Source organism: Culex pipiens, chromosome 1, assembly GCF_016801865.2.
Source record: "Culex pipiens pallens isolate TS chromosome 1, TS_CPP_V2, whole genome shotgun sequence".
NCBI lineage: Eukaryota > Metazoa > Arthropoda > Insecta > Diptera > Culicidae > Culex > Culex pipiens.
In genome coordinates, this window is record NC_068937.1 from 129,832,701 (window position 1) to 129,945,137 (window position 112,437).

The 112,437-nt window shown below is 36.2% G+C and overlaps 5 protein-coding genes across 10 annotated transcripts in view; 3 read left to right on the forward strand and 2 right to left on the reverse strand.

Moving 5' to 3' along the window:
- Positions 1–12,425, forward strand: part of LOC120421782 (dentin sialophosphoprotein) — an 18,041-nt gene extending 5,616 nt beyond the window's left edge. For 2 of the 3 annotated variants that reach the window (XM_039585050.2, XM_039585052.2), the window contains 5 exons: positions 1–63; positions 8,690–9,081; positions 9,153–9,276; positions 9,345–9,473; positions 9,535–12,425. The exon at positions 1–63 is cut by the window's left edge and continues 65 nt beyond it. In XM_039585050.2, coding sequence (XP_039440984.1) covers positions 1–63; positions 8,690–9,081; positions 9,153–9,276; positions 9,345–9,473; positions 9,535–11,606 — 2,780 coding nt within the window. In that variant the 3' untranslated portion in view covers positions 11,607–12,425. The remainder of the gene's footprint in view (positions 64–8,689; positions 9,082–9,152; positions 9,277–9,344; positions 9,474–9,534) is intronic. The other variant, XM_039585051.2, reaches the window with a different exon arrangement.
- A 5,316-nt stretch (positions 12,426–17,741) lies between these two features.
- Positions 17,742–51,982, forward strand: LOC120421783 (monocarboxylate transporter 13). 3 transcript variants are annotated; one of them, XM_039585056.2, is made up of 3 exons: positions 17,742–17,860; positions 31,411–31,794; positions 49,588–51,982. In XM_039585056.2, the coding sequence occupies exons 2-3, from the start codon at positions 31,644–31,646 to the stop codon at positions 51,618–51,620; spliced, it is 2,184 nt and encodes a 727-aa protein (XP_039440990.1). In that variant the 5' UTR covers positions 17,742–17,860; positions 31,411–31,643; the 3' UTR covers positions 51,621–51,982. The 3 variants fall into 3 exon arrangements, with proteins under 3 accessions (XP_039440990.1, XP_039440989.1, XP_039440987.1); XM_039585055.2 differs by lacking the exon at positions 17,742–17,860 and adding an exon at positions 24,350–24,622; XM_039585053.2 differs by lacking the exon at positions 17,742–17,860 and adding an exon at positions 24,629–25,307.
- A 3,429-nt stretch (positions 51,983–55,411) lies between these two features.
- Positions 55,412–106,948, forward strand: LOC120421775 (transcription factor IIIB 90 kDa subunit). Its single transcript, XM_039585042.2, has 4 exons — positions 55,412–55,978; positions 56,044–56,148; positions 105,342–106,646; positions 106,707–106,948. The coding sequence occupies exons 1-4, from the start codon at positions 55,540–55,542 to the stop codon at positions 106,835–106,837; spliced, it is 1,980 nt and encodes a 659-aa protein (XP_039440976.1). The 5' UTR covers positions 55,412–55,539; the 3' UTR covers positions 106,838–106,948.
- On the reverse strand, positions 57,794–81,744 carry LOC120421773 (BTB/POZ domain-containing protein 3-like). 2 transcript variants are annotated; one of them, XM_039585040.2, is made up of 5 exons: positions 81,333–81,744; positions 69,381–69,827; positions 69,124–69,271; positions 64,766–64,982; positions 57,794–59,781 (listed from the first exon to the last, which is right to left on the reverse strand). In XM_039585040.2, the coding sequence occupies exons 1-5, from the start codon at positions 81,727–81,729 to the stop codon at positions 58,729–58,731; spliced, it is 2,262 nt and encodes a 753-aa protein (XP_039440974.1). In that variant the 5' UTR covers positions 81,730–81,744; the 3' UTR covers positions 57,794–58,728. The 2 variants fall into 2 exon arrangements, with proteins under 2 accessions (XP_039440974.1, XP_039440975.1); XM_039585041.2 differs by lacking the exon at positions 81,333–81,744 and adding an exon at positions 76,308–76,743.
- Positions 81,759–82,494, reverse strand: LOC120421776 (uncharacterized). Its single transcript, XM_052706247.1, has 2 exons — positions 82,148–82,494; positions 81,759–81,951 (listed from the first exon to the last, which is right to left on the reverse strand). Exons 1-2 carry the CDS (start codon positions 82,433–82,435, stop codon positions 81,850–81,852), a joined length of 390 nt encoding a protein of 129 aa, XP_052562207.1. The 5' UTR covers positions 82,436–82,494; the 3' UTR covers positions 81,759–81,849.
- Positions 106,949–112,437: the final 5,489 nt, after the last annotated feature.

Consider the following 112,437-nt stretch of genomic DNA (forward strand, 5'->3'; position numbering starts at 1 on the left):
ACTCGGAACTGTACGCAACCGTTGGCGAGAACAAAGTGCAGGATTTACCTCAGGGAAGAAGCCGTAAGTGTTTTTTTTTGCAAAAAAAAATATGTTTATTAGGTCTACTTTTGTAATTACATTGTACTTAAAGCTAAGAGTATTTACAGAGGTTCTTATACAAAAAATGTTTTTTATATTTTTGCTAAAATTTTGTGACTCTCCATTAGAGTGCAACAAACATGACTATTAGGCGGGCATTCAAGGGTTTGTTCCGGTGGACATACTAAGCCCAAATCCAAAATATGAGCTTGATTGGACGTAACAGGAGCTGGCGCTTTGCATTTGAATTTTAAGTGGGATTTACCCGTAAAAAAAGATTTAAAAAAAAATCACTTTTTGAGGCATTTTGGCCACTGAAACGTTTATTTTCAACATTATTGGCGTGTAGGCCAGATCCTTGCGCATTATTTGGTATATATAACATTGAAATTTGGAGCACCCTGGAGCTCGGTACAGATTTTTGTTACATCCTACTCTCCATACAGTTTTGGCATTTCCCATGCCTCAAATATGTTTTTTTTTTTATAAGAAAATCTTGAGTTTTTCCAATAAACAAAATTTTATGTTTTTGCTGTTTTTGAAGTCCACCGACTCAAGGCGGTTTTAAAAAAGCTCAAAAGAAAAATATATATAAAATTTGGTTTATTGGACCCTTGATTGGACCTTTAAAAAAACTCCAGCAATATATATCCTTATCGATTTGGTGTCTTTGACAAAGTTGTATGTACTTATTATGAGGACAATTATAAAAAAAAATCCGCAATTAAAAAAAAGTCATACTTTTTTTTTATTAGTCGGACCTTTAAAGACATCTTTTAGGCTTAACAAAAGTATGCACGAATGACGTAACATTTATCGAGAATTTGAGATTTTTTTTTTAAATGTGAGTTTCGACGAAAACTTTTTTTTTGCGAAAAATTAACTTTTACTTTTCCTGGTGCTGTGCATCGAAAATTCACTAAATTTGAAATTATATTCAAACATACTTAAGCATGTTAACATTTTTAAAATTTTAGAATTCTAGAATTGAAGAATTTTGGAATATTAGATTTTTAGAATTTAAGAATTAAAAAATTTAGAACTTTTTTAAATTTTCTGAACTTTTAGAATTGTTAGAATTGTTTTGAATTTTCAAAATGTTTACAATTTTCAAAATTTTGAGATTTTTCCAATTTTTCAAAATTTTCAGAATTTTCAGCATTTTTAGAATTTGCAGATTTTTCTGATTTTTTAAATTTTCAGATTTTTCAGATTTTTCAGAATTTTGAAAATTCGATGCCAACATTTCAACCATCTTTTTGAGAAAAATGCATTTGTTTGTTTTGTAGTTGAATTTTCTGATTTTTTAGATTTTCAGATTCTGAAAAATCTGAAAATTCTGAAAATTTCGAAAATTCTGAAAAATCTGAAAATTTAGAATTTTAGAGTTTTTGAATTATAGAATTTAGTGATAAATATTAAAAGAATTTAAGAATTTTTAAAGCATTCAATTTTTGAATTTTCGAAGCAAAATTTTAAAATTTTCAGAATTTTTAGAATTTATTAAAATTTTTAGAATTTATTAGAATTTTTAGAATTTTTTAGAATTTTCTGATTTTTTAGAATTAACAGAATTTCCAGAATTTTCAAAATTTTCAGAATTCCAAAATTTTTTGAGATTTTTCATAATTTTCAAAATTTTGAAATTTTCAAAGACATCTTTTAAGCTTAACAAAAGTATGCACAAATGACGTAGCATTTATCGAAAATTTGAGATTTTTTTTTTTTTAATGTGAGTTTCGACGAAAACTTTTTTATTTTGCAAAAAATAAACTTTTCCTTTTCCTGGTGCTGTGCATCGAAAATTCACTAAATTTGAAATTATATTCAAACATACTTAAGCATGTTAACATTTTTAAAATTTTAGAATTCTAGAATTGAAGAATTTTGGAATATTAGATTTTTAGAATTTAAGAATTAGAGAATTGAGAATTTAAAAAATTTCAAAATCTTAAGATTTTCCAAGATTTTTAAAATTTTCAGAATTTTTAAAAAATTTCAATATTTTCAGATTTTTTTTTTAATTTTCAGAATGTTTACAATTTTCAAAATTTTAAAATTTTTCAGATTTTTCAAAATTTTCAAAATTTTCAGCATTTTCAAAATTTGCAGAATTTTGAGAATTTTCAGATTTTTTTGAATTTTTTGAATTTTCAGGTTTTTAAGAATTTTCAGAGTATTCAGATTTTTAAGATTTTTTAGTATTTTCAGAATTAACAAAATTTACAGAATTTCAGAATTTTCAAACTTTTCAAATTTTTCAAAATTTTCAGATTTTTTAGATTTTCAGATTCTGAAAAATCTGAATTTTAGAGTTTTTGAATTATAGAATTTAGTGATAAATATTATAAGAATTTAAGAATATTGAAAGCATTCAATTTTAGAATTTTCGAAGCAAAATTTTGGAATTTTCGGAATTTTTATTATTTATTAGAATTTTTAGAATTTATTAGAATTTTTAGATTTTTTTAGAATTTTCTGATTTTTTAGAATTTACAGAACATTCAGAATTTTAAGAATTTTCAGATTTTTCAGAATTTTCAAAATTTTTAGATTTTTCAGAATTTTCTGATTTTTCAGATTCTAAAAAAACTGAGAAATCTCAAAATTCTGAAAAATCTGAGAATTCAGAATTTTAGAGTTTAAGAACTATAGAATTTAGTGATAAATATTATAAGAATTTTTAAAGCTTTCAATTTTTGAATTTTCGAAGCAAAATTTTGGAATTTTCAGAATTTTCAATTTTTTTTAGAATTTTTAGAATTTTTTAAATTTTTTAGAATTTTTGTTGAATTTTCTAATTTTTTAAAATTTACAGAATTTTCAGAATTTTCTGAATTTTCAGAATTTTTAAGAATTTTCAGAATTTTCAGAATTTTTAGAATTTTCAGAATTTTCAGAATTTTTAATTTTTTTACAATTTTCAAATTTTTTAATATTTTCAAAATTTTCACAATTTTTAGAATTTTCAGAATTTTTAGAATTTTCAGAGTTTTTAAATTTTTCATAATTTTCAGAATTTTTCGAATTTTCAGAATTTTAGAATTTAGTAATAAATATTATAAGAATTTTAGAATTTTAGAATCAAGGGATAAATATTATAAGAGTTAATTTTTTTTAATGCCTTCAATTTTAAAATTTTCAAAGCAAAATTTTGGAATTTCGGATTATCTAAAAAAAGTTCATCCTCTTCCCTCCAGCGACTTCGAGTCTGAAAAAGCAAGCCAGCGTCTCGCAGCACAGCTCCATCAGCCAGGCGGACGACATCAGCTCGCCGTTTTCTGGTTTTTTAGAATTTACAGAACTTTCAAAATTTTCAAATTTTTCAGAATTTTCAAAATTTTCAGATTTTTCAGAATTTTCTGATTTTTCAGATTCTGAATAATCTGAAAAATCTCAAAATTCTGAAAAATTTGAAAAATCTGAGAATTCAGAATTTTAGAGTTTTAGAATTATAGAATTTAGTGATAAATAATATAAGAATTTTTAAAGCATTCAATTTTTGAATTTTCGAAGCAAAATTTTGGAATTTTCAGAATTTTCAGAATTTTTTAAAAATTTTAGAATTTTTTGAATTTTGCAGAATTTTCTGATTTTTTAAAATTTACAGAATTTACAAAATTTTCAGAATTTTCAGAATTTTTAAGAAGTTTTAAGAATTTTTTAATTTTTCAGAATTTTCAGAATTTTCAGAATCTTTAGAATTTTCAGAATTTTAGAATTTAGTAATAAATATTGTAAGAATTTAAGAATTTTAGAATTAAGGGATAGATATTATAAGAATTATTTTTTTATAATGCCTTCAATTTTAAACTTTTCGAAGCAAAATTTTGGAATTTCGGATTATCTAAAAAAGGTTCCTCCTCTTCCCTCCAGCGACTTCCAGTCTGAAAAAGCAAGCCAGCGTCTCACAGCACAGCTCCATCAGCCAGGCGGACGACATCAGCTCGCCGTTTTCTGGTTTTTTAGAATTTACAGAACTTTCAAAATTTTAAAATTTTTCAGAATTTTCAAAATTTTCAGATTTTTCAGAATTTTCTGATTTTTCAGATTCTAAATAATCTGAAAAATCTCAAAATTCTGAAAAATTTGAAAAATCTGAGAATTCAGAATTTTAGAGTTTTAGAATTGTAGAATCTAGTGATAAATAATATAAGAATTTTTAAAGCATTCAATTTTTGAATTTTCGAAGCAAAATTTTGGAATTTTCAGAATTTTCAGAATTTTTTAAAAATTTTAGAATTTTTTGAATTTTGCAGAATTTTCTGATTTTTTAAAATTTACAGAATTTACAAAATTTTCAGAATTTTCAGAATTTTTAAGAAGTTTTAAGAATTTTTTAATTTTTCAGAATTTTCAGAATTTTCAGAATCTTTAGAATTTTCAGAATTTTAGAATTTAGTAATAAATATTGTAAGAATTTAAGAATTTTAGAATTAAGGGATAGATATTATAAGAATTATTTTTTTATAATGCCTTCAATTTTAAACTTTTCGAAGCAAAATTTTGGAATTTCGGATTATCTAAAAAAGGTTCCTCCTCTTCCCTCCAGCGACTTCCAGTCTGAAAAAGCAAGCCAGCGTCTCACAGCACAGCTCCATCAGCCAGGCGGACGACATCAGCTCGCCGTTTTCTGGTTTTTTAGAATTTACAGAACTTTCAAAATTTTAAAATTTTTCAGAATTTTCAAAATTTTCAGATTTTTCAGAATTTTCTGATTTTTCAGATTCTAAATAATCTGAAAAATCTCAAAATTCTGAAAAATTTGAAAAATCTGAGAATTCAGAATTTTAGAGTTTTAGAATTGTAGAATTTAGTGATAAATAATATAAGAATTTTTAAAGCATTCAATTTTTGAATTTTCGAAGCAAAATTTTGGAATTTTCAGAATTTTCAGAATTTTTTAAAAATTTTAGAATTTTTTGAATTTTGCAGAATTTTCTGATTTTTTAAAATTTACAGAATTTACAAAATTTTCAGAATTTTCAGAATTTTTAAGAAGTTTTAAGAATTTTTTAATTTTTCAGAATTTTCAGAATTTTCAGAATCTTTAGAATTTTCAGAATTTTAGAATTTAGTAATAAATATTGTAAGAATTTAAGAATTTTAGAATTAAGGGATAGATATTATAAGAATTATTTTTTTATAATGCCTTCAATTTTAAACTTTTCGAAGCAAAATTTTGGAATTTCGGATTATCTAAAAAAGGTTCCTCCTCTTCCCTCCAGCGACTTCCAGTCTGAAAAAGCAAGCCAGCGTCTCACAGCACAGCTCCATCAGCCAGGCGGACGACATCAGCTCGCCGTTTTCTGGTTTTTTAGAATTTACAGAACTTTCAAAATTTTAAAATTTTTCAGAATTTTCAAAATTTTCAGATTTTTCAGAATTTTCTGATTTTTCAGATTCTAAATAATCTGAAAAATCTCAAAATTCTGAAAAATTTGAAAAATCTGAGAATTCAGAATTTTAGAGTTTTAGAATTGTAGAATTTAGTGATAAATAATATAAGAATTTTTAAAGCATTCAATTTTTGAATTTTCGAAGCAAAATTTTGGAATTTTCAGAATTTTCAGAATTTTTTAAAAATTTTAGAATTTTTTGAATTTTGCAGAATTTTCTGATTTTTTAAAATTTACAGAATTTACAAAATTTTCAGAATTTTCAGAATTTTTAAGAAGTTTTAAGAATTTTTTAATTTTTCAGAATTTTCAGAATTTTCAGAATCTTTAGAATTTTCAGAATTTTAGAATTTAGTAATAAATATTGTAAGAATTTAAGAATTTTAGAATTAAGGGATAGATATTATAAGAATTATTTTTTTATAATGCCTTCAATTTTAAACTTTTCGAAGCAAAATTTTGGAATTTCGGATTATCTAAAAAAGGTTCCTCCTCTTCCCTCCAGCGACTTCCAGTCTGAAAAAGCAAGCCAGCGTCTCACAGCACAGCTCCATCAGCCAGGCGGACGACATCAGCTCGCCGTTTTCTGGTTTTTTAGAATTTACAGAACTTTCAAAATTTTAAAATTTTTCAGAATTTTCAAAATTTTCAGATTTTTCAGAATTTTCTGATTTTTCAGATTCTAAATAATCTGAAAAATCTCAAAATTCTGAAAAATTTGAAAAATCTGAGAATTCAGAATTTTAGAGTTTTAGAATTGTAGAATTTAGTGATAAATAATATAAGAATTTTTAAAGCATTCAATTTTTGAATTTTCGAAGCAAAATTTTGGAATTTTCAGAATTTTCAGAATTTTTTAAAAATTTTAGAATTTTTTGAATTTTGCAGAATTTTCTGATTTTTTAAAATTTACAGAATTTACAAAATTTTCAGAATTTTCAGAATTTTTAAGAAGTTTTAAGAATTTTTTAATTTTTCAGAATTTTCAGAATTTTCAGAATCTTTAGAATTTTCAGAATTTTAGAATTTAGTAATAAATATTGTAAGAATTTAAGAATTTTAGAATTAAGGGATAGATATTATAAGAATTATTTTTTTATAATGCCTTCAATTTTAAACTTTTCGAAGCAAAATTTTGGAATTTCGGATTATCTAAAAAAGGTTCCTCCTCTTCCCTCCAGCGACTTCCAGTCTGAAAAAGCAAGCCAGCGTCTCACAGCACAGCTCCATCAGCCAGGCGGACGACATCAGCTCGCCGTTTTCTGGTTTTTTAGAATTTACAGAACTTTCAAAATTTTAAAATTTTTCAGAATTTTCAAAATTTTCAGATTTTTCAGAATTTTCTGATTTTTCAGATTCTAAATAATCTGAAAAATCTCAAAATTCTGAAAAATTTGAAAAATCTGAGAATTCAGAATTTTAGAGTTTTAGAATTGTAGAATTTAGTGATAAATAATATAAGAATTTTTAAAGCATTCAATTTTTGAATTTTCGAAGCAAAATTTTGGAATTTTCAGAATTTTCAGAATTTTTTAAAAATTTTAGAATTTTTTGAATTTTGCAGAATTTTCTGATTTTTTAAAATTTACAGAATTTACAAAATTTTCAGAATTTTCAGAATTTTTAAGAAGTTTTAAGAATTTTTTAATTTTTCAGAATTTTCAGAATTTTCAGAATCTTTAGAATTTTCAGAATTTTAGAATTTAGTAATAAATATTGTAAGAATTTAAGAATTTTAGAATTAAGGGATAGATATTATAAGAATTATTTTTTTATAATGCCTTCAATTTTAAACTTTTCGAAGCAAAATTTTGGAATTTCGGATTATCTAAAAAAGGTTCCTCCTCTTCCCTCCAGCGACTTCCAGTCTGAAAAAGCAAGCCAGCGTCTCACAGCACAGCTCCATCAGCCAGGCGGACGACATCAGCTCGCCGTTTTCTGGTTTTTTAGAATTTACAGAACTTTCAAAATTTTAAAATTTTTCAGAATTTTCAAAATTTTCAGATTTTTCAGAATTTTCTGATTTTTCAGATTCTAAATAATCTGAAAAATCTCAAAATTCTGAAAAATTTGAAAAATCTGAGAATTCAGAATTTTAGAGTTTTAGAATTGTAGAATTTAGTGATAAATAATATAAGAATTTTTAAAGCATTCAATTTTTGAATTTTCGAAGCAAAATTTTGGAATTTTCAGAATTTTCAGAATTTTTTAAAAATTTTAGAATTTTTTGAATTTTGCAGAATTTTCTGATTTTTTAAAATTTACAGAATTTACAAAATTTTCAGAATTTTCAGAATTTTTAAGAAGTTTTAAGAATTTTTTAATTTTTCAGAATTTTCAGAATTTTCAGAATCTTTAGAATTTTCAGAATTTTAGAATTTAGTAATAAATATTGTAAGAATTTAAGAATTTTAGAATTAAGGGATAGATATTATAAGAATTATTTTTTTATAATGCCTTCAATTTTAAACTTTTCGAAGCAAAATTTTGGAATTTCGGATTATCTAAAAAAGGTTCCTCCTCTTCCCTCCAGCGACTTCCAGTCTGAAAAAGCAAGCCAGCGTCTCACAGCACAGCTCCATCAGCCAGGCGGACGACATCAGCTCGCCGTTTTCTGGTTTTTTAGAATTTACAGAACTTTCAAAATTTTAAAATTTTTCAGAATTTTCAAAATTTTCAGATTTTTCAGAATTTTCTGATTTTTCAGATTCTAAATAATCTGAAAAATCTCAAAATTCTGAAAAATTTGAAAAATCTGAGAATTCAGAATTTTAGAGTTTTAGAATTGTAGAATTTAGTGATAAATAATATAAGAATTTTTAAAGCATTCAATTTTTGAATTTTCGAAGCAAAATTTTGGAATTTTCAGAATTTTCAGAATTTTTTAAAAATTTTAGAATTTTTTGAATTTTGCAGAATTTTCTGATTTTTTAAAATTTACAGAATTTACAAAATTTTCAGAATTTTCAGAATTTTTAAGAAGTTTTAAGAATTTTTTAATTTTTCAGAATTTTCAGAATTTTCAGAATCTTTAGAATTTTCAGAATTTTAGAATTTAGTAATAAATATTGTAAGAATTTAAGAATTTTAGAATTAAGGGATAGATATTATAAGAATTATTTTTTTATAATGCCTTCAATTTTAAACTTTTCGAAGCAAAATTTTGGAATTTCGGATTATCTAAAAAAGGTTCCTCCTCTTCCCTCCAGCGACTTCCAGTCTGAAAAAGCAAGCCAGCGTCTCGCAGCACAGCTCCATCAGCCAGGCGGACGACATCAGCTCGCCGTACGCGCGCGTCCGCTCCCCACCGCACGCCTACGACAAGCTGCGCCGCGGCGTGGAACATCCGTACGCGCAGGTCGTGCAACCGGGCCATGTCGGCGGAGCGACGGCCCAGGTCACGGCGGTGGTCACCATGAACGGCGGCGGTGGCAACGCCGACGACGACGACGACGATGACGACGGCGAACTGATGAGTCCGATTTCGAGGCGCGCGGGACCGTCCGGAGGGGGTGCGGGTGGGACTGGAGTCGGCGAAGGTGGTGCGGGGGGAGCTGATTCGAACCAGAGCTTGCTGGACGAGCGGGAAGCTTCGACGGTGGTGAGTGTTTGGGGTTTTCGGGAGTTGGTTGGGGGTGGATTGATTTATGGGATCGGTGTTGTTTTTTTTAGGACATTCCGGCAGCATCGGCAATCGCTGGGCGGGTGTCCGCCAGCCAGGACCTTCCGTACATGACGCCACCGATTGTGCAGCCTGGCCAGCAGCACTTTAGCGGGGACTCGCAGGATTCGTCAAGTATGAGTTGATGGGGTGCTTTGAATCCGGAACCGATTGCTAACCCCAGTTTAATCCGCTTCTTTCAGAAGGCTACACCAGTATAAGCGTGCGGGAACCGCTGGCCAACCTCATACCTCAGGGCCCCAACCAGACCACCGCGCAGCGGCGCCAGATTTTGGGCGACTCGCACTACGCCACCGTGTCGGATGATTCCGGTGAGTTTCGTGTGAGGCTTTTGAAGGGGATCGATTTCTTAACGGTTCCTTCCTTCTTCAGACGAAATGTACGCAGCGATAGAAGATCCAAACAACCAGGTTGACCTGTACACGAGCGGTTCGGAGACGTACGCCCAGATCCAGCCTCCGAACATGGTCACGGTGTCGGTGGAGATCAACACGGGCGCATCGAGTCGCCCTCCGACAGGCCACCAGGAAGATTCGATGGACGCGCTGCAGCCACTTCCTTCAAGTTCAGGCCACGTCGCCCAGAACAGACTAAGTTCCATCAGCGGAGGAGGAGGCGGTCAACTTCAGGGTGGCCTCTCGGTTGATTCGGACTCGTCCGGCCAACCTCCGCCTCCGTCCATCGACAGCCTGCGCGCTCACCAGCCTCATTCGGCGCACTCGGCCGCCGCGTACGCCCACTCTCGCCAGGCGTCCAGCTCGAGCTGCACCAGTTCCGTGGGCAATCTCGGTTCGCCCAAGCCGGAAAAGCGCCAAGCCAACTCGCCCCTTCCGCCGACACCAAAGACGCTCAAGCACCAGTCGGCGGTTTCGGGTGGGGGCGGTCCCGGAGCGGGGTCCAGCTTCCAGTTTAGCAACTCGAACCTCACCTCGATCAGCTCGAACAACTCGTCGCAGACGGTGATTGGGGTGGCGACGTCGTCATCCGGGCGGAACTCGGCCGCGTCCGTCATTGAGTACAAAACGTCGCGGGAGAATATTGCCGTTGGAGGGGGGAAGGAGGACGGTACGGGGCAACAATTGGCCAACGGGAACGCGATCAAGCCGAAGAAGAGTCCCTCGAAGGATTTGGAGGGGATGTACGCGAAGGTCATGAAGAAGAACAAACTGTCGAAGGCGCCGTCGCAGAACTCGAGTCCGGTTCCGCTCCGGAAGGAGGCCATGCTGGCGGAGGGAGAACAGTTTCTTTCGGATCCGGAGCTGGCCTCGGCAGGCCAACTCAATGGCAGTGGAAGCTCGCTGCACGGATCTCCGGGCAAGAAGGCGGTCAATGATTACGAGACGCTGGACAAGAACAAGCAACGGCGTGGGAATGATCCCGGGTACGAGACGATTCCGGGGGATGGTGGAGGATCGGTGGAGATGCGACGGTCGGCGGATTACGCGCAGATTCAGAAGCGGAGTAGTGGGCTGGCCGTGGCGCACGGGATTCAGAGCGTCTCGCGGAACTCGCTGGAGATTTTCCACGGGTTGGACAAGTCGTCTGGGGACGGAGGTGAGCCGGGCTACGAAAGCTTGCCGGGAAGTCACGATCCAGGGTACGAGACGTTGAACAGAGGGCGAGCGGAGTCGGATTCGGATCCGAACTACGAGATTTTGAGGCCAACGGCGAGCGTTGCTCCGAGGGTGGGGAATGATGGCTACAGCAGCATACGGGACAAACGGGGAGCGAAGAATCGGTTAGACTTTGGAAAGGACGATGATAACGATAGCACGCCCGGTTACAGCAGCATCCGGGAGAAGATCGACTACGACCCGGGCTACAGCGTGATAACGGAAAAGAAGAAACCACCTCCGGTTAGCCATGACTACGCCAGCATTACCGAGGACACCAAGCGGAAAAAGCAAGCACTGAACAACAACAACATCGACCCCGGGGAAGACTCGGACATTTACTCGAGCATCACGAACGCCCCGCTGGTCACTCCCACGGTCACAACTCCCGCCGGCAACCCGAACGCCTGTTCGCCAGGCTACTCGAGCATCTCGGAGACTCGCACCACCCCGTCAACCGACAGCACAAGCTCCCCGGACAACGCCATCGGGTACGCGAAGCACTCGCCACACACCGGCGGAACCGGAACCACCAACAACAGCGCCAGCACCGGCCGGCTCTCCTCGTCCAACTACGAATCTCTCACCGGCAGCGAGTCCGACCCGAACTACGAGTCGGTCAAGTATCTGAACGTGCGCGAAAACCCGTACGAACGCCTCCACAACGAAGCCGGCCAAACGCCGAGCACGGCCGGTCCCTCCTCGAACGATTCGCTGTCCGGGTCGGTCACGCCCGGCGCCGAGGACGCACAGCCGCCGGCAAACAATGCCAAAACGCCCACCGTCAGCGAACTGGAAGCCACCGGCGTCAGCGATTACTTTCAAGTCTGAGCGCCGCGTCGCGTAAGTATTTACATGTTTATTGTTTCCGTTTTTTTCTGTTGTTCGAAATCGAGAATATTTATATTACTTGTATTTAGAGTAAAACTGACACACACACAAACAGATGATTAATATATTGAACACAAAAATATATATAATCCGCGAGCGCAGCTTAGAATCGACAAGTTACATCTTGACTAACGCAAAGAGAGTGAGAGTGAGAGGAGGTTATAATCCGTCTACGTTTAGTAGAAAATTCGCAAATATTTTTACTCTTCAGCAATCGACTAACGAATAAATTAGAAATTAAGCCCGCGGTGGCAAATCATTTTCAAAAAATGACGCCCCCGCCCACAATTTAAACGCCTAGCTTCGTAAGCAATTATTTATTGTTACATTATATTGGCTTAACCCTCCCCCAGCATAACACGTTCTTCCTCCTCGATCATCGTGCGAGCAACGAAAAGACGAGAGTATTGTTTTTGTTTATCGTCTAGTTTAATCATAAAATAAAATAACCTCGTAAGTCCAACGAAACATTCCAACGGTCGCAGTTTATTGTGCAACTATTAACTATTAAGTTTCGATCACAAAAGAATACTTTCTACTTAGTTTGTAGGATTACATAATGAAAAAAAAAAGATACAGCGCGCGCGTGAAAACCCGCCCCGCCCAAAAAAAACCGAGACACCAAGTATTCCAAGTAATAAGTTTTGAGAGTTCGATCGAGGATCGATTGATACTACACCACTGCAAAATGTGCTAGTTTGTGTGAGAAGATGAGAAATAAAAACGGAAAATCCTGAACCGCAATGATATACTAAGCCAGCCGTGTCGGTTTCTATTTGGGGAAGTGGTAATATCATGGCCTATCTCATGTAAATAATCGTTTAAATTTCTTTTGACCAATTGACAGAAATATTGTTCCGAAAGTATTTTTTTATCGATTTTGGTAATTGTCCATACTTGCAGGCCAAGGATTGATACCTAAGAGCATGCAATGGCACTGACCTTGTTGCGTGCTCTTCGGTTGACGTCCACGTAAGGAACATCCTGGAAGGAGCGTAACTAACTACATCCGTAGTTCTGTTAAATCATCCGAATTGTCTTGATCAGAACAGTATAGCTCTGGTTCCTTGCGAGTGTCCTATTTTCTTACCTCCACGTTGGCTTGGTTTTCATGATGACCTAGCTGGTGGCCTGTGGAAACGGATCGTAAACCTTTGACCACCGCGGGTCAGAGTCGAGACGGCTAAAAGAAAGGGGCGCGACAATGTGGGAAAGGGAAGTAATTTGTGATTGTAGACGGTATTGTTTCGATTCGCAGTATGTTGAGTCAACTGCTGTGGATGTGCCTGAAGCATCGCACAACGGGGTTTCTCTTCTTTTCATTCTCAGCTACCACCTATCTCCTATTTTTATTTTGCTCTATGATTCTCACTTCTTCATTCATTCTTCTATATTAATCATTTGATTTTGATTTTACTAACTTTTGATTCTCTTATCTCTCAAAGCTTTTCCACTCTTTTTTACCAATTGATACTGCTGTAACAAACTTTGTTTTTTCCTTAAAAATATACTTTTCCTTAATGTACTAGTAATATCAAGTCTATTTATCATTCGCCTAATCTTTTTTTGATTTTATTGCGAATTTATTTATTTGAATAATTCTTTATCTGTCCTATAAATTATCATTACTATAATCTTAGCTTGTTTTGTATCTCTTTTTATTAATTATTGTCTAATTTTACATCTAATACATCTAGCTTCTCATTTTTATTCTTTAAAATACGCTCATCATTCTCTTACTATTGATTCTTGATTTTTATAAAATAAATTCTCTTTTACTGTCTATTGTTTTCAATCTTCATCTATTTTTTCAAACAAGTGAGGTTTGAGCCCTTACTCAATTTATGGAATGGTTAAAGGATTAACACAAATATTACTATTGTATTTTTGGTAAACTTTTATAACATGCTTAGGACCAAAAATTGTAACAAAACACCGCGACAAAAGAAATAGCAACAGATAAACACGACTCAACAATAGGGAAGATTTCAGGAGAAAACATTACACAGTAAATAACAATCAGTTTTTGAATTCAAACTAAAAATATAACAGTTTTTGCTTTAATGAAAGTTGATAGGCACACTATAAATGGTTAGGCGCTTATACTTACATCAAACCCTACGTAATGTACCACCCCCGGCCGAGTTAAAATGCGTAACCGGAAAAGAAGGTGTGCATGCCTGGCACGAACACTCAAAGCGTGTTCTAGCGTGCTGCTCGTACTGACTCAGAGCAAGGGTGAGATGTAGGTGTAAGGGCAGTGCGTGTTCGTCGGGAACCTCGTGCATAAGATCGGTCAAGGCCCGTTCTTACACTGAAAATTGCGAATTGCGAATTGCGATTTTGGTAATTGTCCATACTTGAATAAAAAAAAAATTTCAATGATTCAACTATCAAGTTTCTCATTGATTTAATACTTATGTATTAAGTTGCCGAAAAAATGTTTGTTTTCAACATTGTTATTAAAAAATGATGAAAACACACACACACGGGTTGGGTTCAACAACATAATGCAAATCGCCAAAGTCCACCCTACAACTTTCGCTTACGGTTTCACAGCCTTTCGGATGCACAACGGATTGTTCCTTGAAATCACTAAAACCAAATACACCAGCGAGTAGAGCAACTTTTTGTGAACATTTCTGTTTATTTTCATTTTTATTAAAAGTTATGCTATTCCTTTTTACAAGCATTTAAAAAAAATATTTCAAAAATGCATTCTAATCAGTCGAATGCATTTGGGCCACGCCAATTTTTCTATTTTCAGCTTAGTTCTTTTTTTCTTCCAGCGCTCTTTTGGGTCTGCTTAGTGCTGCCAAAATTAATGAAATTTTAAGCGAACACTCACGAAAAGTAGCATTTATAGCGAAAGTTTCCTGGCATCACTGGCTCACTCCAACAGGCGCTGCACCAGCATATTGGTGGTGTTGGTGGCCACCCTTTGTTCTTTATTGGCCTCCGCTTCTCGCTCGGTTTTCTTCAGCCTTCGATTGGAATGGGTCGTCAAAAGTCAAACGTCAAAAGACTTGGCGCGTTTGTTTTTTTGATGGCGCTTGCTAATTATTTACATGTTTCGGGATTATTTTTCAAGTGAGTGACTAACTAATGTGCAAAAGAACATGTTGCCGGTAGTTGGAAGCAATTTTATATCTTAATCGCTTTGAAATCGTTAGCGCAAGTAGAAGATATTGATGGCAACTTTCGTTAAGCAGTTAACCTCTGATCTTGCGTGTGGATGTGTGTGCCAACAAATTGATGAGAAATGGTCTCGTAAAATAGAAATTATGATCAAAAGTGCATTAAATTTGATCTTTTTGGCCAGTAAGTGGCATAAATTTTGCGTGCTTACTTGAGGCGGTGCTGTTGCTGGTTAGTTTATAGCCTAAATAGTATTTTTGAACTTAAATCGAGCATCAAACTCTCCATATGACGAAGATAGGTGTTTGATTATAAAGGGTATATTTCCCCTATTTTAATCAATTCGCAAACAGTACAACATAGGCAAAGCTATAAACTGTCGTTTTTGCTCCTATGATGGATTGCGGTTTGGCGCGCTTACTTGCATGCAAGTCGTCGTTGCGCGATTGTTTCATAGGACATTTTATTCATACAACTTTTTTCATAGAACACAGATAACTGAATGGCGCAAATGGTTGTTAATTTTTATAATTTTTAAGTTTTAAAATTCTCAAAGTTTTTCATTTTAATTTTTTACGCAATCGAGACATTTTTTAAAATTAAAATGCCTTTAGGCCAATGCTAATTTTATTTTATAATTTCCCCGAAAAATAATATTGAAATAACAAGCCATAATCTCAACATTTGCATGGAAAAAGTGTTTAGAAATGCATTTTACAATAGTTCAGTTGTTTTGCAATCATTAGTTTTCAAAAAATGTAAGATCTGACGAAAACAATTTTTTTTTGCAAAAAAAAAACTTTTTGCGATTTTAAACATCGAAAATTTTCAAAATCAACCCAAACATGCTAAACATTATTCTAAATGCAGGGGAAAGCATTTTAAATTGATTTCAGCTGATTGCACTTAAATTTCCTTTGACATTTTTAAGTTTTTTAGAAAAAAAAAATTTTGCCCCCTTGATTTTTCGGGCCAACTTTGAAGGGCGGGGGGAGGGACAAAAACTTTAAATAAAATTTGTACCAGCCTTATTTGTATTTTTTAAAATTAGGCAAAAAAAAACCAAATTTTTCGAATTCTTTTATATTGGAAACTATTGAATCAATTTTAAAGTTAAAAATAAAATATTTCTCAAAAAATGTTTCTACAATTTTAAAATTACGACTTTTTTTTTGGGAATTGGCTATTTAAACAGCCCCTCAATTTGAAAGGAGACTTAAAAGAAGAACCAATTACTTTTGTTTCGCCAATATTAATAAAAGCAAATCTTCCGAAAACCTGAAAATGTATTGCAAAAGCTAAAGCGGCCGGCCCCACTATGCCGTGTTAACCGCAGAGAGGATTCTGAGGATGGATAACATTTCATAGAATCTACAGAGGATTTGGATGCATGGCCATTAAGGTGCCCAGAATATGGGACTTTTTCTCAAAACCTCGCTCCACGAGCTGAACATTGTTCCTGGAGATATTTTAGGACTCTGGACCAAATATGAGCAAAATCGGTCAACATTGACCCGTTGATACTCAAAGGTGAAATTTGTATGGGAAAATCGAAAAAAATTATGTATGACCTGCACTGTCTGCTACTGCCATCCAAATATTCTCAAAAGTGAGATTCACATTGGAAATTTGATGCTCTACAACTTTGTACAACATACCAAAGCTGTAAAACTCGATCCTGAAAAGTTATTAGAAATAATTTTTTAAATTAACCCTAGATTCGAGTGCACTATGTACTTCCGAGTGCTGCGCAAAATCAAAGTTTTTTCAGTAAAATCACTGTTTCTCGCCAATAGTTTATTTTAGTTTGAGGTTTACATTGATTATTATGTAAAATTGTTCGGGGAACACGATGGTGAAAAAAAAAATAAAAATAAAAATATAAGGAATTGTACAAAAGTGAATTTTTAAACTTAAACGTTTAAATATAATATTAGGAGGCATTGGACAATTTTCTATAAAATGCAACCTGTAGAAAGTCTTTTGTTCAAATAGTTGCTAAGTTATGATTAAAAAAAATCGAGGGATGGTCCAATCAGCTCTAAACTTGGGATATCTGATAACTATCGATAAATGAACGTTCTCTCCAAGTTTGATCTGAATCTGTGAAGGTCGAGTCCAAAAGTGTACCCAGTTGACCTGGAACGACTCATATATGATTAATCCTAAATTGTTTTGTTTACCGATCATTAATTAAATTGTTTTCTAATTGGTACTCAACGATACAACACTGACGACACAACTGTTCCAATCAAGCCGTCACCACCCTTATTTACGCAATTCAGGGCAACACCATCGATCATCATCCGCAAACATGTTTACACACTTCCGAAATCAACAACAACAACAGAGGAACAACAAAAATCATATTTTCTCACGACGACGCGCGCCTCGCTCCAAATTCAAACGACGCATGCCCAAAAATTGCGACCAAAACACGAAAACCGAACAAAAACAACGCCACAAATAAAAAAAAGTGCGAAATTTGGGTTGATAAGAAAATTTCCGGTTCGGTCTTTTTTTTTTATCTCCACGCTTGACCGTGAAACCTTGATCCAAATTTGAAGATTCACCTGCGCGAGACAGTTTCCAAGCTTGGTGGGGGTGACGAAAAGTGACTCTTTTTCTGGTTCGCGAAATGTTCGAGACAATGACTTGCTCCAAATCCGGCCGATCATATGGTTGTGCGTCGTTTTCGGCGTTTGAATGTGTTGGTGCAATGTGGGTGGCTCAATTGAATTGAGAGGAGAGCGTTTTGTTCGTGAATTTCGCGCATGTGCTCTGAAACATAAACACATGTTGTTGTGTGAATTCACGCGTAAGTATAATGCTCTCTCGCTCTCATGGCAACAAAACTGCTGCTGATTAGTTTGCGTGCGATGCAACCCACGAACGATGAGTCAGCGAACAGAAACATATGTTCGATCCAGTATTTCCTCGTTAAACGCACAAAGAGAGTCGCTTTTAGGTCGCTTAGGTCGTTTTTGTGTTTATTCTGGAAGCATTCAGTGAAAAGTGTTACTTTTCGTGCGACATTCGCAGGTTTAAAACGCGCAGTAAGTTGAAATCTGTTACAATTGCAAACCTGGCTAGACTAGCTGGCTCGGGCGGGGATTTAAAGCAAAAATCGCCTTATCTCAAACACGAGAAGCGCTCTTTGTGACGGATTTCAGGTTTTGTGTCGTCCAACCCTCTCCCTTTATATCGACAGCTCTCGTCAAAGTTGTGTAACGACACGACCGATGCGACGGGAATAAAAGTGTTGGTTTTAGATTGAAATGTGTGGGTTTCAAACAGCTGTTCGAAAACGGGGTTTGCGAAACAAGTCGTTTGATAGCAAAAAAAAAAAATGGGTTTTAACAAACTCATTAGGCCGTTGCAAATTTTATCTATTTTTTCGTCGTCTTATTATTGATTGTCGACCTCAAGTATGTCCCATAAACTACTCTAAAATGATTTAGAATTTTTAAATCCAAGATGGCGGCCAAAATGGCGGTGATAACATATTGAAAAATTGCACTTTTAATTTAAAAGGCAATCAAATATTCAAATTTGACTAAAATGAGGTCGCAGAATTCGAATTTAATGTTAACAGTATGAAATTAAAAAATACACGATTTTTTTCATGATTCGATTATCCGAAGACCCATACAAATCTTCGAATAATCGAAACTTCGGCTAATCGAGGCTTCGGATAATCGAGTCTCAAACAAACAGTGGTTCTCGACGATTTTTAAAATCTACTATTCTTTTTATTTTTAATTTGGACGAAACTATGTCCATGCATTCTTTATGTAAAAAAAAAAAGTCATTTTGCATCATTAGTTTTTTCCATACAAGCGTCCATACAATGTTTGGGGTTGATATTACAAAATGGGTATAAAGATGTATGACATTCTGTATCTTGAGAAGGGATTTTCTAGAGCGTCCAATTTCCCGTCCCGGGAAAAAATTTCCCGGGAATTTCCGGGATTTCTCGGAAAAAAATATTTCTCGTTTCCCGGGAAATTTTTAAATTTCCCGGGAATTCCCGAAATACAACCGGAAGTACCGTAATCTGGGGTGAATCGGGACTACAGTCTGAATAGGGACAGCAGTTTTTAGAGCACTTAAAGCACTTAAATTTGGAAATGGATGTACACATTTTGTTGGCCTGAGTATGTTCTAACCGAATCCAACTAGAAAAATCAAAATATTGTGCTCCAACATGGTTAAAACTGCTGTCCCAATTCGCCCCATGTGTCCCGATTGACCCCAGTTTACGGTATACATTTTCCTACCTTTTTTGGCACCAATGTTTTGAAATTATACAAAAAACAATTATTAGAGAACCTGATTTGATTTAATTAATTTCAATCTACTGTTCATATTAAACTAATTAGCTTGTCTGTAAATGTCAAGGTTTAATTCAGATAATATTTATTTCTGAATGCATGCACAACAAGGATTTTTTTTTGCTTATATGTTGGGCAACAAAAATTACGCTATTCTGAAATTAATATTGACAATTGGACCTCCGTGTACGCACGAGTGCAAGCAGCAGTCAAGTGCTCAGTGCTCCATCGTTTTTTCGAAATTTTTCGCCGTAATTTACCGTGATTCGCCGCGAGTTTGCTCCAACAGCATGCCAAGGGCCGGCCGTGGCCGTGGCAGTTCGAGTGCGGCCTCGAAAAACCCGCGAAGTTCGTCTACCGGCCGTGTGCAAAAAGGTAAACAAACCAACGCCGTGTCGACCGCCATCGCGCAGGGGAGTGTGTGCGCCAAAGGATTCGACCCCAAGTTATTACACCCTAATTACCGTGTCCAGGGCCGCAGCCCTATAAGGCTCCGTTCAGCTACTTCCGGCAATCCGTCGACCGATGGCGCTTCAACATCCGCCAACATTCCCACCAGTAACAAGTTCGCGAGACTGAGTGACGAGGAAAGCAACAACAACAACACCGACGGTAGCACTACCGACGACGACGACGACGATGGTGGTGCACGGAAGAACGTGATTTCGCCAAAAAAAAGTAATTACTCCGAAGGAACGACGACCACCACCAATTTTCGTTTTGGACACGTTGGCGGACGATGTTGACGAGCAGCTGGAAGGCCTCGTGTACTGCCTCAAAATAGGTAAATCGTCAGTGCAAGTGTTCACGTTTGACCAAAAGAACTTCGACCTGGTTGTGGAGAAATTGAAGCGTAAAAACTTCAAGTTCTACACATTCGACCCCGTGCAGAAGACCGCTGTTAAGGTCGTCTTGCAGGGGTATCAAGACCGCCCGATCTCCGTCCTCAAGGAGCACCTCTCGGGTGTCGGAATAACGCCGCGAGACATAAAAGTCCTCTCGCGGAAGACAACCGTCACAGGTACACACACACTGTACCTGTTGTACTTCGGCCGCGGCACCGTCAAAATTCAAGACCTGCGGCGGACTAAGGCGTTGGACGGTTTTTGGGTAAACTGGCGGTTTTACTCCAAAAATCCGACGGACGCAGCGCAATGCCACCGTTGCCAGAAATTCGGCCACGGCTCGCGGAACTGCAACCTCCAGCCCCGCTGCGTGAAGTGCGGTGAGTCACACCTCTCGGAGGTGTGCGCACTGCCACGAAAGGCGGACTTGGGGGAAAACGCAGAACAAACCAAGCCGCGCGTAAAGTGCGCGAACTGTGGCGGTAACCATACCGGTAATTACCGCGGATGCGTCGCGCGGAAGTCCTACCTCGAGGAGCAGGAAAAGAGGAAGAAGAAAGCAGCAGCATCCCACCCTTCTCAACGAAGTACGAGCGCAGCCGTTCCTGCAGCTGGCCAGTGTACGGTTCCAGCGGACAACCCAGCGTTCCCTCCTGGATGGGGGCGGTCGTTTGCAAGCGTGGTCGCTGCCGGTAGCGGCGATGCGGCCCAGCAAGGAGTCACCGGGGAAGATCTCTTTACCCTGCCGGAGTTCTTTGCTCTCGCGGGGGAGATGATGACGCGGTTTCGGACCTGCCGTAACAAGGCGGAGCAATTTCTGGCCCTCGGGGAGCTGATGATCAAGCACATCTATAAAGGATAAAAAATTGTGATCTAGTTTTAAGCTTTCTCTATTTCTATCCCCTTTCCCTTGCAATTTTAGTAAGTTTTTTTTCTTATCTTTTTCTTACTTTCGGTAACCCCTTAACTACAAGCAACAATTGTTCCAAAATGGATTATGATGTAACACACAGCTGAAAGGAACTCCAAAACTCTGTTATGTATTCCAAAAGAACTTATTGTATATTGATAATTCACCAATAAAACCGAATTTGAATTTGAATATTGACAATTTTATTTTCGACTACCTGTTTTAACGATTTTTTTGGTTATATCCAGACATGCATTGGCACTGCACGCTGTTAGCACGCGTGCTATTTTAACGGATAGCACTGCGCTTTCAATCATAGCACTCGCCCTGGCACTCGAACAAAAATGGTAACCAGGTTGATTTTTCATTTGTTGATATCAAGTTTACTGTCATTATAGTCCAGAATGTGGTGAAAATAATTACAACCACATTCATCTGTAAATTTGGTGCAGTGCTAGTGTTCAAGGAATGTAAGCAGAAGATCCATGGTTCTGATCCCTTCAAGGTGAACTTTTTTTTTGCTTTTAGCAAAAAATCGTAATTTTTTTTTATTCAACGCAGATCCTGGAATCAAAATAATAATCTTCATGATCGTTGGAAGTACCCGAAAATCAGTTCCAGGTGGCCTGGAGATATAAATGGACGTGACAAGGCTGACATTTGAATGGGTACAAAATTAGAATTTTAACACTCTGAAGATTTAGCGAACTCTAAGATTTATTTTTTATGGAAGAATCTGGAATAAGGTATGTTGCAGTTGTAATAGATTCCCGTTGGCCGGTAATTTAATTAGCTTGAGAACATTTATTTAAAAGACTCCCTAAAAAGGAAAAAAAATCTATGAGTGCTAAATGGGAGTGCTAAATAATAGCACTAGCACAGGGCTGGAGTAGCATGCTTTGAACTTGGTGTAAGTGCTAAATTTGAAGTGCCAGTGCAGAGCGTGCCAATGCACGTCTGGTTATATCATTAGAAAATAAAATATTCACATTTTCGTCCAAGACCAAAATTAAGATTTGAACATTGTTGTTTACCTTGTCCAAATTGGATGAAAATTGAATTGATGTAATGAAATTTTTCAAAAAGGGTTGTTCGAGAAGAGTTCGAGGAATTACTGCTTGAAGCTATAAATTTATGAAGCACGTGAGCTAACAAGGGCGTAAGAGGGTTAAATATGAAAAAAATATCATATATTTTCAACCACTTTCACACTATGAAAATTATTTTAATCAAATTAATTTATTAGGCCATATAACCATCTAACTTAAATCATACCATAAATGGAATCATGAAAAATCATTGAAAAACAACTTCGTATCATATGAAGTTTACCCAAAGAATGCAACCATATTTCAAAACTCGCTTCAAATATTTTAAAACTTTGAGTTGTGATTTCAAGAAATAGTGTTTCAAGTTAAATAGCGATAGAAATTAGATTTTAAGGCAAATTCAATGATTATCTATTTATTCACAAGTTGAAAATACTTGTTCTGGAATAAGTTATTTACCATGAAAAACATTATTTCTGCATGATTTTTTTCCATTTCAACTTTATGGTCACTGAGACAAATTTAAAAGCGATTTTATTGTTGTGGAGCATGGATTTTCACTGTTCAAACACTTTGATTGAAAAAAATACTTTTCAACAAAAAATACAGATTATATTTTTTTTGGTTTGGTACGATTTGAAAGACAGCAGAAAAAAAATTTAAAAAATCATATATATTCTCAAAGTTGCATGATTTTTTACAAGCAGTCAAGCCATTAATTGATCCTCACACTCATTTTTACCATTAAAGTTGCTGTTCTATACAATTCTGTAGCAAAATATTAATCAGAAACAGGATCAGAATAATTTTCGTTAAATTTAAAATTTCCCGGGAATTCTCGGGATTTCCCGGGAAATTTGTTGAAAATTTCCCGTTTCCCGGGAATTTTGTAAACATCATAGGGGAAATATGCCCATTTTAAGCCTAATAAGCGGTCGTGTTTGAACGATGCTGGATAATCTGGAGTGTTCCTTGAAATAACAAAAAACCAAGTAAACCAACGAATAGTGCCTTTTTTTGTGATCATTTCTGTTTATTTTTACTTTTACTCAAAGTTATTTTATTCCTTTTACTAGCATTTAAAAAAAATCCCAAATGTATCCTAATCAGTCGAATGCATTTGGGCAACGCCAATTTTTCTATTTTCAGCTTAGTTCTTTTTTTCTTCCAGCGCTCTTTTGGGTCTGCTTAGTGCTGCCAAAATTAATGAAATTTTAAGCGAACACTCACGAAAAGTAGCATTTATAGCGAAAGTTTCCTGGCATCACTGGCTCACTCCAACAGGCGCTGCACCAGCATATTGGTGGTGTTGGTGGCCACCCTTTGTTCTTTATTGGCCTCCGCTTCTCGCTCGGTTTTCTTCAGCCTTCGATTGGAATGGGTCGTCAAAAGTCAAACGTCAAAAGACTTGGCGCGTTTGTTTTTTTGATGGCGCTTGCTAATTATTTACATGTTTCGGGATTATTTTTCAAGTGAGTGACTAACTGATGTTCAAAAGAACATGTTGCCGGTAGTTGGAAGCAATTTCATATCTTAAGCGCTTTGAAAACGTTAGCGCAAGTGAAAAGATATTGATGGCGACTTTCGTTAAGCAGTTAAGCTCTCTGCTTGCGTGTGGATGTGTGTGCCAACAAAATGATGAGAAATGGTCTCGCAAAATAGAAATTATGATCAAAAGTGCATTAAATTTGATCTTTATGGCATACATTTGCGTGCTTACTCGAGGCGATGCTGTTGCTGGTAAGTTTATAGCATAAATAGTATTTTTGGAGGTTTAATCGAGCAACAAACTCTCCATATGACCAAGATAGATGTTTGATTAGAAAAGGTATATTTCCTCTATCATCACCAAAGATAACTGTGCTGAAAAGATCAACTTCAAGAATCAAACAAAAGTTACATGGAAAAATCAGAAAAATCCTTTTCAAAAATGTTTTTTTTGGAATCGTTGTATTTATTCAACTATGTTAACCTGGTTGTATAAATGTGCGATTCGTGCTTCTTTTTGCAACTTGTTGCATAAATTACTATTTTGAAATCCCGTTGTGAAACAATTTAGTTTTCTTGTAATTCTCGAATGATAGAAAAGATTTTAACAGCAAAAAAAAAAAAAAAAAATAGTACAAATGCATTCTATTTTTCCGTTATCGCAAACCCTAGCCCGCGTCGTGCCCGTGCATGTATCGAAAGTAAATTAACAGTCGCGTCGCGACGCCGACGTCGTCGTCGCCGCCTTGACTGTATTAGGAGCCAATTGAGGGAAAAACCGCGCTCAACGTACGCTCTCCGGAGACTCGGCCGTCAGTCTGACCGTCGTTGTTGTTCACTGGCACTGGCCGCGTACGGTTCGGAACGGCCGTCTTCGCTCAGCTGGGTGGAAAATTTCTTCCACACACACACACACACACACACACACACACACACACATACAAATACAAGTGCAGGCAAGCAAGCAATTCAGGAAGTTCCAAAAGCGAAAAAATAATCGAAGAGGAAGGGTGGAGTTGTGCTGTTGCTGCATGCTACAAGAAAGGAGGTCGGAGAACACTAGAACACAAAGATTCGTCGTTCGAGTGATGTGGTTGGGGACAGCGCGATGCTGAGTGAGGAGGAGGATTGCATTCATCGTACAACTCTTGAACGCGACGAACGTGGGGCCGACAACAGTGTGTCAATCCAGGTGAATTCCTGATTGAGGTGTTTGGACAGGTGACGAGGAAGCGTGTTAGTGTGTGATTCTCATTCATTTTTTTACGTAAGAATTCGGCATCGAATGGAAAATTTCGGAAGCATCGAGGACATTTTCGAGTGTTGTTACATAAATCAGGGGAAGAGTCGATGCAGTGAAGGGAAGACACTGCTGCTGCTGCTGCTGCTTCCTAGAAGCCGCCAAAATCAGGAAAAACAACAAAGTAGCGAAACGAGATCGAGATCGCGCGGCTAGGCCAACAAAAACAAAATCAACTGTGTGTAAAGGGGTGTGTTGAGTTGTGCGGCGTCGGTGGAAATTCGAGAAGGTGAACCGTGAACAAAAGCGTCTCAAGGCGACGTCGACGGCCAAGACCGAGACCGTCGTAGAATTGCAGCTATACTCTAGAACACGCCGCCACGAGCGGCGAGGATAAATGTAGGTCTTCCTCTTCCACACCACTGTGTGTTCGGAGGTGAATCAGTAGTCGTCAGCTGCTCCTCAAAAAAAAAAAAACAAAAAAAACGCCACCAACGACACAAACAGAACAAGTCGCGGTTGAATCGCGCGCAGAAGACAAGAGTATTGACCTCGGAAAACGACGACGTCGGCGAAAGACGACGACGACGAGCGAACAACAATCAGAACCTGCTGTGTGCAATTAAGTGACCATCAGGTAATCACGCGGGGTGGGTTATTTGGAGTGAGTTGAATGGGGACGGCGAATCGATATGGCTGAGAACGGGCTGTGATTGCATGTGTTAAGAGTGTGGTTACGGAAGTGGAAGGACAGCATAATTAGGGCGCATACTCGCACCATCAGCACCAATACAACACAGGGCCGGCGGGTTGTGGACGACACGGAAGTGTGTGGAGGGGATTGTTGTGATTTTGTTGCTAACAAAGAAGACGAGGTGGGGGATACATAAACATAATGGAAGTGGATTGGAAAATTGCAGGAAATTCGTGAATTTTTATACCTGACAGTTGTGGTGCCTTCCCGTTTTTGGCAAAACAGGAAAGCTTCCAGATCCCGTTTTTGGCGAAACAGGAAAGCTGTCAAAACCTCGATTTTCACAATTGAACTTTATTTAGAATGGTGTTGAATTTGAATGGAAACCATCGATTAACCAACATTAACTTTTCGAGATGAGGGCTAGAGGGTTAAAGACGATTCATGAACATGTAACAAAATGGGTGAATTTTGCGGGCATTTCAGGGCATGAACCCCTAGGTGTACTGAGCTCGAATCCCAAACATGAGCTTGACTGGTTGCGACAGGGCCTGGCGCTTTGACTTTGAAGTTAAAATGTTTTGCCAGTTTTAAGCCCCTTAACGATTTTAGCATTTTCCAAAAAAAAAATCTTCGCAGGCTTATAGTTCGTATTCCAGGGAACAACTTTGCCGAAGAGAGCGAAAAAATTCGTCAAATATTAAAAATGTTGCAGAATGTAAAGTTCTTCTGGCAACCGTCAGCTTGCTTGGTTGCATGAGTGTCGCGACGCCTACTTGGAATCTTTTCTGCAATAGCAGCAAGTGCTCCTAGAAAAGAGTAAATAAAAAGCGGCGGTGTTATAAATTCTGTAACGCCATACGTCAGGTAGCTACCACGTGGGTGAGAAACGGCTGGAATATTCAATTGCAAACCTTCTTTTAACTAGAAAATGATCATTTCGAGTAATCCTGATATTATTTAGACGAATTCAGAATCTTTGCATAGCAAATTTGTATTTTTTGCAAATATTTCAACCACGTGGTAGCTGCCTGACGTATGGCGTCGCGGTGTTCATCAAGCTTTCATAGCATGCTAAGGAAAATTTGATGCTTTTTGAGGGAAAACCGTTGATTCCGGAGACATCGGATTGTTTGCCGATGCGCCGGGTCTAGGGACAACGAATCCATATGCTCTCTTCGGGAAAAGTGTTCTCCAGACCATTCCACATAGGCCTGACCATACCAGAAGTTGGCGCGTGATTTTCCCAGACTTGTAGGAGCGTTTGAACAATAAGTTCCAATTTCCCATAGTAATTCCCATGTAAACTTTAACCCTGATGCGCGCAGCCAGTTTACAACCAAATGAGCTGATATTTGGCATGAAAGTCCCTATGGGCATGCCCTCCAAGGGGAACCATACTAAAACTTGATCCGTGAACTTTTTGAAAAACGTACCCACCCTAGTGGTCATCAATGAGACACTTTTGGTTTTCAACTTTCAACGATTCTTGTATTTTTTTCATCATCATTTTATTATGAGCTTTTTGTTGCATTTTCTTTCTATTAAATCGTTCTAACATTGGCCGAAATATTAGATCGATCCGACCTCTACAGCCAGAGTAATTCAACTGTCTAATTGTAGACGCACTAGGCAGGAACAATGAGACAGGTGGGGAACAATGAGACACTCTACGATAATCAATACGATTCTAGCTAAACATCATGTTTTTGTGTTTCATCATTGCGAAGACTTGTCTTGTTATACTAGTTATACTAAAAAGTATTTAAATTTTTATAAAAATCTTATTTTTATCATAAGTAACATTATATCTTTGGCTAAATGAAGTTGGATTTTGAAAAGTTTAATGAAGAAAGATCAAAGGGTCTCATTGTTACCCATGGGCTGGAGAGCAAGTGGAACAAAGAGTCAGCCCTGGATTCTGGGAATATTCTTAAATTTTATCAAATCTAAAGAAAGGACATTTATGAATAAATTTGCAAGGGAGCGTCCATATCCGATGCAACTCTTGTGGCAGAAAGGTATCCGGTAGACACACCTTTCCCCCAAATATGAGCCTGATTGGTTGAAACTACGCTATGTGAGAGCCATTTTATCATTGTTCCCCGTGTCTCATTGATGACAACTCTACCCTACTTCAGTTAAGTTGTTAAGTTAAAAAAAATCAAAATAATAATGAATTCATGAATTCATGAGCTTTTTTTCAATAACATGTCTATTTTAGTTATTTGTTTTTTTGTCCCTTTCTAGGAAACTAGGACTTCAGATAATCGAGTCTGGACTGTACATCTAAAAAAAATGGAAATATTTTTAGGAGATACACGTTCAAACGTTTTAATTTTGCGAGGTTCGAATTATCAATTGATATAGTTAGTAAGTTTCTTGATCGATTTGTTTTTCATGAGAACGCCAATAGGGCCGTTGCAAATATGTTTCTATGTTTTTTTTAACAAGCAAATAATGTTTCGTCAAAACTTCGATTTTTTTAAAACTAATGATTGCAAACTAACTGCACTAGTGTATAAAGCAATTTCCAACTTTTTTCAAATATCTTTTTTTATTGAAATGTTAAAATTCTGGCTTGTAATTTAATTATAATTTTTTTTATTATTAACCCTCAAACGCCCATGGTTACTCCAGAGCACCACTTATTTTTGTCTTCAAAAATAAATTCCTCTGCAACTGAGCATTTTTTCAACCTGGTTCAACCTGCATTAGTTTATATATAAAGTTAACTTATAACCATTAAAATTTCATCCAATTCGGTCGATCCAGTATACGAGTTATGTAAAAACGTAAACAATCTCGATTTTGCTCTGGGCAGGAAGGGGTTAATTATTTAGGTCGAGGAGGGCTCGGCCAAAGCCGAGCAACAAAAACTTCGATAAATGTTGGCATCGGCATACGTGTATTTTACTTATACATGTTTATTGCTTTTTATAAAATTTTATCCCTTTGTCCATATTTTGGAAACTGATTGAATTTCATTTTGTATGATTTCGTTTTAGGAAACATGATATAGATTTCTTAAATGTGTTATTATTGTTATTAAATGTGTTGCACGGAATTTTTGCTCATAATTTTCTTTTTTATGAAGGGGATTTCTTAACAATTCTTATTTCCAAATTAAAAAAAAAATGGTTGGTTACTGGTAGAAAATATTTGGTGCAACAAAATGTGTACACAGATTTCCGAATTCAAATTTTTCAAAGAAGTTCAAAAAAATCACTATCCTAATTTAGACTGCATTTCCCGATAATTTAGAAACATTAATTTAAATGTTCTCAGAAACATTATAATTTAAATTAAGTTAACTCACGTGATAAAGCCCACAAAAAAAAATCAGAAGAAAAACAGCTGTTCCAATGCATTCACATCATTTATTGATCCCATTCGCGCAAACGTTGACACCGTTGATGAAATCTTCCCCAACCCTTGCGCAGGCACCAACGCGTGGGTGGGTGATCGGGGTTTGGGTGGGTGTTCAATAATTTTTCCGGTGCTGTTGTTGGGTGGCTGGCTGAAACGTTATCTGTTTGTTTGCTAAATTTGCTCTCTCTTATCTCCTGCCGGGGGACAGTTTGCCTTGTGTGTTGTGTTTACTGATGAAATTGATAGTGCTGCCATATTTGCCTAATTTTGATGGCCCAATTTGCCAGCAGAGCTAGCGGTGCGCGTGTTTGCGTCATTTTGTTGGTGGACTATTTTGTTTTTGGATCTCACAGGGATCTTCAAGGGCATCAACACGTGCTTGTGCAAATGAACAACGATCTCAATGAATCAACCTGTTCATATATGTTATCAGGATCCTGGAGATAATTACGTCGTTCACAGCGAAAGTTACTACGTACTACACGTTTTCTGAGTAGATTAACACAAAGCAAGAGGGTGGCCTTATCTGAGTACGCTTGCACCTGCGCCAAACAAGTCCCTAATGCCATTCACTTTCCCACTATTAGCTATCTCTGATGGCAGTTGTTAAGATATCATTATCTGTGAACAATGTAAAGTGGTATGGTCATTACGTTACTTTGGCTAAAAACGCTGTACGCGGTCAAGGTTGAATGATTGATGGAGTTTGATTCCTTGAAATGAGTGATTATTCCTGGCCATTATCTAATAATGTGATTTAAAACGCAGTAGCGTGCCATGACTTTGACACCTTAAGAAACGGTGTCGTACAGTGTTGCCAAACCGTAACGTACAACGAGGGGTGATGCATCGAAAAACGTTTCGCATACTAGATCATTTTAGAAAACACCAAAAATAAAATATTTTATTCTGCAAAGTCACGAGTCGATGAACCTCGTGGTCGCTACTCTAAAACAAAAGTCAAAATTTTCCGGCTTCTAACCGAGACTTCAACCGATGCGCCATAAATCAATTTTGCACAGTCAAACATCGGCAAAGTGGCATAGTATTGTGTATCTCAACCCAAGAAGTGATGACCAGACAAAAATAGTCACGCCACATTTTAATTATCACTATCTGGCGCTAAAACGTGACTCGGCGCGGTGTCGGAATGACAAATGAACCCCGAGAGGCGCGCGCGCGGGGTCTTTATTTGCATTGATTCAAGTGTCAATCGACAATCGCGCTACCGCGGCGACGGTTCAAGGACGTTCCGGAGTGACCTCGAACGGAGGCGATGCCTACTTTGATGCTTTTTTTCGAAAGCGCGCTCGTCAGCTGTCAAAGCTAACGCAACAGTGTTGCCAGTTCCAAATTGATGATGTTTCTACGACCAAAGGGACCCAACATTTTGTAACTCGTGGTGGCGCAGTTCCACGAAGCACTGTAATCCAATTAGATTGTGCAATTTGCTGCCATCAACCCCCAGTACGCACGTAACTGATTACCCTGTATCGTTGGCTGTGTAATGAATCATTCCCGGGAAAGAGAAACTCTTTCTCTCTCTGTTTATCAGTCCTGTAATGGTCGCAGCAGGCGGTGTTTTGCACCCTATCATTACTGGTTACGTCGCAGCGCAGCTTGAACGCAAACCTACCATGCGTACACTATCAGTTGGTGGGACCACGTGCCAATCGTGACTTAAACTAATAGCTGGCATCACACTGTTTTCGTTCTTGGAATCACCCCTCGCGGGTAGCTTTCCGTGCGAGGAGATTTCAAAACAAAAACAAGTTAAAGGAATTAATTTTGAATCAAAACTATCGATAAAAGCTTGCTAAGGAAGTAATTAATTTCATGGAAGCATTATGCAATCCGCTTTTTACATGCACTTGTCGGCCTCTGATATCAAACGACTTCCTTCCAGCTAGCGGGATTCCCACGAGACTTTTTTTATTTACTGAGCATTCGTTGTTCCGTTGTCAACAGAGCACATCAACTCTTTCAAGTGACTCGTGTAATTGAGTCTGATTAAAATTGCATTACTCGCGATGTTGGCCTCGATCGTTATCGATTTCCTGACTGCTGAATACTGTCATCGCTCGCATAAAGTCCGGACAACCGGAAAGGGTTCTCAACCATAATGGAGCGTCAAGTGGCAGTCAATTTCTTTGTTCGAACGAAGACGACAACCATAAATCAATGCAGTAGTGATGTGCAGTTTCATTCTCAGCAGGGTCGTCGACTTTGAGCTACCCCCCGGCGATTAGCTGTCAAAACTGATTGAATCTCAATTCCGAAGAATTGGCATCACTTCAAATTGAAAATTAAGTGTTGCCAGCTGTCCAATGAAAATTATACCATACTACAAATAGAATTTGCACGGCAATTAATTCAAACAAAGGTCATATCCGAGAAGTCACCGTACTCTGCCGGGTGCTTTTCAACGAACGAAGGTCAAGGCTAAAAATGCTGCATTTTCCCTATAGATTCACACGACTATATCGCTCGGAATGCTCAGCTTGCAAAAAGTGCGACACAAAACAGAAATTGATTGCTTTCCGTCTTGTTTTCCTGCTGAGGGCCGCGTGTTCGAAAACAATCGTAAAGCCGTAATCCAAGCCCGGTTTGATCCATAAAAATAAAGAAAAACACGATTTTGACCCCATTCCCTCTCGATTTCCTTGTTTCGCAGGGCTTGATTCACTAAGATTTGCTGGCCGCACCACACAACAGCCACGGATGGTGTCCGCTGGCCTCGCCGGAGACCACCACTGTGTCGCGGACGAACCGTCGGACGACCGAAATTCCGTCCCCGAGTCTGGCGGCGGCAACCCCGACGCGGACGGGCCCGCATGATTGGCGGTTGAGTGAGTGCGAGAAGGAGTAGCTGTTGTGAACCGGAACAAGTGAGCGCAACTGTCCGGGATGGGTGAGGAGAGTGTCGAGTGCAGCGAGGGCAAGCTGAGCACCAAAAATGGCGACTACAGCCCGGTCAAGCAGTCGTCGGAGCACGGCGGCAGCTGCAGCGGCGTGGACAGCGACGAGCTGAGTCGCAGCGACAGCCAGCGGAAGATTGGTGAGTAGCTACCCGAAATCGGGGGGTGATTCAAATATTGAACCACTTGGACAGCGTAATTTACGCGCACCCCGGGCAGACGGTAATAACAAAAATCATGCCATTTCAATAACAAATACTGTTAAAATACCAGAAAATGTTATGGAATCTTCTTGAAAAATCAATTTTTGCATAAGGGTTTAATAACAGTTTAAGTTATCATAACAAAATTTGTTATTGGTTTGATATAGGTTGAATTTCAAAACAACTTTAGAATAACATTTTTTGTTATGGAAGAATAACTCCAATTGTTATTGGGATGATCGGATTAGTTGTTAAAATAACAAAAAATAACTAAAAGTGTTATTAGTCTGTTATTACAATAACAATCCAATAACAAAAAATCATAACGACGAATAACAAATTTTGTTATACATAACAGAATATATTATTGACCTAGTATTATAAAATACCAAAAAATGTTATTTCCACGTTATTTCCGTCTGCTCGGGACAGCTTATCAACTTTGCTCAAAGTGATAGAGTTGTCTCGACAACAGATATGAAGCACATAGTCACTGTTTTAACGACAGTGACGACAGTTGTCCTTAAATAAGGCAATATATTGATTGCCAATCACCACCCCTCATTTGCTTCCGTCAATCAAGCGTGCAGAGACAATCGCTGGACCAGATAAAATTCAAGGCCAGATAATTTCGTGTGGCGAGTGTCGTTTCAGGAATTCATGAGTTTTTAAATGTGCAGTTTGAAAAACGAAACAGAGCAATTCTCTACGAAATCGGCCGAGCTTCCGTGGCCGTGAGATTAATGGTTTCGCCTTGTAAGCGGAAGGTGATGGGTTCGATTCCTGTCTGGCTCGGCAAAGTCTGATCCCTTAAAAGAGTAAATATGCTCACTGGGAATACTGACCGGTAGGGGATGGGTTTCGACTAGCGGCGTGCTGGGTTTCCAATCCAGAGTTCGTGAGGTCGATTCTCGTACCGGGATGATGAAGTTAAAATGAAGTTAATCCGGCTGAAACTTTTATGGTGCTTTCGGTATGCCCAAAGAAGCCATTTTGAATCATCAGTTTGTCCATATAATTTTCCATACAAATTTGGCAGCTGTCCCTACAAAAATGATATATGAAAATCGATTTGGTGTCTTCGGCAAAGTTGTAGGTATGGATAAGACTACATTGAAAAAAATGATACACGGTAAAAAAATCACTTTATCAAAATTTCACTAAAGTACATTGATTTTACATCGAAAAATTAAGCTGATTTTTTTTGCGACCAATATTTCGATTTTTTGAAAACATCAGTATTGATTCAAAAATTTATAACTCGGTCAAAGATTTTTTGCACAACCTGGAAATTTCTGAAAAGTTGGCATTTGATGTCCCCTAAAACATATCAAATAAATTAAAATATTGTTTTTTGCAAATCAAATTTTAATGACAAAGAGTTAAATTAAAAATCACCAAATTTATTTCCCGTGTTTCTTTTTTTCCAGTGTAGTCCTTATCCATGCCTACAACTTTGCCGAAGACACCAACTGGATCAAAAAATTCCTTCAAAAGATACTGATTTTTGAACTTTCATACATCATTTTTGTATGGACAGCTGCCAAATTTGTATGGAAAATTACTTGGAAAATTATATGGACAAACTAATGATGCAAAATGGCTTCTTTGGGCATACCGAAGGCACCAAAAAAGTTTCGTCCGGATTGAAAAATACAAAAAAAAAATGAATGACCGAAATCTGAGCTCAACAGATGAGGAACAACATTTTCCGAGGATCTTTTCAGAAATTTCGAATAATTGAATTATAAAAAAATCTTGTTGATTACCTGTTACCAAATCAATATTCTTAATTTCCAAATTCCGCAATCTTGGATTTTAGTCTTTTTCATATACACCCAACCCTCGATGGTTGGTCACTTTTTCGTTTGAAACTTTTTAAGTTTGTACCACACCAATGCTATGCTATGAAACTTTTTTTAGTTTGTACCCCGTTGTTTTGACAAAGTCAAACTGAGCAACTCTCTACGAAATCGGCCGATTTCGACCATTTTTATTTTTTGTATTTTTTGATTTGGCTCGAACTTTGTGGGGGCCTTCCCTATGACCAAATAAGCTATTTTGTGTCATTGGTTCACCCATACAAGTCTCCATACAATTTTGGCTGCTGTCCATACAAAAATGGTATGTAAACATTCAAACAGCTGTAACTTTTGAGTGAATTTTCTGATCAATTTGGTGTCTTCGGCAAAGTTGTAGGTATTGTTGAGGACTATTGAGAAAAAAATAGGTGAACGGAAAAAAAAATTGCAGATTTTTTAATCAACTTTTTTTTCACAAATACTCAATTTCCCAAAATATGTATTTTTTGATTTTCGAGATTTTTTGATATATTTTAGGGGACAAAAACACGCAACTTTTGAGCCATAGAGAAACATGGTCAAAAAATCTGCCGCCGAGTTATGAATTTTTGAAAAAAATAGTGATTTTGGGAAAAAATCGAAATTTTATGCAAAAACAAATTTGACGTAATTTTTTAATGTAAAATTGAATTTCCAATCGAAAACTACTTTACAGATTTTTTGATAAAGTGCTCCGTTTTCAAGATATAGCCACCGAAAGTTTGATTTTAGCGAAATATTTGCAGTTTTTCGATTTTTAAAAATAGTGACCATGAGTGACCATTTCTGAAAATATTTTTTTTGAAAAGTTCAGAAAATTTGCTATAAAATTGTCTAAGAGACATTGAAGATTGAACCTCAGGTTGCTGAGATACAGCCGCTTTAAGAAAAAGAAACAGGAAAATTGATGTTTTCTAAGTCTCACCAAGACAACCCACCATTTTCTAATGTCGATATCTCAGCAACTAATGGTCCGAGTTTCAATGTTAAAACATGAAAGATTCGTGAAATTTTCCGATCTTTTCGAAAAAAATATTTTGAATTTTTTTAAATCAAGACTAGCATTTTAAATGGGCGTAATATTCAATTAAAATGCTAGTCTTAATTTAAAAAATTTCAAAAATTTGTTTTCCAAAAAACCAGAAATTTCACGAATGTTTCATCTATTAACAATGAAAATCAGACCATTAGTTGCTGAGATATCGACATTAGAAAATGGTGGGTTGTTTTGGTGAGACTTAGAAAACATCAATTTTCCCAAGGGGAAAACCACTCTGATCATTGCCCTGAGCAGGCTGTGCCCTGAAGTTGCCCAAAGGGTGCCCGAACTTGCCCGAATGTGCCCGGTAGCAAAACAAATAATTTTGTACGATGCTAAGCAACCCTGTTACTTTATTTTCACTTTTTTGGAGAGCTGTCGGTTTGTGTTTTGAATTTTTCCCGGAGGTACACAGCCGCTCGAGGAATCTTACCTTTTGGAAGCGCCAAGCGAAGGAAGGGACCACCGAAAGCGCTATAAGTCGCGGCGTCGTGTCCACCCGCGATCCTGAGATCGTCGCAAGCATTCCCACATTAGGAATCACGCACGTTAAAGCCTGTCGGCGGTGCCGATCCCAATAGACCGCTGGTGAGGTTTTACCAACAGCACGAATGTAATCAAAAATTCAATTCAAATGAATTCAATTATTTAAATGACTTTTGCTTAATTTTAGGGCATGTCAACTACGTGTCGGTGCCGGAGCAGCAGGTTTTCCGAAGAGCCAAAGATGGCTGGTCTGCAAGTTTAAGTTTCACGATCAGCACATTGGCATCATGGGCGCACGTTGTATCCGGCTTAAGTTCCAACACTACCCGGACAGGCCCAGATGTTTGCCTCGGGAAGTTCAACAGGACCTGGAGGAAGTTTTTCACCGCCACCACTCAGTTCGAGACAGTCCCGGCCTCTACGCAGGTTGCCGTACAAAGACAAGATGCCGTTTGCCAAATGCAGCACAATTTGTACCTTCAAGACATATTCATCAAGCCAGTTTTATTTTTATAAAAAAAAAACAAAATATATTTATATATTTTTTAAATACAATAAAGAACCCGTGACCAGAAAAAAATATTTTACTGGAAACAATTTTGAAAAACCCGATCATGAATTCTATAATTTTCACTAATCTGATAAAGAACCCGGAGCAATCAACAGGATCACATATATTTCAACAACCACATTCACATTCAAAACTTTCGAAAATCGACGTTATCCAAGTTAAAACATTTAATTCGACACGTGCCCAAACCCTAAATATTGAAACGATTTACAGCGACAAAACTAATTTCTAGACCATAAACCATTCTGTTGTTTTGTTTTCAAAAAAAAAAAAAAGTACACCAGAAGCATATAGCAACTCGTAAAACACTGCTTTTATTTCTGTATAATTGAAAACATTACAAAGTATGATCAAATTTTAAAATAAGTCTCTTCCAAGCCGAATTTGAAAATCTTGAAATTCATCTTCAATTGATTAATCCTAAGGAACGAGTTTTTTTGTGCATCTAGTAAAGAAAAACGGGTTATTTTTTTATAAAGTCCTTATTTGAAAATTACTTTCCTTCCTTAATCAATGACACCAAAGGAATTCACGACAAAATACAATTGTTTAGCTAACAAATTATTTAAATTGAAAAAATGCACTAGCAACCAGAAACAGTACTTCTGACAACTTAAAATGTTTGGGATAGAACTCTGATTACTTTGATTTTCCAATTGTCAAAGTCAGAATGAAAGGTGCCCGAGCTTGTGCCTGAAAGTGCCTGAAGGTGCCTGAAGGTGCCTGAGAACGTTCCCGATGGTGCCCAGGGCTCTTTGATGAGAGTGGTTTTCCCCTTGAATTTTCCTGTTTCTTTTTCTTAAAGCGGCTGTATCTCAGCAACCTGAGGTTCAATCTTCAATGTCTCTTAGACAATTTATAGCAAATTTTCTGAACTTTTTAAAAAAAATATTTTCAGAAACGGTCACTCATGGTCACTGTTTTTAAAAATCGAAAAACTGCAAATATTTCGCTAAAATCAAACTTTCGGTGGCTATATCTTGAAAACGGAGCACTTTATCAAAAAATCTGTAAAGTAGTTTTCGATTGGAAACTCAATTTTACATTAGAAAATTACGTCAAATTTGTTTTTGCATGAAATTTCGATTTTTTCCCAAAATCACTATTTTTTCAAAAATTCATAACTCGGCGGCAGATTTTTGACCATGTTTCTCTATGGCTCAAAAGTTGCGTGTTTTTGTCCCCTAAAATATATCAAAAAATCTCGAAAATCAAAACATACATATTTTGGGAAATTGAGTTTTTGTAAAAAAAGTCGATTAGAAAATCTGCAAAAAAAAAATTTCGTGTACCTATTTTTTCTCAATAGTCCTCAACAATACCTACAACTTTGCCGAAGACACCAAATTGATCAGAAAATTCACTGAAAAGTTACAGCTATTTGAATATGTACGTACCATTTTTGTATGGACAGCTGCCAAAATTGTATGGGGACTTGTATGGGTGAACCAATGACACAAAATACCCTAGTAACATTTTTAAACTTACAGGTTTTATCATGGTTCTGGAAACCCTCATACGGCCTAAATAGGCTTTTATGGCCTACTTAAAACCTAAAATGTTACTAGGGTAGCTTATTTGGTCATAGGGAAGGCCCCCATAAAGTTTAAGCCAAATCAAAAAATACAAATAAAATCCATTTCCGGTTTTGGTAGACAATTGCTCAACTAAAAAGTGACGAACTGTCATTTTTTACACGGGACTCACACTTACTGTCAAACCAAACGTTTGGTAGTGTGGTAGTGTAAAGTAATTTTGATTTCAAATTTGATTTAACTCCGTTTTTTACAAAATAGAAGTTCAGCTTTTAATAATAATAAAAAATTGTAATAAGCAAAAACGTTTTATTTTTATAAATTCTTTTTCTAAAAAAAATTGTCGTAGCTATGTTATCGATCAACATTTTAATTTTAAATAATAATGCTATCTTTTGAGCAGTGCCGCAAGTTGTTCAAAATTCATTTGGCAGTGTTGCCACTTTTTCGAAAAAATGATGATTTTCGAAAACGGTGGAAAGAAGTCGAAAAATCGTCTTGAACTTTCGAAAAAAAATATTTTCATAATTTTCAAATCAACCCTAATATTTAAAAAAAAAACGTTACTTAATCCACCAGAAGGTGGTTGCTGCCTTCCTCCTAAAAGCCTTGCAACCACACACTACGAAAGCTTTGGCTAACGCTTACTTAGTAAAGACACTATTCATCTGAGTGCTGCCATCTATGATAAATTTAATGAACCATTTGAAGTGCTGCCATCTATGATAAATTTAATGAACCATTTGAAAGCACTGTGTGCGTGCACTGAGCGGAAAGTTCCGACAGCAATCCGCCGGAGCTTTCAAATTATGTAAATAATGACCCTTTTTTGTATCAACCAAAACAGTTTTTCGAACATAACTTTTAAAGTACTGCAACAAACCGGATGAAATTAAAAAAAGACTTAAAGAACCTGAAGACTAGTCAAAAATCATAGATCCGGACAAAATCAATCGAGCCAGTTCCGAGAAAAGTGAGTGAGAAAAAAAAATTCTACGTCCATCCACACGCACAGACATTTGCTCAGAATTTGATTCTGAGCCGATATGTATACGTAAAGGTATATCTTGGAGGCTTATTTAAAAAGTTCAATTTTTGAGTGATTTTATAGCCTTGCCTCAGTGAGGTGAGGAAGGCAAAAACAAGCAGAGGAAAGTCTACCACTATAGACAAAACGTAATTTTTCGTCAAAATATTTGTTTAAGCTATTTTTTTAAAAACTATTTTTCTGATTATTATTTCCTTAAAAATGTTGAGGCAAACAACGCTTTTGCTTGCACGTGGGTGGTCCACATGCCACAACGTAAAGTAACGATGACCAGTTTCGGGGCACCTTCGCGCCGAAATCACCGGAAAATACTGCATGACAAATGCCGTTACGCGCCAAAAGTTCATTGCCAACGCGCGAGCGCCAAATGGCCGTTCAAGCGTGACCATTAGTATTCATTTGAACGCGCCCGTCTTGATAATGAAACTTAATTTCGCAAAAGTGTGTTATTTTGTTTGACTTACAGCTTGTCATACTAGGTCATGCTATCAGAGAACGGTGACAAAGTGTCACGCAGTTTCGTTATACGGAGATCTCTTCAAGGGAAATTGGACCAATTGAAGCTAATCAAATTGTGTGTCTTACTTTTTCATTTGAAGGCACTTTAAGAGTCAAGGCACTAGAATCTATGGCAGCTGTTGACGTACTGACGAGGGACTTCCCGTCGGAAATTCCACCCTTGCCGGTTAATTGAAATTCAAGTTCATGCAAAATTGTTTTGTTTTTCTCAGAGTTTCTGCTAGTTGTGAAATCTAAGCGACATCAGTTAGTGAAGGTCAGTGTTAATTGACAAACTTTTATGACGTTCGCGCGCCAATTTGTCATCGAGCGCTCTCTAGTGGGGGGTGGTGACCGGCTGATGCATCTCCCGCGTGTTTCGAAGGGTTTGTTTTTCCGCGTTGATCCCCTGCCAAGAAGCGCTGCTGTGGTGACTGTGTACTCCTTCATGACCAATTAGCTCACGGTCAAAGAAATTGATTCAGCCCCGAGCGCGACATCGTCAAGCCAAAAATTCATAAATTTTCCAGCTATCGCGAGAGTGCGATAAATTTAGAACTCTTCGACCGGACGACGGCATTCGGGGTGGCGAGCGGGATCGATTTTGAAATTGGCGTCGATGACCGACTTTTGCGGAACGGGTTGACTTGGCAGGGTCAAGTTTGACAGGGGCAATGGATTTTGATTTTTCGTTTGATTGACATGTTTTTTTGTGTGAATCTTTCTCGATTTTTGTGCTATTTTAACCTGAAATAATGTGTAAAAAAGTAAATTTCAATAGAAACTGATGCAAATTTTACCAGTTGCTGATGTGAGCAATTCTCTGAGATTTCATTTTTTTGTATTTTTTAATCCGGCTGAAACTTTTTTGGTGCCTTCGGTATGCCCAAAGAAGCCATTTTGCATCATTAGTTTGTCCATATAATTTTCCATACAAATTTGGCAGCTATCCATACAAAAATGATTTATGAAATTTCGAAAAACCGTATCTTTGGAAATAATTTTTTGATTGATTTGGTGTCTTCGGCAAAGTTGTAGGTATGGACTACACTGAAAAAATATGATACACGGTAAAAAAAATGGTGATTTTGAATTTCACTTTTTGTCACTAAAACTTGATTTGCAAAAAAACACTATTTTTATTTTCTGATATGTTTTAAGGGACATTAAATGCCAACTTTTCAGAAATTTCCAAGTTGTGCAAAAAATCTTTGACAAAGTTATAAATTTTTGAATCAATATTGATTTAAAAAAAAATCGAAGTATCTGTCGCAAAAATTTTTCAACTTAATTTTCCGATTTAAAATCAAATGTACAATCTAAAAGTACTGTAGAGAAATTTTGATAAAGTGCTCCGTTTTAAAATTATAGCCAGTTTTAGGTAACATTTTTAAAAATAGTCGCAGTTATTCATTTTTTTTAAATTAGTGCCCATGTTTGCCCACCAGCGATTGAATAATCATCATCAAAAGAAAATCTTTGGATGTTCATCAAGAAACAAAATCCGAAGGGATCATGGCTCTGCTCTCTCGCACTCGAAAGATCGGTTAAAACAATCTAAAAAAATCATCATCTTGATTATTCGGCGGAACATCTTTTTCACTACTACACTTGCAAGTGCAATGTCACACGTCGAAAAATGACCTGTCACATTTTGTAGATGGGCAATGTGTGTAAACAAAGTGAAATAAATATTTTTGAGTGGTGCTTCCTTGTCAGTCACAAAAAATCATCAGCAGATTGATTTTTTTGGAGAATTTTTCTGGATTATTCCATCCCTGTTGCCCACTCTTAAAGATATTTTTGAAAAGCTGAGAAAATTCTCTATATTTTGCTTTTTTGAACTTTGTTGATACGACCCTTAGTTGCTGAGATATTGCCATGCAAGTGTTTAAAAACAGGAAAATTGATGTTTTCTAAGTCTCACCCAAACAACCCACCATTTTCTAATGTCGATATCTCAGCAACTAATGGTCCGATTTACAATGTTAAAACATGAAACATTCGTGAAATTTTCCGATCTTTTCAAAAAAAATATTTTCAAATTTTTTTAAACCAAGATTAACATTTTAAAAGGGCCAAACATTCAATATTACGCCCTCTTAAAATGTTAGTCTTGGTTTAAAAAATATTTTTTTTGAAAAGATCGGAAAATTTCACGAATGTTTCATATTTTAACATTGAAAATCGGACCATTAGTTGCTGAGATATCGACATTAGAAAATGGTGGGTTAATTGGGTGAGACTTAAAAAACATCAATTTTCCTGTTTTTAAACACTTGCATGGCAATATCTCAGCAACTAAGGGTCGTATCAACAAAGTTCAAAAAAGCAAAATATAGAGAATTTTCTCAGCTTGTCAAAAATTTTTTTTTTCAAAGGTGGGCAAACATGTGCACTTATTTAAAAAATGAAAAACTGCGACTGTTTTCAAAAAAGTTACTTAAAAATGGCTATAACTTGAAAACGGTGCACTTTATCAAAATTTCACTAAAGTACTTTTAGATTGCAAATTCAATTTTACATCGAAAAATGAAGTTGATTTTTTTTTCAAATCTAATTTCTAGAGCAATTATGTGGAAAGCGTTGACAGAGACAGTGAGTCGTTTACGATACCTGCACTGCCGTTCTACGCATAATTGTCCCATGTAATTTTTGGTCTATTCTGACTTTTTGTCATTTTTAGTTTTAGTTTGACGTTTACTTTTCGAAAAACACATAAAATCTAGTACAGTCATCCCACATATTCGGAACACCCACAAATTCGGAACACTTTTGTGGTAATTTGTCAATAACATGCCAAAGCAGCTTTTCTGTCGACCCTACTATTTTAGGACCTTCATTTGGACATTCTCTTGCTATTTCACTGGTAAAAGTAGTACTTTTTGAACAAAAAACCTCATTTCAAGACTATTTTATCCAGAGCAGCAAAACACTGCCTCCAAATTGCCTGTTCCATGATTGTGGGATGTTATTGTGCCTCCCACAATTGTGGAACACCTGAATTTAACTGATAGAGCTGTCGGTTTGTGTTTTGAATTTTTCCCGGAGGTACACAGCCGCTCGAGGAATCTTACCTTTTGGAAGCGCCAAGCGAAGGAAGGGACCACCGAAAGCGCTATAAGTCGCGGCGTCGTGTCCACCCGCGATCCTGAGATCGTCGCAAGCATTCCCACATTAGGAATCACGCACGTTAAAGCCTGTCGGCGGTGCCGATCCCAATAGACCGCTGGTGAGGTTTTACCAACAGCACGAATGTAATCAAAAATTCAATTCAAATGAATTCAATTATTTAAATGACTTTTGCTTAATTTTAGGGCATGTCAACTACGTGTCGGTGCCGGAGCAGCAGGTTTTCCGAAGAGCCAAAGATGGCTGGTCTGCAAGTTTAAGTTTCACGATCAGCACATTGGCATCATGGGCGCACGTTGTATCCGGCTTAAGTTCCAACACTACCCGGACAGGCCCAGATGTTTGCCTCGGGAAGTTCAACAGGACCTGGAGGAAGTTTTTCACCGCCACCACTCAGTTCGAGACAGTCCCGGCCTCTACGCAGGTTGCCGTACAAAGACAAGATGCCGTTTGCCAAATGCAGCACAATTTGTACCTTCAAGACATATTCATCAAGCCAGTTTTATTTTTATAAAAAAAAACAAAATATATTTATATATTTTTTAAATACAATAAAGAACCCGTGACCAGAAAAAAATATTTTACTGGAAACAATTTTGAAAAACCCGATCATGAATTCTATAATTTTCACTAATCTGATAAAGAACCCGGAGCAATCAACAGGATCACATATATTTCAACAACCACATTCACATTCAAAACTTTCGAAAATCGACGTTATCCAAGTTAAAACATTTAATTCGACACGTGCCCAAACCCTAAATATTGAAACGATTTACAGCGACAAAACTAATTTCTAGACCATAAACCATTCTGTTGTTTTGTTTTCAAAAAAAAAAAAAAGTACACCAGAAGCATATAGCAACTCGTAAAACACTGCTTTTATTTCTGTATAATTGAAAACATTACAAAGTATGATCAAATTTTAAAATAAGTCTCTTCCAAGCCGAATTTGAAAATCTTGAAATTCATCTTCAATTGATTAATCCTAAGGAACGAGTTTTTTTGTGCATCTAGTAAAGAAAAACGGGTTATTTTTTTATAAAGTCCTTATTTGAAAATTACTTTCCTTCCTTAATCAATGACACCAAAGGAATTCACGACAAAATACAATTGTTTAGCTAACAAATTATTTAAATTGAAAAAATGCACTAGCAACCAGAAACAGTACTTCTGACAACTTAAAATGTTTGGGATAGAACTCTGATTACTTTGATTTTCCAATTGTCAAAGTCAGAATGAAAGGTGCCCGAGCTTGTGCCTGAAAGTGCCTGAAGGTGCCTGAAGGTGCCTGAGAACGTTCCCGATGGTGCCCAGGGCTCTTTGATGAGAGTGGTTTTCCCCTTGAATTTTCCTGTTTCTTTTTCTTAAAGCGGCTGTATCTCAGCAACCTGAGGTTCAATCTTCAATGTCTCTTAGACAATTTATAGCAAATTTTCTGAACTTTTCAAAAAAATATTTTCAGAAACGGTCACTCATGGTCACTGTTTTTAAAAATCGAAAAACTGCAAATATTTCGCTAAAATCAAACTTTCGGTGGCTATATCTTGAAAACGGAGCACTTTATCAAAAAATCTGTAAAGTAGTTTTCGATTGGAAACTCAATTTTACATTAGAAAATTACGTCAAATTTGTTTTTGCATGAAATTTCGATTTTTTCCCAAAATCACTATTTTTTCAAAAATTCATAACTCGGCGGCAGATTTTTGACCATGTTTCTCTATGGCTCAAAAGTTGCGTGTTTTTGTCCCCTAAAATATATCAAAAAATCTCGAAAATCAAAACATACATATTTTGGGAAATTGAGTTTTTGTAAAAAAAGTCGATTAGAAAATCTGCAAAAAAAAAATTTCGTGTACCTATTTTTTCTCAATAGTCCTCAACAATACCTACAACTTTGCCGAAGACACCAAATTGATCAGAAAATTCACTGAAAAGTTACAGCTATTTGAATATGTACGTACCATTTTTGTATGGACAGCTGCCAAAATTGTATGGGGACTTGTATGGGTGAACCAATGACACAAAATACCCTAGTAACATTTTTAAACTTACAGGTTTTATCATGGTTCTGGAAACCCTCATACGGCCTAAATAGGCTTTTATGGCCTACTTAAAACCTAAAATGTTACTAGGGTAGCTTATTTGGTCATAGGGAAGGCCCCCATAAAGTTTAAGCCAAATCAAAAAATACAAATAAAATCCATTTCCGGTTTTGGTAGACAATTGCTCAACTAAAAAGTGACGAACTGTCATTTTTTACACGGGACTCACACTTACTGTCAAACCAAACGTTTGGTAGTGTGGTAGTGTAAAGTAATTTTGATTTCAAATTTGATTTAACTCCGTTTTTTACAAAATAGAAGTTCAGCTTTTAATAATAATAAAAAATTGTAATAAGCAAAAACGTTTTATTTTTATAAATTCTTTTTCTAAAAAAAATTGTCGTAGCTATGTTATCGATCAACATTTTAATTTTAAATAATAATGCTATCTTTTGAGCAGTGCCGCAAGTTGTTCAAAATTCATTTGGCAGTGTTGCCACTTTTTCGAAAAAATGATGATTTTCGAAAACGGTGGAAAGAAGTCGAAAAATCGTCTTGAACTTTCGAAAAAAAATATTTTCATAATTTTCAAATCAACCCTAATATTTAAAAAAAAAACGTTACTTAATCCACCAGAAGGTGGTTGCTGCCTTCCTCCTAAAAGCCTTGCAACCACACACTACGAAAGCTTTGGCTAACGCTTACTTAGTAAAGACACTATTCATCTGAGTGCTGCCATCTATGATAAATTTAATGAACCATTTGAAGTGCTGCCATCTATGATAAATTTAATGAACCATTTGAAAGCACTGTGTGCGTGCACTGAGCGGAAAGTTCCGACAGCAATCCGCCGGAGCTTTCAAATTATGTAAATAATGACCCTTTTTTGTATCAACCAAAACAGTTTTTCGAACATAACTTTTAAAGTACTGCAACAAACCGGATGAAATTAAAAAAAGACTTAAAGAACCTGAAGACTAGTCAAAAATCATAGATCCGGACAAAATCAATCGAGCCAGTTCCGAGAAAAGTGAGTGAGAAAAAAAAATTCTACGTCCATCCACACGCACAGACATTTGCTCAGAATTTGATTCTGAGCCGATATGTATACGTAAAGGTATATCTTGGAGGCTTATTTAAAAAGTTCAATTTTTGAGTGATTTTATAGCCTTGCCTCAGTGAGGTGAGGAAGGCAAAAACAAGCAGAGGAAAGTCTACCACTATAGACAAAACGTAATTTTTCGTCAAAATATTTGTTTAAGCTATTTTTTTAAAAACTATTTTTCTGATTATTATTTCCTTAAAAATGTTGAGGCAAACAACGCTTTTGCTTGCACGTGGGTGGTCCACATGCCACAACGTAAAGTAACGATGACCAGTTTCGGGGCACCTTCGCGCCGAAATCACCGGAAAATACTGCATGACAAATGCCGTTACGCGCCAAAAGTTCATTGCCAACGCGCGAGCGCCAAATGGCCGTTCAAGCGTGACCATTAGTATTCATTTGAACGCGCCCGTCTTGATAATGAAACTTAATTTCGCAAAAGTGTGTTATTTTGTTTGACTTACAGCTTGTCATACTAGGTCATGCTATCAGAGAACGGTGACAAAGTGTCACGCAGTTTCGTTATACGGAGATCTCTTCAAGGGAAATTGGACCAATTGAAGCTAATCAAATTGTGTGTCTTACTTTTTCATTTGAAGGCACTTTAAGAGTCAAGGCACTAGAATCTATGGCAGCTGTTGACGTACTGACGAGGGACTTCCCGTCGGAAATTCCACCCTTGCCGGTTAATTGAAATTCAAGTTCATGCAAAATTGTTTTGTTTTTCTCAGAGTTTCTGCTAGTTGTGAAATCTAAGCGACATCAGTTAGTGAAGGTCAGTGTTAATTGACAAACTTTTATGACGTTCGCGCGCCAATTTGTCATCGAGCGCTCTCTAGTGGGGGGTGGTGACCGGCTGATGCATCTCCCGCGTGTTTCCAAGGGTTTGTTTTTCCGCGTTGATCCCCTGCCAAGAAGCGCTGCTGTGGTGACTGTGTACTCCTTCATGACCAATTAGCTCACGGTCAAAGAAATTGATTCAGCCCCGAGCGCGACATCGTCAAGCCAAAAATTCATAAATTTTCCAGCTATCGCGAGAGTGCGATAAATTTAGAACTCTTCGACCGGACGACGGCATTCGGGGTGGCGAGCGGGATCGATTTTGAAATTGGCGTCGATGACCGACTTTTGCGGAACGGGTTGACTTGGCAGGGTCAAGTTTGACAGGGGCAATGGATTTTGATTTTTCGTTTGATTGACATGTTTTTTTGTGTGAATCTTTCTCGATTTTTGTGCTATTTTAACCTGAAATAATGTGTAAAAAAGTAAATTTCAATAGAAACTGATGCAAATTTTACCAGTTGCTGATGTGAGCAATTCTCTGAGATTTCATTTTTTTGTATTTTTTAATCCGGCTGAAACTTTTTTGGTGCCTTCGGTATGCCCAAAGAAGCCATTTTGCATCATTAGTTTGTCCATATAATTTTCCATACAAATTTGGCAGCTATCCATACAAAAATGATTTATGAAATTTCGAAAAACCGTATCTTTGGAAATAATTTTTTGATTGATTTGGTGTCTTCGGCAAAGTTGTAGGTATGGACTACACTGAAAAAATATGATACACGGTAAAAAAAATGGTGATTTTGAATTTCACTTTTTGTCACTAAAACTTGATTTGCAAAAAAACACTATTTTTATTTTCTGATATGTTTTAAGGGACATTAAATGCCAACTTTTCAGAAATTTCCAAGTTGTGCAAAAAATCTTTGACAAAGTTATAAATTTTTGAATCAATATTGATTTAAAAAAAAATCGAAGTATCTGTCGCAACAATTTTTCAACTTAATTTTCCGATTTAAAATCAAATGTACAATCTAAAAGTACTGTAGAGAAATTTTGATAAAGTGCTCCGTTTTAAAATTATAGCCAGTTTTAGGTAACATTTTTAAAAATAGTCGCAGTTATTCATTTTTTTTAAATTAGTGCCCATGTTTGCCCACCAGCGATTGAATAATCATCATCAAAAGAAAATCTTTGGATGTTCATCAAGAAACAAAATCCGAAGGGATCATGGCTCTGCTCTCTCGCACTCGAAAGATCGGTTAAAACAATCTAAAAAAATCATCATCTTGATTATTCGGCGGAACATCTTTTTCACTACTACACTTGCAAGTGCAATGTCACACGTCGAAAAATGACCTGTCACATTTTGTAGATGGGCAATGTGTGTAAACAAAGTGAAATAAATATTTTTGAGTGGTGCTTCCTTGTCAGTCACAAAAAATCATCAGCAGATTGATTTTTTTGGAGAATTTTTCTGGATTATTCCATCCCTGTTGCCCACTCTTAAAGATATTTTTGAAAAGCTGAGAAAATTCTCTATATTTTGCTTTTTTGAACTTTGTTGATACGACCCTTAGTTGCTGAGATATTGCCATGCAAGTGTTTAAAAACAGGAAAATTGATGTTTTCTAAGTCTCACCCAAACAACCCACCATTTTCTAATGTCGATATCTCAGCAACTAATGGTCCGATTTACAATGTTAAAACATGAAACATTCGTGAAATTTTCCGATCTTTTCAAAAAAAATATTTTCAAATTTTTTTAAACCAAGATTAACATTTTAAAAGGGCCAAACATTCAATATTACGCCCTCTTAAAATGTTAGTCTTGGTTTAAAAAATATTTTTTTTGAAAAGATCGGAAAATTTCACGAATGTTTCATATTTTAACATTGAAAATCGGACCATTAGTTGCTGAGATATCGACATTAGAAAATGGTGGGTTGTTTGGGTGAGACTTAAAAAACATCAATTTTCCTGTTTTTAAACACTTGCATGGCAATATCTCAGCAACTAAGGGTCGTATCAACAAAGTTCAAAAAAGCAAAATATAGAGAATTTTCTCAGCTTTTCAAAAATTTTTTTTTTCAAAGGTGGGCAAACATGTGCACTTATTTAAAAAATGAAAAACTGCGACTGTTTTCAAAAAAGTTACTTAAAAATGGCTATAACTTGAAAACGGTGCACTTTATCAAAATTTCACTAAAGTACTTTTAGATTGCAAATTCAATTTTACATCGAAAAATGAAGTTGATTTTTTTTTCAAATCTAATTTCTAGAGCAATTATGTGGAAAGCGTTGACAGAGACAGTGAGTCGTTTACGATACCTGCACTGCCGTTCTACGCATAATTGTCCCATGTAATTTTTGGTCTATTCTGACTTTTTGTCATTTTTAGTTTTAGTTTGACGTTTACTTTTCGAAAAACACATAAAATCTAGTACAGTCATCCCACATATTCGGAACACCCACAAATTCGGAACACTTTTGTGGTAATTTGTCAATAACATGCCAAAGCAGCTTTTCTGTCGACCCTACTATTTTAGGACCTTCATTTGGACATTCTCTTGCTATTTCACTGGTAAAAGTAGTACTTTTTGAACAAAAAACCTCATTTCAAGACTATTTTATCCAGAGCAGCAAAACACTGCCTCCAAATTGCCTGTTCCATGATTGTGGGATGTTATTGTGCCTCCCACAATTGTGGAACACCTGAATTTAACTGATATTTTCACAAAAAAAGTTATCAGACCATGCATAAAACATAACTAAGCATGAGTATCGTTGGTTTCAGTGCCTGAATTCATTATTTTGTAAAAATTATGTACTCATGGAGAGAACCAAAGTTTGTTTACATCCGTAAGAAAAAAGTGTTCCGAATTTGTGGATTTCAAGGGTCAAAGTTTTTCTTCAAAAACTCGATATAAAAGTTAAAATTTGCAGTTGTTCGATATAGCATTCGAAAGATCGCAAGAAAAGCTTTCAAATGAAGGTAAAAGCGAATCATTAAGTTCAATCATTGATTTTCTATGATTTTTTGAACATTGGCCGATCTGTAAACTGTTCCGAATATGAGGGATTACTGTACTTTGTTCGGAAACTCATTGAAAACAACACCAAGTCTGTTTGTCCCATCGTTGAACTTCTACGCATAATTGTCCCACCAATTATTTTCTTTCACGAAATTATCAGTTTTATGACGTATTGTGTATTGTTTACCTATTGTATAGCAAGAGGATTACTATTAAGAGGGATAAACTGCTATCTGGGATGATTAGGGACTTATGGGGTGAACAGGGACCCACGGGACAATTATGCGTAGAAACACAAAAAACGGACGAAAAATTTCAATCGCGTTTTTCTCAGTTGCACTTTTTTTAACATGGGACAATTATGCGTAGAACGGCAGTGCATGTCTTTCGACGAAACTCAAAACGCCATCAACTTTGTAATATTATACTACCCAGAATTCCTGGAAGAGCAGTAAAAACCGCTCACTTTGGCAATGACCTGTTTTATGACAACCGACAACCATTCGCTGATTTTTGTACTTGAAGCAAACTGACCGTCCAAAGTCAAGGTCCGCGTGGTCATCGTTGACGATCTTTGTTTAATATTCCTCTTCTTTCCTCTCTTTTTTTCAGTGAAGATCCAGTTCGACAAGGTGACGGACAGTGACAGCAGGGCGACGACGCCGCCCTACCAGACGACGACGACGACGCATGCAGCGGCACCGACAAGCAACGGGAACAAACCCGACGACAAGCTGCTGACGGTGATGGTGCCGCCGACCAGCAATGGAAATCATCACAATCAAAAGGAGGGGCAAGAGGAGGAGGACGACGACGATGATGACTACGAGATGGTACCGCCGGACGGCGGCTGGGGTTGGCTGGTGCTGGCCGGTTCCATGCTGGTCAACATCCTCGTGCCGGGCACGATCAAGAGCTTTGGCGTGCTGTTTGTGGAGTTCCTGGAGGCATTCCAAGCGACGCCCTCGGCCGCGGCGTGGATTCCGGCGTTGTGTTACTTTTTGTACAGTTCGTTGGGACCGCTGTCGAGTATATTGTCGGTGAAGTACAGCTACAGGACGGTGACGATCATTGGGGGGACGTTCGCGGCGGCCGGGATGATCATCACGTATTGGGCGACTTCGGTGAACTTTTTGTACGTGAGTTATGGCGTGTTGGTGGGGACCGGGGCGGGGTTGTCGTTTCCACCGACGGTGTACATTGTGACGTCGTACTTTGTGCGGTTGCGGGGTTTGGCCAATGGGCTGTGCATATCTGGAAGTGCGCTGGGGTCGATCATTTTGCCACCGGTGTTGAGGTATTTGTTGGTGAATTTTGGCTATCGAGGGGCTTGCCTGATCATGGGCGGAATTACGCTGAATGTTTGGGTTGCGGCGATATTTTATCAGCCGGTGGAGAAGCACATGAAACGGGTCAAGAAGGTGAAGCAGGTCGAGAAGTTGGTGAGCGACGATACGATCATGGAAGAATCGGAAAGTAATGAGGATCCGGAAATTGGTCAAGCGAGGGGGTCAGCGATTAAGCCAAAGTTTATGATAACTGGAGACGATACGCCGATTGCAACGCCGACGTTGGAGCACAAATCGCCGGATATATTCCGGTTTAACCCGAAGAACGGAATGATTGACGGATTTGCTAGGAGCGTTTCGGCCGCGGCCGTACCTGCATCATACTTGAAGGATGACCTGAATAGTCGACAGCGCAAAATCAGCACCCCCATCAAGGAGGAACACCGCAATCTGACCTTCAGCAGTCAGCTGAACGCCGGAGATTCGCACGTTCGCTTGAACCGACTCAACTCGATCCGGGGAAGACCGCCACGGCGATCGCCTTCGACGAGCAGTTTCCAGTACATCAGCACGCCCTACCACGGCAGCACGCTTTCGACGCATCAACCGCGTGAATTTGCGTCCCATCTGTCTCTCCGGTCAATCGCCGAAAGCTTCAAACCATCCTCCAAACAGGCCGGAGAGAAATCCAAAGAATCCACAGGCAACAAGTACTTTGACCTGTCGCTGCTCAAAGATCCGACCTACCTGGTCATCCTAATCTCCAACTCAACCAACGCGATCGGCTACACCAACTTCATCATCCTGCTCCCGGCGTACGCCAGCACGTTAGGATTCGACAAAAACCTCGCCGCCTACCTGCTCTCGATCGTGTCCACGCTGGACCTCGTCGGTCGCATCGGCGGCTCGGCCCTCTCCGACACCAATCTCATCCCCAAGACGTGGTACTTTGTCGGCGGCCTGTCCATATCCGGCCTCGCCCTGGCCATGCTCCCGCTCGCGACCTCCTACTCCATGGTCAGCGTGTTTTGCGCCCTGTTCGGACTCGCGTCCGGAACCTACGTCGGCATCACCGCCATCATCATGGCCGAAATGCTCGGCACCGAGCGCCTCACCTCCTCGTACGGCATCAGCCTCTTCGTCAACGGCATCCTCCAGCTGATCGGCCCGCCCATCTGTGGCATCATCTTCGAGAACATTGGCCAATATCAGCCACTCTTCACCGCACTTGGCTTCGTCCTGCTCGTAGGATCCGCTCTCTGGGGCTTCATGCCACTGATCCGGCGACAAAAGCGACGCAACGAGCAGCGAGCAGCCCAACAGAAGGACGCGGCCGAGAAAAGTCTCATCGCTTAACCAAAAAAAAACTCCATCTCAATCAACTGTGAGCTTTACCCTCTGGTCTTTCGAAGTAGCGCGCCGGAGGAGGGACGCAGCAGCAGCAACAACAGCTTAGAATAGTGACTCTTTCAAGTCGATATTTTAGGAGGGGGTAGCGAAGAAAACAATACGAGTATTATATTTTTAGCTATTTACAAAAAAGAACTTCAACAAACAGAAGATGGAAAACAAAAGTGTGACGATTGTGAGTGTGTTGTGGATGCAGATTTTAGGCGCGCGCATATTTAGGCTAGACTAAGCTAGGTTAGTAAAGGGCTTTTACTGGGACACAGAAACACACACACACACTGAACTTATACAATCTGCCATACGAAAAAGTGAGGAACCGTGGCGTGATGATGCGACTAGAATAGTTTAAAATTACCAGTGCGTGTGCGGTGGGGCGTGATAGCGTGAAATGTTTGAAATGTGAAATTCGGTCAAACGAGCGAAACAACAGAATCAGAATCAATTTTATCAGTGTAATGTTAAACATTTAGTACTAGTACTAACTACTAACAGTAGCATAATGAGAAAAAAAAACATTATAGCAATGATGAAAAGAAAAAAAACCTTGTATTATTTGTTGTCCGAAATGCAAATTCCTAGTAAACTTGAGCTTATCCGAAAGGGAGGGAGGGGGGTTTGAGATTTTCAAAAACGTGTCCATGTGATTTATATGGACGGTTCCAAATGGGACGGACTGGATTTGAATGCCATTTAAGGTTGATATCAAATCAGATACTGAGTATTTAAACTGATCTATTTGAAAAAGTGTAATTTCTCAATGGTTTTATCAATTCTTGTTTTATGTTTTTTGTTTTACTGGTTTTGTATTTATTGATATTTTTTAATTCATTAGTTATACGAAGCATTGAGTCTTGTTTACATAATGTATAGCAATAGGATCATAAATAAGAGTGATAAACTAATAACTGGGGCGATTGGGGACTTACAGGACGAATAAGAACTCACGGGACAATTATGCGTAGAAAAACAGAAATCGATCGAAAAATTTCAATCGCGTTTTTCTCAGTTGCACTTTTTTGAACATGGGACAATTATGCGTAGAACGGTAGTATAAACATATGAATCAAAATAGCTTATAGGATCTTAACAAAAAACTCTAGAGTTCTATATTGCTGTATTTTTTTTATATTTTTATGAATTAAATAATTTAGTTTTTTATACATTTTTATAATTTTTCTGTCTTTTATTTTGTATTTTTTGCCTTTCTTACTAAAGAAAGGTAAAGGTTTTACTTTATGGCTGGACGTCATTTTCATTTTCGTAAATAAGACGAAACAGCATGAATATTAATCGGAAAAATCGCCAAAAAATCATACTGCAATGATTTTCGACGTTTTATCGATTCATCTTGACAGAACTCGTCTATCTTCAACCCTCGAATTTTGAGAAAATAAATTCCGTGAAGATCGAGTGATGTTCGTATGTGGTAAAATTTTGCCAAATTTTGTGTCGCGCCGTTCTCAGCTCCCCTGAATCCGATTTTGATTCTTCTAAATGCAGATGAAAGCTAGTGTGCTGAACCTGGGCGAGTTGCCGCTCAAATTTCGAAATATCCATATGTTTTCGGATGTGGATAGACTTTTCAACAAAATACACAGTTTTCAAATGAAAATATGGTCAAAATTTTTCATTTTCATATCTTTTATTTATCTCAAAAATTGCATTTTTCGAGCTCTACAACCTCCCAAATTTTCATCCAGATTCATAATATGGTTCTGGAGTTAGAGCCGTTTGATTAACCTATCATAAGAAAAAAAAAATCCCTAAAAAAAGGTAAAAGCCCATCGCCAACATTTTTCGTTTCTAATTTTATCTGAAACTTCTTGCCTTTCTTACTAAAGAAAGGTATTGGTTTTACTTTAAGGCTGGACGTCATTTCCATCTTCGTAAATATGTCGATTCAGCATGAATATTAATCGAAAAAACTGGCGCGAGAATGCTGACGCATATATGTTTTGGCTCGACTTATACTCGTTTGTAGTAGCTTATCTACCGATGTTTCCTTCAACATGTAAGATATCGTAGCTTTTCAGTTTCTTTTGCCCTGTCCGTTTTTGCATAACTGTCCAATGTTTATGCAAAAACTTTTTTGACATAGGGCATTCATCCGGGTACAAACAATTTGTTTCCCGTGTGCTCCTTAAATCGCCTTTAAGTAGGCTTCATTTGTCGTGTCGTTTTATTTAACAGAGTTCATTGGATTCCAATAGGAGCTTTCGAAGCTTCTAAGCTTTATATCGTTTTCAAAGTTTTCAATGCTCGCGACGCCAATGGCTATCTACCTAAAGATCTAAGTAAGAAAGGCTCTATCTCACCCCTGGTGGGATTAAATCGGGTTTTTTTGTAATAAATTTATATTATTGTAGTTTTGTTTGTATGTATCTTTGCATATTTCTATTTTAGTATTGTTGAGTACATTATACCACTGACCAACTGACGTGCAACCCCGAATGTAAACTTGACCGCACTTTCCTATTGAGCAATTCTCTACGGAATCGGTCTTTTTTCTTCTATTTTAATTTCTCAGCAACTGAGGGTCGTATCAACAAAGTTCAAAAATGCAAAATATAGAGAATTTTCCAACCATTAAAAAAAATATTTTTTTTTCTCAAAAGTGGTCAAACATGGGCATCAATTTAAAAAATGAATAACTGCGATTATTTTGAAAAAGTTACCTAAAAATGGCTATAACTTGAAAACGGTGCATTTTATCAAAATTTCACAAAAGTTCTTTTTGATTGTAAATCCAATTTACATAGAAAAATTAATGTGAAAAAATTTTGCAACCAATATTTGGAAACAAAATTCCTTGCTCGGTCAAAGATTTTTTGCAAATTCTGGAATTTTCTGAAAAGTTGGCATTTGATGTACTCTAAAACATATCCGAAAAAAAAGTTTTTTGGCAAATCAAGTTTTAGTGACAAAAAGTGAAACTAAAAATCACCAAATTTTTTTTTGCAGTGTATCATGTATTTTTAGTGTAGTCCATATTCATACCTACAAGTTTGCCGAAGACACCAAATCGATCAAAAAATTCCTTCAAAAGATACAGATTTTTGAATTTTCACATATCATTTTTGTATGGACAGCTGCCAAATTTGTATGGAAAAATATATGAAAGAACTAATGATGCAAAATGGCTTCTTTGGGCATACCAAAATACAAAAAAAAAATCGAATGACCGAAATTTCTATTTTTCTGCTCACTCAAGGATCCATTACACTACCACAAGCAAACAAACTAACTCGCATTTTTTCGTGTTTGACAGTTTGCCAAACTCGCAAACAAGGCAAAATGTATGCAGCCTGATGTTTGTACAAGTAAATCCAGGCAAACAAACAAAGCAGGCAAACTGTCAAAAAGTGCGAGTTTGTTTGTTTGCCGTAGTGTAATAGCTCCTTCACCCTCAGCGATCAGTGATTGTCAAACAGACGATTTGACAGATGGCCAGCAGGATTTGCTGAGAAACTTTCTGGAACTACAAATGAAAATGGGGGATACATGTTGGAACCTGAAAAGTTTTGCGAATTTTGAATTTAACGGTGAATATTTTGCAAATCTTGCATTTCGAAATGAGGCTACAAACTGCGTTTTCATAAATGAAACAAACTTTTTAAACGAAATTTTTTGTTTTCCGTGTACATGTACAAAATTCAGCATACCCGGAAATGTCAAAACCTTCGGCAACCCACTTTTGACGTTTCTTCGCATAAACAAACATCTGTTTACGTTTCTCGAGTGCGAAAGCGGTTCGGTTTCCACGGTCAAACAGTGTTTCGCGGATTTATTGCGTATTTCCAGCTGGAAACTCAAAACCGGTTCCCTTTTAGTGACGCGCGCTCGTTTTCTCGTGTTTGAGTGCAAAATGTCCTCCGGCCGGAAGTGTAACAACTGCGGCAGTGCCGAAATCGAGGTGGACAATGCCCGCGGGGACGCCGTCTGTACCAACTGCGGGTCGGTGCTGGAGGACAACATTATTGTGTCGGAGGTCCAGTTCGAGGAGAATGCCCACGGGGCGTCGAGTGCGGTGGGTCAGTTTGTGGCGTCCGACTCCAAGGGTGGGGCGACGGCGTACGGGAAGTTTCACGTCGGAACGGGGACGGAATCGCGCGAGGTCACCTTGAGGAAGGCCCGGCACGGGATAACGCATCTGTGCCATCAGTTGCACTTGAACAACCATTGTATCGAGACGTCGTGCAATTTCTTCAAGATGGCATTGATCCGGCACCTGACCCGGGGTCGCCGGAACACGCACATCTACGCGGCGTGCGTTTATATTACGTGCCGCACGGAGGGGACATCTCGTAAGTTGAGGATGTTGAGAGATGGTCGATAGTGGGTAATTGCTTGTATTTTTTTTAATTTTCAGATCTTCTGATTGATATCAGTGACGTTCTGCAGATTTGCTGCTACGAACTCGGAAGAACGTATTTGAAATTGTCCCAAGCTCTGTGCATCAACATTCCATCCATTGGTGAGTAGAACTAGCTTACTTGAGCAAGCCCAAGTTGCTTATTAATTTCACCTCAACCAGATTCTCAACACCATGACTTACATGACCATGACAATCTCCACCGACGGGAACTGTTGATGCTCCACTTTTTTAAGAGGATAAGGGAAATTTTCCACGGTATCCTCGAGTAGGTATCGCTTGTTGTGGGACGGTTTTCTTGGGAAGGTGAATGTTCTAAAGAGCCACCCTAGGTGAGTGGTAAATACCATTTGCATTATTGTTAATTTATCTCATCTCTTATGAATTAAAGTACCCGGTAACTGGGCTGAGAACGTAGTCTCTGTTGCAAGTTTCTGCTCGAACTTTGGAGTCCGAAGGAATGGGGAGGGCACCCAAACCTCTTTCTACTCCAAAGAACCTTCCATCCCAGGGTTCTAACTGACAACCTTTGGATTGCGAGTCCAACCGCCGCTAGCGATTCCACCGGAGTAGGCTTGGTTTGTTGTGTTGTTTGTACTTACTCGTCTCCATGCGACTCCTATACCTGGAATGACTAAGACTTCCATCATTGTCATGATTTTTCGTTCAAAGATATAACTTTTGCGTCGCTTTCAATATTTTGACAAAATTCCTTGAACAAGTTGTTTAGAATAGTGCCCTACACATGCTGATTCCTTTTGGTAACGATTATCCCACTCCTTGTAAAGTTATGGAAATCGTCATTAATCAATGATTGCCAACTAGGACGTCAATGACTGCGCCATAAAATAATATAAATATTGAAGCACAATTGATTTAGATCAAAAAATCCTTCATCGGCTTCAAGAAGGCAACAACCGGCACTTGCTGATTCCTTTTGGTGCTGAAATTCGTTAAATTGAATTTAATACAGAATATTTTATAGTAATGATCAATTTTCTTCGAAAATGATCAACGGCTTCACCTTAACGGCCTAACAACAACCAAGGCCGGGATCGACATTTTACTTCCTCATCCGATAGAAGGTTGGAGCAGAAGGGAATCGAACCCAGAATCATCCGCTTACAAAGCGGACAGCGTAACCATTCGGCTAAGCCTGCTGCCTAAAATTTTCACTCACACTCGACATAAACTGTCACTAGAGTAAGTCGACGCTGCCATGCTATCAAGTCGCACGTCGCTTTTTGGCGTTCCGAGAAAAACGCAATGTAAACAATAACTAACACGTTTTGTTTGGTTGACCATTATGTGCATTGTCCCGAAGTTTGGTTAAATTTGGTTGTCGGAGTCCCAAGGCAGTCGGGCTTCTACATGTGTCAAACCAGTTCTGACCTGAAATCCTTTGGTTCAGTTGTCGCACTCCTACATTAATTTTCAGGGTGTGTCAAGATATCACGACAAGATTGAAACTTCAATGCACGGAACTTTTCGGGTTTTTTTATTGAATATCTCAGGATTGAAATCGAATTTTGGGGATCTGTGAAGGTCAAAAGGTGAGGTATTGAGAGCTGTACAAAATGGCGTTCTCTACTCAATTTGGCTCAAAATGCACATGCGTCAAGAAAGCACGACAGCGACGAAGTGGGATAGACTTTTTGTTGACATCCCTTTTGAGAAGTTGACTCAAATTTGAGAGTTCATTTTCGATTTTTTTGTGGGACATCTCAATCACAAAACAAACACCCCCTTAATTCTAATAATTTATTCAGTACCTTTTTGTTTTGCTTTGCATTGAACATTACAAACGTTTTGGTAGAACTATATCTTTATTCGTAATATAGGTTTGTTTTTTTTCAATGTGTTGATTTACTACTAATCAATAAGTCATAATGAGAATCATTTGCGGATCGTGTCACGCCTTGCTAATTTTTAGTCATTACTGGGTTCAAACAATGTTGGGGTTTTGGGGATTTGAAGGGATGAACGTTGGCATTTACAATGCCACGCGGATTTTGTAAGGCTAGATGATTTTGTATTCGGGGAATGTCATACGATCTTGCTTATTTTGGTTGGATGGAACTGAATTTTTAGTTTGTGATTTTCTTTTCTCTGTGTACTTCTACCAGCTACAGATTTTGTTATATAGTGTTCAGTTTATGCAAAATAGAACTGCTTCTGACTTTTATTGTTTAATTCAATATGCAATATATAGTACGGATATCTCTCAATCTCTTTCCATCGAGTCGTTCAGATCAAACCAAATCTCACCACCGTTGAATCACTTACACACTAAGAGGAAACCGTCGCACATGGTTTGATTGATTCTGTTTTGCTGTGTTTTTTTTTCTGGGTTGTGAACTTTCTTTTTGTGTTTAGTATACTGTCCTTTACTGCTGTTTTTAATAAGACTACGAAACTACTTTGAATATTTTGTTTTGAATATCTTTGCGTGCCGCAAACTTTTAAATTTCATTCAATGAGTCTAACCAAAGTGTCTAACAAAGTTCAACTAAATTCGGATCGCTTCTATGACTAGTAATTCGTCTACTACACTTTTAATATGCTTAAAACCCAATTCGATTAAGTCACACGTCCGGTGGCAAACGGATCAAACTTGAACAAAACAAAAATGTATTTGCTTCAAAAGTAATGTTTAGTGGAAAATACGTGCAAGGCCAAAGTCTAGTCGCTCTCGTTGTTCAGCACGGCAGCACCGGTTCCGAGCAGCTGATTCGGTCCGTTGTCCGCCCCGGAGCCGGCCCCGTTGGCGTAGATGTTTTGCGTGGCGCAGGAATTGCCCACCGACGACGACGACGACGATCCGACCTTGTTGTTGTTGATCGAGTTGTTGCTGGTGCTGGCGGTTAGCGATGATGTGGACATCCCGTTCGGGCCGGACTGACCGCCGCTTTGACCCATCGGGCCGTAGAAGATCAGTTCCGGAATTTGTCCGCCCTGGACGCCGGTTCCGTTGGTGCTTTCGGACGAGCACTGGAACTGGAAGGTGACCGTTCCGACGCTGACCTCGCTCATCCCTTCCTGGCCAAAGAAGCTCAGCTCGGTTCCGTCGAGGACGACCGAGGCCGTGTAGAAGCATTCCGGTTCGATCTGGATCGGGGTTTCGAAGAACACGTGGAACGTATTGCTCGATCCGTCCGAGAAGAACTTGGTGGCGTTTTCCGCCAGCACCCGGCCAAGCCGTTTCAGCTCGATCTTGACGTCGTAGTCGGCCGCCCCCGTTGAAGATCCGTACAGTCCGAAGCCCACGATGAAGATTCGCTTGTCCACGGAGAACTGGATCGAGTCGCAGCGCCCGCGGTAACGCCACTGATTGCTCCGGTAGGCACACGAAGCGAACCGATGGCAAACCTGCGTCTTCAGCCCGGCCCGTGACCGCACCGGAAAGGTCAGCTTCGGTTTGTTCTTCGCGGTAAAGTTCAAAAAGATGTCGATCGTCTCCTGGTTCGTCAAAATGCCCAGCTGCGCCACCCGGTTGGCAAACTCCTCCAGCGACATGGTCGGAATCCGGACCAGATAGAGGGCGTGGCCGAGCACGGTTCGCTTGTTGCCCGAGGTCGGCTCGATGTCCATCTTGGTGCAGGCCGCGTGGGCCCAGTTCAGCGCCGCCTCGAACAGGTGAATCTCCTTGCAGTTGAGCGTCTCCCGGGCCAGGATCGTCTCGAACGTTTTCAGGTCGATGTCGACGAAGCCCTCCGACTTGATCGCCATCTCGGCCTGTAAGTAAGGAGGGAAAATGGGGTCAGTTGTTATAAAAATATTCTTGATATTTTCATCCTGTTTTTAAAAGTTATGCCACAAATTCGGAACATCCGTAAACTTGAAATTCTTTTGTGGTACTTCGTAAATATCATGGCAACTTTTGTGTCCTCAATATTTTAAAGAAGCTTATTTAGGCCATTCCTTTGCTACAGAATAAGTTTAAAAAATTGGGTCCTAAAATGGAATTTATAGCTCATTTTTCTGAGTACTGTAGGGACTATGGGTTGCAGGATTGAATATGTAATAAATTATTAAATCAGTATTTATTATAAGATTGATATAATTCATAAATAAGAGTTAAGAGCGCAACAAAAAGTGCGCACCTTCATGAATATTGCCTTGTTAGCTGATTGTGGATTGAGTGCGAGAGCGCGCTATCGAGCTGCGAGAGAGAACAACGAGCGAGAAAACAACGAGATGCGCGCGGCCGGTGAAAGAGAGAATGAAGATTGTCAAATCAGTTTTGTGGTTAATTTCTGTGGAATAAGACGTGTTGTTTGTTAGGTAATTGCAAAATATCTATGTTTTTATTATAAAAGAAACTCCCCGATCACGACAATGGCGTGTTGGAGTACAATGACCCTTTGAACGACCGCAAAGGATTTAAAATGGATTTTTAAATAAATTAAAAAAAAATAACTTCACGGTCCTTCTTGACAGAAAAGGTCCTACTTGACAGCTCGTTCCAAGGGGACCATAGTTGATCCATCGGAAAATGTTGTCTCGTCAATTTTTTTTTGCATTAAAATGAAAAAAAAAGAGATCAGAAATGGTTTTTAATCGTGTTTTTTACCGTTGTACATAAAAATTTACATAGGGCTTTAGTACCCAATTCATCAAATTGCTATTTATCCAGACTCCAAAAATTTGCAAGATACCTTATCCATAATAGTGCAACATTATTGTATGCTACTATTTCCATCAAAAAATGTTGTTTTAAAACCATTTTAAAACGATTTTAAAACCATATTTTGGCGTTAACCACCAAATGTTGATACTAAGAAAATTGCGTTATAGATTTGTGTGTGGATTTTGAGGTTTAATGTATATTCTTCAAATTGTTCAGCGAACAATACACTAACCAAAAGATAACTTGGAAACCGTTAAAAATACATTTAAACATTGAATAAACTCTTAACTAAAATTAGCTTATGGCAGTGTTGTCAGATCATGATAACTTATGACTCATCGGAAAGTCTTTTGATCTTTTCAAAATCCTTGTCAAATTCCGATATTATTTTTTATCCGACTCCTACTTTGATAAAGTTATGTGAATTTTACATGAGTACACAGTGTTGCCAGATAACAATTTTATTTCTCTAGAAAAGATAATTCAAATAGCTTTTCGTAAATTGTCACTAAATTTGACTGTAGGTGGTAAAGACCTTCTTAATTCTTGTTAAGTATTTTGAACATATTATATTGTATTGGAGGGTTGCCAGCTTTTAAAATTTTAAGTGTAATTGGTATTTTAAATACTTATTATACGAATACGAAGATCCGTGAGATGCCAGATATTTTAATTCCAATTTGCTATATTTTACCTTGAAAGTTCATTAAATTGCACTAAAGTCACAATGGCTTGAACCGTGTTACCAGATCATAAATTTTTAAATATATGTCAGGAAATACCTTTCCAATGATGTTAAGAAAGCTGATTCTAAAAATTACTTTATCCTAGTAATTAATATCTAAATTTATAAAAGTTCTACAAATTAAACTTATGTGCTCATAATTTTTGATAAGGTTGCCAGGACACAAGTTAATTTCAACTGTTAGTATAATGTCTGTGAAAGACAATTTTAATACGTTACTCAACACAGGGCGTGGAAGCTTTCTGTATACTTATGTGATGTATTAACATCTAAGATTGTATTACCGGGTTGCCAGTTCGTCAAACTCTATGATTCATCGAAAAAGTATTTCGATAACCTATTCAACCAAGTTTCATTTTCTTCCCTAAATTTTCAAAAAACGACCTAGAAAAGTACTTGAGAAGTATAGGCAGAACCACAACTTGTTGGAGCCGTGTTGCCAGATCATAAATTGTTATGACTTTTCAGGAATTCCTTTCCAATAATGTTAAAAAAAAATAGGTTTAGAAGTTATTTCCACAGAAATGTTCAATGTCCAAGTCTAGATTACTTGTTCAAATTCACCGTTTCATAACTTTTGAAAGTGGTGCTATTTCTTTTGATACCTTTTTCAAATATATTTTTTTTCAATTGTGTTACTTGATAAGGGACCATCCATAAACCACGTGGACACTTTTTTGGAAACCTTCAAGTTGGATCGAATACCCCGCATAGAAAACGACTATTAAAATACTTTTATCCTTATGGTTATTTAACTTTATATAATATAGTTATTGAAGGCAAAAAATAAAAGTCAAATGGTATGAGTCTTGCAACCCGAGCAGACGGAAATAACGTGGGAATAAAATTTTTTGTTATATGAAAATACTAGGCCAATAACATTTTATGTTATTTATAACAAGATTTGTTATTCGTCGTTATGATTTTTTTGTTATTGGATTGTTATTGTAATAACAGACTAATAACATTTTTAGTTATTCTTCGAACAAATCTTTGTTATTATTTTTTGTTATTTTAACAACTAATCCGATCATCCCAATAACATGTGGAGATATTCTTCCATAACAAGAAATGTTATTACAAAGTTGCTTTGGATTTCAACCAATATCAGACCAATAACAAATTTTGTTATGATAACATAAACTGTTATTATACCCTTATGCAAAAATGGATTTTTCAAGAAGATTCCATAACAGTTTCTGTTATTTTAACAGTATTTGTTATTGAAATGGCATGAATTTTGTTATTACCGTCTGCCCGGGAATTACTCTCTTAAAGATTGATAAACTGGCATGACGGCAGTAACCCATTTCCGTTCGAGAACTGTGTTTTGATGGTTTGTTAATATTTGAAGTATGACTTGACAAGTTGTAACTATAAAACAAAAAAAAAACATTCAAAATTAATTATACAGTCGACTCTCTGGCTGTCGATCTTCTCGATATCAATATTGCTCCATCTATCGATGAATTCTTCAGTCCCTTCAAACTGCATACTTCGATTGGCTTTATTCCTCGATATTTTCTCTTGCTTGAAGGATCTCTTCCTCGACGGTCCCTTGGATTCTATTTGCTTTAAACATCTATTCCGGTAGTCAATAATTTCACCTTTTCATGGCTTGCATAGACATTTTTCTTTGCGAAACGAAGCTTTGAAGGGTGTTTGACATTAGTTTGTTTTTGTTTGCTGGACGTTGCCATGTTTCTCTCCTATAGCTGGTCAGCAAGAAAAAACTAGTTTCAATCGAGTCTTCATTTTGCATCGTTCTGTAAACTGATGATTCTCTTCCTCGACGGTCCCTTGGATATTGACAACCAGAGAGTCGACTGTATAGTGCTCAATTTAAAATCTATTTAAGGTGATACGGGAAGCCAGCGCCATATTGAAACCACGACTCGAGTTTTTGAATTCACCTTTAAAGAAAACGCCGTAACTTACGAAGTTCTGTTTTTCTTTGCAGACGCAAAATAGGTCGAAAGCAAGCAACCTGTTGAATTGAACAAAGTTGGCCAAGAACTAGCGTCCCGTTTCACCTTAAATATGATTTGTTTATCCAGGATGATTTCAAAATCAGCTAGTTTGATTGATGCAAAAGCTAAAGAAATGCTCAAAATTTTAATTAATTTCCAAATTTTTAAAAGAAATCTAAACTAATTGGGTAGGGTGACCCAAAAAATTAACAAAAAAAAAACAAATGCAAGAAAGTTAGGAGCTTAACAGTTGGAGGTACAAAGTAATTCAAAAAACTACTCTAAAACTAAAACTAACGAAAAGCCATTGTTTAAGGACTGTCAGCGCGATACAAACTCAAGATAAGTAAAACTGCAATATTTCGTTCGTAAAATTTGCTTTATCTATTCCGCTTAGTTTTTTTTATAACGCACAGTTTGACACAAATGTTCGTTCGTTTTCTTCTTTTGGTATACAGTTCGAGAGTACAGCGACTACAGTATATATTTGAGAGTAACACAACACGTTCACACGCACATAAAAAAGTAGTGTTTTAATTTTGAACAACTTGGTTGCCACTTTTTTTTTAGTTTGTTTCCGATGAGTTCTAGGTTATACACAGATTCACGCGTAAGGTACGGTTAAGGTTGTGAAAAACACGAGTCGAGAGGAAATTACGTCTCACAGTTATACACAGAAAACACTCACGCTTTTAGTTTAGTTTAGTTTGGTTTGAGATATGTTGAACAGCAGTTTGACGGAAACAAGCAGGTGAAGGTTGGAAAACTGAACGCTCTAAGCTAACTCGTTCTCTATCACAGTTTTACTATTCTGTTTTCTGCGCTGCAAGCTAAAATCACAACCTTTGCAAAAAGCTAAAACCTAAACTTTTGCTTGACTGATTTTTTTTAAAACGAATAAAATATTGCAGTTTTATCCTTATCTTGATTTCGCACACTGACCTAAATTAGGCTTAAACGAAGCAGTCCGGGACTAAGAACGACCATCGAGTATGTTTTGAGCAGTGTTGCCAACCACGACATCGAATATTTTTTAAAAACAAACACATGATTCGTTAAACATCAAGGTACGTCCATGGCAAATACGTCATTTGAGCTTTAAACCGACGGATTGTCCGTTTCGGTGGACAGCGAGCTGGTGGACACCGACGAGGACACCGTCGCGGACGAACTGACCGAAGAACTAGCGGTTCCTTCAACGGCGGAAGACTGGTTGGCCACCACCACCACCTTTTCTTCTTGTTCTTTTTCCCGAGCCAACAAGACTTGCTGCTGGCAGCACGAGTACGAGTGGTGCCGTTGGTGGTGGTGGTGGTGCTGTCTGGCCGTCGACGGAACGACAACCTCCAGGTTTTGCCGGTGCTCACAACATACCTGGGCGTCGATGACCTCCCAGCAGCGCTGCATCAGCTCCGGTTCCTCGAACAGGCGCGACTGGCTCAGCAGCAGGCAGGCGTTCTTCGCCGTCAGGCTCGTCTCCAGATAGTTGACGCAGGCCCGGGCCAGATGCGGCACGATGTACTTCTTGGCCACGTACAGCGTGGCCAGCACGTTGTCCGCCTCCAGGTGGATCTCGTCGCAGTACAGATATCTGGGCGAGTGGAAAAGAAATTTTATTGATTTTTTTTTTACGATTTTTCTTTGTATATTTTTCATTTTTCACATTAACTGAAGTAAAATAAATTACAAGAGGAGTTTTTTCAATGTTCAATTTTCAACTATCAACCTTCAACTTATAACTTTCTACTTAAAAATTTCAGTTTCATCTTTCAACTTGCAACTTACAATTTTCAAATTCAACTTACAATTTTCAATTTTCAATTTTCACCTATCATTTTTCAATTTTCAACTTTCAATTTTCTATTTTCAACTTCAATTTTTTAATTTCAACTTTCAATTTTCTATTTTCAACTTCAATTTTTAAATTTCAATTTTCAATTTTCAATTTTCAACTTTCAGCTTTCAATTTTCAACATTAAACTTAAAATTTTCAGTGCTCAACTTTCAGCTTTCAACTTTCAACTTACAATTTTTTTTTTTTACTTTTCTCTTCAATATTCAACTTTCAATTTTCAACTTACAATTTTCAATTTTTACCTATAATTTTAAATTTTCAACTTTCAATTTTCTATTTCCAACTATCAACTTTCAATTTTCAACATTCAACTTTCAACATGCAACATCAATTTTCAATTTTCAACTTTTATCTTCAACATTCAACTAAAATTATTCAACTTTCAGTTTTGAAATTTAAACCTTCAATTTTAAGATTAACATTTTCAATTTTCGACTTTCAGCTTTTAATTTTCAACTTTCAGCTGTCAATTTTCAACTTTCAACTTTCATCCTTCAACTTTCAAGTTTCAATTTTCAACATTCAACTGTTAACATTCAATTTTCAACTTTTATCTTCAACATTCAACTTTTAATTTTCATAATTTAACTTTTATTTCTTAAATTTAAATTTTCAACTTTCAACTTTGAGCTTTCAAATTTTCAACTTTCAACTTTCTTTCTTCAACTATCAACTTTCTATTTTCAACCTTTAATTTTCAACTCTCAACTTTCAATTTCCAATATTCAACTTTCAATTTTCAACTTTAAGTTTTCAACTTTCAATTTTCAAATTTTAACCTTTAATTTTTATATTTCAATTTTCAACATTCCACTTTCAGCATACAATCTCCAACTTTCAACATTCAACTTAAAATTTTTAGTTTTTGACTTTCAATTTTCAATGTGTAACTTACAATTTTCAGTTTTTTATTTTTTCTTCAATATTCAACTTTCAATATTCAATTCACAATTTTAAATTTTCAACTTTTCTCTTCAACTTTCAACTTAAAATTTTCAACATTTAACTTTCAATTTTCAAATTGCAACCTTTAATTTTTAAAATTTCAATTTTCAACACTCATTTTTCAGCATACAATTTCCAACCTAAAATTTTCAGTTTTCAACTTTTACTTTCAACTTGCAACTTACAAATTTCAATATTTTACTTTTCTCTTCAATACACAACTTTCAATTTTCAACTTACAATTTTCACCTATTATTTTTCAATTTTCAACTATCAATTTTCAACTATCAACTTTCAACATTCAAATTTCAACCTTCAATTTTTAAATTTAAATTTTCAACTTTCAGCTTTCAATTTTCTACATTCTACTTAAAATTTCAGTTTTCAACTTTTCTCTTTAATATTCAACTTTCAATTTTCAACTAACAATTTTCAATTTTCACCTATCATTTTAAATTTTTAACTTTCAACTTTCAACTTTAAACTTTCAACTTTTAACTATCAACTTTCAATTTACAATTTTCAATTTACAATTTACAATTTTCATTTTTTATCATCAACTTTAAATTTTCCACATTCAACTTTTAAATTTCAACCTTTAATTTTTCAATTTAAATTTCAACATTCAACTTTCAGCATTCAATTTCAAACTTTCAACATTTATTTAAAAAAATACAGTTTTTAACTATTATCTTTTAACTTACAATTTTAATTTTTTTATTTTTCTCTTCAAAATTCAACTTACAATTTTCAACTTTAAACTTTCAACATTCAACTTGCAATGTTCAATTTTCGGTTTTCATGATATGTCGGACTTTGAGTGTTAATAATATATTTAAAAACGCACAATTATTATTTTTCTATATTTCAAGTAGAATCTTATGAATTAGATTTAAAGCATGTCAAACTTAGATTCTCAGAATAATTTAAATAAATTTTGTTTTTTTTCGTAATAACTGCAACATTGGCAGTTTTTCAAGTTTTTGTTTTAATTTTCAATCTTCTTTTTTACCTTTTTTTATCGCTTTAAAATTTTCTAACGAATGTGTGGCATAAAATTAACTTTTTTTTCTTCAAAAAATCTACTTTGATTGCGTTTTAAGAAAAAAAAAAAACTTTGACAAATAATAATAATTTGAGTTTTTCTTTCCAAAAGCTATTAAAAAAAAGTTTGAGTAAGTTTGGCTTGAATTCTTGTTTGGTAGAATTCAAGCCAAACTTATTCATTTTTTTTAACAACTTTCGGAGATAAATTTTTGAAATTCAATTTCTTAAATTTTAACTTTCTTTTAGACTGGTATTTCTTTTTCTTTAAAGGCTTTGGTTCATTTTCAAAAGGTCGCAACAGCTGAAAAAACAAAATCACGATCGGTTTTGGATTATTTAAGAAAACCAAACCTAAAAATGCTTCATCTTCACGTTCATCAAACTTTCCATAAAAAATGAGGTTTAGAAAAAGTCGAAAACTCTTCTTTTGATGTCAGTATACGCTTCAGTATCGTCAAGGTAGCATTTATACTCAAAATTTACAATTTTATTTATTGCAAGGGAATTCCCTAAAACTCAATTCTGTCTATTGAAGCGTGTCCATGGAGCCCTAATCTATCATACCTTGATGAACCGGAAGCGTTAACTGACATCAACTTTAAAAAATGTCGAGTTGTGCAATCAAAACTAAAAAAAAGCTTAAAAAAGAGAAGGCATTTAGTTGAAAAAAGAGTTTTTGAAAAAACGGAAGTTAGTTGAGGGTAGAGGGTGACAATTCTCGAGATTTTCAATTTCCCGGGAATCGAGAGTTGAATTTAGCCATTTCCCGGGAATTCCCGGGACCCGGGAGTTTTTTGACTATGCCAATAGTGCCGATATTTAAAATAAAAAGTAATAAATTTGTTTCATTTAAATTAATTCATATACAAATAAATCATACTAATTCGATGAAACATTAATTTTAGTAGCCTCATTATTTTGAGGAACTTTATAAAACCTTTTGATTTTTTTCTGAATCTGCAAATATAAAATCGTTTCTTGAGCTTTTTAAGACTCAAAATTGTAGTTTAAAATATTTACGAATTTACTCAAAACAACAAACTCAAAACTCTCAAACTGTTTTTTGTGATTTTTAAGGTCAACTGTAAATATTCATTGAAGAAATATTTACAGTTATCAGGAAAATCCATATTTTCACAAAAAAAAACTAGATTATGAGGATTGCTTTGCTCAAGAGAAGATATGGAAATTGAATTTAACTCTTAGAAATTATTTAATAAAAATATATTTGAAAGTAAACATTTGATTTCATTTCTGGGGGGCAACTGTTAAATATTTTTTAAGGTAAATTTTGGGGTCCAAAATTTTTTGGCTCCTCTCAATTATAGATTTTGGAATTTTTGACAATTTAATTTTAAAGTTTCTGAATTAGAAGATTAGAGAAGCATTGGTTTATTCGAACTTGAACATTAAACATTCAATGTTCAAAACAATTTTGAATTTTTTAAATGTTTTTTTTTCTGATTAGTTTATATAATTTTGCTTCGATATTCATAAGTTAAAAATTTCCCGGGAGTCTCGACCAAATTTCCCGGGAATCGAGAGGTCCAAAAATGGTCGATTTCCCGGGATTTTTTTCCCGGGAATTCCCGCTCGTCACCCTCTAGTTGAGGGTTAATACTAGCTTTCCCTTTAAATTTTTGCTTGGTGAATATTGCAAAACAACTGATTCAGAACCGGTGTAAAATGCATATTGTTTTCGTTCAGATTGTTCAGGCTTTTTTTTGGGTTGGAAACGAAAACTTGAACACAAACTTTTGATTATTGACCTGAGTAATTTTCAATTGAAGCTGGTTTTTGTTTTGTACTGAGATACTAATGAACTAAATTTATTGAAATCTTTGATCACAATTTGTCTAAAACTATTCCCCTCCCTCACACTCACTTGAGCAGCGTCAGGAACGCGGTCGGTTCCACGTCCGGCACCACGATTTCCTCCTTCGCCTCGGCCAGCCCGCCGTAGAACATGGCGTAGAACACGGAACTGCCGGTCGCCAGCACGTACTTGTGGGCCGGAATGGTTTGCACTTGTTCTGTGTCGAGAAAAAAAAAAAGACAAAAATCACAAAAACCATGTGACATTCACGTCGTTACGTAACACACAAACAGACACACACACAGAGGGGGGGCGTAGTCCCTTACCGTCGGTTCCCACGATGAAGCGGATGTCCGCCATCAGGTCGTTGTTGAACATGGCCGCATTCCGCTCGCGGATCGTACTCTTGGTGGCCTGCCAGTTGGGGTCGCCGGTGTCGGTCGTGCCGCCGCCGGTTGTCGTGCTGGTGATGACGCTGCTGCTGGTCGAGGAACCTCCGGCACCACCGGTTCCCGCTGCGGACGCGGACGAGCTGGTCGTGGTCAGTGGCAGACAGAACGACGTCGAACTGATGGCCCCCGGCGAGGTGATGGTCGGCGACGATGGCGCACTGCAGGGCTGAGTCACTTGCATGTTTTCTACCCCGCCGGCACCTACTCCACGGTTTCCGCCGATGCCGCCACCGCCAACATTCTGAACAGCTGGACCTGCTGCGGCTGCCGCCGCCGAAGCACTGTTCTGGTGGAACGGAGCCAACACGTTGAACATCTCAACTGCAACGAAACCAAGGCGGAAACGGAGCCGGAGTTTAGTACCGATTCCATGGGAGGGAGCAGGTCGGTCCACGGCGTCGATTCCCGCGTGGCACGGTCGCGACGGTGGATTTTCTTTATTGTCTACTCCAGACCAGACCAGTCGACTGGCGGCGGGTCGACAGCTGCTGGCCAAAAGACGAACAAGACGTAGACACTCACGGATGTTGGTGATTTGTGCTTGTTACGCGTTCACACCCGGTATGCTAGGGTAGGAGGACCTGTTCTTGGTGGTTGAAATTTTCAACTCTAAAGGGGGCCAATTTTTATTTGTAAGCTTTTTTGGAAGAGTTTTGGTTGTAATGGACAAACCCGAAGTAAACTGAAGCTCAATCCACAACAATGGAACGTCTTAACGAGTAACTTCACGCAGTAGGCCTGGCCCTTTTTTAAAAAATTGTAGTTAGAGTGACCAAGCTTTTTACAGGATATCTTTACAAAACTAGTTTTAAATAGTGTAAGCATAATCCGATTATAAAAAATATAAAATTTGTAATATTAAACAACTAGTCTAATAATAGGCCCACATTTTAGGTCGAAAATATGTCCACGAAACAGCAAATTTGCGCTGTGCCCGCTCTCCCGTGTTGTTGTGTGCTGCTGCTGCGGTGGGAAAATCTGCATTGCAAACACACACTCACATCGGATTCGTCGTCTGGATAAGAAGGCCGCCGGAGGGGGGGATGGGTTTTGGGCCATAAGGTAAAGTCAAAGGATGAGATGGATGGACTCGTCGAGGTCAAACGGGAATCGGAGCCTTGGCGCACGGTTTAGTTCGTCGGAACCAGTTAAGGTGGAACGCAGTTGTAGCGGGGAGGTTCCGTTGCCGCAGTTTTCACGAAAGGAGAGAAAGGAAGACGACGGAGCAGATTACGAGTGGGGCGGCGGCAAGCTGAAGCAGCCCAAGCAGGAACCGGCCTTTTTCGGTGTATTTCGGGCATGCGTGACCTTTGAAGAGAAGCTGATTTTGAAAATTTTATCAACTGGTGAGCTCGTTCTTTTTATAAGACAACCATACTTTCATTTATTCTGACATACACACACATCAATGAACACAAACCACGCCAATATTACTATATACGCGGTAGGGTGTTCCTTTGGTCGTTCGCTGTGAGTTGTGGATTGCCTGCTTCTCTAATGAAGGTTCGACTAGGGGGGCATGCTTATTAATTTCTCGTCGCTCCATACCCTCAGTGACGTGATGGGAGCAAGGGCGTCTATACAAAGTGTCCCTACACCCGCTACAAATTTCCGGTGCTTGGGGAGGGGAAAGGGGTTTCTTTTTATTCTTTGCGCCGGTATTTGTAGCACTAAAATTCGTGCAAAAAAACTTATGCACGTGGGTGTACAGATTACAGAGTAAAAGATGATCGAATTGTTCACCTAGCGCTCACATGTGTTCCAGGACCAAGTTGCCTGCGGGTATGGGGATCATACATACATAAGGTAAAGTCAAAGGATGAGACAGAACATTGCCAGACAGACACGGCGCGGGAAATAAACACACTCGTTCTAGTCACCAGGGAGAGAGCATCGATTTTTTTTGGGAGTAGAAAAAAATGTTTTTGCTCTCTGGAAGTTTACTCCATAAGGTTGTTCAATGATGTTTAATTGGATTAAAAAAAAAGTATTCCAAAAATCTTTAAAAACAAATAATTAGTGCGTCCATCCCGGGAATTCCCGGGACAAAAATCCCGGGATTTTCCCTAAACCGGGAATTCTCGAATCCCGGGATTTTTAATATTTTGTCCCGGGAATTCCCGAAATTGAATAAAAATCATTTTTTGGTCAGGAAACTCAGGTTTGGTTGTGGAAATAGATGCACAGTTGAATGCTTAGTAATCGATAACATTTTTAAAGCATTAGCAAATTTGTATTCGGCATATATCAACATTTATTTGGCTTATAAGGGAAAATTATTAAAATTTTAGTTTACGGATCCGCAAAATGCCTAGCGCTTTAAATATTTTTCATTAAATTTTATTTATTTTTTCAATATTTACGTTTAATGTTGATTTTAAACTTGAAAAAATCATATTTTATTATTTTTCTTCAAACATCGGCATCTGGAGCAATTTAGGACAATAGTAACGAATTAAGACAGCATAATGTTCTGATATTTTAACAAAACAATTAGTACACAAATTTTCAAATTTATTGCTCTAAAAATCCTGTACCTATTCAGACTGCAGTCCCGATTTCCCCCAGTTGGTGGTAGTGACTTAAAGATAGTTTGTAAAATGTTTTATATAAAACCTGTAGGTATGTTTTATATAAAACATGAAATTCTAAACTTTTCTAAAATTTTACATTGGATGGGTTCATTTTATTTGTTATCGTTTCTTGTTTTTTTACAGTTTCAATGATTTTTTTTAGCTTTTGTAGTCATTTCATTAAAAAAAATAAAGAAATATATTAATAAGAATTTTGTGATTATTATTATGAAATAATTTGAATCACATTGGATTAAAAAATGACTCATCACACATAACCTTCGGCCGCCTAGAAATGAGCAGAAACTTGCAACAGAGACCACAAAAGATCCGGGGGTCGTTAAAGTTGATTGCTTTGCTTTTTTTGGATTAAAAATTATGATTCAATAAAAATCCAAAGTATAACAAAAAACAAAAAAACAAACATTTTTAATATATTTTAAACTAACTAAAAACTGCTGTTCTTGTTCAGATTGAAGTAAAGATTATCACCAATTAACAGTATTGAGCTAATTCTATGATTGTAAGCTTGAAAAACATAACAAATTTAATGAAAACATAGATTTTATGACTGTTTAAAAAAAATTCCCGGGATTTGAAAAATATTTTTCCCGTTTCCCGGGAAATTCAAAACCCGGGAAAATTGGACGCCCTACAAATAATTCAAAAAAAGCAGAAATCTTGATGAAATTTTCCTTAGGGTGCGTCTTTTATTACGTAACGCAAAAAAAATATTTTCATTTTTTTAAGTAGTTGTTTCAAGCATTGTCATCATCACAACTTTTATATTACAAAATTATTTTGAAAAAAATGCTTTAAAATTGGATATGATTTAATTTTAGTCAAAACTGTACTAAAATTTTAATTTTACATTAAAAGTTTGTTAATTTATTATTTTGATAAAAATTTAAATGTGAATTTTCCATTTGATCAAATTGATTTTTTTTGGGAGTAGAAAAACATGTTTTCCCTCTCTGGGAGGTTTCTCCAAAAGGTTGTTCAGTGCTGTATAAAAAAAATGATTTAAACAAAAACATTTTTTACAAATCACGAAATAGTAGTTTATGCAACAAGTTGCAAAAAGAGGATTTTTTCAGCACGAGTCGTACATTTATCCAACGAGGTTCACCGAGTTGGATAAATACGAAGAGTGCTGAAAAAATCATGTTTTGCAACGAGTTCCATACAACATTTTTTGCAATTCCAAAAAACACACACTGAGTAAAATTTTATGTCAAATTTTCATGTATTTTGTCAATAAATCGCTTAAATAAAAAAAATGTTGAAAAGTGTTACTTTTCGAAACAAGTGCTGAAAAGTTCAACTTTTCAGCACCCATTTGAGTGCTGAAAAGTAGAACTTTTCAGCATTTATTTTGAAAAATGTTGCTATTCGATTCTGTTATTTTTGGTACAGAAAAGTAGGCTATTTCGACGTTCAAGAATGACAGGAAAAGTAAGTGGTTTCACGACGGAATTGCAAAAAAAATATATTTCAAATCAGTGATATATTTATGAAATTTACAAACATTTGAAACATTCATACAAAATATTTTTTTGATATTTTTGAGTTTTTTGTTGTTTAGTTGAAGCATCAAATTACTTTAAGTTAGTGTTTTCAACAATTTGTATATTACAAAAATGTTGTTAAGCAGGAATGCCACGATTTTTTCAATGAAAATTAGCAAGGGTCCTGATTGCTCCAAAACGACTCATTCACTCGCTACCACCAATCGAAAGCAACAAAAGCCTGCTCTGACCGTTTCCTACCGTTTGTCGCTTCCGAACCAATCGCTACAGAATACTCTCTTTTTGCTCTCCCTCTCACTTCAATCGAGTAGTACAGCGAATGGTTCAGAGAGACCGATTGCGTTATGTCGCTCAGTCGCTGAGTCGAAATCTTTTGCGATCGGCTTTGTTTTACTCATTTATAAAACTGGTTAAAATCTATGTTATCATAAGTGTTTTGTAATTTTGTTGATAACACGACATCAAAGACACATTTACAAGCAATTTCCATAATGCCAAATACAAATTTACGGTAAACTGTAGTAGTGCAGGCCAAAAGAGCGCCGAGCTGGTGTGTTGTTAGATTCTCTCCTCTCTGAACGTATTCGTGTGTGACTCGGGTCAACGGACGGAGTGGGCAAAGAAATTCACGAAGTATTTGTGTCGCTGGGAGAAGCGATTGAGCAAATCGCAGGCAGCCTGAGCGTAGTGTTCACTTGCGAATGGTTGCGAGCTCCAGTCGGCAAAGATTCGCTCGGCGATGAGTGAGTGATTTCTGATCTTTGAACCGAAAATCAGGACCCTTGAATTAGTTCCAAATGACATACAGACTACATTTCCGAGACAATTTTCCACTGATGACTGATAAAATTATTTTATAAATAAGTTGTTTCAAGTGTAGTTGAAACATGTTTCATTCATCTATTTTGAAGTATTCTCAATATTAAAATTTTTAAAATGAACGTGATTTTATATTTAAAATTGGATATAATGTCAACCTTGCAACTATTGCCAAAACTGTACTAAAATTTTCCTTTTCTTTTAAACTAATTATTTTGATAAACATTTAAAGGTAAATTTTTATTTTTTAACATTTTTGAATCCAGTAACTGGACGTTGTGTGGCTAAGCACAGCATTTAGTAAATAAATTTAAATCCTTTCAATGTCACCTCGTTGAATTAATTTCTACTTCCAGACTATTTTTCAATTATATTTTTAACTTGAATCCAAATAGACTTACTAGGAAAAGGTTTTCTTGTTTATTTAGGAATGTTTTGGATAAAATTGTTATCACCTCTTTATTTTGATTTGCAACCAAAATATTGCTTCAAGAATCAACTACATAAGGCCAATTGGTAATTTTATAATCACGTATAACTTTTTAAAAGGGCTTAATACAATTTTTAAATAAATTTTTCAAATTTCGAAATAATGTTTGTTAAAGAAGACATTTTTTTTAAATATAAACTTTTTTTTAAAGCTTTATTACAAAAGCCAGCAGATCGATCAACGAAAAAAAATGGAAAATTGTTAGAATTTTAAAGCTTTTAAAAAAAAATCCGGGGATGAAAAAAAAAGATTTTCACAAAAAAAAAAACAAAATATTGTCAAATGAAATTGTATACATTAATTTTAGATGAAAATGACTTTACACATTTTTTTGATAAAGTGCTCCGTTTTAAAGTTTTAGGCATTCACAGGTATTTTTTCGTTTTTTTTTAGTTTTTTTGCAATTTAAAAGTATTTTACAAAGTAAAAAAACGAAACATTTTTCGAAAAAAAAAACCTGTGAATGTGAATGTTAACTTGAAAACGGTGCACTTTAGTTAAAAAATGTGTAGTCATTTTAAGCTTTTTTTTTGAAAATGTCCTATAAACTATTGTCTTTCATACGTTTATAGGACATATTTAAAAAAAGAAAGAAAAAAAACTCTAGAATCAAACATTTGATTTTTTATCTAAAAATAATGTATAAAATTTTGTTTGGCAATATTTTGTTTTTTTTTTCTTCTAAAAATTTATTTTGTTTCCAAAAATTCAATATATTGTGACCAGATTTTGCACCATTTTTTCTCAAACGCAAAAAAAAATTAACTCCAACGTTAAAAAAAAAAATCTTTAAACATATATTTTTTAGATTTTTTTCTTCGATTCAATTTCTAGTGATAGAAAGTCAATTAAAAAATTCCAATAGCTTTTCCGTGCATTTGATTCTCAATCATGATGGGACAAGCCCGCAAAATTGTATGGACAAAATTGATGATGCCAAATGGCTTCTTTTGACAGAGGAAATGCAAGGGCTAAACTTTTTGCGAAAAAAGCTAAGTTTGAAATCTCGATTTTTTTTTGCTAAAATTTTGCACCAATGCAAATTAAATTTGTAATTTTAAACAAAAATCTTGAGTGGAAAAAGGGTGCAATTACTGTTAATGTTAGAACTAACTCAATGTGGAGTATACAACATTTAAAAAATCCTTTTTTTTCATATAACAAAATGATTTCAGTTTTGAAATTTTCCTCGAAATATTTTTTGCGATTTCGTTTAAATTTTTCGTTTGTTCAACCCACCGTGTTTGGCTGAGTTGAGTAATTTATAAATTAATTAGGAACATAACTTTTTCATGCTTCTTTATAGAACCGTGCCTTTCTGAGCAAAACATTTTAAATTAATATCGATCTTTCCAGTTAACCCTCGCCCCTTCCGGAAATTTACACTTACTATTGTGATATGGAAACACTGAAAAAATCTGCTCTTCATTCCTCTTCATTGGGCGTTGGGAAATTTTCGCATACAGATTGGACATAATCTTCCGGGGGAACCGATAGAAACAGAATTCACTTCTCGTTTTACGAGGTGGTCACTTTTCTTTCTTTCTTCCTTGACCTGAGCCTTGGGCTTTTTGGGGGAAATCTGGGGCGCGTCACTGGAACTATTTTTTCGGCCTTCGTTGACTGATAAACTTATTTAGGAGTATTGCACACACTGTTGCTGCGATTTTTGGGCTTTTTTCGGTGCCACACCGATTTCTAGTCAAGTTCGACCATTTTTCGTTGAAATCCGGTCGGAAATCCTGGGTGAAAAACGGAATTTTCTCCTCCAGCGAGTGAAATCTCTGCCCGGACTAGGCTGCAGCCATCTTTCAATTTCGCCCGACTTTTTTTCTGCTCTCTTCTCCGTTGGCATAAGCGCTTATACGCAAACAGTTTGTACACATACGCAAAGGGGGGGTGTTTGCGCGTCAAGCGTTACGGTGGTATTGGTGAAGTTGGGAGGAATGGTGGGCTGGTTTTTTTTACTTTCTTGTTGTTTACTAAATTTGCATCAGTTTTGATTTAGGTTAGAATTGCATTTTAGAATTGTATTTTATTTTAATTTGTGCTTGTTTGATAAATATTTTCGTTTTATTTTCTTTTATTAAAATTTTTGTAACTTAACTTGTTTATTCCATGCTTTCCTCACAGTCGGTCCATAAAAACTTGAATATCCACCCTCACACAATTTCCTTGAGTGTGTGTGGCTGTGAGTATCAAAGTGGCGATGTGGTAGTGAACTCTCGTGTTCTAATCACTCACTAATATTAGCGTATTTCGCGTGCCGTAACATGAAAACCATAACAAGATTGTTTGTTTACACTTTTTAGTGCACTTGTTATGGGACGTTTTCTTTATTATTATGTCTAGAATCGGCGATTGCTGGTTTCCAATAAGATTTTTTATAATTGTAAAACGTTATTGAAACTATTTATTAGATTTAATTTGTTATTTTTAGTTTGTTTTGTTTTTAATTAAAAACGCATTCAAGTTTGCTTAACATATGCAAATTAACTTTTCGCAAATCCTTCAATCTGCCTCCGGCTAACGGCCGTGCCGGCGAGCCATAAAATGTCAACGGCTCCTTTGTTTCAAGGGGACGCGCGACCACGATCGCAACGAACCAAAGCAGAAGGAACCATTAAAAAGTTTAAGTTGATTCAAGATCGGTTCGTTGTTTGTGGAGTGTTTATTTTTTTTGCTTAGGTTTGTTTTTTGCCCCAAACAACCTTCACAGACTTTTGAGAATGTCAAGAAGAGGCGCAAAAAAAGGCGTTCTTAATTCGTAAACAAAAACACGTGTTTGAAGGCGTTGTTTTTTATAAGGTAACGTAAAATTTGTGTTTTTATCCACTTCTCCTCTTTTCGTAACAGGAATTTTACCTCTTTTCCTTCGCTCTAACGTATGTTTTTTTTGCGTTTTTTGTGGAATTTATATGAGCATTTGACGTAACCTACCAGAAAAAATCTTTATTCTTTCTTCTTAAAAAAAAGTATTCATTATTTGAAGAAACAATATTCTCCATAATTTCGAGACTCGATTATCCGAAGGACTCGAAAAAATTTCACTTCGGATAATCGAATCACGAAATTTCTTTTTCGATGCCTTTTTTATTGTCGAGCTTTAGTATGACCCCCGCACTACGCTAGAGTGATATAGAATTTTTAAATTCAACATGGCGTCCAAAATGGCGGTGATGGAATATTGAAAAAATGCATTTTTTTTTATCTAGTAGGCAATCTAGTGGGCGAGATTTCCGTAATAGTCGCAAATTTGAAATCGAGTTTTCGGCCACTTCCGAGCGTTTTTCTCGCATTTCTGAGTGCGGCAGGCTTCCTTACTACCTTTCTTATGACATTTTGGACAATTTGAAAAAAAATTGTCGGTTTCGATTTTGGACGGAAATTTGACTTTTCGTAAAAATTTCTCCGTTTTTGGTCTGAAAGTCGGTTTTAGGTGCGTTTTTCGGGCCCGGATTCGGATTCGGGAGACAATTTTCGACCTGGTACGACCTACCGTGGGGTCGAGAAAATTCAAAATGGCGGCCTTGGAGTGGTTTGAAAATAAAATTTGGAGTAAAAATGGGCTAAAAATCTCGACTGCTCGGTGTAAAATGGCAGTTTTGTTCGCGCTGTTCTTGCGCATCTGTTAGGGGTGGTCCGGTTTTCGAGAGGCGCGTCTGGGACCGATTTTGGGCGAGATTTCCGTAATAGTCGCAGTGGGCGCTAATTTGAAATCGAGTTTTCGGCCACTTCCGAGCGTTTTTCCGCATTTCTGAGTGCGGCAGGCTTCTTTACTACCTCTCTTATGACATTTTGGCCAACTTTGAAAAAAAATTGTCGGTTTCGATTTTGGACGGAAATTTTACTTTTCGAAAAAAATTCTCAGGTCGCAGAACTCGAATTTGATCTTAAAACAAGACAATTAAAAAATTCTTTTTTTTTTGTTCGTGGTTCGATTATTCGAAGTCTCATACAAACCTTTAGATTATCAGTACCAAGAAATAAAAAAATATGTTTATCAGATCTCATATTTGTGTTCAACCTTTATCCAATCTTTTATATTTTCAACTTGGAAAATTAGACCCCTTCCCCCTTAAAATCTTGTTTAAATTAGCATAGCATAGCATAGCATTGGTGTCTACCCGTAGCTGCTACTTCGTTATTGACCAGGACCCCCAAACATTGCTCCGTGGACCACAGATGAAAAGTAGGAACCAATCATCACCCCTTCGCAATTTTCAAAGGTCCCTTTCATGCTGATCAATACCGACGCCGGCCACGACCAGAGGTAAGACACGGGGAAGTGGATGGGAATGTTAGTCCGATACTTGAGTGATGGGACCGCCAAATCGACTGCGTCTCCGACAAAGTATCACATGAGTTTTGAGGGGTTAGTAAGATGGGTATGAGGTCAGGATTCACTGTGGTAGGTGATGCGACCATAAGCAATTTGTTTATCGGTTGAAATTTTAAAAATCTTAGGCAGCCGGCTGCGGAAAGATAGCTATCTAGGGATTTAAATATAGTATTAATTCGACCGCGATTCTCCAGAAATTCTCCGTCGGCGTGCCTTCCGATCAACGGTGATGTAGGAAGGGCTTCATTTATTGAAATGATTATTGAAATGATATAAAAAGGGCTTAATCCAGCAATACGACTTGCTAGTCTCAAAAAAAAAAAAAAAAAAGGTACGTTTTTATAGAAAACTATAAATAGAGAACAACACAAAAAAACTCATCGGCCAATGAACGCGAGTGGATAAAAACAATGAAAAAAAAAGAAGGTAAAAAAACAGAACTGCGCGTTCCCCTTAAAATCTTGTTTAAATTACAGGAGAAATGAAAAAAAGTTCAATATTTCAATTTTTGTTTACAAATTTTGAATTGTGGATCCACATATCGAAAATATGTTCTAAATGTTATAAACAATAATTTGATGTATCAATTGAAAATATTTTTAATAATTATAAAGCATTTTGTGATAATTTTGTTTCAACATTTTGAAAATGAAATGTAAATGGCCTGACAAACTGAGCTAATAAAACAGTACCATATTCTTAATTTCTGATAATGTAAAAAAATATTTAATTTTTTTATAAAGTTTTTTATTATTTTATTTTAAAATAATTTTGAGCATGTTTAACTTTTTTACAAGAGTGATTCTTCACAAAATCTGAAATGGATTTCATTTGTATTTTTTTAATTAGCTGAAATTTGTCCCCTCCCCTGAATATAAAAAGAATTCAGCCACAGATAAGAATAACCATAAACTTTCACAAAGATATATTTTTTTTAAATCTCATTAAGTTTCAAAAACATTTAAAATGCACTCTGAAGAAATTAAAAAATCTTGTTTTAAATCAAAATTAAATTTGCAGTAAGTAGTTTTTAAGTTTTAGTCATTTTAGGGTTAATTCCAGATCAAAACATATTTTTGATTTTTTGAAACAGTGTTTATTTATGTTCATTTCTGAAAATTCTATTTTCAAATAGTTTATACAATTCTCTACAATTTCCGTTTTAAAGCAGTCGAAATTGAACACATAGTTGCTAAGATCCGATATCCCGGAACTTATTTGCCGATTTTCAAAAAATAAATCTCCTTGAAATTTACAATCTTTCGAAACTAAACATTTTCTAAATTTAAAAATGAAAAATAACATTTCAAAAGAGCCAAAATTAATGTTTGCAACTATGTGGACGATTTTCAAATTCAAAAAGGTAAAGTTTTAGAGAATTTTCTCAACAATATTTGCAAAGATAGACATACGTGGACACTATTTAGAGAATTAACCATCTAATGAAGACGGTACGTTTTATTGAATAAACAAAAATAATGTACTTTTTCAATAGCAAATTAAAATTTTAAAATGATTTTTGAAAAAATATAGGATAAACTTTGAATGTTTTTGAAAAATCATGATTTTTTTTTCTAAAATGTATATTTGTAATTTTTGTTGTCCATGTTCTATATTTTGGGCCTATCAAATGAGCCTCGTTCCCTTCAAAACCTTGCAAAAAATCAGGAAGTCAAAAAAATATTGCTAAAAATTTAAAATTTTCCTTGAACAAAGTTGTACAATCTATTGTAAACTATTTTAAAAACACTTTATAACGTTTATTTTTGTTTTTTTTTTAAATCAAATGTGGCACTTTCAGGTTTTCTACAAATTTTGAATTTTTGAGATCTTAGATTGAAAAAAGACTACACACAGGTCCTTTTTTTCCCCCCAGAGTCGAGAGACAAACACGATAAATAAAATTTGTACCAGCCTTATCTGTATCTCAACAGTTAACACACGAGTTTTAACTGACTTTTTTTTAATTTATGTAAATACTGCCAACTGAAAACACAGATACGAATTGTTTACACCAAACAAATGAAACTGATAATATTCTCCACAACATTTCGTTCCCCTTGACTTACTCACCCGATATTCCCTCCTCGCAGTTCTCCATGATGTCCACCAGCATCAGGTTCTCAAAGTTCCGCTGGACGCGCGGATCGTCCCTTCGTACGAGCCTGCTCCGGCACCCACCTCCACCACCTTCCCCACTGTTCCGCCCCAATATCCTCTGAACTCGGCTGTAAATGTCCAGATTGGCCGGGGCCTCCACCACTTCGTCGTCCTCGAGCTTGGCCGCCAGCAGTCCCTGCTCCAGGATGGCCTCGCCGCCGTCCAGCTTCTTAAAGTTGTCGATAAAGTCGGAACCGCCCAGCGACGAGTACCAGGACGACGAGTGGCCGACGATCCAGTGCAGCAGCTGACGTCCAAAGTGATCGGTTATTGGATCAACGGCCACCGCCACCGCAGCAGCATCGACCATTCTACCGGACGACGACCTCGGCGATGTTCTTTTGTTTTGTTTTTTCAACAAAGCACTACGCGAAGCAGCACTGCTCGACGACCTTTTGACACATTACACATCCACTGAATCACTACTTTACTATTGTTTAGGGAGTGGGTCGATTTGTGCGCACTCCAAGTTCTGGCTTAAGTCACTTGCTGATGTTCTTGGAGGTCGGTCGGCTGGTCGTGCTACCATAATCTGCTGATAAGAGAAGGAAAAGGCACTTAGTTGGAGGCGAACTCTTATCTCGGCTGAAAAAAAAAATAAAACTCGTTCACAAGTATTCAAATTTGCCGAGCCAAAAACCCCAAGTCGTTGTTTCAGTCACCGAGCTTTGGAAGCAACTGAGCAAACCCCGTCAGCGGTCGTGCTAAAGGCAACGCCTTAAGCTTACCTTTAAAGCACACAGGTAGAACTTGTTCCGCCGACCGAGAGGAGCCGCAACAGATCGTCGCGCGCAGTCGATCGCACAAACCACTTTGCAATATCTCGACTCGGGGGGATGATGACCTTTAGAGTGGCCAATTTCACAAACTCGACTTGTTTGGGTTCTGGGGACATCGTTCGTTCTACCCCCAACTAGTTCAAAGTTATTGTTTGGCTCGGTAAACCGGTTTGTACCGGCGGCCGACAGACGTGATGTCAGAGTGAATAAATCAACTTGGAAGGTTCTTGGTGGCATTCATTGAGTGTCCCTCACCACCTGACAAGTGTCGCGGTTTGAGAAACAATTGGAAATCTTTCGTGCGCGTTAGTTTACAAGATAAACAAAATTCATAAATAATCAAAATTTACAAAATAATCAAAATTTACAAAATAATCAAAATTTACAAAATACAACGAAATAAACAAAATAAACAAAATAATCAAAATTAACAAAATAACAAAATTAACAAAATTAACATAATTAACAAAATTAACAAAATTAACAAAATTAACATAATTAACAAAATTAACAAAATTAACAAAATTAACAAAATTAACAAAATTAACAAAATTAACAAAATTAACAAAATTAACAAAATTAACAAAATTAACAAAATTAACAAAATTAACAAAATTAACAAAATTAACAAAATTAACAAAATTAACAAAATTAACAAAATTAACAAAATTAACAAAATTAACAAAATTAACAAAATTAACAAAATTAACCTTCCTACGGTATTGGGGTCCTTTTCGGCCTTTTTGAAAATTAAATTTGCCATAACTTTTGCTATATACATGCTAGAGCCTTGAAATTTTCTGACATTAAATTTATAGTATAAATACACATTTCACAAAACAAATAAACCTTGGACGACCCCTAGGGGAGCGTCCATAACAAAAGTTACTTTAAAGGTATTGGGGTCCTTTTCGACCCCAAACTTTAAAAAATCACCAAAAATCCAGTTTTTGACCGATTCCGGTTCTTTTGGTCACAAATGAAAGCGTAGAACGTCCCCTTTCCGAAACCGACCTGGAAAACCGGATTTGGTCACTGTGGCCACCGGGAATCGACTACAACCGAAAAAAGGCCTTTTTGAGACCCCAACTTTGACGACCTGTATCTCCGGCAAATTTTAACCAATCAGGATGCTCCAGGTTGCATTCGACAGGTATTTACCTGTACTTTGACCACAAATATTAATATCAGAGCCAGGTGACCTACCGGTTCCGGAAATCCGGAATATCCGAAAAGTTCATATTTTCCTGTTTTTCACGAGTCATCCTGACCAATCTGATACCAATACTGTCATGATAGTTGAAATTGATCCATAAAACTTACTAAAAACACAATACACGATTGCCAGAACCACTCTGGAGTGTTAGTGGCCACTTCCGGGTAACCTGGAACCGGTTCCCGGGTACCCGATGAACGGCCAATTTGAATTTTTTGTTAAAAACCCATCATGTTGCATATCAAACTTCATGAAATTGAAAGATATGTCCATCTTTGATAATGCCGTTAATCTCTGAGTCATCCTGGCCAATCTGGAACCGGTTACCGGTGGCGCCTTGGGGACACTTCCGGAATATGAGATAAACCCTATCATCCGACATATCAAACTTCATGAAATTGAAAGATATGTCAATCTACGGTCATGCCAATGTTCGCTGACCCATCTTGGCCAATCTGGAACCGGTTACCGGTAGCCCCTTCGGGACACTCCCGGAATATGAGAAAAATCCTATCATCCGACATATCAAACTTCATGAAATTGAAATTTATGTCAATCTACGGTCATGCCAATGTTCGCTGACCCATCCTGGTCAATCTGGAACCAGTTACCGATGGCCCCTTGGGGACACTTCCGGAATATGAGAGAAACCCTATCATATGCCATATCAAACTTCATGAAATTGGAAGATATGTTTATTTACGGTCATGCCGTTGTTCTCATATTCCTGGAATGTCCCCAAGGGGCCACCGGGAACCAGTGCCGGAATTGCCAGAAAGGATCAGCGAACAACGGCATGACCGTAGATTGACATATCTTTCAATTTCATGAAGTTTGATTTGTCGGATGATAAGGTTTCTCTCATATTCCGGAAGTGTCCCTAAGGGGCCACCCGTAACCGGTTCCAGGTTGGCCAGGATGGCTCAGCAAATAATGGCATGACCGTGGATTGGCATATCTTTTAATTTCATGAAGTTTGATATGTCGGATGATAGGGTTTATACCGAAAACGAAACTAACGAAACTATTGGCACTACGCCCCCCGGGGCATGGCCTTCCTCTAACGTGGGATTTCTGCTCCAGCGCCTCTGACGAGACAGGAGAAACCGGGACCGACGTTTTACTTCACCATCCGATAGAAGCTCAGTGGATAAGGCGGGAATCGAACCCGCGTCTCATAGCATCATCGGGATCGGCAGCCGAAGCCGCTACCCCTGCGCCACGAGACCCACCGTTTATACCATATTCCGCGAATGTCCCCAAGGGGCCACCGGTAACTGGTTTCAGATTGGCCAGGATGAATCAACGAACAACGGCATGACCGTAGATTGACATATCTTTCAATTTCATGAACTTTGATATGTCGGGTGATAGGGTTTCTCTCATATTCCGGAAGTGTCCTCAAGGCGCCACCGGTAACCGGTTCCAGATTGGCCAGGATGGGTCAACGAACAATGGCATGACCGTAGATTGACATATCTTTCAATTTCGTGAAGTTTGATATGTCGGATGATAGGGTTTCTCTCATATTCCGGAAGTGTCCTCAAGGCGCCACCGGTAACCGGTTCCAGATTGGCCAGAAAGGGTCAGCGAACAATGGCATGACCGTAAATTGACATATCTTTCAATTTCATGAAGTTTGATATGTCGGGTGATAGGGTTTATCTCATATTCCGGAAGTGTCCCCAAGGCTCCACCGGTAACCGGTTCCAGATTGGCCAGGATGGGTCAACGAACAATGGCATGACCGTAGATTGACATATCTTTCAATTTCATGAAGTTTGATATGTCGGATGATAGGATTTCTCTCATATTCCGGAAGTGTCCTCAAGGCGCCACCGGTAACCGGTTCCAGATTGGCCACAATGGGTCAGCGAACAACGGCATGACCGTAAATAGACATATCTTTCAATTTCATGAAGTTTGATACGTCGGATGATAGGGTTTATCTCATATTCCGGAAGTGTCCCCAAAGGGCCACCGGTAACCGGTTCCAAATTGGCCAGGATGGGTCAACGAACAACGGCATGACCGTAGATTGACATATCTTTCAATTTCATGAAGTTTGATATGTCGGATGATAGGGTTTATCTCATATTCCGGAAGTGTCCCCAAGGCTCCACCGGTAACCGGTTCCAGATTGGCCAGGATGACTCAGAGATTAACGGCATTATCAAAGATGGACATATCTTTCAATTTCATGAAGTTTGATATGCAACATGATGGGTTTTCAACAAAAAATTCAAATTGGCCGTTCATCGGGTACCCGGGAACCGGTTCCAGGTTACACGGAAGTGGCCACTAACACTACAGAGTGGTTCTGGCAATCGTGTATTGTGTTTTTAGTAAGTTTTATGGATCAATTTCAACTATCATGACAGTATTGGTATCAGATTGGTCAGGATGACTCGTGAAAAACAGGAAAATATGAACTTTTCGGATATTCCGGATTTCCGGAACCGCTAGGTCACCTAGCTCTGATATTAATATTTGTGGTCGAAGTACAGGTAAATACCTGTCGAATGCAACCTGGAGCATCCTGATTGGTTAAAATTTGCCGGAGATACAGGTCGTCAAAGTTGGGGTCTCAAAAAGGCCTTTTTTCGGTTGTAGTCGATTCCCGGTGGCCACAGTGACCAAATCCGGTTTTCCAGGTCAGTTTCGGAAAGGGGATGTTCTAAGCTTTCATTTGTGACCAAAAGAACCGGAATCGGTCAAAAACTGGATTTTTGGCGATTTTTTAAAGTTTGGGGTCGAAAAGGACCCCAATACCTTATGTGTGATTTTTTTTTAATACCAAGGGAAGGTTAACAAAATTAACAAAATTAACAAAATTAACAAAATTAACAAAATTAACAAAATTAACAAAATTAACAAAATTAACAAAATTAACAAAATTAACAAAATTAACAAAATTAACAAAATTAACAAAATTAACAAAATTAACAAAATTAACAAAATTAACAAAATTAACAAAATTTACAAAATTTACAAAATTAACAAAATTTACAAAATTAACAAAATTAACAAAATTAACAAAATTTACAAAATTTACAAAATTTACAAAATTTACAAAATTTACAAAATTTACAAAATTTACAAAATTTACAAAATTTACAAAATTTACAAAATTTACAAAATTTACAAAATTTACAAAATTTACAAAATTTACAAAATTTACAAAATTTACAAAATTTACAAAATTTACAAAATTTACAAAATTTGCAAAATTTACAAAATTTACAAAATTTACAAAATTTACAAAATTTACAAAATTTACAAAATTTACAAAATTAACAAAATTAACAAAATTAACAAAATTAACAAAATTAACAAAATTAACAAAATTAACAAAATTAACAAAATTAACAAAATTAACAAAATTAACAAAATTAACAAAATTAACAAAATTAACAAAATTAACAAAATTAACAAAATTAACAAAATTAACAAAATTAACAAAATTAACAAAATTAACAAAATTAACAAAATTAACAAAATTAACAAAATTAACAAAATTAACAAAATTAACAAAATTAACAAAATTAACAAAATTAACAAAATTAACAAAATTAACAAAATTAACAAAATTAACAAAATTAACAAAATTAACAAAATTAACAAAATTAACAAAATTAACAAAATTAACAAAATTAACAAAATTAACAAAATTAACAAAATTAACAAAATCTCCCCTGATGATTCTGTAGAATGTGATCCGTTTACAGAATCTGTCTCTGCGGTTAATGCAACGTAGTAGGCCTGGCCGCTTTAATTTTTGCTATACATTTTCGGGGTAACTCGGATGTACTGTAATCATTAATATTGACAAGAAAGGACTTGAGGCGTAATCTTACCACAAGTTCTTCCAGGATGCTTTCTTCGGACTGGCTGCGCTTGTATTCGATTAGATTAGATTAGAAAATTAACAAAATTAACAAAATTAACAAAATTAACAAAATTAACAAAATTAACAAAATTAACAAAATTAACAAAATTAACAAAATTAACAAAATTAACAAAATTAACAAAATTAACAAAATTAACAAAATTAACAAAATTAACAAAATTAGCAAAATTAACAAAATTAACAAAATTAACAAAATTAACAAAATTAACAAAATTAGCAAAATTAACAAAATTAACAAAATTAACAAAATTAACAAAATTAACAAAATTAACAAAATTAACAAAATTAACAAAATTTACAAAATTAACAAAATTAACAAAATTAACAAAATTTACAAAATTTACAAAATTTACAAAATTTACAAAATTTACAAAATTTACAAAATTTACAAAATTTACAAAATTAACAAAATTAACAAAATTAACAAAATTAACAAAATTAACAAAATTAACAAAATTAACAAAATTAACAAAATTAACAAAATTAACAAAATTTACAAAATTTACAAAATTTACAAAATTTACAAAATTTACAAAATTTACAAAATTTACAAAATTTACAAAATTTAAAAAAATTACAAAATTTACAAAATTTACAAAATTTACAAAATTTACAAAATTCACAAAATTTACAAAATTTACAAAATTTACAAAATTTACAAAATTTACAAAATTTACAAAATTCACAAAATTTACAAAATTTACAAAATTTACAAAATTTACAAAATTTACAAAATTTACAAAATTTACAAAATTAACAAAATTTACAAAATTTACAAAATTTACAAAATTTACAAAATTTAAAAAATTTAAAAAAATTACAAAATTTACAAAATTTACAAAATTTACAAAATTTACAAAATTTACAAAATTTACAAAATTTACAAAATTTACAAAATTTACAAAATTTACAAAATTTACAAAATTTACAAAATTTACAAAATTTACAAAATTTACAAAATTTACAAAATTTACAAAATTTACAAAATTTACAAAATTTACAAAATTTACAAAATTTACAAAATTTACAAAATTTACAAAATTTACAAAATTTACAAAATTTACAAAATTTACAAAATTTACAAAATTTACAAAATTTACAAAATTTACAAAATTTACAAAATTTACAAAATTTACAAAATTTACAAAATTTACAAAATTTACAAAATTTACAAAATTTACAAAATTTACAAAATTTACAAAATTTACAAAATTTACAAAATTTACAAAATTTACAAAATTTACAAAATTTACAAAATTTACAAAATTTACAAAATTAACTAAATTAACAAAGTAACAATCTAAAAAATACAAAAACGGAGAAAAAATACAAAATGAGCAAAAACAAATACGTAAAACGTAAAAAATAAAAATAAAATAGATGGTATTGACAATACTGACAATGCTGGTCAAATAAAAAAAAAACTATCAAATTGACCGTTATGACTAAATTTACCAACGAACCAACATCTTTAGAATAAACACAATGGAAAGAATTGTTGAAATAAAAAAAATCAAATTTCAAGAATAAATGTTCAAATATATACAAACTTGACCAAAATTTACAAAATTTACAAAAATTTAAAAAATAAAAATTTAAAAAATAAAAATTTTAATTTGACAAAATTGAAAAAAATCACCGTTTTCTAAAGTTACAAAATTGATAAAATAGGGGCCATCCATAAACCACGTGGACTCTTTTGGGCTCTTGTCGATATTTTTTTTACCCAACAGATTTGCAACAGATAGTCTATTTGAATTGATTTTTGATTTTGACATTTGATAGTCTATTAAAACATCTTTTAATAACTCAACGAAAGTTGAAAAAGTGGAATCACAGCAGAAAACAGGAAACTCAAACTTTTTAAAATTTAACGTTTAGCTTTTTGCCCACAGACGAAAAAAAATAAATTTTTAATATTTGTTAATGTTGGAAATCATGGTTTTTTCTATGAAATAGGCTGATACAAATTTTGTTTATAGTTTTTGTCTTCCCCCCTTCAAAGTTGGCCCGAAAAATAAGGGGGTAACACAAATATTTTTTCAAAAAACTTCTAAATTTCAATGGAAATTTAAGTGCAATCATTTTAAAATGGATTCCCCTGCTTTTAGATTCATTTTTAGCATGTGTAGGTTGATTTAAAAATCCTTGATTTTTTGAAAATTTTCGTTGTTTACTATCGCGAAAAAAAAATGTTTCCCTAAAATTTTTGTTTTCGTCAAATCTTACATTTTTTTTCTGAACTAGTGTAAAATGCATTTTAAAACACTTTTTCCATGCAAATGTTGAAACTATGGCTTGTTATTTCAATATATTTATTTTTTTAATTTTTTTGACCCCCAGAGCCGAGGGACAAAAACTTTGAAACATATTTGCATCGGCCTTATTGTACGGATTATTCATAACTGAGCGGTTGTAGCCTTATGGATAGGCCAATTAACGACCTTTTAAAGAGTCATAGAGTTGAAAAGTTCTGGTAACCCTATTTCAAGTTATGACTTTTTATATGCCCAAAATGCATAGTTTTCCAATGTAAAATTTTGAGATTTTGGAGTTATTCTGATCAAACTCCTTATTTTATCATTAAGATTTGAGAAAACCAACATACGACATTTTTTCCTTTAGATTAAAAAAATCAGGCAAAACAATTTAAATGGGCCAAACCCCAAAATGTTAACAAACAGCCTTTCCTACTCGTTCCTGATGTAAACACCAACTGACGTGAAAAAAGTTCACGCTTTTTTCTCATTAACTGCACATGGGACAAATATGCAACTGTGGGCAGTTTAGTGATACTAAAGAACATTTCTGGTGCTACATGTGTGTCATTTAGTAGAAAGTGAAGATTACATACATTATGCCATCGATTGTTAGTTACTGCAACTGAAAGAAATTTGAAATACGTTTAAAGATCTGGTAACCCTATATCGTGTAGTGACCACTTAAATGATATTTGTATACCTTTTAATTTGACTCAAAATGCTATCCGTAGCTAACATGTGACATGTCATTGCAAAGGTTATTGAAACACATTTCAAATGAGGTATACATTTTGATGATCCGGTAACCCTGTCTCAGGTTATGCCCACTTAAGTGAAATATTTAATTTGTTGTTTTGGAAGAAAGATCTTAGTGTAATTGATAAAACATAGATGTTGGCTTGCAGTTGTGGTGGAATGTGTTGGTTTTTTTTTAAATTATGTTATCTAGAGGTAACTTGTATTATTTTTGCAACTTTTAAGATTAGGATGAATCCATAAAATAGGCATTATCAATCAATCAACCTTAACCAGAACAAAACAATGAAGCAAAACACTATTCAAGTACCTTGCCTCTGCTTGGAGGGGCCCACACAATTTGCCAGCTTGAATTATTTATAAATTGGAAACGTACGGTCACGATTGTAAAACCGTTATCACTTCGTAGTATACCGGGAGTTGTAAACAACAACAACAGTTTTGCAATTGGAAATTAATTTGTTTGGCCAACTAGTCTGTTTAAAAAAACAATAAATTATTAAAATTCTTTGTGCTACTTTTTATAACCCTGAACCTTTTCAATCACTTTACACTTTCCAGCCGCTCTAAATTTCGCAAATTACCCTTTGAATAAGTAATGTCACTTCGATCGACGGGCGAGTTTTTCTTTTTTCTTTTCAGGGTAAGGTTTTTAGTTCAACTAACTAAACTGACCAACCTGGTTCCACCGCCGGACTAGACTAAACGAGGAGCTTTTTTGCTTCTTCTTGCTTTCAACGACTGAATTGACTACTCACCACGTGGCTGCACACATATCGCGGCCAGTCGTGCTAACAAATGGGCGTTTGTGTAATGTTGTAATGAGAAAAAAAGAATAAGGTTTTTTTTTCTTGGTAAGGTGGGAAAAAGGGCCGGGTTTTTTTTTCTCTCATAAACAAGTGTGATCATTGCCGAGCGATGTTACTGGAAGGTTAGGTTTGATTGGTGCTAATAGTTGGATTGTTTGTTGACGATTGGTTGGAGGTTTATTGATTTGCTTTCGGAGTGATTTAAGGTTATTGGAATCGATATTTGAACGTTTTTGAATACAAATATCAATCTTCAGATCATTCTCAAACTGGTCTTTTCAATTAAATTATTACGTGACAGGGTTGCCAGATAATCAATCTTTGTAAATCATCAACATATTTTTTCAAATATTTGTCTAACGAGGACAGTAATGCGGTTCCAGGAATCATTTCCTTCAAGTGTCATTTCGATTAAGTATCGATATCTCATTACAGAGTTGCCAGATTATCAAACATGATGTGTCATCGGATAAGCTGTTCTTATTGAACGATGTTTAGAATGAAGATTCAGTTTTTAAAATTAAATTTACGACATCAAACCTTGAAAAAATATGTAATTTTGCTTAAGTGCCCATAACGTAAAACAGTGTTGTCAGAGTTTTATTTTTATTTATTTTAACATTATTCAAATTTGAAACCTCACCTTGAGTTTAATTCGTTCACGCAGTCAATGAATATCAAGTACCTTCTGGATTGATCGTTACTTTTACGATGACGTGTGCCTCGCCTGCCTTAGTAGGCAGGCATTCAAAAGCTACGTATATTAATTGCATAATAAGTAATCACTTATTGCATTGTTTGTAAGCACACACCACGTCCAGTAGCGTAGAGGTACTGAGTGAGGGTGTGTTGCTTGTGAGCTACCGATTAATGCAACAGTTGGGAACACGTTATGCTTACAAGTAACTAGATATGTTTACCTGCGGTAGGGATGTTCAGGAATGTTTTTTTTGCATTTATTTTTGTTTTGAAAAATTAATTGAACATTTTTTAGGAGAGTTCACAAATGTGGTTTTCTTCATGATTTCAAAACAAATTTATTTTTAAATATTACTTCCTTAAAAAAAGCAATTTGATGTAGAGATGCTTATAAAAGTTTATTATTTGAATTATTTTAACAATGCAAATTTGTTCGATTAATTTTTGGAGAATTAAAACTAATCAACAAATGACACATGACAAAAGGTTATTCAAACCGGGTAGCAGCCAAACTTGAACTGATATATTCCACACACTCGTAAATTGTGCAATTTTGCCGGCTATATAATTGACACAAGTGTGTGAGCGCTCCGGAGAGTGGCTCTTTTAGTTGGCCTTTTGGCCGGCGTTTTTTTTTTGTTTTGATTTTACTTTCCGTTTTGATGTTTTTCTCTCTTTTTTTTTGTTGTTTGAGTTGTGACTCTGGGTCGTTTTTTTTGGTACCCCTTTTGCAGCTCTTTTCGATACTTCCACTCACGAGACGGATGAAGGACTTTTTTGCGGTTAACCCTGTGCTGTCAAACTGTTAATCGATTTCTTAATGATTTATCTGTCGATAATTTGAACAAGGTTTTTTTTTAATTTGCCTTTTTTGAATTTTAAAAAAAATTAAAGATTTTTACTTGTAAAAGTTGTTAATTAAATAAAGTTGCTAATTTATTTGATTAAATGTATGGAAATTTAATAGGATAATAAAAATTCATCGGACCTGACAGCCTGATCTTCCGGGACAGTCGCGCGCATGTGAACGCACCAAATTTTCCAAGGTTAAGAAGGTAAACCGGTTTGAGCGCATGCTTTTGGGGTTCTTGCCTTCAAAGATTGAAGTTTTCTGCATTCTTCTGTGTTAAGCGCAGTTTGTTTTTTTTTTTAGGATTTTTAATTGATTGAAATTTTTTATTAATTTATTCATATTTTTACTCGTCATAAACTAAGTCAATATCAATTTAAATTGATTTAAACATTGCTTTTTTTTTAATCATTTGTATTTGTTACTTTTTACCTAAAAAAATTACATTTGCACACTGATAATATCACCATCAGTCATCAAGTCAACTTTTGCATTGCTGTGTAGTGACGACCTGATGACGAACTCGTAACTTGTTTTGCTTTTTAATACAGTCCATTTGATGTAAGTAAATATTTGAATTTACACTCAAGGTTAATTAGCAACTTGTTTCATTCACTTAGCAAGTTCTTCCAGAAATGTTTTTCTTTTTCACACTTTATGATTCTTCTCGTCATAAATAGTGTGACGATTTCTCTTTATTTAATTTTCACGGTCAATCTAACCTCACTTTTTCGAAGAAAAAAAAAAACCTTCACAAAAAGGCCAAAAATAAACTAAGCTTTCAAAGTTAAACTTAATTAAACGGAAACCAAAACAACACAAAAAATAAACCGTCCACTCGCGTCAATCTACGCTCGATGAATGGAACAGACGAGGGGCGCCAACCCAGCCGAAGTTGGGGCCAGCAGCACCTGATCGAGGAGACTGGTTCGAACCCTCCCCAACCAACCGAACTACCCTTAACGACTTGTGACGACGACGAATCTGAGAGTGCATTCGTCGTCGATCGAGAACTTGCTCGGGTTCGTCGCGTCACCGTTGCAGTTTTTTTTGCTGCACGATCGACTCGTGCGAATACTTGCTTTGGTGGGTACTTGCGTTTTGTTGAGGTGTATTGGTGCCTGGAAATTGCTGGGATTTTCTGATCAGGAAAGTATTGGAGTTCAGACAGTTTATTCAAATTAGATTTAGATTTTTTTTTTATTTGATAAGGGTAATTCTCTACCAACTCACACGAAATCGGGAAAAGTTGCCCCGACCCCTCTTCGATTTGCGTGAAACTTTGTCCTAAGAGGTAACTTTTGTCCCTGATCACGAATACGAGGTCCATTTTTTGATATCTCGAGATGGAGGGGCGGTACGACCCCTTAAATTTTTGAACATGCGAAAAAAGACGTGTTTTTCAATAATTTGCAGCCTGAAACGGTGATGAGATAGAAATTTGGTGTCAAAGGGACTTTTATGTAAAATTAGACGCCCGATTTGATGGCGTACTCAGAATTCCGAAAAAACGTATTTTTCATCGAAAAAAACTCGAAAAAAGTTTTAAAAATTTTCCCATTTTCGGTTACTCGACTCTAAAAATTTTTGGAACATGTCATTTTATGGGAAATTTAATGTACTTTTCGAATCTACATTGACCCAGAAGGGTCATTTTTTCATTTAGAACAAAAATTTTCATTTTAAAATTTCGTGTTTTTTCTAACTTTGCAGGGTTATTTTTTAGAGTGTAACAATGTTCTACAAAGTTGTAGAGCAGACGATTACACAAATTTTAATATATAGACATAAGGGGTTTGCTTATAAACATCACGAGTTATCGCGATTTCACGAAAAAAAAGTTTTGAAAAAGGTAATTTTTGCTTTTTTCTTTGTTTCGCCGTCCGTGTCTGTCGCGGGTGTCGATGAACGGCCATGATCAAAGACGACCAACATTTTCAAAACTTTTTTTCGTAAAATCGCGATAACTCGTGATGTTTATAAGCAAACCCCTTATGTCTATATATCAAAATTTTTGTAATTGTCTGCTCTACAACTTTGTAGAACATTGTTACACTCTAAAAAATAACCCTGCAAAGTTAGAAAAAACACGAAATTTTAAAATGAAAATTTTTGTTCTAAATGAAAAAATGACCCTTCTGGGTCAATGTAGATTCGAAAAGTACATTAAATTTCCCATAAAATAACATGTTCCAAAAATTTTTAGAGTCAAGTAACCGAAAATGGGAAAATTTTTAAAACTTTTTTCGAGTTTTTTTCGATGAAAAATACGTTTTTTCGGAATTCTGAGTACACCATCAAATCGGGCGTCCAATTTTACATAAAAGTCCCTTTGACACCAAATTTCTATCTCATCACCGTTTCAGGCTGCAAATTATTGAAAAACACCTCTTTTTTCGCATGTTCAAATATGGAAGGGGTCGTACCGCCCCTCCGTCACGAGATATCAAAAAAACGGACCCCAGATTCGTGATCAGGGACAAAAGTTACCCCTTAGGACAAAGTTTCACGCAAATCGAAGAGGGGTCGGGGCAACTGCTGTGTGAGTTGGCGGAGAATTACCCATAAAGTTTATGCAAAAAGAGCATCCGGAAAAGTAAATTTTGAATAGAAGCAAAACAAGGTTACATTTGTTCAGTATAAGTTTTAAAGCAGAGTCGTATTCAATTATATCATTCAATCCAAGATTTTAAAAAAGTGTAGTACGTTTTCAAAAACACGTAATTTTGTGGACTTTTTTAATACTTAACAAAACAATACTATCTTTACCGAAATTTGTGAGATATTCATGATTATTTGATACCCATATAGCATAAACATACAATTTTAGTGTTCAAAATTTAGTTTTGTGAAAACTTTAGAAAACTTATTTCTACACCCACAGGAAAAATATTTATCATAATCTGTCATAGTGGACTTCATGCAAAAAAAAATTACCTTTTATATCATATTTTGCAGCAAGTCCATATTTAATTTTTGCCCGTGTGTCAACATGTCAGCGATCTGCAGTTCTCACCAACACATATAATGCTGGTGCGTCCCCGAGCAACACTTTAGAGAGAAGAATATGTTGGTGCTTTGTGCCTCACAATTCATCAAGCGTACATGGCGCGGTAGTAGCGTGTCGGATCAACAACCAAGAAGTTGATTGTTCAACCTTCGTTCTGTAAAGATTTTTTTTCTGCGATAGAATCAAACAGCCGTCGGCAATGTCGATAATTATCGGTAACGGGAAAAATTGTCATACCCCTATATCGATTCTGATATACTTTTATGCACATTATGGTACTGCTATTTGGGTGTATCGATATGTGTGAGAAATTCCCAATCATTTGATACCATTCATTAAAAACAAAAAAAAAAACAAAAAAAAATCAGTGAAATTTGGGTTATTTTTAATACGTAGTTTGGTGAAAAATGTGAGTATTTTACTATGGGATTAGATTTACAAAAAAGTGTTAACGTGGTTTATAGATGGTGCCCTTTCCCGTCATCAACAAAAAAAAATCAAGAATTTAAAAGAAAATGTTTTTTTTTTGGTTAATGATAGGAAAAATAATTCTTAAGACCATATGAAAATTATTGTCCCGCCCGTGTGGATCAATCGGACCGCGCACTGGACTCACAATCCAGAGGTTGCCGGTTCGAATCCCGCGGCGGGCGCTCTAAAATTCTTTGTGTAAATATGGGTATTCGGCGCCGTCGCTCCGTGCCATACTTTCATACACTTAGGAGCCCAGGGCGGCGAAGTCCTTGTAGATAAAAAGGAAGACACTAGTGGTTGGTACTAGCAATGGTGGCCGACAGCTATAAAGTCAACTTCGTTTTTTTTATATGAAAATTATAGGCTAGTTTTGAAAATTTTGATTTTTGGGTCACCCTACTGTGTCATACTATGTATTCTGAATAGTTTACGACCGATTTCAAATGTTTGTAATTTTTAGTTTTTTTGCCCCCCCTAGGAGAAAAAAATTGAAATAAAATTAGTGATTGGAGAATTTTCATTCTGTATAATACCCAAATTTTCAAAAAATATCCTATCTAAGAAAATCAATATAAGAGTTTTTCTTGAAATAAGCTATTTTGTGAAAAAATGGTAACTTAACAAATTCTAGTAAAATAAAAACGAAACAAAATTCAAAACGTGTTATACCACCCAAATAGAAAATTATGAAAATTTGAGTATTTTCTCCAAAGATCGGTATGTTATTAAAATCCGGGTATTTAACACGAAAACCCTTAAAAGTAAAAATGCACAACAAATTTTGTGTTATGAAATTATGGAATTTTTTTTTGTAGGGATTGATTAGTACTTTTAGCGATCTTAAAAAATATTTTTGCATGAAATATTTTTTTGTTAATTTACGGATAGTAGAATCTTTGGATAATTGAATTCAGAATTACGGGGTACTTGAATTGAACTTTAATCTGGAAAAAAATCGTGGACAAGAGAAAGAGAATGAAAAAGAGAGATAGAGAGAATAAAAAAGAGAGATCTCTAGAAGAGAGATAATTAAAAAGAGAGATAGAGAGAATAAAAAAGAGAGATAGAGAGAATAAAAAAGAGATATAGAGAGAATGAAAAAGAGAGATGAAGAGAAAAAAATGAGAGGTAATAAGAAAAAAAAGAACTAAAGAGAAAGAAAAAGAGATATGAAGAGAATGAAAAAGAGAGATAAATAGTTAAAAGAGAAGGAGAGAGAGAGAGAGAGAGAGAGAAGAGAGCGAGAATGAGAAAGAGAGAAATACGCACTGTAACACTTTGATAAAAGTTCGCTTTTCGAGTTCCTTTCCAAGTGTTACAGTACGTATTCGACTTCGACTTACTTTCACTTACTTTACAAACGTCCTTACAAATGGTGCACAAAGTACACTGAAAATAAAATGATCGGTGACATAATTTGTGTCAAAAAAAAAAATGTAGTATTACATCGAGAACAGGTAATTTTTCATCAAGTTATAATTCTAATTACATTTTTACATATTTTTTTTCGTAAAATTATTTTAAAAAGAGATCAACCAATTTTTAAACCTTCCAAAATTCAACTTTTTTTTCTGTGTACACTAGGGCTACTGCCGAAAGGTAAAAAAAGTTAAAATGTATCGCGCACATTTTGTGCTACAAGCGACGTTTAGTTGAAGTTATCATGAATAACTTGATTTATATGAATAGCACACATAAAAAAAATGTAATCCAGCTACGTGTAAAAGGCCTGGGTGTTAAAATAAACTTTGCAATGTTTTATGAAATTCTATGTAATTTGTGTATTTGAGCCTTTTTTCAATAAATTCAAAATTGAAACTCTTTGAGAGAAAAAAAAAACCAATAAAATAAATAAAAATAGAGGTTTTATTTTAACTAAATACATAAAGTTGAAATCGGAATAATTTCATCGCTAAAGAATTCGATATATTTGTTTTACACATTTGTCTTCAAAAGAAGATTTCAGCATTCATCTTTATTTACTTCTCTGATTACTTATTTTCTTAAAGTCATGTTAAATCCTACAAGTTGCTATTCAATTTCCCTTCCGAAATGTTTACAATTTACAAAAACTGCCTCCCTCTTGATGGAAAACTTGGCATTATTCGCAGGAAATTGTCCACCTTACGACACAACAGTAATGACCAACCGGAGTGTTGCAATCCTTAATGATTTAGTCTCTCTCTCGCTTGAGTCGGTCACACCGGCCGCAGCACTGAAATTACCTTCTTGGTTTTTGCATAAGTTGCATTGCCGGCCGATGATCGGTTGGGGAAGGTTCGGGTTTTGCGGTATTTTTCTTTATAGGTTATTAAATGTCGAAGTTGGTGCCGGGCTTGATTGGGTAATGATTTGCACTTCTTGTTATTGCTCGGTGCACGGTGGAATCGAGTCCAACCGGCATGTTAATGATCTTAACGTGTGTTTGTGGATATTTTTTTTAGCTGTTATCTTATCAGAAGTATATTTTAACGTCTAGTAAAATGTCGATAAGGTGAGTGTTGAAATGTTCGTTTTTTGAGCTCAAATCGAGCGGTTACGAAATTTTGATTTGGATTGTATTTGGATTGGTTTAAAAGTCCTTCAAAAGAGTTGAAAAAACGGGAGATTAACATAATTGATGAATGCAAACTTTGCAACGTCCATGCATCGTTAAGTTTGAGAGCACTTTTGCAAATTTTATGGCAGATGTGATAGCTTTTAACGCTTTCTTAGTAATTTGTTCTCAATATTATTTTTAAATATTTTTTTTTAAATTTCTAAAAGGAAACAAAAAAATCGCTGCAACCTGGCCTTTCCATATATATATGTTCTTGTGACGCCCCTTATGCAACGTGTTGCAACGCGTGGAAACTAGTTTCGGCCCATCGAAAGTAAACGTGCGATCCCCACGAGTGGAAACGGGTTGATTCGCGTGTGCAAACACAAACCCGCGCTTTGCTGAACTACTTCCCGACGAACAGCTTTATGGAGAGGCTGCCCGAGCAGAGAGTTTGCTGAGTACGAACAGGAGTTGTTATTTCAACATTTTTTTACAGTTGATTGAATAGCGTTAATAAAATCTTGTTTTGAAAATTATATTATAACCAATTCGCATTCCAGACAAGATTCCAGTATAAAGAATTTGTTCTTTCAGAATTGTAGAACTTTTTGGATGTCGTCTAGTTATTTTGTTGAACCGAATTTTGGGATTAATTGAGGTCATTGCAACGCGTGGAAACAAGTTTCGCAACAGGGGAAAACGGGTTGGTTCGCGTGTTTACACGTACCCGCGTTTGGTTGTACTTGGTTCCCGATGGACTTTATAGAAGAGGTGCCCGAGTAGAGATTTTGCTGAAAAGTAACACGATTTGTTATTTCATCAAGGTAATAAAGCGATTGTTTTTGCTTTTGGTTTAAAAAGTATTCTTAAAATCAATTAATCTGTCGTAGGAAACAGCGTCAATTATATTTGACTAAAAAAATGTTAAAAGAGAACAACGTTTGATAAATAACCATAAAATTTATAGTTTGTATTCTAATTCGACTTAAATTACTCATAGAATTGTCGCATCACTGTAATTTAATAAATTGTGTTGAGTAACGTGTTGTTTCCTTTTGCCAACTCAAAATGGATTTTTCAAGCTGAACGTTTCGACGAAAATCTAAGCGTCATGTGCGTCCTGTTTTTATTAGAAAATGTCCTCCGCCTTGACTAAATACAAAATTTCCTCACATATGGTACGCATCACATGTCGCGTACAGATAAGCCCAAAGTGGATCGCCCAACGCGCGGCCTCACCCCATGCTGAGCGCGGCTGGCCTCGTACGAAGAGGATGTTCAAATTTGAATTAGTCGTGTGCTGGAGGTCGGATGAGACGGTTGTGAGCTTGGTGAAGTGGTAGAAAAGTTGAAGATTGTGTTTGATTTAAGGGTGTGACGTGGCGGAAATGAAAGCTGAAAAGATGGTAATTATTAGAATAAGTTAAATTTAATTCATAAATCGAATTCTTGGGTGATAACTTGAGATTCGATAACAGAAAGTTTCAATTTAAAGATTGAAAATGTGACGAAACTTGGGCGCGTCTCAAAACGCGTGCACACTTGTGGGCGATATGGTGAATCATGCTGCGCAAAAATTGTGAAATAGCTATATGAAATTGATGATTTTTTAAAATATTTTCTCGGTTAACTTTGACAATTATGTGGATTAGAATTGTAAAACTTAGAGCATGTCGTATCCTTGGTGCTATCTTGTTGAACTAAACTTTGTAGTGAATTGATGTCATGACGCCATTTTGTTCAGCTTTCAATTTTTTATGCTAAGGCATCATTCCCGATCGGCCATTTGTTTTAGAAAAACATACAAATCTTGATTGAGAATGTTTCAATCAAAAAATGGTTTTCTTTGTGTTGTTTGTAGAAGCATTTTACATATAATGATTATTTTTCATTTCAATTTACTATTTCTGGACCCTGAATTCAGAACCATCATTGAATGTCACTGCTCCAAAAATGAAAGACAACATCTACCACCTTAATAGGTTGAATAAAAAACTCGATTCTTAATTTGCATTTCAGACAGCACGAGTCAATCGAAAGTTTGTATGGGAGCCATCCGTAAACTAAGGAAACAGTAAAAAATTAGGGACTATCCATACAACACGTAGTCAAAAACGTAAAATGTTGACGACGCTCAAACATTTATGGAAAATACATAAAATTCGTGTTTTTGTCAAAAATCCATCTGCGAATAGGATAAATGGAAACTTTAAAGCCTCTACCGTTTTTTTTCCCCGTGTTCGGAAGGTAATTTTTTGTTCTACGAAAATTTTAACTTTTCACGGTGTATGTGTTTAAACTAATTTTATATGCATTTATTTTGATAAGTTTTTGTTATTTTCAGGGTGGCCACTCAAGTCGGGAATTCGCCAAAATCCATAAAAAAAACGGGAAAAAGTCGGGAATTTATAATTTTTTGTCAAAAAGACTTATTTGTTTGGAAAATATTGTAACTCTTGATGGGTAATTCTCTACCAACTCACACGAAATCGGGAAAAGTTGCCCCGACCCCTCTTCGATTTGCGTGAAACTTTGTCCTAAGGGGTAACTTTTGTCCCTGATCACGAATCCGAGGTCCGTTTTTTGATATCTCGTGACGGAGGGGCGGTACGACCCCTTCCATTTTTGAACATGCGAAAAAAGAGGTGTTTTTCAATAATTTGCAGCCTGAAACGGTGATGAGATAGAAATTTGGCATCAAAGGGACTTTTATGTAAAATTAGACGCCCGATTTGATGGCGTACTCAGAATTCCGAAAAAACGTATTTTTCATCGAAAAAAACAATAAAAAAGTTTTAAAAATTCTCCCATTTTCCGTTACTCGACTGTAAAAAATTTTGGAACATGTCATTTTATGGGAAATTTAATGTACTTTTCGAATCTACATTGTCCCAGAAGGGTCATTTTTTCATTTAGAACAAAATTTTTCATTTTAAAATTTCGTGTTTTTTCTAACTTTGCAGGGTTATTTTTTAGAGTGTAACAATGTTCTACAAAGTTGTAGAGCAGACAATTACAAAAATTTTGATATATAGACATAAGGGGTTTGCTTATAAACATCACAAGTTATCGCGATTTTACGAAAAAAAGTTTTGAAAAAGTTACTTTTTGCGTTTCTCTTTGTTTCGTCGTCCGTGTCTGTCGCGGGTGACCATGAACGGCCATGATCGATGACGACCAACTTTTTTAAAACTTTTTTTCGTAAAATCGTGATAACTTGTGATGTTTATAAGCAAACCCCTTATGTATATATATCAAAATTTTTGTAATTGTCTGCTCTACAACTTTGTAGAACATTGTTACACTCTAAAAAATAACCCTGCAAAGTTAGAAAAAACACGAAATTTTAAAATGAAAAATTTTGTTCTAAATGAAAAAATGACCCTTCTGGGACAATGTAGATTCGAAAAGTACATTAAATTTCCCATAAAATGACATGTTCCAAAATTTTTTACAGTCGAGTAACGGAAAATGGGAGAATTTTTAAAACTTTTTTAGTGTTTTTTTCGATGAAAAATACGTTTTTTCGGAATTCTGAGTACGCCATCAAATCGGGCGTCTAATTTTACATAAAAGTCCCTTTGACACCAAATTTCTATCTCATCACCGTTTCAGGCTGCAAATTATTGAAAAACACCTCTTTTTTCGCATGTGCAAAAATGGAAGGGGTCGTACCGCCCCTCCGTCACGAGATATCAAAAAACGGACCTCGGATTCGTGATCAGGGACAAAAGTTACCCCTTAGGACAAAGTTTCACGCAAATCGAAGAGGGGTCGGGGCAACTGCTGTGTGAGTTGGCGGAGAATTACCCTGATACCTTTTGATATATTTTTTTAACAATATTCAAATCAATTGCATCCAAATCGTTTTGAGCTCCTAACATAGATTATCATGTTCATTTCTAGAGTTTTTTTTATTAGGTCCTATAAACATATAAAAGACAATAGTTCTCTAGATTTGATTTATTTAATCTTTATAAGATTTACGTATTAACGAAATTGCATTCTTAACACATATTGGATTATGATGATGGCATACATTTGACGCAGATTTTTGTTCATAATTCTTTTTAAGAATAAAAAGTTTTAATTTATTTTTGAGTAAGTTTGACTAATTTAAATAAAAATGCAACAATAAACTTTAGACAGCAACAAGCCTGGTGAAAACCCAATCTGAAAAAAGAGCTTAATTTCAACAATTATGGCGATCATCATACTATTTCATTTTGTCACATGGCTTAAATATTTGAAAATGAATCCAACTTGAGTTTGACAATAGTTTTTTTTATAAGCTGAATTTATTTGGGTATTAACAGTTGAGTTTTAGAACTATTTAGGGTTATTTAGGGGTCGTACTTAAGCACAAAAACAACCGATAATCGAGTCTGAACTGTATTTTTTTTCCTTGCTGTTTTATTCCTGTTTGATTTTTCATTTATCTAAAAAAAACTGAAGTATCAATTGAAATTCCAAACTTTCTCCCCAAAAAACAAAAAAAAATATATTCAAGAAATTTTCATTAATTACTTTAGAAATATATTTATAGAATTTCAAATATGGCGCATAAAATTAGAGATGAAGCATTAGGGTGTAATAAACAAAACCAGCACAGCAATTTTTCAGTTGCTTTTGGGGTCCTAAACAACTCCAAAGTTTAAGAAAGATTGGTTAAGTCCTCACATTGCGCAAAGCGATTCAATTAGCCATATAAATTTGTATGGAAAAAAACATTTTTTTGAATTTTGATATTTAAAAAATCCACGTTTTACGCGATATCAAACCCGGATTCATTTAAAATTTTTAAATTATTTTTTTTCATTTATTTGGAAATGTTGTTCTATATTTAATATTGATATTTTATAGATAGTTTTTGATTTGCGATCATTCTTTATGTAAAAAATGCTAATATTTTGTAATTCTGGAAAAGTCGGGAATTTGGAAATTTGATTTGAGTGGCCACCCTGTATTTTGTTAATATTTTGGTCGTTTTCTACAAACTCCAATAATAATGTAATGTAATTGAATCTTTTACCTATTGCTGTTCATAATTTTTTGAGTTTTGTTAGCGTTTAAGTCGTTGCAACATCGTGAACAACAGAAAAATACTGCATACTTATTTTGACATAAAATGTAGGGAATATTGGTCAAAAATACGACCAAAGTTGACACCAGAAAAATACGAGTTAAATAAGCATTCCAAGTTTTTTTTGCAAATTTAAAAATTTTACTTTCCAAAGCTTTCTACAGATTAAAATTTGCTTTAAAAAAATTTTTGCATCGCATTTTCACAATTTTTTATCTATGACACATAATATTTTTTTGAAATGTTTTACTTTAAAATGCAAACTTGTTCATAATTTGCTGTAATCAAGAAGTTTTTTTTTTACGTGAACACTTTCAGAATCGTTACTTTTTTCAAATCACCCAAGGAGCTTTTGATACGGTATGTCCACGCATCCTTCCTCTAATGTGGATTCTGAGAAATGTGATTCGTTCAAATACGTAGTCGGTATTTTTATTGTATTTTTCAAACCTTTAACTAATGAATTAAATACATATATTGTTCATTTTAATTTTTTCTCTGATCGGCGATTTAAAAATTCTAAACTTTTTAGTAGTTAGAAGTGTGTGTGTGTGTGTGTGTGTGTGTGTGTGTGTGTGTGTGTGTGTGTGTGTGTGTGTGTGTGTGTGTGTGTGTGTGGATGTTTGTGTTTTTGTGTGCCGCTAACTGGCAGCGAAATTATTGGCATGTTTACTTTGTATGTGGCTTGTTCATTATTATTAGTTTTATTAAAGACACTTTACCATTGCAATGGCATTCGTGGCTTGTTCATGCCGAAACAAATGATAGAAGCAAATATTATTTATAACGCAATTTAGTTTCTTAAAAATTAAAATGTTTATGAGAAGTAAAAACTTCCCGAGCAGACGGAAATAACTTTGGAATAACATTTTTTGATATTTGAAAATACTAGGCCAATAACATTTTATGTTATTTATAACAAGATTTGTTATTCGTCGCTATGATTTTTTTTGTTATTGGATTGTTATTGTAATAACATACTAATAACATTTTCAGTTATTCTTCGAACAAATCTTTGTTATTATTTTTTGTTTTTTTTTTTTTTAACAACTAATCCGATCATCCCAATAACAGTTGGAGGTATTCTTCCATAACAAAAAATGTTATTCTAAAGTTGTTTTGGCTTTCAACCAATATCAGACCAATAACAAATTTTGTTATGATAACATAATCTGTTATTCAACCCTTTTGCAAAAAATGATTTTTCAAGAAGATTTCATGACACTTTCTGTTATTTTAACTGTATTTGTTATTGAAATGGCATAAATTTTGTTATTACCGTCTGACCGGGTTGACTACATATTTTGGATGACCTCCTTATAAAATAATCTAGTTTTATCAAAAATCTGATGAATTAATTAACAAAATGGCTAGTTAATTGACAGTTTGACGGACAATTTTCGAATGAATTTTCATCCACCCACTTATTTGGGGGTTTCTTTGATGTTGAAGTCTGTGCCAACAAAATAAATAAAAAAAAACTAAGAACAAGCAAAGAGATAATTTTTTCTGGAAATTTCTTCTCCTCCGCAGATCCCTGCATCTACATCATGCGGTACGCGAACAAGCTGGAGTTTGCGGACAAAACGCACGAGGTATCGATGACGGCCCAGCGCCTCGTCCAGCGCATGAAAAAGGACTCGATCCACTCGGGCCGGCGCCCGTCGGGTCTGTGCGGTGCGGCCCTGCTGATTGCCGCCCGCATGCACGAGTTCAGTCGCTCGCCGTCGGACATCGTGCGGATCGTCAAGATCCACGAGTCGACGCTGCGCAAACGGCTGGTCGAGTTTGGCGAAACGCCGAGCAGTGCGCTCACGCTCGATGAGTTCATGTCGGTTGATTTGGAGGCTGAGCAGGACCCGCCGGCGTTCAAGGCGGCCAGGAAGAAGGACAAGGAGCGGCTGCAGAAGCTGGCGGAGTCGCCGGCCGAGTTCAACCAGCTGCAGGCGGAGATTGACGCCGCGCTGGATCGGGAGGTGCACAAGGCGTTTGCGAGGAAGAGGAAGCTTAAGGGTGAGGATTATGAGGACGAGGAGGTCAACGAGACGGACAAGTTCATTCAGGAGTCCACGCTGGATGTCATCAACGAGTGTTTGGAGGAAGGAGAGGGGTCGAAGGCTAGCGTGAAGCGAACTGTCCCCGAGGGGATGAAGCCTGATTTGATGGCGATTTGTGCCAACAGTACGGAGGAACGACGCGAGAACGCCAAAGCTGAGAAACTTGAAGATGACGGCGAGCTGGCGTTGGAAGATCTGGACGACGAGGAGATCGATGGGTACATCATGACAGAGGAGGAAGCACGGTACAAGGATCTAATGTGGAATCGACTGCACGCCGAGTACCTCAAAGAGATGAAAGAAAAGGAGGAGCGACTGGCGAAGGAGCGCGAAGAGGGCAAACCCGAAAAGAAGAAGCGCAAAAACGTCCGCAAGAAGGCCATCGGCCCGTCCAACTCCGCCGGCGAAGCCATCGAAAAGATGCTTCAGGAGAAGAAGATCTCCAGCAAGATCAACTACGAAATCCTCAAAACCCTGACCGACTCGAGCAAGGAACCCCAGCCGGAAACCTCCGCCGCTGCCGCCCTGGTCAAGCACGAGTCCAGCGACATCGACGTGCTGTCGCGAACCCGCATCAAGCCGGAGACGGCTCTGACTCGCGCTAGCAGCGGTGCCAAACCGGTGGCGAGCCTGGGCAGCGGCGCCTTGCGCCGTAAACCCGTCCCCGCCGCAACGCTTCCGGTCGTGAGCGCCGACGACGACGCCACCCTGCCGGACGTCAAACCGGTGCTGGTTGTGGAGGAGGGCGGAATGCCGCCGGCGACGCCCAAAATGGAGCAAGGTAGATTAAATGATTTGTTTTTTTTTTTAGAAATTTTAGCTAATTGCTTTGCTGTTTCAGCTGAAAATATTGACGACTACGACGAGGAGGCGGACGTCGAGCCAGAACCGGAACCGGAGCACAAGACACTGGCCGAGATGCTCAACACGGGCGACGATGACGATTACTACGGCTACGAGGAGGACTATTAGAACCGGTAATTGTTGAGGAATTTTTGTACAGGTTATTCGCTGTAATTTGAAATTTATAAATTTAGATTCAAACAGTTTCTAAGACACGAAGAGATTTTAGACCCGTTGCAATTTTTTTTTTTAATCTTCGTCATTCGTCTATGATATTTCTCACCACGTTTTTTCGATAATTCATAATCGAGGACGTCATCATTTTTTCAATTAAAAAAAACTTTCAGGTCTAACACATTTCTAAATAATTTTCCTACAATTACTTTCTGCCATTTTTAACTTATTTTTAAACATTAAAATTTGATGTTTTTCTAAAGCCACCATCATTCAATCGATGCAAAAAATGGCGTTGCTAATAATTGAACAAAATCTTGCCTAATTGTCTTAAATTCGACCGAGTTCCAGATTTAAATTTAAAACCAATTCCTACGGCAAAGTGAGCATTTCTGGAATTTCTATTCGCTTGAAATCTACTAATTTAAGCATTTCATCAATTTGCTCATCTATTGTATCTCTCTTTAGGGATTGTGATATGGAATGACTCACTCGCTTGGTTTCTCGAATCTCGCTGACTCCGATTCCTCGGAGCAGGGCTTATTTATTACGAATCATCTTCATTCTATTTCTATTCACGCATCCGAAACAGGTTGCATCGTGAACCAACGGAATCGTTAAATTTATCACCCGCGCTTTTGGGTAATCCTCCCTTCGTCTATTTTTACCGATCCACGTATCAATGTTAGAAAGTTGGTCACCTATTCTCTTGACCCACGCATGAATGCGTAAATGTTTATAGAAATCTTCTTTAAAACCATTTCAAAATGTATTTTAATCTTGAGGTGTAATTTCCGCTCTCAACGAATTAATGTCGCATAAATGACAAATTGAACTACTTACCACAGTAATTTCATCACACGAAGTCCTGTTAAATAGCCTGGATCATCCCGAAGCCAATTAGAAACCGGAAAGCGATGGAAGAGTTCTAAAAATTTACTAAACAAAATATTATGCAGGTTTAAAAAAAACCCGACAAATGACTAGCAATAGCTGATTTTGATATCTTCTGGAAATTCCAGAAGATTTGTCTTAACCCCGATCGTAATTATGTTTTGCTTGAAGAAAAACAAACTATTTTGTAACTATTTGAAATACTACAGAACGGTTTAAATAGCTTTGCAAATATTTCCTTAACAAAAACTTTGTCCCTCAAGATTGTCTGAATTGTCTTTTGTCTTACCTTAAAACAAATCCTAAACTGGATCGTAACTATGTTTTGCTAGAGCAAAAACAACTGTTTAGATAACTTTTAAAATATTTCAGAACGCTTCAAATAACTATCAAAATATTTTTGAAGAACAAAACTTCGAAATTTTTATACAATCTTAATGCTTTAGTTGTATCAAATACCATACCAAACATAAAGATGAGATTGTCTTTAGTCTAACCGAGTTATTGTCTTACCTTAAACAAAAAAGTCTTAAACCGGATCGTAACTATGTTTGGCTTCGAGAAAAACAGCTCTTTAAATAGCTTTCAAAGTATTTTTAAAGACTCAAACCTGTGTAATCTTCTGTTCACTGGTTTTTCTTTTCTTATTTCAATTTAAATGAGAGCACGTATTCTCTAATCTAACAGTGGGTTTTCTTTCATTTTTTTAGCACAATTCGACGCAATTTTCAGTTTAACTCCAAAATATGTATTCTGAGATTTAGCTTCTACGTATGTTAACATTTCACTGTGCTTCAGAGATGTGCCCTGGCACGTTGGTAGAATTGCATCTGTGCATCGTAGCAATTACACCGAAAAATCCACTGCCAACTCCGCTATTTATAATTTCTGCGATTCGCGTTACATGCCTAGACTCTGATTATATTGGACCTTTTAGCAAACCTTTGTCTTAACTTATAGATCACACGAAGTCCTGTTAAGTACCCTGGATCCTCCCGGAGCCAGTTTGAAACTGGAAAGCGATGAAAGAGTTCTAAAAATTGAATGAAACATATTTTTACAAAAAATTTAGCAACTTACCATAGTTGGTATAATACCCGGCGCTACCATGTTCGTCTCTCCTGAAATGGGAATCGAAATGAGGAATTATGTCATCAAGTTCCTCCTGGTTGACAACCAAAGGATGTTCGATGACATCTCCGAACAGTGAATTTGGAGGTGCGACGGGTCCTTCATACATCCCTTCAGCATGTACGTCGTTCAATACAGCGAAAGCTTCGGGATCTCGCATAACATCACCTGATTTATAAGGAAAATAGACCACTCAACAAATATTTCACACACCTAATCGAGTTCTTGTCTTATCTTTAAAAAAAAAGTCTTCAACTGGATCGTAACTATGTTTTGCTTGAGCAAAAATATACTGTTCAAATAAATTTTAATTTTTTTCAGAAAGTTTTAAATAACTTTCAAAGTTTTTTTGAAGAACAAAACTACGAAATTTGTTGTCTTATATCTTTTTTCTGAGTTGTCTTTTGTATTACCTTAAAAAAATCCTTAACCCGATCGTAATTATGTTTAGCTTGGAGAAAAACATCTCTTTAAAAAGCTTTCAAAATATTTTTAAAGAAACAAACCTGTGTTTTGTCTGGATTAGTTACCATTAAAAAGGAGAGGCATTGGTCTTGCGCCTTTGTCTTAGCCTTACGTCTCAGCATTAACTTTTTAGTTGATCCTTGATCCATCTTATGTCTTTTTACCCGGATCGTAACTATGTTTTGCTTGAGCAAAAATATACTGTTTAGAAAACTTTCAAAGTATTTTATTAGAAGCCGCCTTTATGTTTCGTCTGGAATAAGTACCATTTTAAAACGACATCGTCAAATTTTCCCAGCTGGGTAGCAGTGGGTCTGTCTAGTAAATCTGTCTTTAAAAGTTGTCTCTCTTGTTGTATCTGCTTGGGACTTGTGATATGGAAGAACTGACTCACTATACTTCTCGAACATAACTGACTCCGATTCCTCGGAGCAGGGCATATTTATTAGGAATCACTTAATCTATTTTGACTCATGCCATGCATCTCAACAGGTTGCACCACGGACCAACGGAATCGTTAACTTCGTCACCCTCGCTTTTGGGTAATCCTCTTAGTCTATTTTTACTGATCCACGCATCTAGAAAATGGGTCACCTATTTTCTTGACACACGCATCAATGCGTGAATGTTACGAAAACGAGACTTGATTTATCGTCCGTTCCCTTAGCGTCAGCTGCAATGCGTGCGTTGTGATTAACGCAAACCATTCATTGGAGCTACGCTAAGAATGCAAAGTTGTGCAATCCGTGTGCACAACACTCTCTAACGAGATCTCTCTTATGCTTTGCTTGCATAAACATATACTAGCATTACAACGTCATCAAACGTTCCAGCATCGTTAAAAAAAAGTCTGTCTCAAAAATTTCTTAAATGTCTCTTTTAAACAAAAAATCTGTCCCGCCGTAATCGTCGTTATATTTTGCTTGCGTGAAAATAAATTTTCCCTGTGCTTAGCCTGCACGAAAAGCAAGCGTTTTATGTCATCGAAAGCTCCGGCTTTGTCTATACAAATTTGTTTTCTATCGTTTTTAGAAGAGCGTCTCGTCTTGCGTCTTAAATGTCTCGTCTTTAAAATAGTTTTTCTTGAGAATAATGTCTTGTCTCTTGTCTTGAATATATTTTTAATGCATTTTTGATTTCGGCTTGAAATTTCTTCGGGGTCTTAGCAACTGTTTAAATTATATTTTGGCACACTTTTAATAGGAAAAAAATAACTACAATATTCGGTCTTAAAAAAACATTTTCTATAAAGATCAGTATTAGGAGTTTGAGAAAAAAAATCCAAAGAAATTAACCGTGTAAAATGGCCAGTAATCGTTTCAGCAAGTGTGTACATAAAATGCAAAAAAAAAAAAACAATAAAAATTTAATGTTTGTCACCCTTAATAAAATTTTCTTAAGTCGTAGTCAAGTTTATCACAGCCCCATGGAACCTAATTTTGCATTTTCAGTTAAAACAGTCCGGTTGCTTGTTCTTTGCTCGAAGTTATAAGTTCTGCCGTACAAAATTAAAAAAAATGTAGATTTGAAAAATCTTAAATTGGAAAATTTAATATCACATCTTTTATTAACATAACCTCAATTTAAACTGAGAGTGGGGCAATTCTCTACAAAATCGGTCTTTTTTTCTTAATTTTTGTATTTTTTAATCGGGCTGAAACTTTTTTGGTGCCTTCGCTATTCCCAAAGACCAGGGTTGCGAATGAGCGAGCGAGCCAGAAGCCGTGCTCGCTCATTCATGAGCGCGAGGACTTAACAGGTAGCTCGTGCTCGCTCTTGCTCATCGCATGCGCTCGCGCTCAATGAGCGCTCATCTACAAAATAGTTAGATTTTTGGTGTTGTTGATGAATCTCGCACAGGCCAATCGAATTGTCATTTTGAAGCTCATTTCATATTCCTGAGATAATTTCATCACGAAAAAGGGGCATGTATTCATCTAATGTTTTCAGCTATTTTTTTTCAGAGTTGATAAAACTTTCAAATTTAAACAAAACTTTAAAGGAACGGCTTTTTAAAGTCTTAAATAAGCTGTTAACAAAAAGAAATCGATCGAGATGCCCAGACTTCAAAACGTTCACAAATTTACTAAAGCGAATCGGGACTACAGTCTGAATAGGGATAGCAGCTTTTAGAGCACTTAAAAGCTTAAATTTTGGAAAACGATACACTATTTAAGTTGATCTGTGTCTGTTCTATCCAAAACCAACAAAAACATCCAAATATCAAACAGTAACAAGGCTAAAACAGCTGTTCCAATTCGCCCAATGTGTCTCGATTCACCCCAGATGACGGTAATATCTTGCCAAGAAAACATTATTATGTTCTTTAAAAGATACTTTTCAGCTAAATTAAATATTTCACATTAACGTGTTACTCTTAGATCAACATTATTTTTGAAAATCGGATTATTTCTTCAGATAGCAAAGAAAATCCTAATTTCACACCAAAACTGTGACTCCAAAACAAGCTTCAAATAATAATTTATAAAAATATTTTCATCTAATATTATTAAAATTTGCCTATTCTTGCCTCCATGAAAAAACAATCTCGAAGCTCTGTTGAAAAAAAGTAACAGGTAAAAAACTACCGCTCATTTTGCTCAATGAGTAAAAATGAGCGCGAGCGCGAGCGATGAGCATTTTTGCTCATAAAATTTATGAGCAAACATGAGGAGGAGCAAACGTGAGCAAGCTCGCGTATCGCTCCTCCTCACGAATGAGCGAAAAATGCTCGCTCATGAGCGAAAGAGCGCTCAAAATCGCAGCACTGCCAAAGACACCATTTTACATCATTAGTTTGTCCATTTAGTTTTCCATACAAATTTGGCAGCTGTCCATACAAAAACGATTTATGAAAATTCAAAAATCTGTATCTTTTGAAGGAATTTTTGATAGATTTGGTGTCTTGGGCAAAGTTGTAGGTATGGATATGAACTACAATGAAAAAAAAAAAATGATACACGGTAAACAAAATTTTGATGATATTTAATTTCACTTTTTGTCATTTTCTGATATGTTTTAGAGGACATCAAATGCCATCTTTTCAGAAATTTCCAGAGCGGAAA

What these genes read in the sequence shown, in the direction of transcription:
- LOC120421783 (XM_039585056.2), top strand. Translation starts at nt 31,644, where the DNA reads ATGGGTGAGGAGAGTGTCGAGTGCAGCGAGGGCAAGCTGAGCACCAAA. An exon ending in CGACAGCCAGCGGAAGATTG is followed by an intron (nt 31,795 to 49,587) that starts GTGAGTAGCTAC and finishes TCTTTTTTTCAG; the next exon opens with TGAAGATCCAGTTCGACAAG.
- LOC120421775 (XM_039585042.2), top strand. Translation starts at nt 55,540, where the DNA reads ATGTCCTCCGGCCGGAAGTGTAACAACTGCGGCAGTGCCGAAATCGAG. An exon ending in CCGCACGGAGGGGACATCTC is followed by an intron (nt 55,979 to 56,043) that starts GTAAGTTGAGGA and finishes TTTAATTTTCAG; the next exon opens with ATCTTCTGATTGATATCAGT. An exon ending in CATCAACATTCCATCCATTG is followed by an intron (nt 56,149 to 105,341) that starts GTGAGTAGAACT and finishes TCTCCTCCGCAG; the next exon opens with ATCCCTGCATCTACATCATG.
- LOC120421773 (XM_039585040.2), bottom strand. Translation starts at nt 81,729, where the DNA reads ATGGTCGATGCTGCTGCGGTGGCGGTGGCCGTTGATCCAATAACCGAT. An exon ending in CTGCGAGGAGGGAATATCGG is followed by an intron (nt 69,828 to 81,332) that starts GTGAGTAAGTCA and finishes GTTTCGTTGCAG; the next exon opens with TTGAGATGTTCAACGTGTTG. An exon ending in GCGTTCCTGACGCTGCTCAA is followed by an intron (nt 64,983 to 69,123) that starts GTGAGTGTGAGG and finishes CCACTCGCCCAG; the next exon opens with ATATCTGTACTGCGACGAGA.
- LOC120421776 (XM_052706247.1), bottom strand. Translation starts at nt 82,435, where the DNA reads ATGCCACCAAGAACCTTCCAAGTTGATTTATTCACTCTGACATCACGT. An exon ending in TCTACCTGTGTGCTTTAAAG is followed by an intron (nt 81,952 to 82,147) that starts GTAAGCTTAAGG and finishes TCTTATCAGCAG; the next exon opens with ATTATGGTAGCACGACCAGC.